The sequence below is a fragment of the Cervus canadensis genome, chromosome 15, assembly GCF_019320065.1.
Source record: "Cervus canadensis isolate Bull #8, Minnesota chromosome 15, ASM1932006v1, whole genome shotgun sequence".
NCBI classification, from domain to species: Eukaryota; Metazoa; Chordata; class Mammalia; order Artiodactyla; family Cervidae; genus Cervus; species Cervus canadensis.
Window position 1 is genome coordinate 7,643,786 of NC_057400.1, and position 144,179 is coordinate 7,787,964.

General features: G+C 46.7%; 1 protein-coding gene and 1 long non-coding RNA gene across 3 annotated transcripts; one reads left to right on the forward strand and one right to left on the reverse strand.

Annotated features, from left to right (window-relative positions):
- The first annotated feature begins 32,218 nt into the window (after positions 1-32,218).
- Positions 32,219-38,992, forward strand: LOC122453751. The gene is made up of 2 exons (XR_006273159.1): positions 32,219-34,854; positions 37,396-38,992. It is a non-coding gene; the product is annotated as an uncharacterized LOC122453751 (long non-coding RNA).
- On the reverse strand, positions 38,261-90,597 carry STEAP3 (STEAP3 metalloreductase). Of its 2 annotated transcripts, none has more exons than XM_043487905.1 (5): positions 90,472-90,597; positions 59,590-60,089; positions 57,415-57,942; positions 48,394-48,558; positions 38,261-41,082 (listed from the first exon to the last, which is right to left on the reverse strand). In XM_043487905.1, exons 1-5 carry the CDS (start codon positions 90,560-90,562, stop codon positions 40,801-40,803), a joined length of 1,566 nt encoding a protein of 521 aa, XP_043343840.1. In that variant the 5' UTR covers positions 90,563-90,597; the 3' UTR covers positions 38,261-40,800. The 2 variants fall into 2 exon arrangements, with proteins under 2 accessions (XP_043343840.1, XP_043343842.1); XM_043487907.1 differs by lacking the exon at positions 90,472-90,597 and adding an exon at positions 85,295-85,411.
- Positions 90,598-144,179: the final 53,582 nt, after the last annotated feature.

A 144,179-nucleotide genomic window follows, 5' to 3' on the forward strand; every position in this document is an offset into this window, starting at 1 on the left:
ATTTTCCAAATCCTTACAGCCCTGGGATGAAAGGGGCTTCTCTGATCTAGTGAGCATTCTGTGGTCTTAGGTCTCCTGTCTTTCATGGAAATGTATTGGGACCTGTTGTGCAAAGGCCTGGTGACCGGCCTTCCTCAAGGTCTCCAGCACAAGGGGACAGAGAAGTATAGAGACAGGAATTTGTGTGTGGTCCTCTGTAGTCTCCCCTCTTCTTATTCTAAGATAGTTGGGCTCTTTGGTGTCCTAGCCCAGGGGTGCTTGAAGGGTTGAAAGCAGAAGCAACTTGAAGATAAATTCTATAAGTCTTTCTTGGAAGCCTTAGCTGGTCAGGCACAGTTTGGAAGGCAGGATGGGGGAGACTGGGAGGCTGGGGTGATTCTCCAAGACCGGAGGGGAATGGAGGCCTGTGAGTTCTACCATAAGCAGGTGTCTGCATTCTTGGGGCATGGTGGGTGCGTCTGACCTTGGAAACAAAGATAGTTCTACGCAGGGGAGCACTCCAACTCCACCCAAGACCCCAGGCCTCTCTGTTTCTCATGGGAGCAGCCAGGTTGTTTAGCCTCTCGGAACCACATGGATTGAGATAACAGGCATCTCTGGGAAAGCAAGTATGAACCGAAGACTAAGAGCCCCAGAAATATTTTGCCCTAGGACCTTTGCATAACCCTCAGGTAGGGGATAAGGAAGCTCGGTGATGTCTGAGGTTGAATTTCAACCCAGAGAGGGCCTTGAAATCAGACTTCAGGAAATAAAAAAATATGAAATTTCTTTTACACATACGTTCGTAATTACAAATTCGTACACAGTATACCATGAACTCCTTGTTGCCAAATTCAGACTTAAATTGAAGAAAGTAGGTAAAACTGCTAGACCATTCAGGTATGACCTAAATCAAATCCCTTAGGATTATACAGTGGAAGTGACAAATAGATTTAAGGGATTAGATCCTGATAGACAGAGTGCCTGAAGAACTATGGACAGAGGTTCGTGACATTGTACAGGAGGTGGTGATCAAGGTCATCCCCAAGAAAAAGAAATGAAAAAAGGCAAAATGGTTGTCTGAGGAGGCCTTACAAATAGCTGTGAAAAGAAGAGAAGTGAAAGGCAAAGGAGAAAGGGAAAGATATTCCCATTTGAATGCAGAGTTCCAAAGAATAGCAAGGAGAGATAAGAAAACCTTCCTCAGTGATCAATGCAAAGAAATAGAGGAAAACAATAGAATGGGAAAGACTAGAGATCTCTTCAAGAAAATTAGAGATACCAAGGGAACATTTCATGCAAAGATGGGCTCAATAAAGGACAGAAATGATATAGGCCTAACAGAAGCAGAAGATATTAAGAAGAGGTGGCAAGAATACACAGAAGAACTAAACAAAAAAGATCTTCACAACCCAGATAATCACGATAGTGATGGCTATGATGGTGATTACTCTAGGTGATCACTCAGAGCCAGACAATCTGGAATGTGGAGTCAAGTGGGCCTTAGGAAGCATCACTTGTAACAAGGCTAGTGGAGGTGGATGGAATTCCATTTGAGCTATTTCAAATCCTAAAAGATGATGCTGTGAAAGTGCTGCACTCAATATACAAGCAAACTTGGAAAACTCAGCAGCGGCCATAGGACTGCAAAAGGTCAGTTTTCATTCCAATCCCTAAGAAAGGCAATTCCAAAGGATGTTCAAGTTCAGTTCAGTTCACTTCAGTCACTCAGTCGTGTCCAACTCTTTGCGACCCCATGAACTGCAGCACGCCAGGCCTCCCTGTCCATCACCAACTCCCGGAGCCTACCCAAACTCATGTCCGTTGACTTGGTGATGCCATCCAACCATCTTATCCTCTGTCGTCCCCTTCTCCTCCTGCCCTCAATCTTTCCCAGCATCAGATCTTTTCAAATGAGTCAGCTCTTTGCATCAGGTGGCCAAAGTATTGGAGTTTCAGCTTTGACATCAGTCCTTCCAGTAAACACCCAGGACAGATCTCCTTCAGGACGGACAGGTTGAATCTCCCTGCAGTCCAAGAGACTCTCCAGAATTTTCTCCAACACCACAGTTCAAAAGCATCAATTCTTCAGGGCTCAGCTTTCTTTATAGTCCAACTCTCACATCCATACATGACCACTGGAAAAACCATAGCCTTGACTGGACGGACCTTTGTTGGCAAAGTAATGTCTCTGCTTTTTAATATGCTGTCTAGGTTGGTCATAGCTTTCCTTCCAAGGAGTAGGTGTCTTAATTTCATGGCTGCAGTCACCATCTGCAGTGATTTTGGAACCCCCACAAAATAAAGTCTGACACTGTTTCCACTGTTTCCCCATCTATTTGCCATGAAGTGATGGGACCGGATGCCATGATCTTAGTTTTCTGTATGTTGAGCTTTAAGCCAACTTTTTCACTCTCTTCTTTCACTTTCATCAAGAGGCTCTTTAGTTCTTCACTTTCTGCCATAAGGGTGGTGTCATCTGCATATCTGAGGTTATTGATATTTCTCCCAGCAATCTTGATTCCAGCTTGTGCTTCATCCAGCCTGGCATTTCACATGATGTACTCTGCATATAAGTTAAATAAGCAGGGTGACAATATACAGCCTTGACGTACTCCTTTCCCTATTTGGAACCAGTCTGTTGTTCCATGTCCAGTTCTAACTGTTGCTTCTTGACCTGCATACAGGTTTCTCAAGAGGCAGGTCAGGTGGTCTGGTATTGCCATCTCTTGAAGAATTTTCCACAGTTTATTATGATCCACACAGTCAAAGGCTTTAGCATAGTCAATAATACAGAAATATATGTTTTTCTGGAAACTCTCTTGCTTTTTTGATGATCCAGCAGATGTTGGCAGTTTGATCTCTGGTTCCTCTGCCTTTTCTAAAACCAGCTTGAACATCTGGAAGTTCATGGTTCACATATTGCTGAAGCCTGGCTTGGAGAATTTTGAGCATTACTTTCCTAGTGTGTGAGATGAGTGTAATTGTGTGGTAGTTTGATTATTCTTTGCCATATCCTTTCTTTGGAATTGGAATGAAAACTGACCTTTTCCAGTCCTGTGGCCACTGCTGAGTTTTCCAAATTTGCTGACATATTGAGTGCAGCGCTTTCACAGCATCATCTTTTAGGATTTGAAATAGCTCAACTGGAATTCCATCACCTCCACTAGCTTTGTTTCCAGTGATGCTTCCTAAGGCCACTTGACTTCACATTCCAGGATGTCTGGTTCTAGGTGAGTGAACGCACCATTGTGATTATATGGGTCATGAAGATCTCTTTTGTACAGTTCTTCTGTGTATTCTTGCCACCTCTTCTTAATATCTTCTGCTTCTGTTAGGTCCATACCATTTCTGTCCTTTATTGAGCCCATCTTTGCATGAAATGTTCCCTTGGTATCTCTAATTTTCTTGAAGAGATCTCTAGTCTTTCACATTCTATTGTTATCCTCTATATCTTTGCACTGATCACTGAGGAAGGCTTTCTTATCCCTCCTTGCTATTCTTACTCCCTGAAATCTATTTCCCACTTCCAATACTCCAATACTCCAAAGCTCCAATACTTTGGCTACGTGATGCAGAGAACTAACTCATTTGAAAAGACTCTGATGCTAGGAAAGATTGAAGGCAGGAGAAGAAGGGGATGACAGAGGATGAAATGGTTGGATGGCATCACCGACTCAATGGACATGAGTTTAAGTAAGCTCTGGGAGTTGATGATGGACAGGGAGGCCTGGCGTGCTGCAGTCCATGGAGTTGCAAAGAATAGGACACGACTCAGCAACTGAACTGAACTGTACACACTATACCAGATTGGTATAATCTAATGTTTAAGGAAGAGCATTGTAACCTCTTGGTTACCAACCAAAATGATAGTTTAATAAAAATGGAGAACAGAATTAAATTCTCCTGCCAAATTATCAAAAGAAACACCTGTCTTTTTTTTTTTTTTTTTGAGAATTACAAAATACATGTTTATTCTTACCAAGTTAAAAAAAAAAAAGTCCTACAGTACTAATGCCTTATACTAGCTTCCATCTCCTCTCTCTCTGGTCTCAAGCACCCAAAGCAACTACTTTAAACTCTTGGTTAGTTCCTTCTGCTATTTTTCTCCATGTTTTATCTTATGTGCTCCTATTTCTTTCCTTGATCTGCGCATTTGGGGAACAATCTATTGACTTTCTACTGTAGAAGGGAATTGACTCACCTATTTTAAATAGATGAGGATTTAACTCTTTTAGGCTCCTTTCACATTTCTTTCCTTTATTTTCATGATTGTATAACATGATTATGCCTTTTCTTGCGAATTTGTAAATGCTTTCCCCCTTCACAAGTATAGCGTTTCCCCATCAGAGTGGTCTAAGGCTTTTGTTCATTTTTTCCCAACTGCTGAAGCATATCAGATAACCTCTTCTCCTTGGCTTGCTGAGTCCTGAGACCTCTGTCCTGCTTTGACCGGATGGTCTGCTCCTTGGGTCTGCTGTAAAAATATTACAGGGGGCTTCCCATTGCCATCATCTGGGGCTTCCTTCCGTGTTTTCCCGTCTTCGTGGTTCCTGAACGCTTTATCGTTTTTGTGTCACTTCTTGTGCTGTATCACAGCTTCTATTAGGTTGGTGCAAAAGTAGTTGCAGTTTTACATTGCTGAACTTTGCCTTTTGATATTGGAATACATTCTTAAATAAATGTGATTATGTTATACATCATTTCAGTGCACATTTTTTGCTTTATGTTTTTTGCTAATGACTTATTACTTGCTGTATATGTTTATTTTAGACTATGGAAATGATGTTAGATAAAAAGCAAATTTGAGCACTTTTCATATTTGAGTTCAAAATGGGTCATAAAGCAGCAGAGACAACTTGCAACATCAACAACACATGTGGCCCAGGAACTGCTAACAAACGTATAGTGCAGTGGTGGTTCAAGAAGTTTTGCAAAGGAGATGAGAGCCTTGAAGCTGAGGAGCGTAGCGGCTGGCCCTTGGAAGTTGACAGTGACCAACTGAGAGGATCGTTGAAGCTGAACCTCTTGCAACTACATGAAAAGTTGCCCACGAACCCAATGTTGACCATTCTACAGTTGTGTGGCATTTGAAGCAAATAGGAAAGATGAAAAGGCTTGATAAGGGGGTGCCTCATGAGGTGACTACAATTTAAAAAAATTGTCATTTTGAAGTGTTGTCTTCTCTTGTTCTACACAACAACAACGAACCATTTCTTGATTGGATTGTGACATATGACAGAAGTGAATTTTATATGACAACCAGTGATGGTCAAATTTGTACCCAAAAAAAGGGTCCTGGTCACTGGTGGTCTGCTACTAGTCTGATCCACTACAGCTTTCTGAATCCCGGCAAAACCATTACATCTGAGAAGAAAGCTCAGCAAATCAATGAGATGCAGTGAAAACTGCAGTGCCTGCAGCCGACATTAGTCAACAGAAAGGGCCCAGTTCTCCACGACAACACCTGCCCACACATCACACAACCAGCTCTTCAAAAGTTGAACAAATTGGGCTACAAAGTTTTGCCTCATCTGCCATATTCACCTAACATCTCACCAGCTGAGTACCACTTCTTCAAGCATCTCGACAATTTTTGCAGGGAAATGCTTCCAAAAACCAGCAGAAGACGGAAAATGCTTTCCAAGAGTTCGTTGAATCTTGAAGCATGGACTCTTATGCTACGGGAATAAACAAACTTATTTCTTGTTGGCAAAATGTGTTGATTGTAAAGATTCCTATTTTGATTAATAAGCATGTGTTTAAGCCTAGTTATAATAATTTAAAGTTCAGGATCCAAAACCTCAATTACTTTTGCACCAACCTAATAGTGCTGCTGCTGCTGCTAAGTCGCTTCAGTCGTGTCCGACTCTGTGCGACCCCATAGACGGCAGCCCACCAGGCTCCCCCATCCCTGGGATTCTCCAGGCAAGAACACTGGAGTGGGTTGCCATTTCCTTCTCCAATGCATGAAAGTGAAAAGTGAAAGTAAAGTCGCTCAGTAGCTTCCCCAAAATGGGCTTGCTCAGCTGGTAAAGAATCCACCTGCAATGCAGGAGACCCCAGTTTGATTCCTGGGTTGGGAAGATCCTCTGGAAAAGGGATGGGCTACCCAGTCCAGTATTCTTGGGCTTCCCTGGTGGCTCAGCTGGCAAAGAATCTGCCTGCAATGTGGGAGACCTGGGCTGGATCCCTGGGTTGGGAAGATCCCCTGGAGAAGGGAATGGCTACCCACTCCAGTATTCTGACCTGGAGAATTCCATGGACTGCATAGTCCATGGGGTCGCAAAGAGTCAGACATGACTGAGCAACTTGCACTTTCACTTTCTTTCAAAAATGGGCACATAGAAGGTCTGTGTTTTGAAATGTTTGAAAATGGCTGTTTTGTTTTTTTTTTCTTCAGACACTGGTGGGTATTAAAGTCTGTCTAGACTGAAACACTGATGCTTGGAATTTTGAAGGTGCCATCTGCTTTTAGCTTATAGGAAGCTTTTGAGAGGACTAGTGCTTTATTTTTTGTTGTTCAGTGGCTCAGTCATGTACGACTCTGTGACCCCATGGACTGCAGCATGCCGGGCTTCCCTGTCCTTCACCATCTCTCGGAGCTTGCTCTAACTCATGTCCATTGAATTGGTGATGCCATCCAACCATCTTGTTCTCTGTTGTTCCCTTCTCCGGCCTTCAATCTTTCCCAGCATCAGGGTCTTTTCTAATGAGTCAGCTCTTCGCATCAGGTGGCAAGTATTGGAGCTTCAGCGTCAGCATCAGTCCTTCCAATGAATATTCAGGACTGATTTCCTTTGGGATTGACTCTTTGTTATCCAAGGGACTCTCAAGAGTCTTCTCCAACACCACAGTGCAAAAGCATCAATTCTTCAGTGCTCAGCCTTCTTTATGGTCCAACTCTCACATCCATACATGACTACTGGAAAAGCCATAGCTTTGACTATATAGACCTTTGTTTGCAAAGTAATGTCTCTGCTTTTTAATATGCTGTCTAGGTTTGTCATAGCTTTTATTCCAAGGAGCAGGTGTCTTTGAATTTCATGACTGTCATCACCATCTGCAGTGATTTTAGAGCCCAAGAAAATAAAGTCTGTCATTGTTTTCATTGTTTCTCCATCTATTCACCATGAAGTGATGGGACACGATGCCATGATCTTCATTTTTTGAATGTTGAGGGCTTTTTAAATTGTTATTATTGGCATTGCTTTATTTTCATTGAATTTTTATAAAAAAATTATTTATTTTTAAATTGAAGGATAATTGCCTTGCAGAATTTTGTTGTTTTCTGTCAAACCTCAACATGAATCAGCCATAGGTATATATATATACCCCTCCCTTCTGAACCTCCCTCCCATCTCCCTCCCCATCCTGCCCCGCTAGGTTGATGCAGAGTCCCTGTTTGAGTTTCCTGAGTCATACGGCAAATTCTCGGTGTGGCTGTAATGCAAATTTCCATGTTACTCTTCCCATACATCTCACCCTCTCCTCCCCTCTCTGCATGTCCATAAGTCTCTTCTTTGTATCTGCTTCTCCATTGCTGCCCTGTAAGTAGATTCTTCAGTACCATTTTTCTACATTCCGTATATATGCATTAGAATATGATATTTGAATACGAATGTTGAGTTTTAAGCCAGCTTTTTTACTCTCCTCTTTCAGCTTCATCAAGAGGCTCTTTAGTTTCTCTTCTCTTTTCTGCCATAGGGTGGTGTCATCTTCATACCTGACATTATTGATATTTCTCCCAGCAATCTGGATTCCAGCTTATGATCTAAAGATGGTGCTTGTAGTTTTATTGAAATGTCTTATTCTGGTCCTCACATTGTTTCTGTTTCCTCTGGGTTCCATTTCTCAGTTTCTTGTCTGGTGGAGGTATTTATCACAATGTCTGTCCATTTACATTAAGCTTGAAGTTTGAAGCTTATAAGCTTAAAGTTACATTACAAACAACAACTTCAAAGTGCTCTGTGGATGGGTGGGACCTGCTGAATGGTGCTCCAGGGCCCAGGGTCTGGAGGATAAATCTCCAGTCTCCTGTCTGGAAATGGCCTGAGGTTCTGAGGATGCAGAAAGGTGAATAAGCCAGCTTCTTATCACTTTTTTTGTGGGCGCTTTACTAGGAGCATCTTAACTCTGGCAGTTCCTACTCCTCTATAAACCTTCCATCTTCAAAAACGGGATGAGCTATCTTAATCTCCTTGTCTTTGTGGGCTTATACCTATCCTGTCCCTTTAACTTCATTTTAGTGGAGTTTCCAGAGGAGACGATGTAATGAATATGTTCAGTCTATCATGTTTAACTGGAAATCTGCGTGGATGCTTCTTTCCCTGTTTCCTTTTTAAAAATTGAAGTATAATTTATATACAGTAAAATGCAAAGACCTTAAGTGGACAGTTCCATGAGTTGTGACAAATGTACAACTTACATCCCTATCTGTATCTTTACAGAATGTGCCCATCCCCCCCAGACATTTCCTTCATACCCTTTTGCAGGTCACTCACCTCTTTTCCACCATTAAAAGCCACTGTTGTGATTTCTGTCAATGAATTTGGGATCCTCATTTTTGAATATTTTAGGGAAGTGTTTATATGGTACAAATCATCCTCCTAGGTTACCTAACTGAAGAACAGCTCTATTATTATAAGAAATTGAAATTTAAGTGAGAGCAATTCTGTTTTATTAAAAAAAAAAACCACACACCAAATTTTGTCCAACCTAATGTCCTTCTTCAGGAGTGAAGAGAGGTTTATTGTTACCTTGAAAAGCTTTTAAGGAAATCAGTTTCCTCCATAACCACCAGAATGTCATATCACATATTTAGTTAAAAACTCAAGTAGTACAAAATGATCCTTAATATCTTTGAACAGACATCGTGTCCTCTTGCCATGTCTTCAAGGTCACACTCCCCATGTTCTTCTGAACAAAAACCGAGATCCCCCTTGTTTTTAGATGGATGTGTGATTAGCCGTCCTTTCAAATATCTTCCGATGTCTGTGCACCTGTGGGCGCAAGGCTGTCATGGCAGGGGTGGCCGGGAGGGTGGCTCTCGACCTGCACTGTGTATATAGGGGGATCTGTGATACTGACATGATAAGGACTGGGGTGTGCTAATTGCCTGGCTCCTGCCTGGTGGTTGCTCCCTTCATATAGACCTTCCACGAATGACAAAAGTCATATTTTTAAAATGCTAAGTCTGAGTGTTTTTTCCGCAACAAGAGTTAACAACCTCTGTGGGACAAGCTAGGCCATCAGAAGAGAGACCCAGCCAGGTTCAAGAGCAGCTAGCATTTACTGAGAGCAACTACTAATATTAACCGATTTATGCACTTGGTTATCCTGCTAGTAGGTGATGGAGCTAGGGTTTAGAGTCTGCTCAGGACCAGCTATCACACTGTCTTTGTATGGAAGGCAGGAGGGGACTCTAAGGTTAAGAGGGAGGATCCTTAGAATCACCAGCTGCACTGCAGAATATTTGCTAATTGTAATTGGAGCAAATGATATCCTTCTTTGCCTTTCACTGCTTTCTGATACCTCCTCAAGATGAGACAGCTCAAAATTCTTGGAATTGACATCTTACAAGACTGCCTTCCCTTTCTCTTTCCACTTCCACTGCCTTGCTTGGGCCTTCATTATTTTTCATCTTGACCATTGAGACACCATTCTGTCTGCAGGAGGCTCTCCTGCAGACTGTCATCCAGCGTGTCCATCTGTCATGCATATTACCAGAATCACCTCTTAAAAATGTAAGTCAGAAAGAGAAAAACAAATATCATGTATTAATGCCTATATATGGAATGTAGAAAAATGGTACTGATGAACCTATTTTCAGGGCAGAAATAGAGATGCAGATATGAAGAACAGACTTGTAGGTGTGGCGGGGGTAAGTAGAGGGAAGGAGGAATAGAGAGTAGCAGTGTCGTGTATACACTACCGCCTGTAAAGTAGCTAGTCGGAAGCCGCTGCGTGGCGCGGGAGCCAAGCTCCATGCTCTGTGATGACCTAGAGAGGAGGAGTGGGGGTGGGTGTGGGAGGGATGCTCAAGGGGGCGGGGATTTGTTGTTTCGTAGCTAAGTCCTGGCCAACTCTTTGCTACCCCGTGGACTATCGCCCTCCAGGCTCCTCTGTCCATGGGATTTCCCAGGCAAGAGTACTGGAGTGGGTTGCCATGCCCTCCTCCAGGGGATCTTCCCGACTCAGGGATTGAACTCTTGTCTCCTGCCTCTCCTGCACTGCAGGCAGATTCTTTCCTGCTGAGCCACCAGGGAAGCCCCTGAGGGAGGGGATGTATGTATACACGTAGCTAATTTGTCAGCAGAAACCAACACAACATTGCAAAGCAACTGTCTTCCCATTAAAAGTAATTAAAAAAAATTCAAGTCTGACTATGTTCCTGTCTGCTTGAAACCAGCCGCTGGTGGGTTCCTGTTTCCTTCAGCATGAAGTACACACTCTAGTGTGGTGCCGGGGACCTTTTGGTTTAATCTGGAGGCACATCTCCGGCCTTTTCTCTTGCTCTGTGGGCTGGCATGCCCCTCCTCTCGCCTACAGCCCTCCCTCATCCCCAGCGTCTGTTTCTCTGCACATGCCATGCTGCCATGGCTTCTCTACATGTAGGAGGTCTCTACAGCATGGAGGAGGACGCTCCACCCCTCCTCGCCCAGACAGGCAGGCACCTTGGGAGACACTGCCAAGGCCAAGGATCACCTCTTCTCTGAGATCTTTTCTGACCCGCCCCTCCCACCACCTCAGGGCCAGCAGCCTAGATGGTGCTCTCCTTTGGGTCCTCCCCAGGTCCTGGCCAGTGTTTTATAACAACAGAGCTTCTAACAACACACCATGGTCTTGCTTTTTTATGTGTTCATCTTCCCAACGAGACAGGGCTCTCCCCAAGTTTGGGGATCGAGTCTGATTCACTGTTGGGCTTCCCCTGCCTGGCACAAACCAGGACTTATTAAGGTGTGAAGGTGGAGGTGGAGTCGCTCAGTCGTGTCTGACTCTCTGCGACCCCGTGGACTGTAGCCTACCAAGCTCTTCCATCCATGGGATTTTCCAGGCAAGAGTACTGGAGTGGGTTGCCATTTCCTTCTCCAGAGGATCTTCCTGACCCAGGGATCGAACTCAGGTCTCCCGCATTGTAGGCAGATGCTTTACCGTCTGAGCCACCAGGGAAAATAATAATAATAATAATAATAAAGGTATAGTTCTATTTATTTATATATGAATGGATGGATTTGCTTTCCCTATTGCATCATATACTTTTCTAAAAGTTACCTGGCTTTCTGGAACTTATATTAAGAAATTCAGATACCAGCAATAATATCTGGTTAGCTCAGCCAGTGCCAGAATTGCCTGTTGAGATTATCTGTGCCTCTCAGCTAGGACCACAATTTCTGCTGCTTTTCTGTGTTCTCCCCACGATCTGACACAGTGTTGGACATGCATTACCTGTTTAAATGTATCTGTTGATTTGAGTTGGGGAGGTGTTGGGGGTGGGAGACAAAAGACAGAAAAAATAGGGTCCCTACTATTGAGGACCTGACACATAAAAGGGGAGACAGGGCACATCCTGTGGGGGAAAAGCCAATTACTATCAACTTCCCTGGTGCTCCAGTGGTTTAGAATCCACCTGCCATTGCAGGGGACATGGGTGCAATTCCTGGTCCTGGAAGATTCCTCCTGCTTCGGGGCAGTTAGGCCTGTGCGCCGTAACTATTGACCCTGTGCTCTAGAGCCTGTGCTCTGCAATGAGAAGCCGCCGCCACGAGGGGCACATGCACCGCACCTGGAGAATAGTCCCCACTTGCCACAACGAGAGGAGGCCCACGTCCAGTAAGGAAGACCCAGCACAGCCAAAAAAATGGTCTAAAATCCCTTATATAGGACAGTCCTTCGAAAAAATAAATAAATAAAAACATATTCTCTTGAAAAAAAATTACCAAGACTTTCCTCCCAAGTCCCCAAAGGTGCCTGCACATATCCCCAAAGAAGCCATTCTGAGTTGCATGACCCTGATGAAGGTCTTCCTTCATCATATGATTTGTTGCAGTAAAAATAAGGAAGGAATTTCTAAAGCAGTTAAGGTCACTTTGTACCGAGACTGAGGCACTCTATCATGTTAAATAAAATGTCAGTTGATAGTTATTGTGTCATTCTTTTCAAATGATTTTATGCACAGTAGATGGTTTTATTATAGATGAATTCGATTTGACTGTTGATTTTTAAGAATTTAGTAAGAATATGCAAACAAATGTGTATATCTTATTTAAAGAATCCTAATAAGGAAATTGCAACAGTACTAATGTTGAATGAAAGCTGTGTTGGGTGTTTTGGATATGAATGTCCTTATCTGATCTTCTTTACAATCCTGGGACAATGATTTTAAATCGCCTATTCACAGAAGGAAAAACTGAAGCTAATTAACTGGCTGGAGATCTCTACAGCCATTATCATGTACCATCTATAAATAGTTAAATCTAAATTCATTCATGTGAAATTCTGGGTTAGATCTTTTAGGAAATTGACAACTATAAGATTCTGTTGGCTATACTCATGTGTATTTATTTATTTATATTTTTATCCATGTATACATTTTTTAAAATTAAACTTTAAAAGTTTTATATAATTTTTATAGGTTATTTCCATTTACAGTTATTACAAAGCATTGGCTATATTCCCTGTGTTGTACAGTACATTCTTTCTATGTATATGTTTTTAAGTTTCAAACATGAAAACTATTTTAGCCACTAGGCTGCAAAAGTAAATGCATAGTGTACAAAACGAACGTGGGCTGCTGTATATCAGTATCTCCATATGTCACTCGAGGACATGCCCCTCGGTTCTTTGTCTCGTCACAACGAAAATTTGGAGTGACGGACATTGAAGCCCCCTCGGCAGGTCACAGCTCTTGGAGGACAGACCGTGTTATAGCTCTTAAATAAATCAGTGTTACAGCTCAGTGTTACAGCTCTATTTATTTAGATAATAGCATGAAGATCCATCTTCAAGGCGTGAGGGCATGTCGATCCAAAGACGCGAAGAGAAGAGCACCCCATCGCGTGGGGGAGTGAGAGAGGGAGAGAGGGAGAAAGAGAGAGAGTCGCAGGAGAGAGAGAGAGAAGAGGGCTTTGGCTCCTCTTTCTATATGTTTTTTGTTCCCCCTGGGCCTGTCCTATGCAAATTGGGCTTAGGCAGGAGTGTTGTTTGTTTTACCTGAGGTTCTCACTCTGGTCCTCGGACCTTCCTTTGTTCTATTTTCATGGGCTTTTCCCTTCCAGGTCTTTTAGCCACTGCTATTCTGGACTCCTTTTCCCTATTCTAACTACCTAATACATATAAATATATTTTCTCAGGTAAAAGCCTGAGGAAACCTGGAGCAGTATTTTGGGGTGGAGATAATTTGACAGTGTAGAATGCCTAAATCAACAGTACACAAATCCAGTGACCCACCGAGGCCTCTTTGGGGATTCTACGTCATACAGTAACATAATAGTTAAGAGCAGAGGCCCTGGGGTCCACATGACTCTGGGGAATTTACTTTGAGCCCCATTTTCCTCATCTGTAGCATTAGGCCTGTGGTGCCTACCGAACGGGGTGTCATTAGGATTAAATGTCAGACGTCTGTCTAGTGCTTGTTCGTGGTGTGGCTAGCAAGGGGTTGTTGTTCAGTCGCTCAGTCGTGTCCGACTCTTTGTGCCCCATGGGCTGCAGCACGCCAGGCTTCCCTGTCCTTTACTATCTCCCAGAGCTTGCTCAAACTCATGTCCATTGATTCAGTGATGCCATCCACTCCTTTCATCCTCTGTTGTCCCCTCCTCCTCCTGCCCTCAATCTTTCCCAGTGTCTGCTACATTGGCATTTATCAAGAGCATTGCCGTCTGCCTCTACAGAGATTGAAGCTCATGCTGCTATAGCTGTTGACCTTCAACAACCCCTAAGGGAGTTCAGGGTGGAGTGAGGCACTCTGTGCTCCAGGGACTCTGGTGGGACAGGTCTTTAGACAGTTGGATGTTTTTAGGAACAGATTTTATGATATCTATCCTTGCATCTCCTCACATCTAGAGAAGCACTAAATCCTTTCATGGTGACATCAGATGTCAGCACTTACAAAATCCTTTTGTGAATTGAGTGCTTCACGGTGTTGAACTCCCCCTTCACTGAAACCTTATATGTTGAATTTCCCCCACTGCCACTTTGGAGCAGTCTCTCAGAGCTATCTGAGATCCTGCCTCCTGGGCTGCAGTCCTCATTTTGCCCCAAATAAAACTTAACTTGCAGCTCTCAATTGTACATTTTTTTTTAGTCAACACCAGCATCAGGATCTTTTACAAAGTCCACTCTTCACATCAGGTGGCCAAAGTATTGGAGCTTCAGCTTCAGCATCAGTCCTTCCAATGAATATTCAGGGTTGATTTCCTCTAGGATTGACTGGTTTGATCTCCTTGCTGTCCAAGGTGCTCTCAAGAGTCTTCATCAGCATCACAGTTTGAAAGCATCAATTCTTCAGGGCTCTGCCTTCTTTATGATCCAACTCTCACGTCTGTACATGGCTGCTAGAAAAACCATAGCTTTGACTATATGGACCTTTGTTGGTAAAGTGATGTCTATGCTTTTTAACATGCCATCTAGGTTTGTAATAGCTTTTCTTTTGATTTCGTGGCTGCAAGTCACTGTCTGCAGTGATTTTGGAGCCCAAGAAAATTAAGCCTGCCACTGTTTCCATTGTTTTCCCATCTACTTGCCATGAAGTGATTGGACTGGTGCCATGAGCTTAGGTTTTTGAATGTTGAATTCTAAGCCAGATTTTTTACTCTCCTCTTTCAAGGAGTACATAGCTCTTGTCGTTGGCTAGAGGTGCACTCTCCTTCTCACTGGTTAATGAGGTGCTCTCTTCTGATTGTGCAGATTGAGAGGGCATGGAGAAGCTGAGGTTGGGTGCTGGGCTATTATGGAAGGCTTCTAGGAACTCCAGGAGGGAGAAAAGGTGTCAGCTAGAAGTGAGCTTGATGTCTGAAGCCATTTTCATACCATGGGTGAGCAGAAAGCCGGATTCTATCAAGAAACCAGCCCTGGGTGTCTTGTGCTCCCAGATGTCTGTGGTCCTTTCATTGTGCAAATAGGGCTTGTATTTTCTACTTGCTGAGAAGTCTCAGTTTCCAAGATTCAGTCCTATTAGCAAGGCCCAATTTCTGATTTTTTTGAATTTGATAATATGGAACCTAGAAGTGGAATAACCCTCCAGTGCTAATCTTGAAACATGGTGAATTAGATACGGGACATGGCAAAGAGAAAGGGGGGCCGGTGGGAGGGGTACAGAGGACAGAGGGAGGAGAAAGGCAGGACCGGGGCTAACCCAGGGCTGGACACCCAGGAGTGTCGGGACAGGGGTTGCTGCACTGGGTTGAGTGAGCACGTTACGTAAAGCAAAGCCTGGGAGTTCAGGGTGATGCCCGCAGAGGCTGCTGAGTGCTGATCCTTGTACCCTCCACTTGCCCCTGCTGCCTCTGATGCCTCCGGGGGCATCCTCAAGATGCCTGACATCTTGAGGGAGGTGGTCACCAGCATCTCTCTGGAGCCCCCTCCTCTCCATCAAGGGCCCCGAGAAGAGAGTTCCCAGGTTGGGGCGTGGGCCTATCAGGGCATCTCTCAACTATGAATGGCCCCTTAATTATTCAAGACACTCACCTAACATGGCCAACTCTCCAGTCCCTCCTGTGCTCATCCACAAGGAGAGAAACTCTGAATTGGATACTCTTTCCTAGGGCCTTGGAAGAATTCTGCCAAGGGCTGGAATCACCTCCTACCTCAGTCTTGAGGTTTTGAAAGAGTGAAATGAGAGCATTTTGTGCTTCTGGGCTTCATGCTTTCACTCCATTCCCCATTTCATCACACCCCCCAGTGCTATGAAATGTGGATTAGTTTTTAATCTTCCTTTCTCATTTTTGTTGTGTTGGTGTTGAACTGATTATGCAGAACTGTGTGTTGCTATCTCTTGGCATCTTCCCTCCAGGGATGGAGCTGTGCTTTCTAAACATCACCTTTAATCCTCTTCTGGAAGGAGGCTGTATAAGGTGCTCACCCCGTCCGTCAGGACCCATTGAGACGGACAGGTTACAGGCCCTCGTAACCTGGGCCACACAGAACAGGAGGATCAGAGGCGCCAAGATCCCAAATCTATTGCTACCCCTCCAGCCACCCGTCTCAGGTGACGCTGGTGGTTGAAAGAATAAATACATGAAAATTAAGCCCACTCTGCCTGCAAAAGAGAAGAGAAGGCAAGCTGGCCGCAGGCCGTCACCTGGAGTCACCTACTGGGAAGTGTTGAGTCACCTCCAGATGAAGGATGGAGAGGGGGCTTGAGTGACAGGCTCACTGCCAGCACCTTGTACAAGGAAGCTGCAGGTCAAAGTGAGAACAGACTCTCTGCCTTGGAGCCAACCTGTCAGCATAAAGTATTTTGCTCTTAATATAGGGGTATTTGTGATAAATAGGCCGACACAGGAATGGTCGGTTTCATTTTCCATTTACATGTGCTCCTTGGAACACCTCTCACTTTCCCATCTTAATGGCCTTTCCAGAACTTTTCAGAGCACATACAGCCGACTCCTAGTATCTCTGGGGATGATTGCTGGTGGTTCTGAGAAAGTTACTCTTGTTTTACCTGCCCTCCTGGCCTTCTGGTTGAGTGGAGAAGAGGCTTCACTCTGCTGCTTAAGACTTCCCTCGCCTGATTCCTTCTTATTTGTTTTATATTTTTAAAGATACCAGGGCCAGTCCACTAAGCATTTTAGCAGGTAAATATCTAGCTAGACTTAGTAAGCCCTCTTTTGTTTCTAAGATTTTATTTAAGATTTTATGGAAGGTAGTACTGGTTTTCCATTTATACTAGAGGCATTTACTTAGCAGACACTCATATAGCATTTATTCTGTGGAAGGCCTGTTTCAGGCACTTTATAAAGAGACAGCCCCTTGTTTCTCACAACCTGATTGTAAACCTCTGTGATAAGAACTATAATCACCCTCATCATGCTTGTGTGCATGCTAAGTCACTTCAGTCATGTCTGACTCTGTGACCCCATGTACCACAGCCCTCCAGGCTCCTCTGTCCGTGGGATTCTCCAGGTGAGAGTACTGGAGTGGGTTGCCATGCCCTCTTCCAGGGGATCTTCCCGACCCAGGGGTTGAACCCAGGTCTCTTATGTCTCCTGTGTTGACGAGCAGGTTCTCTACCACTAGCGCTACCTGGGAAGCCCACCCTCATCACATAGATGGGGAAATTGAGGCACAGGGGGGTTAAATCAGGTTAGGAAGTGGCAGAAGCAGTGTTGAAACCAGGGCAGCTTGACTCCAGACTGTTCTTAACCTCTGTGCACCACTGCCTCTCCAGAAGGAATGCTTTAAAAATTGATGTATTCAAGGGAAAAAAAATGAGCTGATTCAAAAAACATGATATGAAGAAAATGAGAGAAAAAAAAAAAAAGATAAAAAAAAAGAAAATGAGGTTCTCCTGCTACTTGTAAATGGCAGAAATGGTGACGGTGAACTAAAATGAGCATCGCTGGTAGCTCACCTGGCCTGCAGGATGAGGAAGTGACTGGCCGGCTAAGCAGTCAACCTCAGGCACAACGCGCTGCACCCGAAGGGTCCCTGGAGCTGCAGATAAAACTTCTTGCAGGTTGACTGTGTTGTAGAGACCTCCTGCTGCAGTAGATGATGCATTTGTAGTAATATGTACATGAATTCACAGGTGCATGCACACGTACATGCGTGTGCACACGGCTGCTTTCACTGCTGTTACGGACCAGAAATGGAGCCACACAGCTTGATCAGCACCGTTCCTTCTTTTCTCTCTTAGTGGAAATATAGTTGATTCACAGCGCTGTGTTACAAAGGCAAAACAAAACAAACAAACATGTTAGTTTCTAGAGTAAAGCACAGTGATTCAGCTTTATGTGTGCACGTATTCTTTTTCAGATTCTTGGTCGTCATAGGTTATTGTAAGATGTTGAGCATCGTTCCCTGTGCTATATTGTAGGGCTTTGTTGTCCTATATACAGTAGTGTGTATATGTTAATCCCAAACTCCCATTTTATCCCTCCCCACTCTCTTCCTGTCTGGTCACCACAAATTTGTTTTCTTTGTCTGTGAGTCTGTTTCTGTTTTGTAAATAAGTTCATTTGAAACATTTTTTTTAGATTCCACAAATAAGTAGAATATGATATTTGTCTTTCTCTGACTTACTTCACTTAGTATAATAATCTCTATTATTCACACTGCTGCAGACGGTAATGTTTCATTCTTTTTTATGGGTGAGTAATATCCCCCCGAGAAGGGAATGGCAACCTACTCCAGTATTCTTGCCTGGAGAATTCCATGGACAGAGGAGCCTGGTGGACTACAGTCCATGGAGTCACAAAGAGTTGGACAAGAATGAACGACTAACACTTTCATATTCAAAATTTTCCATTGTATCTATGTACCACATCTTTATTCATTCATCTTCTTTTCTTTAACCTGTGTTATCTCTTTAAATGTTCTCAACAGCCTCTGTGGTGGTTTTCATCCCCATCCCAGGACGAGGAAGCTGAGTCTGGGGTATGCTATGGAACTTTTCCAGGCCACCCTGCTGACAGGGGTGGACCTGGGCTGGGAGACCAGGCCAGGCTGCTCCTAAAACCCAGCAAGGTCTCAGCCATGGCGTTACACTCTCAGTCACTTATTCCTTAAAGGTGAACTCAGGCTTCCTACATTCTCTTTCAGAAAAAAAATGCTGGGTCTGAACATAACTCTTGACAATAAGTCTCAGACTCCGGTATTTAAATAAAAAATGACTTAAGTCTTAGAGATTGATTGAATTTGTCAGCTCTTTATTTCATCAGGTAAACACATTACTTCCCTAAGTAGTAGCAAAGTTCAACAACGCTCCTTTAACATTGTCAATACACAAATGAAAGGAGATCGTGACAAGAAACGCAGGGAGGACATGAGCTCGGGATGATCTGTGTGTGTGTGCGTGTGTGCAAACGTGTGTACATGTGTTTAGTATGTTTCTAAGACAAATGAAAGCTCCTTCATGGAGCCGAGTTGGTAGCATTGGGGAACCACTGTCTTAAGAGTTCCTGCCTAGTGTTTCTGCTGTCTTCTGTTGGCTGGTAATTAGACTATCAAATGTGAAACAGATCGTCAGCCCAGGCTGGATGCATGAGACAAGTGCTCTGGGCTGGTGCACTGGGAAGACCCAGAGGGATGGGATGGGGAGGGAGGTGGGAGGGGGGATCGGGATGGGGAACACATGTAAATCCACGGCTGATTCATGTCAATGTATGGCAAAAACCACGACAATATTGTAAAGTAATTAGCCTCCAACTAATAAAAATAAATGAAAAAAAATTTTTTTTTAAATTGAAGTATAGTTGATTTATAATGTGTTAGTGTCAGGTATATAGCAAAGTGATTTGTTATACATATGTGTGTGTATATATATGTGTGTGTGTGTGTGTATCTTTTCTTTTTCAGATCCTTTTCATGATAGGTTATTATAAGATATTGAATATAGCTGTACTATACAGTAGGACCTTGTTTTTTTTTTAATTTATCTATTTTATATAAGTAGTGTGTACATACTGATCCCAAACTATGAGTTTATCCCTTCCCACTCCTCTCCCCTGTGGTAACCATAAGTTTGCTTTCTCTTTTTATTTATTTGTTTTGGCTGCACCGGGTCTTCATGGCTGCACACGGGCTTTCTCCAGCTGCAGAGAGAGGAGGCCACTCTCTAGTTGCGGTGTGCAGGCTTCTCGTTGCGGTGACTTCTCCCGTTGCCGAGCACAGACTCGAGGCGCGTGGGCTTCAGCAGTTGAGGCATGCAGGCTCAGTAGCTGCAGCCTGTGGGCTCTGGGGCATGTGGGCTTCAGCAGTTGAGGTGTGTGGGTTCACCACCAGGCTCTCGAGCATAGGCTTAGCTGCTCTCCAGCATGTGGAATCCTCCTGGACCAGGGATGGAACTCGGGTCCCCTACGCAGGCAGGTGGATTCTTACCTACTGCATCACCAGGGAAGTCCAATAAGTTTGTTTTCTGTGTCTGTGAGTGTTTGTGTTTGGTAAATAAGTTCATTTGTATCATTTTTTTAATTCCACAAAAAAGTGATATCGTGATATTCGTCATTGTCTGACTTACTTGACTTAGTAGCTTAGCTGCTTCAGTCCTGTCCAACTCTGAGCGACCCCATGGGCTGGAGCCCACCAGGCTCCTCTGTCCATGGGATTTTCCAGGCAAGAATACTGGACTGGGTTGCTGATTCCTTCTCCAGGGGATCTTCCTCACCCAGGGATGGGACTTGTGTCTCTTACATCTCCTGCATTGGCAAGTAGGTTCTTCACCACTAGCGCCACCTGGGAAGCCCATGATAATCTCTAGGTCCATCCATGTTACTGCAAAGGATATTATTTCATTCTTTGTAATGGCTGAGTAATATTCCATTCTATGTGTGCACCACATTTTTAAAAACCCGTTTGTCTGTCAATGAACAGTTAGGTGACTTCCACGTCCTGGCTATTGTAAATGTGCTGCTATGAACATTGGTGTGTACGTATCTTTTCAAATTGAAGTTTTCATCTTTTCTGGATGTATTGGCTGGTTACTTTTAAAATGACCTCCTTCAAATGATGCTAAGAAGGTGTCTCCCAGTTATCCTGAAATTAATTGCTCTGATTATGGATTGTACTGGCTCTTAGTTTGTAGATTTTTAAAAAGCTGCTTCATAATCATCACCATCTCCAGTGACATGATAAATCCTAGAAAGTGGTGAGCTATGAGAGGGGAATAGCAGTGTCTGTTTTTTCACTAATCCATCCTAGAACTTAGCACAGTGCTTGGCATAGAGTGGGTGCACAGTAACCATGAGTTAAGTAACTGAATGAATGAATGGTGGATGAAAGAGATAATTACATTTAAAATTTCTTATTCTTTGTGTCCAGAGCTGATAAATTCTTAATGTAAACGTATTTGTAAATTATGAAACAATAATGGGAAAGTACACTATTAACCCACTACTGAGCTTACAAAAAAAGCTTGTGGGTACCTTTCCTATCCCATCCTTCTTGCTTCCTTCTAAATAAAAACCATCCTGAATTTTGGGTTTCCATTCTGTTGCTTTTTAAAAGAGTAGTTAAAAAAATCCCATATGTGTATTCCACCCTAAATCTCATGTTTACCACCCTTGCTTCCTTAAGATAGTTTTTAAAATCACATATGTATGTAATCTAATCAGAGTGTTGTTTAGTTTTTGCTTGGTTTCTGAAGTTTATAAAAAAATGCTATCATATAGCTTATGGTATTTTACTATATTTTTTCACTCCATATTATGTTTCTAAGCTTCATTGGAGCAATAGGTGGTTTATTTTCATTGCTGAATAATAAACAGGCCATCATCTGAATAGTACAATTTATTCATGAATTCACCTGTCAATGGTTATTTCTAGTTTGGGTCAATTGTGAACAGTATGGCTATGACCATTCTTTAAAAAAAATGTTTTGGTTGTTAACATAACAGTATACACATATATACATGTATATGTAGCATAAAAAATGAAAAGTTCATGAATTAAAAGCTGAACACTTTAAATACCCCCATGGCAAGATGACTTACTCTGACCTCAAAGCCCAGGATAGTCACCGCGCCCTCCTCCAGTTGGACTTTGTGCTAATCACCTCTTCACTCTTCTTTGTTGCACGGTCATCATTCCTAAGCACTACAGCTTAGCTTTGCCTGTTTATCTTTTCTTTCTTAAAATGTCTTTTCTAGATCTCCTTTCATCTGTACGCCCCCATCCCATTTCCTATCCCTCCTCTTGCCACTTTGAATTATTAGGCTTTTGTTTTCATCGATGCGTTTCTCTGGCCTGCTTTTATGATCTACAGGGTTGCTTTTCTGCTCCTCATTTTTCTTTGAATAACTGTACAGGATTTGACTTCAATCCTTTTCTCTTACTTATGCATACATGATATTAGGTTTCCCGAACTTATAGGAAGGAGGTATAATTTAAGAGTTGTTCTAATTTTACAACTTTGGAGCATCCTCTTCTGTAGTTTTTGTTAAGTATTGAAGAACTCTGGCACCTCACTTCCTGCGATCCCCAGATTACTTTTATCAGGCTCTTCTCCCCACCCCCTTTACTCTATTTCCCTGATCTGCTCCCTGCGGATTCTGTTTCTGGCAGTTCCTCCTCAGTTGCGATTTTTAAAAAACAATTTATTTTTATGTTTTTGGCGGTGCAGGGTCTTCATTGCTGTGCAGGTTTTCTCTAGTTGCGGAGAGTGGGGACTACTTTCTAGTTGCAGTGTTCTGGCTTCTCATTGCAGTGGCTTCTCTTGTTGCAGAGCTCGGACTCAATATTATCAATTTGCAAATATTATTGCCCATACTGTGAGTTTTTTTTTCACTTCTTGGTGATGTTCTTTGAAGTATAGAAGTTTTTCATTCCAATTCATCTATTTTGTCTTGTGTTTCTATGCTCTACATGTCATATTGAAGAAATCATTGCCTAATCCATGGTCATGAAGATTCATACCTATGTTTTATTCCAAGACTTTTATCATTTTAGCTCTTAAGTTTAGGTTTTTGATCCATTTGTGTTCATTTTTATATGTGGTATGAGGGAGAGGTCTAATTTCTTTCTTTAGTGTGTGACTATCCAGTTGTCACACCATTTGTTGAAAAGATATTCTTTCACCATCAATTGGCACCCTTGTTTAAAAGCAATTGACCATAGGTATATGGGTTTATTTCTTAAGTCCAAATTCTATTTCATTGACCTATATGTCTATATTTATGCCAGTCTTATTTCCTGTAGCTTTGTAGTAAGTTTTGAAATTGGGGAGTGTAAGTCATCCGAATTTTGTTCTTTTCAAAATTGTTTTGGTTGTTCTGTGCCTTTTGCAAGTCCATATGAGTTTTATGATCTGCTTATTAATTGTTGAAAAAAAACCCCACAAAAGCCAGATGGAATTTTGATAGAGATTGACTGAATCTGTAGATCAATTTGGGGAACACTGTCATCTTGACAACATTAAGTGTTTTAATCCATGAAGATGGGGTGTCTTTCTGCTTACTTAGAACTTATTTAATTTCTTTCAGTAATGTTTTATAGTTTTCTGTGTACTTAAGTGTACTCACACCTTTTTGTTAAGTTTATTCTTAAGTAAGTTAGTCTTTTTGGTGGTATTATTAATGGAATTATTTAATTTTTATATTGTTTATTGCTAGGACATAGAGCACAACTGATTTTTACGTCTTGATCTTATATCCTGTAACCTTGCTGGATTGGTTTATTAGTTCCAATTTTTTTAGTGGATTCTGTACAATTTCATATATATAAGATAATGTCATCTCCAAACTGAGATAGTTTCACTTCTTCCTTTCTAATCTGAATGCCTTCTCATTTCTTTTCCTGCCTAATTGCCCTGGACAGAACTCCAGTAGAGTGTTGGGAAAAGTGGATATACTTGTTTTCTTCCCGATCTCAGGAGAAAATCAAGCAGTCTTTGACCACTATGTTAGCTATGGATATTTCATAGATGCCCTCTATCAGGGTGAGGAAGTTCCCTTCTTTTCTTAATCAGCTGTGTTTTTTTTATTTTTAATAGGAGAATAGTTGTTTTACAATGTTGTGTTGGTTTCTGCCATACATCAACAGGAATCAGTCATAGGTACACATGTGTCCCCTCCTTCTTGAACCTCCCTCCCACCTCCTACCCCATCCCACCCCTCTAGGTTGTCACAGAGCACCGACTTTGAACTCCCTGCTTCATACGGCAAATTCCCACTGGCTGTCTTTTTATATATGGTAATGTATATACTTCAGTGTGACTTTTTCAATTCATCCCTCCTCTCCTTTCCCCACTGTGTCCACAAACTGTTCTCTATGTCTGCATCTCTATCTTCAGTTCAGTTCAGTTGCTCAGTCTTGTCCGACTCTTTGCAACCCCATGGACTACAGCACACCAGGCTTCCCTGTCCATCACCAACTCCCAAAGCTTGCTCAAACTCATGTCCATTGAGTTGGTGATGCCATCCAACCACCTCATCCTCCGTCATTCCCTTCCCCTCCTGCCTTCAATCTTTCCTAGCATCAGGGTCTTTTCCAAGGAGTCAGTTCTTCGCATCAGGTGGCCAAAGAATTGGAGTTTCAGCTTCAGCATCAGTCCTTCCAATGAATATTCAGGACTGATTTCCTTTAGGATGGACTGGTTGGATCCAAGGAACTCTCAAGAGTCTTCTCCAACACCACAGTTCAAAAGCATCAATTCTTTGGTGCTCAGCTTTCTTTATAGTCCAGCTCTCACGTCCATACATGACTACTGGAAAAACCATAGCCTTGACTGGATGGACCTTTGTTGGCAAAGTAATGTCTCTGCTTTTTAATATGCTGTCTAGGTTGGTCATAGCTTTTCTTCCAAGGAGGAAGCGTCTTTAATTTCGTGGCTGTAGTCACCATCTGCAGTGATTTTGGAGCCCAAGAAAATAAAGTCTGTCACTATTTCCATTGTTTTCCCATCTGTTTGCCATGAAGTGATGGGACCAGGTGCCATGATCTTAGTTTTCTGAATGGTGAGTTTTAAGCCATTTTTTTTCACTCTCCTCTTTCACCTTCATCAAGAGGCTCTTTAGTTCCTCTTTGCTTTCTGCCATTAGGGTGGTATCATCTGCAAATCTGAGGTTGTTGATATTTCTCCTGGCTATCTTGATTCCAGCTTGTGATTCATCCAGCCCAGTATTTTCACATGATGTACTCTGCATGTAAGTTAAATAAGCAGGGTGACAATATACAGCCTTGATGTACTTATTTCCCCAGTTTTGAACCAGTCTGTTGTTCCATGTCCAGTTCTAACTGTTGCTTCTTGACCTGCATACATGTTTCTTAGAAGACAGGTAAGGTGGTCGGTCTGGTATTCCCATCTCTGTAAGAATTTTCCACAATTTGTTGTGATCCACACAGTCAAAGGCTTTAGTGTAGTCAATGAAGCAAAAGTAGATGTTTTTCTGGAATTCCTTTGGTTTTTCTTTGATCCAACAGATGATGGCAATTTGATTTTTGGTTCCTCTGCCTAATATGTTACACACAACTATAATAGGTGATACACACACATTGGATTAGGGCCCACCCTGATAACCTCACTTTAATTAATTACCTCAGTAAAGATACACTCTCCTAGTAAGGTTATATTTTCAGGTCCTGGGGGTTAGAAATTAAACATGTGAATTTCAGGGGGGACTCAGTTCAACCTCTAATAGCAAGTGTACACATATTTTTTTTAATATCTGGAAAGAGTTTGTGAAGGATTATTGTTAATTTTCTTTAAACATTAGGTAGAATCCATTTAGTGATGCCTTCTTGTCATGGCCTTTTTTTGGGTAGGAAGTAATCAAAACAATTTTGATTATTAATTCATTGTTTTTTACTTGTTATAGGTCAGATTTTGTTTCTTCTTGACTTGGTATCAATAACTTGTGACTTTCTAGGAATTTGCCCTAGAAGGCTATCTAATTTGTTGGTGTATAGTTGCTCATAGTATTCCTTTATAGTCTGTTTTATTTCTGTAAAGTTGGTAGTAATGTCCTCCCTTCATTTGTGATTTTACTGATTTAAGGCTTCTGTTTTTCTTGATCAATCTTGTTTATCGATTTTGTTGATTTTTTAAAAGAGCCAATTTTTTGGTTTTGTTGATTCTATTGTTTTTCTATTCTCTAGTTTATTTTCACATCAGTCTTTATCATTTTCTTTCTTCTGCTTTTTTATTTTTGTTTGCTCTTGCTTTTCTAGTTTATTCAGATTATTGATTTGAGGTCTTTAGTCTTTTTAAATATAAGTATTTACTGCTATAACTTTCCTCTAACCACTGCTTTAGTTATATCCTAAGCTTTGGAGAAGGAAATGGCAACCCACTCCAGTATTCTCTCCTGGAGAATCCCATAGGCAAGGAGCCTGGCAGGCTACAGCCCACGGGATTGCAAGAGTCAGACATGACTTAGCGACTGAACCACCACAAGCTTTGGTATGTTTCTGTTTTCATTCACCTCAAAATATTTTCTAATTTTCCTTGTTATTTCTTCTTTGACCCATTGCTATGTTGTTTAATTTCCAGATATTCTGAATTCATAAAATTTATTTTTGTTATTGATTTCTAATTTCTTTCCATTGTGAAGAACATACTTTGTATGATTTTAGTCTTTTAAAATTTATTGGAACTGGTAAATTTTATTGGAAGTAATTTATAGTCTGTCCTGGGGAATATTCCATGTGTGGTTGAGAACAAGGTGTACACTGATGTTGTTGGAGTGTTCTACAGATATGTGTAAGTCTGATTGGTTTATAGTGTTCAAATCTTGGATTTTCTTATTGTTCTTTTGTCAGGTTTTCTACCCATCACTGAAAATGAGCTATTGAAGGCACCAGCTATTATTTTTTTTTTGTTTTTTTTTGCAGATAGTGGAGTGCAGTTTATTACACTGGCGGGCCCAAGGCAGAGTCTCCTCTTAGCCAAGGGCCCTGACCAGCATTTGTGAAAATCTTTTATACCCCATGTGTATGTGTCCAAACCCACCACCCCAATCCCTTGATGCTTACAAAGGAAGGGTAAATACAATCACAATATCCCCATCATTCACGTGTTATGTGTTTAAACAGATAATAATCAATAAGCCAACGGTTACATTCCAACCAGTTAATAACCGATAAGCCTGTGCTTACATTCTGATAGATAGTGTCCGGAGGCAGGGGTGATTAGTGTCTGTTTTCTCTTAGGTGATGAGTAACCTGGATGTGATCTTCAAGGTTCCCCTGTCCAGAGGGGGTCTTATCCTTCCATTGTCATTCCCACAGGCACTAAGCAGAGAGTTCAGAGTCCACTGGAGAGGTGGCCGAGCAAGATCAGCACAGACAGGCCTGAGATGGAGTCCAGGCCCTATGAATTCCTTCTTCATTCCCCCTTCTTGATGCTCTTAACTTATATTATGAGCATCATTCATAGGGATATATTACAGCCTGGCTCTCCAACTGCCAATTAGGGAGAATGACATCAACCTTCAGGTTACAAAGTTCACAATACATTGTAAAACTCAGGGTCCACAAAGCAGAACTATCAAGGCAACTATAACAGTGGTAAATATAGTTTTCCACCAATCGCTCTTCACCCAAGATAGGACCGAAATCCAGAAAGGAATGTTCTCATTTGACATTGCTTTTACCTGGTTTTTCTTGTCATCTAAAGTAGTCGATACATTGTCAGATAAGTCAGGAATGTATACACAACATTCAGCCTTAATTATAGCACAGGTCCCTCCTTGAGCAGCTGTGAGTATGTCCAAAGCCATTTTATTATGAATTACCGCTTTTCTCATTTAGATTTGCTCTTCATTTAAGGCTTGGATGGCTTCTGTTCTATCTAGGAGGGCCTGTTTGTGAAATTAGTCAAGGCCTCTACTTTAATCATAATATATTTGTTGTCCCTACAGAGGGTACGAAAAAGGCAGCAATATACTCATACCATTGAAACACATATCTTGTCCACCTAGCATGTAAATAAGGTAGATTTACTGGGGCTTGTTGTAGGTTAGGCTTTTGCTACACTAGCATTTATATCAAATGTAACCCCATGACCCGAGTCTATTGACTGTAGGTCTTACACCAAGAGAGCAAGGAGAGGTTATGATTGACAAGAGAGGAAAGTCTCTTTGTCATCCCAGAAAAGAGCAGAGTGGTTTAAAATCTGCTTGGCGGAGCGGTGACACCCACCAAGGAAGTCCATCCTTCACAGACAGAGGCATAGTCCTACATACCCAGAAGTTGTAGGTGTTGTGGAAGTCCGTGTGGGAATGTGCCCATGAGGTGAAAACGTTGTCCTGAGTTGAGACAGAAGTTAAATTCAAAATCACGTTGGTGAGGCCAAGCAGCAGGAGTTGACTGTGCGGCTTCATCCTGAAGGGGCTCGTCCGGGATCTTCTTTTCCTTCTTCTTAAGGATGGTCTTAGTCTCTCGAGGGTCAGTGGGGTCCCTCTGTGCAGTCCACTCAGCGTTTTCTGGGTCTGCATGGTATGCTCTCTTCACCCTTGTATGATGGATCAAGGGACAGTACCTGCAACTTTAACTGCAGTAGGGGTAGTTAGAATAACATAAGGGCTCTTTCACCAAAGGGCTAGCAAATCATGTTTCCAATCTTTGACCCATACTTGGCCACCAAGTGTAAACTCATGAATCTGTTCCCCAACGGGGAACGGCACCCTTTCTTGTACAAACTTAGTTACCCAATTTATTACCTTATCCAGTTCCATCTGCTGTGAAATCCTATCCCCCCTTACCTGAGGCAAATTTGTTGACACCTATTTTATTATGGGAGGAGGCCTCCCATACACAATTTCGTATGGAGAATAGCCTTGGGACTGTGGGGTCATCCTGAGTCTGAGCAGAGCCGTTGGAAGCAAGTCCACCCAGGAGCAGTCAGTCTCTCTGATCCACTTGGAGAGTCTCTTTAAGTGTCCGGTTGGCTCATTCCACCATCTCAGAACTCTGGGCCTATATGCAGTGTGCAGTTTCCATTTGATGTTTAAAGTTTTGCTTACTTGTTGTACTAAATCAGCTACAAAAGCCGGGCCATTGCCTGATCCAATGCTGGTAGGAAATCCAAATCTGGGAACTATTTCCCTAAGCAGGCACCGGGCTACTTCTGATGTTCTTTCAGTCCAGGTAGGAAAAGCTTTTACCCATCTCGGAAACGTACATACCATGACCAGCAGATAATGGTAGTGTCGGTGAGGTTTCAGTTCAGTGAAGTCCACTCCCAGGTGTTCAAGGGGCATCATGCCTTTCAGCTGAATACTGGAGGATTTTGTCTGAATCCCAGAGAGGCAGCATTCACCTGTGAGCAGGCTGCATGGCCTAGGTGGGTCGCTTGGTGTGTCTGGCTTACCAGCGTGAGTGCCAGCTCCTCCAGTACCAATAATTTGCCACTTGGCAATTCCCACCCTCTTTTCAGTCTTGATGGCCCCTTCCACTTTGGCTAACCCAACAGCTGTTGTCCTTGTTTTATCAGGCTAGTGCCATCAGTATATAGGACCCAATTAGGGTCTGGAACCTTGAGCCCTTCTTTAAAACAAGCCCCAGATACCTTACCTCCTCTTTGTAGATCTGTGCCTTCTTCTTCGACACCGGGTAACCTGCTTCCATCAACAGCTGGAGCAGTGCATTTGTCCCTTTCCAGCATTTTTCCTCGGTCTCGGCAGCCAGCAGCAGGTCATCCCCGTATTGTAGGAGCCGACATCCATACTCTTCCGGATGGGATGAGTCCAGGTCAGAAGCCAAGGCTTCCCCAAAGATGGCTGGGAAGTTTTTAAACCCTTGTGGGGGAGTCCAGATGAGCTGTTGTTTGGTGCTCCCGACTGGATCTTCCCATTCAAAGGCAAAGATGGGCTGTGACGCTGGGGCGAGGCATATGCAGAAGGCATCCTTGAGATCTAGGCAAGTGTAAACTTTAGTCCTCGGTGGGAGGAGGCTAAGTAAGGTATAGGGGTTTGGAACAGTGGGGTGTAAAGTCACAGTAGCCTGGTTGACTAGCCTGAGATCTTGTACAGGCCTACAGTCCTGTCCTCCTTCCCTTTTGACTGGCAGGATTGGCGTGTTCCAAGCCGACTGGCACTCTACTAGAATGCCTGCTTGTTTCAATCTATTGATGTGGGGCAATATGCCGGTTCAGGCCTCCATCCATAGCGGGTACTGGCGCTTTGTAACCGGGATGGTGCCTGGTTTGAGCTCTATTATCACTGGGGCGTGATGTTTAGCCAGCCTGGGGGGAGGGGGGGGTTGTCTTCCACCCAGACCTCAGGGAATAATTGAGTTAGCTCCCTCATGCTCTTCTGGCCCACCCGGTTCTGCCTTCAGAGGCTCATGCAACCTCCACTCATCTTGGGGTGGTATTGAGAGAGAGGGCAAATAAGTCATAGAGTCCATCCAGAAGGTGGGCCTCTCCTCAGGTGAGAAAGTCACCTGTGCTCCTAGTTTGGAGAGCAAGTCTCTTCCCAACAGGGGTACTGGGCACTCAGGAATGTAGAGGAATTCATGAATCACTTGGTGCCCCGCCTCCCCCCATCTGACATTTTCTGGGCTGGCAAAACGGTTTAATCATCTCTTCTTCTGATACCCCAGTAACAGCGGCAGTCTTTTTGGACAGAGGTGCCATAGGTTTTGTTACTGCCGACAGTTCTGCTCCTGTATCCACCATGAAGTCAATGTTTTGGTCCCCAACTTTTACGGTTACCATGGGCTCTCAGGGACCTGATATCTCTGAGCCCTAGCAGCCCTAGTTAATTTCCAAGTCAGTAAGCCCCACAACTGCGGGAGCTTCCTCTTCCTTCCTTGCCTTAGGGCATTCATTCTTCCAGTGGCCAAAAGCTCGGCACCGGGCACACTGGTTTGGCTGTACGGGCCCAGGGCCTCCCTTGGGACCGGCTGAAGGACTGTCCTGTCCCTGGGGCAGATGAGGTTTTCTGGAGGGCCCGAGATAGACTTTCCCAGAGCAGCAGCTTGCACTGGAAGTCTCTTGTCTGTTCTCTTTCGTTCCCTCCAGCTCTCTGGCAGAGCGTGGTCTCTGCTTAATTCCAACGTCTCCCTCCCCCTCTTGTCAGTACTCACCGGGAGAGGCGGGTATAGCTTGGGCGGTTCAGTTGGAGCCGGATCCTGGAAGTGTTGGCCAGAGGCTTCTGTCACCGGGATCGGAGCCTGCCCAAACGGCGGCTCTACGAGCTCCGGGAAAGCTGGCGGAGGAGCAGTGGCTGTTGCAGAAACTTCACCTGGCCCTGGATCGGGCATTAAGGCGGCCTCCGGTCCTGGTGAAGCACTGGGAGGCAGGCGTGTCATTATCCAGCATGGGGGAGGGGTCAGGTCATCCCCGTCCAAATCCTGTAGAATTTCCTTTTTTATCATCAGTCAATTTTTGTGCCCTTAATATTTTTCCCTTTCCCTTCTGGATACAGAACCTTGTCCAAGTAGGAGGGTCTCAAGCTAACCCTAGCCATGAGTCAATAGATGGATATTGATCCAGGTGTCCTGGCTCTTCTGTGACTACTATGTAGATTGCTTCCACTATTTTTAAGTTCACGGTGTTCTCTGGTGGCCATCCTGCTCCCATAGGGGGCCATTCGACCTCACAGAGTATGTGGAGGCAGTTAGGCTTCATCTTCACCCCATAGTCTCCTCCTAATCCCTTCTTTAAAATTTTCACTCCAATACAGTTGCCTTAGATTCACTTCCCCCCATCTTGCTTACCTTCTCAGACCTTCTTGTACTTTTCTTTTTCTTTCTGTCTACGAAGTTCTCAGTACCCTATGTACTTCTCACATTTCCACTCAGTGACACTTAAATTACCATTCTGCCTCCTTCCTAATTGGGGTGAGAAGAGCCTTACCTGCCAGACCCCAGAGGGAGAAGGGGGATCAGCGTGTCTTCACCTGCTGGTCAGCACAGCTGAACCAGAACATCACATGGTCCAAGACTCTTTCTCCCTTAAAGTCCATTCTGCCTTGGTGGGCTTGATCAGGTGCGGATGAAAACACAGATGGGTTAAATATCTCATGTCCCAGGCCATCTCCGGAAAAGCCAATTCATACTCACTTCTGTATCCCCCTCCTTCTAGCCTAACAATTCCGAGGGGGTCAAGAATTTCACAGCAGACGGGACACCTCCTGGGGGAGGGCAGAATACGAGCATACAAGGACCAGTTTCCTATCCTAAAAATCCCTTGGCGATTGCTTAGTAATAATTTTTCCCAGACAGCGTGGACACACCTCCTAAATGACCATCACAAATTTCCTTCCTAAACCCTAGCACACTCGTCGACCTGTGTACCAAGCAATCGCCGCCTGCCTATTCCAGGCTCCTGTGGGTCCCCGCTCCTTCTGGTCCCCCCCAGGGGGGTGATCAGGCCCCCTCTTCCACCCTGCCGGGTGGGCTCCTCCTCACCTGAGCGCTCAGCTCCCCTGCTGCCGTCCACTACCTGCTGACGTGAAAGGTCCGGGCATTGAAAAGGAGAATCCTTCCAGAGGGGCGAGGCGCCTTCCCCCCTCTAGGAGATTCAAGCCACAAAGCCTCGGGGTGGCCTCAAATGAGACCTGTCTCCTCAAAGTGAGGAGCTTCCCGGCCAATGCACCAAATGTTATAGCCACGCGTTCCGGGAAACAAACTCACTCAGAAGGACAATGCAGATAGTGGAGTGCAGTTTATTACGCCGGCGGGCCCAAGGCAGAGTCTCCTCTTAGCCAAGGGCCAGCTATTATTTTTGAATTGTCTAGTTCTCTCTTCACTTTTGACAGTTTTACTTCATGTATTTGGGAGGTTATTAGGACATTTATGTTTATAACTGTTATATATTCCTGGTATATTGACTCATTTATTATTTTAAGATTCTGACTCCATTAAATTATTTTGTCTTAAGTCTATTTGTCTTTTTTCTTATAGTCATGACAGTTCTCTTTTGGTTATTGTTTGCATAGAGTATCTTTTTCTATCCTCTTACTTTCAACCTATTTGTGATCTTGAATCTGAAGTGTTTCTCTTGTAGCCAACAGATAGTTGACTCATTAAAACAATCCATTTTGCCTTTTAAATGGAGTGTTTGATCTTTTTACATATAATGTAATTATTTATAAGGTAGGTCTTATGTCTCCCATCTTGCCATTTGTTTTCTATATATCTTCTCTTTTGTGCCTCAACTTCCCCATTATTTATTTTTTCGTGTTAAATGGACATTTTGTAGTGTACCATTTTAATTCCCTTGTCATTTCTCTTCCTATATATTATTTTCTTATTGGTTGTCTTTGAAATTATAATTAACATATTAACTTATAACAATTTAAGTTGGGGTTAACACCAACTTAATTTCAGTATTATACAAAACTTTGCCCCTACATATATATTAAATTCCATCCTCTCTCCTTTGTGTTGTTTATTGTTGTACAAATTACACTGTTATACACTGTGTGCCCGTCAACTAAGATTATAATGATTGTTTTATGTGTTGTCTTTTAAATCAGATGGTAGAAAATGACAAATAAAAAATACCTTTATGTGTTCACTTCTGTCCTTACCTTTATTGGTGTTCTTTACTTTTCATCTGAGCTTGAGTTACTGTCTAGCATTCTTTTAATTCGGTCCGAAAAAAAAAACAAACCCTTAGCATATCTTGTAGGGTTGGTTCACTAATGATGAATTATCTCGGTTTTTGTTTGTGAATATCTTCATTTTTCTTTCATACTCGAACACATTTATAATGGGTATTTTGAGGTCCTTTCTGTGAAATTTGATATCTGGTTGTTTCCAGAGACAGCTTTTGTTGTTTTTTATTCCCAAGGTGTATGGGTTACATTTTCCTGTCTCTTGCATGCCTCATAATTTTTTGTTGGAAACTGGACATTTGAGATGATATAGTGTAGGACTCTGGGTACTCGTCTCCCTTCTTCCCCAACCAAGATCTGTTATTTTTGTGTGCCTGTTTGTTTTTTAGTGACTGGATTATTTTAGCAATATTTATTTTCTCCATCCTATAAAGTATGAAGTCTCTGATGTTGTTCCTCAGGGAGTGAAACCAAGCAAGACCCTGTGGGCCTCCCGGGTATAGAAGCATTTCTGTGTCCCCATTCCTTGCTTGTAGGGAACAAACCCCACCCTCCATGACCTTCCCTGTGTCCCAAAGAGCAGATTCAAACAGTTGCTAATCAGGGAAGGGAGGAGATTCAGAGACAAAGAAAGCACAGCCAAGAAACAACAGTGCAGTCTTGGGGCAGGGTCCTGTTTCTACCTCCAGATACACACAGCAATATCCGTAAGCTGTTTATAGAACTAAAACGCCCAACAAATGCAAGATGTCAGCAGTTCTTCATTCTAGAGAAGACCATCTGAAGTCAGATGAAAGGAACCAGAGAAGCTCATCAAGAGATTAGCTGAGAGCAGATGAAAGGAGTGCAGGCCCCGCACACACCCTGATCCTTATCAGCAGCCCCACTCTTGAACTATTGCTATGAAACTCCTCACCAAATCCCCCCAGGTTGGGACAGTTTTCAAGGGCAGGAGCCTGCTGTGTCTCCCTTTGCCTGGAAAAGCAGTAAAGCTCTTCTTTTCTAATTCACCCCAAACTCCGTCTCCAAGATTTGATTTGGCATCAGTGCCCAGAGGCTGAATTTTCGGCATCAGAAGACCCAGCTTGGATACTTCCACACTCATCTTGGGATGATAGTGGTATTGGTCGTGCTGTTTCTTTCCCTGACCACACTCAGTTGTTAAACCCCACTAATTGCAAGCTTATTGCTCTATTGTTTCTAATAATGCTCTAGGGCATAAATTGTCCTACAAACTAATCCAATCAAAGTGTGGCTCCTTTGGAAGAATAGTTTCTGAGGTATGTTTGATATTCTGACTGGAAGAGGATTCCTCCCAGCAGTCCTACTCTTTGAGTCTCTCATAAACTAGCTATCCTACAGTTTAGGTTGTGTTTTCTTAAAAATCCATGAATCTCTTTCTCATTGTCTTTCACCAAAACCTTCACTATTCTTGATAGTGCTCTTAGATTTGAAGTTTTCCATGCCCTACTGAAAATGAAATCAGTTCCTTTGGGGGGAGATTAGGAACTACCTATTTTATAGTCTGCTTCTCACCCAGCCGAAATCACTGAGCCAGGGCTCCAGAGCTGCAGGCATGGACAATGACAAGCTTCTCTCTGAATCATACCTCTTCTCTAGGAGCTGAGTGATCACTGGAATGTGCTGGCAACAGCCTGTAGCCGCTTTGGCTTGTCTCTCCTGGCATGAAGCCTTCACATAGGATGGTGCAAGGCAGGTGGGCCCCAGTATTTTCAGCATGCCACATCTGGGCAATAACCTCTATTCTAAATGTGGGGGCTGAACATAAGAAGGGAGCCTCCACCTCTCAATGACACTTGCTTAGAATTAGCTTTGCTGAAAAAGGTCCATCTAGTCAAAGCTATGGTTTTTCCAGTAGTCATGTATGGATGTGAGAGTTGGACTATATAGAAAGCTGAGCGCCGAAGAATTGATGCTTTTGAACTGTTGTGTTGGAGAAGACTCTTGAGAGTCCCTTGGACTGCAAGGAGATCCAACCAGTCCATCCTAAAGGAAATCAGTCCTGGATATTCATTGGAAAGACTGATGCTGATGCTGAATACTTTGGCCACCTGATTTGAAGAACTGACTCATTGGAAAAGACCTTGATGCTGGAAAAAAGTGAAGCCAGGAGGAGAAGGGGGTGAAAGGATGAGATGGTTGGATCATCTACTCGATGGACAAGCTTTGAGAGCTGGTGATGGACAGGGAAGCCTGGTGTGCTGCAGTCCATGGGGTTGCAAAGAGTCGGACATGACTGAGTGAATGAATTGATAGGCAGCTAGGGATAGGATGTGAAACACTGAAGTTCTGCCTCTCCTAGGAATAGGATCCTTTCAATGGTAGCTTGAGGAGAGGGAGTCCTATGTCCTTGGCTGCAGAAGTCTGGAGTCTTCACTAAGCTGGAAGAGTGAGGAGGGTAGTCTCTGTTCAAAGACTGCCTACTTGTGCCTTTGTTACCAATTTTGGGGTGTGTGTGTACTTGCTAAATCGCTTGTCATGTCTGACTCTGTGCGACCCTACCAGAGGTCACACAGAGGAGCCCATCAGGCTCCTCTCTCCATAGGATTCTCCAGGCAAGAATACTGGAGTGGGTTGCCATGCCCTCCTCCAGGGGATTCTCCCAACCTAGGGATCAAACCTGTGTCACCTGCGGCTCCTGCATTGCAGGCAAATTCTTTACTGCCGAGCCACTGGGAAAGCCCAATTTTGGGAGTTCGGTTTTCTCAAATACATGCACTAAAGCCACCTATGCTCTAGACCTTATCTCTTCTTATACCCTCCAGAACTTTGACCTCTTTCTCTCTCTTCATGAAAGACTCCAGTTCATCTTGTTATTTTCCAGAAAATTTACAACATATTCAGATCAGAACCATGGGAAAAAATAACCAACTCTCCTAACCCCCCATTTCTCCAACCCTTTCTCTCCCCTACTTCACAGCCAAATCTTAAAATAGTATCTAGAATAGCCTCCATTTCCTTACTTCTCACTCATTCCCAGACTTTGCTTTATCCCCAACATTCCATTGAAATTCTCACCCTAAAATTTCCATATTTCCAGATTCAGTGGACATTTACTGCTCTTTACCCTACTTGACTTCTCCATAGGATTCAACACTGTTTCCAACATTCACATGAGCACACACACACTCTCTTTCTCTCTCTCTCACACTTCTTTAGCCCTTATTTTAAAATGTTAGTTTTAAAGAGGGTCAACAGTGTTTAGTTGAATATCATTGTGTTTCTCTCAATACCAACTTACTCACTGTAAGATCATTACTTATAATAATTTCTACTCATTATTAGTATTGTATATATATATATGTACACACACACACATTTATATATATCAGTTCACTTGCTCAGTTGTGTCCAACTCTGTGACCCCATGGACTGCAACATGCCAGGCTTCCCTGTCCATCACCAGCTCTCAGAGCTTACTCAGACGCATGTCCACCGAGTTGATGATGCCATCCAACCATCTCATCCTTTCACCCCCTTCTCCTCCTGCCTTCAATCTTTCTCAGCATCAGGGTCTTCGCATCTGGTGGCCAAAGTATTGGAACTTCAGCTTTAGCATCAGTACTTCCAATGAATATTCAGGACTGATTTCCTTTAGGATTGACTGGTTTGATATGTTAGTGTAAATTACTTTGGATTTGTTTCTACTTTATATTTCAATTAAGACCTTATGTTGATTTAAAGGGCTTCCCTGGTGACTCAGATGGTAAAGAATCTGCGTGCAATGCGGGAAACGTGGGTATGATTCCTGGGTTGGGAAAACCCTACATGTAGTAGTTTATATTATTTCTGAATTTCATTCATAGAAAGGAATTTTCAACATATTTGTTAGAAAAAGTTGGTGCTCGTCTGGTGAGATTGAGAGTTTCTGCTGTAGCAGTCCCAATTTCCTCTTTCTAAAGAGATCCAGTGCAAGTGAGCTTCTGCACTTCCCAGTGTCCCCCTTCATTACTTTTGAAATACATTCAGCTTTTCAAGTAGCTGAATGATAATTCTCTTTAACTAATATGAGTTATTTTGGTTGCTCCCTAGTTCTTATGTGAGCTACCAAAATAATGGATATTTTTTTTCATCTACTTTATCCCTTCTTTTTAAACCTACCTCTCCCAGCCTTATGCGTGGGAAGATGCATGCTTACAAACCTCCAAGTACAAGATTTTGTTTTTCTATTGAAAATTATTTGTAGTGAAGTTTTTTTTCTGGCCGTGGTTCTTATTTTGGAAAACTCTTTTCACAGGCTCAAAATGGCAAGGCCATCTCTTGGTTATTGTTCCCAAGAAATGGTTTTCAACCACTAGATTGCTTTCTGCACATGGGTTTCTTTTTTATTCCCTGGTACAAGACAATTCTGGTGGCTTCAGGAGAAAAGCGTGACCGCGTGACAGGTGGGTGTTCTGTGAACAGTTCCTGTTTGCCTGATGGACCCGGAGGCAGTGTGTGGGCCCACCTGGGAGCACCCTACAAGGAGCACATAGAGGGCGAGACTGAGGCTGGGGGGGTGTTGTCCCCCGCTACTTCGAAGAGAACAGGGTTTGCAGCAGCATCAGCAGTATCTCAGCAGGGCAGCCAGGGAGCTGGAGCCCAGGGGAAGCTTAACGGAGCAGACACGCACGGGCTGTGGGCTGTAGACTGTAGCCAGCAGAGTCTAAGAGAGCCATCGAAGCCCCTGTCACTCCGTCCGGGGATCGACACTGTGTGCGGCACTTGGGAACTTATTAAGAAGCACAGCCCTCATTCCCGACCCGCGGATCCAAACCGAGGTGTGGACGAGATCCTGACGCGACTCCTGTGCACATTACAGTTTAGGAGCCCTGCTGCTCTAATCGGACCACAGCACAGACACCGCTTCCTCCAGGAAGTCTTCCTGGTACTCCCTTCACCACCCCGGCACTCTGTCACCTGGATCTCATCTGTGTCCTCACTGGCCTTCTTGCTGCAGGTCTGCATGTCCCTTCCTCAGAGGCGAGTGCTAGCCCAGATCATTCTGTGCTCACCTTGCACACGACCTGACTCAGAGCATATTCCAATCAGAAGGCCCACTACTGGGCCAATGAACCAATGAATGGGCAGGTGATCAATGAGACAGAAATAACAGCCTGAAATTCATGGAAGGCTAGGTGTTTATTTTTGCTGCTTCTCAGACAAGCTCCTCAAGGTAAAAACAAAACACACAGTTTCAATAGCATAGATTTTAAACGTTCAACCTCATACCATGGCATTTCAGGTTTCCAGAGCACTTTGGTTCAGGCACTTTTGTACCCAGAGGCACAGAGAATTTCCCAGGCTGGAAGGGAGTGACTTACTCTCATGGGGGTGCGGTTGTCAGCTGCCTGATGAGGTACGGAAGAACAGCAGATGACACCAGGTCAAGGCCAAATGCACAGCCCACCCTGCCTTTCATGAGCTGATTGTCCGGTTGGGGTGTGGTCAGGCCCTCTGCTGCACCTGCCCCCCCTGAGGAGCCCCTGCAGCGGAAGGTGGGCAGGGAAGGGGAGGGAGCATGTTAGACTTGGCTCTGTGTCAGCATCTTTGGTGTAAGGAAACATCCCAGGCCCAGGGAGGGCCGGAGAAAAAGGGCAGCCAATACTGAGTGGGGCTGACAATCCTTGGTGAGTCCCAGCTGCCCGTGTTCTCCCTGCTTCCTATCAGCAGGAAGTTGATGGGCATTTTTGTCAAGCAAATGCTGAAATCTGTGCTTCGCCCACTGCCTTTCCAGCGAGCTTCTCTGAGGCCAAGGCTGCCGCGCCATCAGGGCCCATCTGGGAGGCAAGCTCATGCCGCCCGGCTCTTGAGCAGCAGACGGAAGACATCCACAGGAAGCAGGCAGTTTCGTCTGCACTGCTTTCCCTCCATCAGTCACTGGCCTAATGAGATATGCTTGCACTTGGCTCCTTTTTTTTTCTTCTTTCCTTTTCACTCAAGGACCCTAATGCGCTCCACAGACATGAGCTCATGCAGTCTCCATGGGGAGGCAGGAGCATTCGTTCTGTGGCACTCCTGGGTCAGCTTTTGCCAGCTGACTTTCTTTATTTCATGAGATGGTTAGATAACATCACCAACTCAATGGATGTGAATCTGAACAAACTGGGAGATAGTGAAGGACAGGGGAGCCTGGTGAGCTGCAGTCCACAGGGTCGCAAAGAGTCGGACACGACTTTGCGATAGAACGACAACAGGGTGCCCCCTGGCCTGGGAGGCCTAAGAATATAAGCATGACCAACACCCCCTTTCACGGTACATCTCACTGATGTCTTCCATCAGGACCGCACCCCTTTGTGTTCAGAGATGACACGTCATCCCGATGCTGCCAGGGGTTGGGGGCTTAGCCGAGAAGAGCTGTTTCTCTCCACAGGGGAGATAAAAGGTTTCAGTATCAATCAGTGAGGGACAGCATACAATCCAAGGACACATGTCCTGTGACCTCTCTTGTGCTTTGGGGCAGCAGTGTTTCCAGTTTGTAGCTTTGGTGGAAAAAAGACCTCCCACCTGACCCCCCATAGCTATTTTGAAATATAACCTTGCATTAGGAGGAACTTGGAGCCAGTATAGCTTTGGGGTGTTCAGAAGGCAGGTTCTCTGCCTGGTGGCAGCAGGAAATTTAAAGAGTCCCCAGTGTCCCTCCACAGGACAATCCAGTGAGGACTATCCATCCTTCAGCCCTCTGGCTGGGGCCCTGAGAAAGGCAGGCCTTGTTTCCCCCTCCCCCTTGAACCAACTTTTAGAGGGTCTGCTCCTGGGGAGACGTTCACACTAATGATTTACAAGCTGAGAAGGCACACTGGTTTAAATAACAGTCATCACCAACTTAAAGAAAAAAAGGTACACTTGTTCTCAAGACGGGGTTCATTAGTGGCTCCGCTAAGGAGGTGACTTCACACTCCCACAGGAGGATCAATTTGCAGCTGGTGGGGTGATTTCTGACTTTTAGGAAAAAAAAATCTCCCCAGCTCAGGGAGGATTAAGGGTAGCAGCCTCAGCCCCAGTCGCTCCCCCTTCCCACCTCCTAACCTGGCAAAGGATGAAGCTTCAGGTGGCTCCCTGGGCACAGACCTGGGCTCACCCCCACTGCCCTCAACCCCACCTGGCCTTCTGCTGCAGCCGAAGGAAGGGCGGCACCCTGCCCCCTGGTGACTGGTCAGCCCTGTGCACTTGGATTGGGCTCCAGGCAGAGCCCCTGTCTGCCCTGCCACCAGAGAGCCTCAGCTCTGCAACCCCTAGGGAAAGGAGCAAAATGGGCGGGGAGCAGGGAGGCGCACACATGGACGGAATCAAAGTACCAGCCTATCATTGCCTGTTCTGTGCCAAGTCTGCTCAGCTCTCTGCAGATGTCCCAAGTGTGAGCTGCCCTTCTCCTAACGTCTGGCACTGGCTTTCAAATCTACAGGTTGAAATCTCAGGGACTCAACTTTTGAGCTAAGTAAGTATAATTGTAAATTTTTTTTATCTATATGAAATACATGTGGACACATATATATCACACACAGGCGTGTCATTCTGAATATTACCGCACACATCCCAGGAATCCAGACCTCGGCCCACCAACTTGTGTGTGATTCTGCTGTCCTGCATGATCGAGAAGTCCTGGCAGACTCCGGGCACTCTCCCGCCTGCGTCTGGTTCCCCGGAGCTGGGTGCAGGCCCGTCACACGTGGCTTGTCTTCTGGGCCAGGGCGCGGTCCACTGGCAGTGTGAGCCTGACGGAACCATCCTTCTCCCAGCCCCTCCGGATCTTGGTGAGTCTGCGGCTGACGCACGGCAGGAGAAACAGGCCTTTGGCCAGGATGACAACGCAGGGCACCAGGAGGGTGAGGGTGAAGGTCGGCGGCAGGAAGAACTTGTAGCGGCTCTCCTCGAAGGCGCGCGTCCAGCCGTAGGTGAGCGTGTGCAGCGTGCTGAGGACCAGAGCCACGAAGCCCAGGGTGGACTGCGGGGGAAAAGAAGGCTGCAGTAAGGGGGCGCATGGACACAGCGATCCCGCCAATGACAGAGGGCAAAGACGCAGGGTGGCTTTAGTGGGGGTCTGGGTTCAAATCCCAGCGCCGTCGCTCACTCTCTGCATGATCTTATTACTACCCAAACTCCCTGAACCTCGGTTTTCCCAACAGAGAAATGGGAACAATGCTCGTATGCCAGTGTGTGTAAGAACCGATCGACTCGTGAGGATTCAATAAAACAACAATGCTTTTCCCCAAACTGTATTATTCATACCTCCAGTGGCTGCCAAAGGACTTAAGATGGAATTAAATTCAAAGAAGTTTAAAAACACGTTAGCGGTTTTGTGTATATATTCATACATGTAGAGTAATAAGTGTCTGCTAGCATATCAAAATCATAATTTCACAGATAATATTTGGCATAAGATAAGGCCAGGAAAAAAACAAGTGGATTTTAAGTTGATTTAAAGATAAACACAGGGTCTTCCCTGGTGGTCCAGTGGTTAAGAATCTGCCTTGCAATGCAGGGGACACCGGATCGATCCCTGTCTGGGCAGCTGAGATCCCACGTGCCGTTGGGTGAGGTATGGCCAAAAAAAAAAGAAAAGATAAAATAAAACACAATGGAAAAAGTTCCCTTGGCACTAACAGTGAAGATGGCTCTCAGGAGCCTCTAGGCTAGGTGTCTTCACAGTGTATACAAAGCCCATAGCACCACAAAGATGCTGTCTGTGGGTACTGGTCCCTTACTTCCTGCCCGTGCTCTGAGCTATGAACACCCCAGGTACAAACCCTACCAGGATTAGTCTCCTGCCTGGACGGAGACAAGTGATGCTGAGGAGATCAAGACCATCACAAATCCGAATGGACACTTTCCAGGCCACCTTACAGCAGAGCATCCCACCCTTGAGCCAGGTGTGGGCTTTTGTGGGTCAGTTCCAGCCGCGAGCAGCTCATCACCCCAAGTGCTATACAAACATGACTTTCTATGGGGACCATAATGTGAAAATAGTCAAGAAGTGCTGATCTGTAACTCCAGCCTCTGGGGATCTTTTTGCAGGTAGGGTTTCTTGCAAACTACAAATGACGCCTTCCAGATTTACTGTTGGTGCCAGTCTCAACTGACACCGTGACCCTCGGCAAGTTGCTTCATTAGCCTCAGAGAGAAGGAAGTGATTACAAACGCTGAAGTCAGAATTGTGGGGAAAGCGCTGTATTGATGCAGCATTCTGCAGCCCCCAGACCTGGCAGACAACAGTGCAGAGCAGAGGGCACCTAGCATTAGGGCTTTGTAGACGTGGGGAGGAGGGCACGGGGTGCTGAGAGAGTGTGGTGGGAGAGACCTGTGTTCACTGCATAAGGAAGATGCAATGACCCATCAAGCGATGAACACACATGCACTTTCTCCAAGGAGACACTGCAAGGGTCTAATTGAGATGCGGCGGCTTGATGGTACCTGAGGGTGCTTTTTACAGGTTGGCTTTGAGCTTTCCACGGAGAAGCTGTAATTGGCCTCCTGGATTTCCTTCCAGCCCAGCTTGTCAGCATCAATCCAGGGGCTTGGCTGAGAGATGCTGTCTTGTTTGCAATGCCCTCAGACATGGCTCTAAGTGGGTCTGATTTTACTACCGTACCTCATGCTTACCCCTCCCTGGCGTGGGCGGCGCTTTGCTTATACCGGCTCCAGTGTAAACCCAAGACGGTGAACCTCAGTGACTGGTTCAGAAGAATTGCTTGTAATGCTTTCACTAAAAATAGTAATAATAAATATTTTCTAATGGCTATACATACAAGTTCGTAACTAGGTTCGCAAGTATAACATTTTAACCCTAAGTAAAATACTAGCTGGGCTCCCCTTGCAGCTCAGTGGTAAAGAACCCACTTGCCAGTGCAGGAGACGTGGGTTTGACCCTGATGGAGGAAGATCCCACATGCCTCAGAGCAACTATGCTGGTACACAACAATTACTGAGCCTGTGTTCTAGAGCCCAGGAGCAGCAACTACTGAGCTCGATCCCTGGGTGGGGAAGATCCCCTGGAGAAGGAAATGGCAGCCCACTGCAGTATTCTTGCCTGGGAAAATCCCATGGACAGAGGAGCCTGGCAGGCTACAGTCCATGGGGTCGCAAAGAGTTGGACAGGACTTAGTGACTGAACAAGAAAAAAAATACTAGCTGCCAAAAGATCCCATCTCTATTCTTCCTTAGCCAGCTCTGGTTCTTCTTGGCTTTGTGACCACTTCAAGGATCTTTTTGTCACATCCTTGACAACTTCTTGGCTCAGTAGAGCCTGTTGGGAAAGACCACGGTTGGCTCTGTGCTACCCACAGCTACTTCAGGTGTCACATGAAAAAGCTGGCCCCCAAATGGGAGGCTTCTTGACTGTGAGTTACATGTAACCAGAGTCACTTCCAGACCTGTCAAGAATTCCAAATCTCCTAGCAACTTCTGAACCACACTAGCTTTTTCTAAGTTCTGATCTATTGATAATGAAGACTCGGGTTAAAGAAGTTCCCAGCATTGAGAAAATATTTGGGATTAATATCCAGAATATATAGAGAACTCTTGAACTCAACAACAACAAAAACAAACAGCCTAATTCAAAAATAGGTAAAGGACTTGAACAGAAATTTCTCCAAAGAAGATATATGAATGGTCAGTAAACACATCAAGAGATGCCCAACATCAGGAAAATGTAAATCAAAACCACTCCACATCCATTAGGAGGGCTATTATTCAAAACAAAACAAGAAAAGTGTTGGTGAGGATGTGGAGAAATTGGAACACTTGCTGCTAGTGGGAATGGAAAGAGTGCGGCCACAGCAGAAGATGGTAATGGTGATCCCTCAGTGAATTAAAAAACAGTCACCATGTGCTCTGGAAATTCCACTTCTGGTATATGTCCCAAGTAGCTGAAAGTAGGGTCTTGAAGAGTGCTAACTACAAGCACAGAGTCCTCACCACTAGACCACAGAGTAATTCTCCATCAGGAATAAATCTTCAACTAGCCTTCCAACCACCCCGATATTTCCCAAACAACTTCCAAGTCCCAAACCAGTGCTCTCCTCACTCAGATGAACTCACTGGGTTTTGCTGAGATGGCTGGGATGTGCCTTTTCACAGCCGGAGACTGTTTTCAAATCTGGCTGCATAGTAACATCACTTGGGGAGCTTGGGGAGCATCTTAATGCCCAAGCGTCAGTCCTAGGAATTCAGATTAAATTGGTTTGGGATGGGGCTCAGACATTGGTAGCTTTTACAAGCTCAGCAAGGATGCTGTTTGCAGACAGGACTAAGAATCACCAGTTTGGGAGACTTTCCTCACCTGAGACCGTCTAGCTCCAGGCTGAGATGTCTTTGTGGCCCCTCTGCTCAGGCTATTTGATGCAGGTGGACCCGGTCCTCTCTGTTCCTTTGACAAAGACCTACCCAGGGCCTGAATGGGCTCACACTCTGCACTGTGATGCCCTCCCAGATGCTGCAGCAGTGAGAATCCACCCTGGCCCAGGAGCGAGTCCTGGCAGGCCCAGTGAGGCCTAGACACCTCCCTTGGTGACATGTCCTGGGGCTCCAGTGTTTCGCCCATGCTCTCCACTGTCCCTGGCCCTGATTTGGAGAGTGATGGACTGTGCTGGGCAAACAAGACATGCCCTGGGAGACAATAAAGACCTGCTCCCGTTCAGACATCCTCTTCCCTTCACCATCCAGAATCCCACGGTGACGGATGGCAGGAGGGCCCAGCCTCGGGCTGATGGCTCACAGGGAGGGCTGACAGCCAAACACCGGCCAATGACAAAGGGCCTTTTGACTTTCCAATCCCAACGAGAAGCCTGGATGACTCCAGCAAGTTTGTTTCCCTAAAACTCACTCTCCTTGGGAACAATTTAAAAACCCCAGAACAACCAAAGGGAGGCATGGTCTTGCGGCAATTAATGACTCCCACAACAAGCTAAGGCCATTTCTATTAGATGTAAGCTTGTTAGTGGGAAAGAAACCACCAGGGTGTTGCTGGCTCCTGCCAGTGCCCAGTTACTGTGGTGGGCAGGGGCTTTGGACTGTTGCTCACAAGGCTGGGATCAGAGCAGGCCTCCGCTATTATCTCAGGCAAGTGGCTAGAGGGGCAAGGCCACAGGAAGCTCCTCTAACTATGGGGCAGAACCGAGGTGCTAAGAGCTGAACCCTAGTTCCTTTTCCAGTTGAGCTGCACTGACCTGGTATTCTGCAATCTGACCATGTTTAACTGGCTTAATTAGGAGCAGTTGGCACAGCCCAAAACAACAGCAACAAAAACATCCAAACAAAACCCCAAATTAAAAACTTTGAAAACAGCGTCAGGAACGTACACACAGGTCAACTTGTTGCATCCACACACTGTTCTGATGGCTTGCAGATCAGTAAATCATTACAGACCCAGAGGTCAGGCCAGGCCCACTGGGAACCACGTTGTCTCCACAGTCAGTTTCCAGGCCGTGGTGACAGTTATTCTTGGCTGGGGAAGGAAATGTGGTCGGGGTACTCCTCGTTATAAAGCAGTGTGTACCTTACGGAGAAGCTCACGTCAAAAACTAGACAGCCACCATTGGAGGCATGTGTCATGCACTATACACGTCCTCAACACAGATTCTCCCAATGACTACAGGAGGCGGACACAGACAGTCAGGACACAGTCTGGATGCTCGGAGAGGCTCGGAAACTGTCTAGCGGTGCAGGGCTGGTAAGTAGTGGTCTTGGGACTGAAACCCAGGTCTGCTGGCTCCACCATCTCAGACTGTCACACACCACATGGCATGCACTCAAGTCACTCAAAGAGCTTATAAAGACAGATTCTAGAGCCAACCCATAGGTCGGGGTAGTCCTGGGTATCTGCATTTCTCCAAGAGCTCTGTGACTTCTAACTTTTTGATGTCAGCTCACCATAAGAATCGCATTTTCATTACCGCCCAGTACACAATGACATCTATCCACATATGTATCTATAATTACTGAACTGATACAACTGAAAAAAAAGATGTCTGTGCTTAGAACATGTGAAGTGCCCTGACATTTTGGGAGACATTCTACTCTATTTCATATTTAAAAAGCTTGTTGTAGACCAAAAATTGATTTCATGACCCATCAATGAGTGTCCACTGCAGTTTGCAAACCCTGCCTTGGACCATTCTAAGGCCCTCAGGGGAGTCTCTTGGCCTCCCCTGAGTGCTGAGTGACTCAACTGTTCAGTCTTTTTCTGCTTCCTACTGGGCTCAGAAATGGGCAGTTGGTGGCTTAGTGATCATGGAAATGTGGCCACATGCCCTGAGAATAATGGCGAATCACTTTGTATGTGTGTTTTACACATAGTCTTGCACAGTGAGTCGCAGTATTCACTCTGGAGGGAATTCACTCCACTCCACAAGAGTGTAAGGTAAGGCTTAGGGAGCGCACATGATCTGCCCATGGTTCCAGAGCTGGAACAACTCTGTTCCTTCTCCATGTCAGCCCTTGGGAGATAAAGCATTTGAGGACAGAATGTGGGCACTGGATTTCCACAAGTAAAACCCTGCCTTTCCACCCCTCTCTCGGCCTTCCACCCCCCTCTTCCTGCAGCATCAGCAGGACTTTCCTATTTGTATTTCAACTCTTCAGTATGTAAAGCAGAGCAGCTGCTGAGGTCCCTGTCAGCTTTTGCTAACAAAACCAAATCCTCCGGCTTTCTCTGGCAGCAGGAGCCGGGGCTTGTAATCTACAGCTGCTTAAGGAAGCAACTTTCTGGTGAGGGGAGCAAACTGCAGTCTGTTTTAATTGTGGATAAACCATGTACCCCGGCAGACTCCAGGCAGGAACTGGAAAATCCCAGATTTGGGTGTTTGACACATGAGGATTAGTGGCAGATAAACAAAATTCTTTCTTCCCCTCTTTTGCCAGCATGTCGTCAGGCCTGAGCATTCCTCCAGAGACCTTCCAAGATGCGCAGAGCTAGTGACAGTCAGAAACTGACATATAAAACACTGCAACTCCGTCTTGTTCTAGGCTGTGCACGCGTCCCCAGTTAGGGAACAATTAACTTGGATTACATAAGAGTACCGCACCATTGGTGTCCCTGTTGGAATCTCATGCTGTGTCCTTGCTGCACAGAGAAGATATGCAACAGATGTTTGTCGGCAGTGGGGGTGGGAGTGATAGCTGTTCCCTGCCCTGATACCACGTCCATGTTAGAACCCGGTATTAATCAGCACTCCTCACTGGAGTGGGTGAGCTAGCGTGTCAGTACCGGGGGCTGACCACGTGCTCTGTATAGAGAACAGTGGGCGATGCCAGAGGAATGCAAATGTCCCTTCCCAGTTGTCCTTAAAATTAAAATATGGCTATGCCTGGCTTTAGAGGATGAAACAGCAACCCACTCCAGCATTCTTGCCTGGGAAATCCCACAGACACGGGAGCCTAAGGGGGCTACAGTCCATGGGGTCACAGAGAGTCAGACATGACTGAGCATCTGGGCATATGCACACGTGCATGCCTGGCTTGTTCGCAGGTCTAGCACAATGCTGGGTGCAGAGTGTGTGTTCAGTAAACACTGAGAGAATAAATGCATGAAGAACCTTCGCCACTAGTAGCAGATTCCTAAGTGTGTTCTGTAGAGTGTAGATAGCTGTTATGTGGGTGGTGGTGGTGGGGGGAAGTGGGGTAGGGAGGGTGCTACGACTCAAATAAGTTGGCTGAACAGGGTTTGCTTGTGGTAGACATTAATTTGATGTGCCAAAGTGCATTGTGACTAACTCAGGGGCAGCGGATCTTTTCCCAAATGTATTTGACCCCACATGTCCTTTTCCATAGAGCGGTGTCCTTTAGAAAATGCTGTGGTTTATTTCTTATAAATTGGAGACCCTCATGCCCACTTCCTATCCATTGTGCATGACTCAAGAGGTCAAAGGGAATAACAGGGCCCGGTTGAGCAGAGGGTGCTGGGTGGGCCGCTAGATTCACTCAAGGGCTCGCTGACTCCCTGGCCAGATCAGCGACATGTCCAGTGACTCCATGTTATGGGATTTTGTTTCAGAAGCCGAAGAATTGCAGAAACTGAGAATGTGTAGTCCAGGGTTCAACGTTCTGCCATCTGTTTTTTTCACATGCCTAAATCTGGCTTCCCCAGATGTGGTGAAGATGAGCTGGTCCCAGGCAGCCCCTTTCTCGGGAGACCCGGGTGAACCTGCCAGGCTCCCGGGACACCGGACTGAGCGGTTCTGTTGCACAGATTATGAAAACCCAGGCAGCATGGGGATGGGAAGGCGCGTGCGCGGGAGAGGCAGGGCCCAGGCTGCCTCACCTGGACAAGGCTGAACTCCTTCCAGCTGAGTGAGTTCGCGATGGACGGCAGTGAGGTGACAGCCAGCAGGGACAGCATGCCGAGGGCCAGCACTCCCAGGGACACGTAGATCTCCATCCGCCACACTTCCTCCTCATTCCAGAGGTGACTTTTATTGGTCAAGACCTGGTACAGATGGAAGGAAAACCATGAACACTGTGGCCAAGGTTGATGCCCTGGGATTTGGGCCAGTGAGGAATTTGGGATGGGAGAAACACAGTAACAACCAACATTTCTACTTTCCACCTCATGTAATGTGTGTCTAGCTCTGTTTGAAGCGCTTTGCAGGTATCAGCTCACCTGATCCTTAGAACGACCCTGTGAGGGAGAGTTCATTACTGTCCCCGTTTTTCAGATGAGGGAAACGAGGCACAGAGATCAAGTTACCTTGCCGTGGTCACACACACCTCAGGAGATGGCAGAGCTGAGCTTAGGAGACAGGCAGCGGGCTCCGAAGACATGGCTCCCTTCCCACAGCTTTCACAAATTTGCCTGGGGCCAGTCAACCAGAGCAGCCACGAGAGCCAAGAGTAAGGAGCCAGAGAATTTGACAAGACACAAAGAACCTCCAAACATGACCATCTCTCAAGGTTTTCGGGTGCCCAGGTCCCCCAGAGGAGGGAGGAGCTCTGTGAGCTCAGAATCCCATCAGCGAGGCGGGCTGCTGCCCCTGCTGCCCACCTCCCCTCCCAGCCTTCTCACCCGGACCCTTGGTCCCCCAAGCTGCCCCCATCACTGGTTCATACTCCAGACACACAGACACCAAACCCCTCAACGTTTCCTAACTAGCCCCCAGCTCCCATCTTCCCACCCAGCTCCTCATTTCTGTCTGAGGAATATAGCTTTGACTCAATTGTGGAGTCCCATACTGAAGTCACAGGTGTGAGGCCTCTGATGCAGAGCCCAGATCCAAGGTCACCTCTGGAACTGACTGAGCCTCATTGTAACCATTGCCAAAACCCGCCCTGATCCTTACTGGCCAGATTCCTGACTCCAAATTAGGCAAAAATGCCCCTCCTCCCAACCCCTCCCCCCTGGTACTCACCCTATTGTGCCCAAACCAATCACCTGATGCCAACCTTCCGGCAGGAATTTTCTTTGTCTTGAGGCCATAAAAATTGGCTACCAATCCATGGAAAGCATCAGCTCTCCCTTGAGCTGACCAGCTGTTCTAACAGCGTCCCATCCTCTCTCCCTGGTCTGTCAGGAGGTTGGCCCACTGTGCTCACCGCCCCCACACTACCTCAACTCTTTGTTCTTAATAAACTCACTCCCATCTGAAATGCTCTGTGTCTGGAAGTTCTTTTCCAACCTGCCCTCGGACTGCCATGACATCAACCACTGCTACACAGCAGAGGCCAAATCCACTCACCAAGCAGACCCATGAGCACTAAGGAAGCACCTACTGTGCCAACATCCATCGGATCATCAAAAAGCAAGAGAGTTCCAGAAAAACATCTACTTCTGCTTTATTGACTGCACCAAAGCCTTTGACTGTGTGGATCACAACAAACTGTGAAAATTCTTTAAGAGATGGGAATACCAGACCACCTGACCTGCCTCCTGAAAAACCTGTATGCAGGTCAAGCAGCAAGAGTTAGAACTGTACATGGAACAACAGACTGGCTCCAAATCAGGAAAGGAGTACATCAAGGCTGTATATTGTCACCCTGCTTATTTAACTTATATGCAGAGTACATCATGAGAAATGCTGGGCTGGATGAAGCACGAGGTGGAATCAAGATTGACGGGAGAAATATCAATAACCTCAGATATGCAGATGACACCACCCTTATGGCAGAAAGCAAAGAAAGAACTAAACAGCCTCTTGATGAAAGTGAAAGAGGAGAGTGAAAAAGCTGGTTTAAAGCTAAATATTCAGAAAACTAAGATCATGGCATCTGGTCCCATCACTTCATGGCAAATAGATGGAGAAACAGTGGGAACAGTGACAGACTTTATTTTCTTGGGCTCCAAAATTACTGTAGATGGTGATTGCAGCCATGAAATTAAAAGACGCTACTCCTTGGAAGAAAGGCTATGACTAGCCTAGACAGCATATTACAAAGTGGAGACGTTACATTGCCAACAAACGTCCATCTAGTCAAAGCTATGGTTTTTCCAGTGGTCATGTATGGATGTGAGAGTTGGACCATAAAGAAGGCTGAGTGCCGAAAAATTGATACTTTTGTACTGTGGTGTTGGAGAAGACTCTTGAAAGTCCCTTAGACAGCAAGGAGATCCAACCAGTCCATCCTAAAGGAAATCAGTCCTGTATATTCATTGGAAGGACTGATGCTGAAGCTGAAACTCCAATACTTTGGCCACTTAATGTGAAGAACTGACTCATTTGAAAAGACCCTGATGCTGGGAAAGATTGAGGGCAGGAGGAGAAGGGGATGACAGATGAGATGGTTGGATGGCATCACTGACTCAATGGACATGTTTTGATTAAGCTCTGGGAGTTGGTGATGGACAGGGAAGCCTGGCGTGCTGCAGTCCATGGGGTCACAAAGAGTCAGACACGACTGAGCGACTGAACTGAACTGAACTGATCTGTGTGCTAGGCCCTAGGCCACAGACAGCAAAGACACCTGCCCTCATAGAGTTCCAGATCCCCCACTGAGCCCCAGGGATGCACCCATTGACGAGCCACTGCAGGCCCAGAGGTGTCCACTCCCTTCCTCCCCACGGGGAGTGCCCTTGCACCTGAGCCCCCTCCAAGCCAGGCTGACAGATCCTCCTATTAAAAATATCATTTCCCAACTAGACCAGGTAGCAGAGTTCCTGGAGGTCAAGGTGTTCTCTCAGAACACTGGGAAATGCTGGTGCTTCAGTTCTACCCACAGGACAAGGAACAGCATTTCCCTTAAGAAACATGACCAGGCTTTAGCAGGCATGTCTCTGCTTTGCAAAACAGAGTCAGTCAGGTTTTTGAGAAACTATTTCAGCAGACGGAAAAAAAAATAACCCCAGTGCAGCTAGGAGATGTAATAATAAAAATGAATCTAGTGGGCTGAGCAAAAATGGTTGAAAAGCTTATGAGAAAAAGTTGAAAGAAACTGAGCCAATGCCATCCATTGAGTACTTTTCCTGCCATTTGTGAAAAACGATGGACTCTGTTCTATTTCAGGGCAGGCTGGCTCTCGCTGGTGTCATTAAGCCACAAAAGGACCAGGAGTTTGCATACCCAGGTTCTCACCCTGACCACGAGTCCTGTGAAACTCTGGGCAACTCCAGCTCTGGGCCCCCATTTCTCCAGTGACAGAGCAGGAAGAGCTCGTGTCTGAAATCCCAGAATTTTACTCCCTCACCAAACAAATGTCATCACTAGCTAGGGAAGGCGGGGCCGGATATTACCCTGAAGGGGGCTGGGAGGTCTCCCTCCTACCTGAGCCTGGTGGAGGCTTACTCACACCTTCCCATGACTAATGACTGCTGCTTGTAAGTCATTCCCATGTTCTGAGTTGTTTGCTCTTCACATATACTTCATTAGTCACTCCCTCCTGCATTTTGGTAAGATTAGGCAGTTAATGTCACAAGAGTCTGGATGATGACACACACCACATTTGCTTGCAAAATGTCTTGTTTTTTCCCTAATATTTCCAGTCAGCAGTGATGCTGGGAAGGGTTTGGGTGAGGCAGGCGAGGGAGTCGTGGGTGGTGAGGAGCCTGTGTGAGCATCTGGACAGTAGGCCGTGGGGGTCTCCTCCAACCACAGCGCTGTTCTCAGGGCTCCCAGCGACCAGGGTCACACGCGGCTAACCGGGACATAGATTCGATGGCTCTCCACTCCCCTAGGGATTCTCCCACGTTCAGAGCTAATCAAGCTGGCTGCCTTGACACGATGAGGACAGCGCGCATCAACAAGAGATGGAACGCTGGCATCCACGCATGACATTTCCTTTCCCTGTAGGTTTCAGGTTAGAGGCAGAAGGGCTCAAGGACAGGAGACCAGAAAGCTCACCATGTCCCAAGAGTGGGTGGTGGTTGGCAAGAGGGTGATGCTGACCTCCAGCCAAACCCAGAGAATATGGTAAGGTGGGAGAAGGGTCAGTCTAGGGTGCTGGTGAGAATGGCTTCGCTGTCCCAAGGCCCGGGTTCCAATGCTGGCTCTGCTGCTGGGGGGCAGTCCTGAGATCCAGGCAGTCACTTTCCAGAGTACCGGCACCTCTCTCTGTTATTGCAAAGACTAAATGGATGATGTGTGTGAAGTGAGAAGCATGTGACTGGCACATAGTAGATGATTAATATAATAAATGGCTGGTGCTGTTGGTCTTAATGGCAGCTGGAAAGTTAGGCTAGTTCTTTCCCCAAGCTCTACCCAGACTTCTTTTGAGAGATGCCTGGTGTTAGCTTCATGGTGGCCAAGCTAACAGTCACTCAGTGAACATGCACTGGGACTCTGTGTTAGGAACCATGGACCTCAAGGGGTGGAAGACCCACCCAGTCATGGGAATCTAGGCTGGGCAGACATGTCAATGAGTGATTACACAGTGATGCAAAAGAAATATCATAGATATGTGGCCCAAACACAACAGATTACGGAGGTGGGAATGGGAAATGGGAGAATGGCTGGAAAGGCTTAATAGAGGTTGGGTTTTGAAGGAGGAATAGGAGTTTGTCAGACTCCCAGGGTGTCCCAGGTTGGGGTATCCAAGCTGGAGGAATGAGCTCTGCCCATTCAGAGAACAATATGGGACCTCATTGTGACGTGTCAAAGAAGCACTGGGGAGATGAGGCTGGGGACAGAGCCCAGATGCATTGTGAAGGGTCTGTCCTTATCCTGGGTCACCGAATGCTTTTCAGCAGTGACGTGATCACATGTGAGATCTAGACAGTTCTCTCTGACAGTTTAGACTAGATTTGGGGTGAGGGGAAGAAGAAGACAGTGTGTGCATAAAAACATTTTCTTTGATATTAATTTTGATCTTAAAATATATTTCTAAGGCACCATACAAGTAAATCAGAAAGCACTAATAAATGAAATGTGATTTACCATGGAAATAAGTCAGAAAGTGCTAGTTACCGCTGGTAATACTGTTAATACTGTCGATAAACATGGTCTCAGAGGTCTTCTCTGCGGCTGGTATACAGCTGCGTCTCCAAATCTGGGGACTTGGGGTTAAAGGAAATCTGTGTTTCCTATGCCCAGACTAGCGTGCTCCTGTCCCTCTAGTCGGGCAGCCAAGGTGGTGAGTGCCTGCCTCCTGCAGGCCCTGAGAGGGCAGCCCGAGGGCAGACTGGGAAAGTCACCGGTCACAAACTGCCCCCAGAGCCCTGCTGTTAGGGGCTGAATGCAGAACAACCTCAGATGCCCAGTCTTGGAGCCTGAGGGCACGGTTGACCTGCGGACTATCCAGTATCTGAACCTCCAGGTTCAGGCAACTCATCATTTCTTGGGTGTGCCTCCTACTTCTGGGCTGCTCTGCTGTTAAACGCCACCCCCACCCCCCCGCCCCCAACCCTGACATACCCACAGCAGCCCTGGCTCTGCCCTTCAGAACACTGCAGAACAAGGTTCGGCCCCTTCGCTTGACTTTGCTATCTGTCTCTGATCCCATCCTGTGGGAGTGATGGTTGCCTGGCAACCTCCACTGGGGCCTGCAGCCTTACAGGGCTTTGAAACTCAGGGAAAATGACCTTGTACTTGCCCCTCTGTGCCTTGGTATTTGCATCATGGCAAAACTATATTAACATAATATCAAGAAGAGATGTGGGGACGTCCCTGGTGGCACAGTGGATAAGAATCTGCCTGCGAGACAGGGGACATGGGTTTGATCCCTGGTCCAGTCGATTCCACATGCTGCAGGGCAAAGAAGCCCGTGTGCCATAGCTCCTGAGCCCACACTCTAGAGCCTGCAAGCCACCGCTGAAGCCCATGAGCCCTAGGGTCCGGGAGTGACAACTACTGAAAACGGAGCGCCTAGAGCCCGCGCACCGCAACTGCTGAGCCCGTGCGCCCAGAGCATGTGCTCAGCAACCAGAGAAGCCACTGCAATGAGAGGTCTGGACACGGCAACAAAGGGTAGCCCCCGCTTGCCTCACCTAGAGAAAGCCCACGCGACAACAAAGACCCAGCACGGCCAAAAATAAATAAATGAATGAACCAAAAACAAAACTAGAAAGCGCCTTTGCAGGGCAGAGAATCTGGAGAGTGGCAGTCAGAGGTGAGCGGGGGAAGGGGCAGCCAGGGGTTTGCCTCATGCTCTGCTGGGAAGGGGGCATCACCTTCTTCCCTACCCGCTGCCTGGAATACCTGCCACCCAGATCTCCCACCTCCTGGGCAGCAAGCACTGTGCCATACCCCAGGGAGCTATGCAGGACCTCCTGCCCAGGGGAGAATATCAGAGCGCATCAAAACCACCAGCACTGGGGAAGTCCTCCATCTCCACCGGGGTGCTGAGAACCGAGGAGGGTCTATGACTCGCTCAAGGCCAAGCTCTTTGTTCCATCAGTGATGCTAGAGGACAAGAGTCCAGGGTTCTGGGCCGCAGGCCTGCATGCCACCCTGTGCCAGCTAAGGGGAGGATGAGACTGTCTTATTTCATCCTGTGGCCTTAGGGCCTGGTAGAGTAGAACTCAGTGAATGAATGAGCTCTGGGATCACTTACTCAACTGGTAATTTGGACGTGTTTTCCCTGTAGAAATTACATGGGCATGAACTTGGATCTGGAAGAGAATGGCTGGATCTGCATCCCACCTCAGCCCCTTACTGGCTGTGTGACTTTGGCCAAGTAACTTAAGCTCACCATGCCTCAGTTTTAGCACTTGTAAAACAAGGGTAGTACAGCATCTGCCTTATAGAGATAAAGGCTAAATGAATTCACACTGGGTATGTAAAGCTCTTAGAATGCTACTTAGAACATTGTAAGCTCTTTTTAAAGAGTGTGTGACCATTATTTTTCCCTTTTTTTCTCGTTCCCAGCAGGTGTCTTGCTTTTGCACCTGAAGTCTGGGTTCCAACTTTCTCTTATGAAAGCCCAAGCCTACAGATGCAATGATGCCAGGTGTCCATGGGTGGAGAAGGACAAGGGCATTTGAGAAGCTGCAAGCAGGGAAGCAGGAACCCATGTGAGTAGGGCTGAGGTCTGTGGTTCCCAGGAAGCGGGCCCACCTTGCCCCACAGTCCTGCTCTGGGAAGAGGCCAGACCTCTGAGCAGATGGCTGCATGGCAGAGGTACCTGGGGAGGGCACAGCCTCCGTAGGACCCCTGCTTCCCCAGCAAGAACAAAACTGCAGTTGGAACCACGGGTGGATGAGAAGGGTCTCATTGGATGACTTAAGTGTCCTGGAGTGCGTAGGACCCACACACCAGGCCAGAGGCTGAGGGCTAGAGGTAGAATCAAGCAGGTTAGGGAAAATAAAGAAAAGCAGTGTTGCTTGCAGACCTGAGCTTTGGAGTCAGAATCAGGCCCTGTGAGTTTGTAAACCAGGAGGAAGCATCTGGGGGGCCTATTTCTGTGGGTACAGGTGCCAGGGGAGGCTGCCTGTGGTGCTGTCTGGCTTGGCCTGAAAGCCCTGCATTCCCAGGAATCCTGATGGCAAACGAGTACCATCTGGCTTTCCTAAATGCATAATTAATGTGCCCACCCCTCAAAAAAAACATATAAATCTGCAGCCTTCCCCATCTCAGATGACGCAGCCTTCCCCATCTCAGATGACGGTAACTCCATCCCCCTAGGTATTCAGGCTAAGAACCTGAGCACCTCATTTATCCCAAGTCTATTACAGCAATCCTGTGACTCAGGCTTCAAAATATGCCTTCAGTACGTTCTTGCCCCTCTGCTGCACCCACCCCATTCCAAGCCTCCCTCGCCTCTCGTCAGGGTTCCTGCATAGCCTCCTAACTGATCTCCCAGCATCTTCATCTGATCAAGTTAGAAGATCTTCTATCTTCTCCACCTGGCAGCAGAGTGAGCCAATTAAAACCCCGGATGGATCATCAGTCCTCTACTCAAAACCTTTCGTTGGCTGAGAGTCTAAGGCCAAAGCCCTTCCTTGCCTTCAAGGCCTCCCTGGTGTGGCTCCAGCCTCCCAGGTCTCACCCACCACTGCCTCCCTGGGCTCCACCAAGAGGTCCTCTTTGCTGTTCCTCAAAGGTGCCAGGTAGCTCCTCTCCTTCCAACCCGTGCTCACATATCACCTGCTCCAGCACTCCTACACCACCCTTTAAGGGTGCACCCCACCCTTCTCCCGTTTTCTTTTCCTCCTTAGCAATAGGCACGTGTGCTCAGTTGTGTCTCTTTGCGACCCCATGTATATAGCCCGCCAAGCCCCGTGTCCATGGGATTCTCCCGGCAAGAATACTGGAGTGGGGTGCCATTCCCTCCTCCAGGGGATCTTCTCAACCCAGGGATCGAACCCACATCTCCTGCATTGGCAGGTGGATTCTTTACAACTGTGCCACCTGGGAAGCCCTCCATAGTGATAACTACCTTCTAAATACCCTCTGTAACTTATAGCTACACTTTAAGTCTCCCTGACTTGGGCGCATAGAGACTTTGATGCTTTGTTCACCGATACGCAGAATCTCGGACAGCAGGGTGTGGACACGGCCCCGTCTGGCAGGATGGTGCTGTGTGCTTAGTCATGTCTGACACTTTGCAGCCCCCGCCAAGGTACTGAAGGCCCACTTTGAAGCTGGAGTACAAAGAATCACTGTAATAGACGTGGGATACCTAAGGTGGTCGAGGATGACACTGGGAACCTAGAGGGATGGAGCTGCCCTCAGTGTGGCCCACCAGGCCCCTCTGTCCGTGGGATCCTCCAGGCAAGACTACTGGAGCGGGCCGCCATTCCCTCCTCCGGGGGATCTTCCCAACCCAGGGATCAAACCCCCAACTCTTGCGTCTCCTGCATTGGCAGGCAGATTCTCCACCGCTGTGCCACTGGGCAGAACTGGCAGATGACAAGTGGCGGGGTGTCCCTAGGGGACAGCCGGCACCATGACTGGCAGGAGACGACTCCCGAGGGCCGTACCTGCTTGAGGGCCAGGTTGACCAGGTCGTAGCGGTGGGAGCGGCGCAGCGGCAGGCAGAGGCTGTAGAGCGCGTGCAGGGCAGCGCAGAGGAAGCTGAGCAGGCCGATCTGCTTGCGGTGCTGCAGCCAGTGGTCCAGCCAGTCGGGGAAGCGCTGGTATTTGGTGCCCCGGCGCAACTGCAGGGCAGCGGCCAGCACGCCGGGCAGATAGACCAGCGACAGCAGCACGTAGGCCACGCAGGGCAGGGTCGTGTTGACCACGAACACGGGCAGCTTGTAGAACTTGTTCTTGCCCTCCTGCACGTAGGGCTCCAGCACGTCCCGGACAAAGTTGTAGGCGTAGAAGAAGATGAAGAGCCCCAGGGCCAGGAGAGCGGGCACCTTCCAGCCTGGGAAGAGGCGCAGGGGCATGGCCTCCACCTCCCGGGCTGAGGCCAGGGACCCCATGTCCACAGGGGTGAAGCCCATGGCCCGCACCATCTCCAAAACAGTGTGCTTGGCTTCCGGCTGGTCACTGCAGACGGGCACCTGTGGGGAGGGAGGTGGGAGGCGTCAGATGGGGTCCCTGGGTGGGGCCTCAGAGAGCCTCCTGGCCAAACTCCTCTCTAAGTAGCCGAGGAAACTGAGGCCCAGCAAGCTGCCAGGTAAGGTACAGCTGGAGCAGAAGGTGGCCCTGACTCCCAGCCCAAAGGCCTTTCCTCGGGTCCCTGTGGTCTCCCTGTCTCTGACCCAGCAATGCCCACTACTCAAGGATAATGGCCAACACTCATTCAACAGTGAGCATCTCACCCAGCTCATAGCCATCAGCACCCACAAGCAGAACGCCCATCTAGGCAGCCCCCAGGAGCCCTTGGAAGAGGCGCCTCGAGGACTCTGGCCTGCCCTGGGGGTTGCTCAGCAGCTGGGCTTTGCATGTGGCCCAGAACGTGCTGCTGTGGCTGCGGCTGCATCCCTCAGGCCACAGTGTCCTCTCTGACCACGTCCTCTTGCCCCTTGCAGCTCTCAGCCAACACATGAGGCATTCCGCAAGCCAGCCCCCACCTTGCAGCCCACTGCTCCCCTCTGTGAGCCCCCAGGCAGGTCCGCTGGTGTCCTCTGACCCCAGACACTCCATGTGTCTTGCTGACACTGCTGTGGTCACCCGCTCTACCCACACTGACTCAGGACCTACCGTGTGCCAGGCTTAACACGTGTGATCCCTCAGCGTTGCCACAAGCCTGAAAGTAGGCACTATTGTCACATTTTTCAGGGGAGGAAACTGAAGTTTGGGGACATCATTCTCACCTCTGTGCCTCGGAAGGAACGCCGTTTCTGTGCCTCATGGCATGAGGCAGGGCCAAGGCCAAAGCTGACCTCAAAGGCTTCCCCAGCCAGCTGCTGGTTCTGCTCCCTCCAGGCCCTGCTAGTCTACATTCAGCCACTGTCCCTTGTCTGTCCACATATGAGAGTCCCAAGATGCAGGCTGTAAAGAGGACCCTCCAGTTAAAGGGGCTGGGGACCTGTGGGCTCACCCACTGCCTGGCATGGAGTTGGCAGAGGAACTGTCTGAGCTGGACTCATTGGAAGAGGGCATCATACACATGCGGAGCCTGGCATCCTTCCTCCAGGAAACTGCAGGTGGCCTCTTGACATTAAAAAACCATCTTGTCTTGGTTACAGCCTCTCTTGCCAACAACTGTATGTAGCAATGGCTGTTTTCTGGAGCCATTTCCCACTTCCAGAAAAACCTGCTGTTAACTATTCTGAGAAATCTACTCAGTTCTGGGAAGCCCTTGGAATAAACGGGATAAAGTTTGGGACTTGCCTGCTTCCTCAGGACCTGCAACAGGTTCTTCTTTCTAAGTCCAACCCTAAAAGCAAAATCTCTCTTCTTCTTGACTCCAGATAGTAAAAAGAAAGCCATCAACCTTTTCCTCCTTACCTTCTTGGAAATCAAATTATCATAGAAGAACATGGAGTTCCGGTTCAAACCCCAGCTCACCAAGCTTTAGGACTCGGTGTAAGTGAACCCATTAACAACTCTGCACCACATGTCCCTACTCTGTGGAGTGGGACTTTGCAGTCCTGTGAGATGAGCTGATATAAGGTACACGAACAGCCTGGTACTCCAAGGGCCTTCAGTGACAGTTAGCCATTTACATTTTTTAGTATGGCTGGCATTCTTCCAGCACTCACCTGCCTATTTCCATCCCTCGGACCAGACTGCAGGGTCCAGGCAGAGATGACATTGAAGGCCTTGACCACTGCGCAGGTGGGGAAAAGGGAGGCCAGGTACTCAGCATTGGACTCATGATGCTGAAGATGCTCCCGCTCCGTGGGATTGCTCACGTCCACCAGGATCTTGCCAGCCAGCTGGTCACTGAGGCCACACAGTGTGGAGTAGTGTTCCCGGAACATAGCCACGAAGATGACCTCCGGGGAGCCCACCGCCTCCTCCTGGAAAGTCACCCGCGCTGCTGAGGGAAACAGCCCAGCCATGCGTTTGGGGTTGCGGCTCCCCACCACCACACTGAAGCCGGAGCCCAGCAGGCGGGTGGCCAGGGAGCGGGCAAAGTCCCCGCTGCCCAGGATGCCCACTTTGGGAACCTCACTGGGGGCCTCAGCAAGGCTGCCATCACTGTCCACCAGCTGGTGGCTGATGAGCGGCTTGTCCATCTTTCCTGATGTCCTGGTGGCTAGAAGAGAAAACAGGAAGTTGGTCAGCAGAGGGCTTGTGGACTGCCCCTCCTACCAGCTCCCTCTCTTGTCCATCAGAACTGCATGATGGTCCAACATCCACCCAACAGGCCTTTCAGTGTTAACATGTGCCAGCATGGGGCCACAAACTGAGTAAGTCCCAGCCCCTTCCTCAGGAGCTCACAGATTCCAGAAAAGCAGAGGGAAGGACCTCTGCGTTCCACTCTGTCCTTTGTCCTGAATTATTTCCTTGGTACAAATTTGTGAGAGCGAGCGTGCTGAGAAAGAAGGGTATGGAATTTCTATGATCAATGCTATGCATGTCTTTTCAAAACTATTATGCAATAGTCAGTGTTACTATCCAGGAGTGACCCCAACCTCAGCATCATTGGGTTTATCGGATTACCAGGAAGGGTAGATGATATGTTCCTGTGCTTATTTACATTCTGCACTTTGGAATGGTATCTCTGATGCTCTTCCTTAAGTGAGCAGCTTAAAGGTAGTGACCTCATCTTATTTGACTGTGGATCTCACCATTTATCACAAGGCCTGGCTCAGAGCTGGTGTTCAGTGTTTACTGAACAAATGAACGAACACCTGAATTCTACTCTCTGAGGGTAGGACTGGAGTGGGACTTGACAGGGGACGGGACCTAAGATTGGGCCCCTGAATTTGGGCTACAAATTTACAGTAAACTTGGGTGGGAAACTTATTTAATTGTCACCAACTTCTAACTGTAAGTTGCTATTTTCTTCGGTAGAACACAAGCAGCAACACAGTAGTGTTGGCCTATCTGCAGCTTTGTTACCAATAATGACCAATGTAACATCACACGTTTAATTGTGAAAGAGCTCTCCAAATATGATCTAAACTCATCATAAATTTAAAATTATGGTAGATAGAACACCTAAATACATAAAGCAAATATTAATATACCCAAAGGGAAAATAGCAACAACAAGAGTAGGGGACTTCACTATCCCACTTTCAATAATGGATGGATCAGACAAAAACAAAGTCAGCAATGGAAACATTGAACTTGAACTATACTTTAGACCAAATGAACCCAACAAATATATAGAGAACATTCTATCCAACAGCAGCACAATAGACATTCTCCTCATATGTCACAGAACATCCTCCAGGACAGAGCATATGTTAGGTCATAAAACACATCTTAACAATCTTAAAAAGCTGAAATCACATCAAGTATTTTTCTGACCACAATGGTATGAAACTAGAAATCAATAACAGGAGAAAAATTAGAAAATTCACAAATATGTGGAAATTAACATACTCCTGAATGACCAATGAGCCAAAGAAGAAATCAAAAGAGAAATTAAAAAAAAAAAAAACTATCGGAAGCAAGCAGAAATGGAAGTATAACATACCAAAAAGTATGAAGTGAAGCAAAAGCAGCTCTAAGAGGAAAGTATAGCTTAATGCCAAAATGAAGAAAAAAGAAAGATCTCAAACAACTTAATTTACATCTCAAGGAACTAGAAAAAGAACAACAAAGTCCAAAGTTAACAGAAGGAAGGAAATAATAAAGATCAAAGTGGAAATAATTGAAATAAAAGCTAGAAAAACAATAGCTCTTTTATATTACTGATCAAAGGTTAATATTATAATACCAAAAAAAAAAAAAAAATCAATGAAGACCTGGTGTTCTGAAAAGATAAAATTGAGGAACCTTTAGCCAGATTCACTAAGGAAAAAAAACCAAATAAAATAAAAAAGAAAGAGACATTATAACTGATACCACAGAAATACAAAAGATCATAAGGGACTATTACAATTATATGACAACAAATTGGACAACACCAAAGAAATGGATAAATTCCTAAAAAAATACTATCTACCAAGACTGACTCATGATGAAATAAAAAGTCTGAACAGGCCAGTAATGAGTAAGGAGATTGAATCAGTGATTTAAAAAACTCTCTGACCTAGCTGACTAGATAGATGTTGAATCAAAGAAGAATATCTGTAATGATTTTTTTCCATTTATTTTTATTAGTTGGAGGCTAATTACTCTACAGTATTGTAGTGGTTTTTGCCACACATTGACATGAATCAGCCATGGATTTATATGTGTTCCCCATCCCGATCCCCCCTCCCGCCTCCCTCCCCATCCCATCCCTCTGGGTCATCCCAGTGCACCAGCCCCGAGCACTTGTCTCATGCATCCAACCTGGGCTGGTGATCTGTTTCACCCTTGATAGTATTCTTGTTACAATGCTCTTCTCTCAGAACATCCCACCCTTGCCTTCTCCCACAGAGTCCAAAAGTCTGTTCTGTACATCTGTGTCTCTTTTTCTGTTTTGCATGTAGGGTTATCGTTACCATCTTTTTAAATTCCATATATATGTGTTAGTATACTGTATTGGTCTTTATCTTTCTGGCTTACTTCACTCTATATAATGGGCTCCAGTTTCATCCATCTCATTAGAACTGATTCAAATGAATTCTTTTTAATGGCTGAGTAATATTCCATTGTGTATATGTACCACAGCTTCCTTATCCATTCGTCTGCTGATGGGCATCTAGGTTGCTTCCATGTCCTGGCTATTATAAACAGTGCTGAGATGAACATTGGGGTGCACGTGTCTCTTTCAGATCTGGTTTCCTCGGTGTGTATGCCTAGGAGTGGGATTGCTGGGTCATATGGCAGTTCTATTCCAGTTTTTTAAGGAATCTCCACACTGTTCTCCATAGTGGCTGTACTAGTTTGCATTCCCACCAACAGTGTAAGAGGGTTCCCTTTTCTCCACACCTCTCTCCAGCATTTATTGCTTGTAGACTTTTGGATAGCAGCCATCCTGACTGGCGTGTAATGGTACCTCATTGTGGTTTTGATTTGCATTTCTCTGATAATGAGTGATGTTGAGCATCTTTTCATGTGTTTGTTAGCCATCTGTATGTCTTCTTTGTAGAAATGCCTGTTTAGTTCTTTGGCCCATTTTTTGATTGGGTCATTTATTTTTCTGGAATTGAGCTGCAGGAGTTGCTTGTATATTTTTGAGATTAATCTTTTGTTGCTTCATTTGCTATTATTTTCTCCCATTCTGAAGGCTGTCTTTTCACCTTGCTTATAGTTTCCTTTGTTGTGCAAAAGCTTTTAAGTTTAATTAAGTCCCATTTGTCTATCAAGCTACCAACAGTATTTTTCACAGAACTAGAACAAATAATTTCACAATTTGTATGGAAATACAAAAAACCTCAAATAGCCAAAGTAATCTTGAGAAAGAAGAATGGAGGAATCAACCTGCCTGACTTCAGACTCTACTACAAAGCCACAGTCATCAAGACAGTATGGTACTGGCACAAAGACAGAAATATAGATCAATGGAACAGAATAGAAAGCCCAGAGATAAATCCACGAACTATGGACACCTTATCTTCGACAAAGGAGGCAAGGATATACAATGGAAAAAAGACAACCTCTTTAACAAGTGGTGCTGGGAAAACTGGTCAACCACTTGTAAAAGAATGAAACTAGAACACTTTCTAACACCATACACAAAAATAAACTCAAAATGGATTAAAGATCTAAATGTAAGACCAGAAACTATAAAACTCCTAGAGGAGAACATAGGCAAAACACTCTCCGACATAAATCGCAGCAGGATCCTCTATGACCCACCTCCCAGAATATTGGAAATAAAAGCAAAGAAGAATATCTATAATGATTTAAAGAAGTTTCTAAGACACTCCTCCCTTTCCTAACTACATGCCTCTGTGAGGCTGGATTTTCTTCATACATTTCAACCAAATATTGCCCCACACTGAATGCAGAAACATGAGAATCCAGCTCTTTCATATTAAGCCAGCCCTTAAGGAGATATTAAAAAACATAAGACAATGCTCTGTTCACATTACTTTTTGTTTTGGAAAATCTCATTTTCATGAAAATATCTCACTATTTTAAAATAAAATGTATTTATTGTCACTATTTTAAAATAAATTAATAAGTAAAAAAACAAAAAAAATCCCCAAAGCCTCTCCCAACAAAGAAAGGCCTAGGACTGGATGGCTTCACTGGTGAATTCTTCCAGAGATTTCCTGACAAGTTAATGCTAATTCTTTCCTCACTCTTCAAAAAAACTGAAGAGAAAGGAACACTTTCAAGCTCATTTTATGATGCTATCATTATTCTGATACCAAAGCCAGATAAGGACACTACAAGAAAAGGAAATTACAGGCCGATATCCCCAATGAACATAGATGGAAAAATCCTCAATGAAACACTAGGAAAGTGAATTCAGCAGCACATTAAGAGGACCCTACACCATGATCGAAGTGGGATTTATCCCAGGGATGCCAGGATGGGTCAACATCGGCAAACCATTAAATGTGATGTGCCATAATGAAAGACTGAGGGATGAAATTAATATGATCATCTCAATAGATGCAGAAAAAACATTTAACAAAAGTGAACATTCTTTCATGATAAAAACTCTCAACAAGTTAGATACAGAATTAGGAATGTACTTCAGTATAATAAAGGTATATGACAAGCTCACACGTAACATCATACTCAGTGGTGAGAAGCTGAGAGCTTTCCCTCTAAGATCAGGGACAATACAAGGATGCCCGCTCCTGACCACTTCTATTCAACATAGAAGTGGAAGTCCTAGTTAAAGCAATCAGACAAGAAAAAGAACAAAAGACATCCAGATTGGTAAGGAAGAAATAAAATTGTCTTTATTTGCAGTTGACATGATCTTATATATAGAAAACTCTAAAGACACCACCAAAAAATTATTAAAACTAAGAAATTAATCCAGTGAAGCTGCAGGATACAAAATCAACATGCAAAAAAAATAAGCTGTATATATACCAACAATGAACTATCTGAAAAAGAAATTCACTAAGCAATCCCATAGTGAAGTCGCTCAGTCGTGTCTGACTCTTTGCTACCCCGAGGAGTATAGCCCACCAGGCTCCTCTGTCCATGGGATTTTCCAGGCAAGAATACTGGAGTGGGTTGCCATCTCCTTCTCCATACAGTACCATTAAAAAGGACTTCCCTGGTAGTCCAGTGGTTTAGAATCTGCCTTCCAGCAGGGGGTGCTGGTTTGATCCCTGGTCAGAGAACTAAGATCCCACATGCTTTGGGCAACTAATCCATTTTCCACAACAAAAGATCCCGTGGGTGCTGCAACTAAGACCCAATGCAGCCAAATAAAACAAATAAATAAATATTTTTTTAAAAGAATAAAATACTTCGGAATAAATTTAACCAAAGAGGGGAAAGATCTGTACACTTAAAACTATGGAACACTGATGAAAGAAATTGAAGAAGATGCTAATAAATGAAAAGACATTCAGATTCATAGCAATCTATACAAAAATTCCAATGACATTTTTTAGATATAGAAAAAAAAATACTAAGATTCATACAGAACCACAAAAGATCCCAAATAACTAGAGCAATCTTGAGCAAGAAGAACAAAGCTGGAAGCATCATACTTCCTAATTTCAAATTATTTTACAAAACTTCAGTAATCAAAACAATATATTACTGACATAAAACAGACATAAATCAAAACAGAATAGCCAACCCAGAAATAAACCCATGCATATATGGTAAAGAATACACAATAAGGAAAGGATAATCTCTTCAATAAATGGCATTGGAAAAACTGACATCCTCATGGAAGAGAATGAAAGTGGACCCATATCTCATATCATATACAAAAATCAACTCAGAATGGATTAAAGACTTACACTCCAAAAAAAAAAAAAAAAAGACCTGAAACTGTACTACTGTCCTAGAAAAAAACTTGGGAAAAAGCTCTTGACATTGGTCTTGTCAATGACTTCCTTTAGATTTGACACCAAAAGTACAAAGATCAAAAGTAAAAACAAACAAGTTCAGTTTGACTACATCAAACTAAAAAGTTTTTGCACAGCAAAGGAAAAATCAACAGTCAACAACATGAAAAGGTAATCTACGGAATGGAAGAAAACATTTGTAAATCATATATCCAATAAGGGGTTAATTTCTAAAATATTTAAGGAAATCATACAACTCAATAGTAAAAACCCAAGTAATCCAATTAAAAATGCAAAGGAATTAACAGACATTTTGCTAAGGAAGACATACAAATGGTCAACAAATATATAAAAAGATACTTAACATCACTAATCGGGAAAATGTAGATCAAAATCTCACACCTGTTAGGATGACTAGTGTCAAAAAAGCCAAAAGATAGTCAGTGTTGGCACACATGTAGAGAAAAGAGAACCCTTGTGCACTGCTAGTGGGGATGTAAATTCGTACAGCCATTGTGGAAAACTGCACAGTGGCTCCTCAAAATATTAAAAATAGAACTACCATATGATCCAGCAAACCACTACTGAATATTTACCAAAGGAAATGAAATCACTATCTTGGAGAGATCTGCACCCCATGTTTATTGCAGCATAATTCATAGTAGACAAGATACAGAAGCAACCTCAGTGTCTGTCTGTGGATGAATGGATAAAGAAAATATGGTGCATGAGTACAATGGAATATCATTCAACCTTAAAAAAAGAAGGAAATCTTGATATTTGTATCAACATAATGAACCTGGAGGACATCATGCTAAGTGGAATAAACCAAATACAGAAGACAAATACTGCATGGCCCCACTTATACGTGGTTCTGAAAAACCCCAACCTAGAAGTAGAGAGTAGACTGGTGACCAGGAGAAATGGGGAGATATTGGTCAAAGGGTAGAAACGTTCAGCTATGAGTATGTGTGGGAGGTCTAATGAACACTGTGGTGACTATAATTGATAATGGCACACGTCACGGGGTATTGTGGGAATGAAGAAACCAATGTGTGTTAAGCATCCCGAACAGTGGTCTCTCAGCGCTTAGCCAGCACTGGGCGATGGCGGCTCTGGTGATGAAGCAGACCCTGGATGCCACGCTGTCCCGGCGGCAGGGATGAGGTGACAGAAGGATGCAGTGACCCTGCCCGTGCCTTTGCACCCGGGGGAGAGGGGCGAGCGGTGACAGGGGCTTTGCAGGCGGCCTGAGATTCCCAGGCCAGCATCAGGGATTTGGGCCAAGATAACTGTACATCCCTCCCTAGGGACCCCAGCCTTCCCCATGGCCAGTCGGAGCTGGGACAGGTACCCCGGGGTCTCCCCAGTCCCTGCCCCAGCCACCGGGAGACACCAGCGCCAGAGCAGGCTGTGTTCCTACGGGAGGGAGAGTCACACGCTGAGGCCTCCAGGTCACCTTCATGTTCGCTAATGATTTGGAGGATCCCAAGCAGGTCCCCTCGTGAACAGAAGCCTCTCCTCTGGCTTTGCTCTCCCCTTCTCCTTCCCATCTCCTGAGCAACTACCACATGCTGAACACTCCTCAGAGCATAAAGATGAGTAAGAAATGCTCCCCACTCTCCAGTGGTTTATAATTGTGTGTGTGTTGGGTAATGCAGGCAAAGAAGGGATAGGGCTTCCAAAGGGGCAGCCAAGACAACTTCATGGCACACACAGCCTCTGCTGGTCCTTGAAGAGCCCCAAGTGACCTACAGCCTCACAGTAAACATGCACCGGCCCAAAGAGAAGTCAGTGAGGCCTGGACTTGGAATCCTGTCTGTGTTTATCCCCAGACTTAGCATCACGAGGTGGGAGGAAGTGTTCAGGGCTGACACTCAAGCTTCACTGCTTGGAACCTCATTTGTATTTGCTTCCCGTCAGGGATCTGAGGTGACACAGCGGAAGCTGAGGGAAGCCACAGCCCCAGACTGGGGGACCTGGGGCTGGTCCCCGTTTTGCCCTGAACTGACCCTGAGACATTGGAACATCTAGGGACCTATTAAACATCCCAGACTGATCGTCCTCAGGGGCCCTGCTTTGAGCCTCAGGGTAAATGGAAACTAAACATGAAACACCTCCAAAGCGCTTCTTGCTACCAAGATTTGGTCCTTGGGACAGGAAAAGGCCAGCCACCTGGGCGGAGGTGCTAGGTTCTGCTCATAGCCACGCCGAGTGCTCACTGCCCAGGTGCTTCTGCACTTTAGTCCTCTCACCTTTAAAATGGGGACACAAACTGTATCTTTCTCCAAGGATTGTTGTGAGGGTGAGACTAGTTAACAAGAGCTCAGAGCCACCTTTTCTGACTGGTGCTGTGTGTACATGTATGTGTGTGTGTATCCATGTGTACCACCCTCTGAAGTGCTTCATGGGCCTCTCAAAATTCTTCAGCCTTCCCAGTGCCCAGCCTGAGGCCTGCAGCTGGCATGATGCGGGCAAGGGCAGGACATGTGGTAGGATCCTGGAGGCCCCAAAGGTCTAGCGGAGTCCTTGCTGCCTGTCCCTGGGACCCAAAGGTGAGAGGGCCTGACCCTGCCTGGGCCCTGGCTCCGCTGCTATTCTATTTACAGATCTGGGGGGTGGAAGGGAGGGGATCAAATTGCAGCTGGGTTGCAGCTGGGGCCTGCTGCCCGCACACACACACCTGCCCGCCTCCCCCTTCAAACTGTGGACAGAACGACACACGGGCCCGGTTGTGCAGGAACTGGCACAAACCACAGTTCCCAGTCCCCTCTGGGTCTCTGCCCTGCTTGCTGGGCCTCTCCTCCTTCCTGGCAGGGCCACAACATGGGTTGTTTGTGGCTGGGAGCCAGGCCTGGCCCACAGGCCTGCCCGCCAGCTTCTGTCTGCTCTCGGCCAGGCCTTCAGAGGTGGGCACTCAGGGCCTGGACGGCCCCTTCTACACGGGCTGCACACACCGGTCAGACCCCGGGGGTTGGAGCAGGCTGCCCACGAAGGCGTCGCCTTGGGGCTGGATGTGGGTGGGGGCAGGGCTGCCAGCTTGGCACCCTGCAGCTGGAGGCTCTGCAGGCCAACTGGGATGCCAGCCCCTCCACCCCCAGGGCAGAGGCTGACTTAGCTAACAATTCTGACCTCATTGACTGCAAGGGGAATATGCCACAATTCTTGCCCTCAAGTGGCCCACCGTTGTGTTCAAGCTTTATTTTTAAATTTTAGCATTAAATCTGGGGGGTGCACATTCCTGTAACTCTGTGTGTGTGTGTGCTAAGTCACTTCAGTCATGTCTGACTCTTTATGACCCCATGGACTGTAGCCTGCCAGGCTCCTCTGTCCATGGGATTCTCCAGGCAAGAATACTGGAGTGGGTTGCCATACCCTCCTCCAGGCGATCTTCCCAACTCAGGGATCAAACCAGAACTGCTCTATTTATTTATAAATTAAGTATATTTTAGTATGATTTGTGCATGCTAATGTTATATACAGAATAAGTCATATATAAACACACATAAATGTAAAGACATAAGGCTAAAAATTTAAACACAAACAGAAGCTCTAAGTTTTCTTCCCACTCCCAGGGATGATCCCTGACAACCCTGGGGAAGTTCACACCCTCCAGACACTGGGGTCCAAATGGAGTGACAGGCACAATAAATATGCAACTGAACACGGCCTCCTGGGAAAGGGCCCTGCCTACAGACAGGGCAGCTTGGCAGCTTCCTGCAGAAGGTGGGCCTGAGCTGAGCCTTGCAAGAAGTGCAAGTGAGCTCAGAAAAGCCTCTTAGAAAGATGAGCCTGTGTGAGAAAAGGCCCAGGAGCTGAAGAGCAGGGATCCACAGACAGCTTGTGGCCCTGGGTCAAAGGGAGTACGTGCTCACAGCCAGTACCCAGGAGTTGGCAAGACATAAATGAAAATGCAAATTCTTGCCCAGAACTTAAAAAAAAAAACAAAAAAAAAAAACCCTAAAAAGCCATAGAGATGAACAGCATGGCTCTCAGAGGCTGAAACTCTAGGCTCCATCCTGACAATCTCCTCATCAGGAGACACCGGACAAGTTCCTTCAGCTTCCTCATCTGTGAAATGGTGGAGGGCTGCTTGGCTTCCCCCAGTGGGCATGGGGTGGTTGAGCCTGGTACATACCTGGGACCTTGCCTGTGGTTAGGGACCTAGGGGGCTTCTCTAGGTCCTTGTCTGTTGGCGTCCCCATGCCTTGCCCCAGTCAACTCTGGGAAGGTAGAGATCACCATGCCTGTTTCATGGCCCGACTTCTAAACCCAGCCTTGTGTCTGACAGATTGCAGATGTTCCACGCATATTTGTGCCGAGAGATACATATCACAGGAGCTTCCAGCTTCAAAGCTTACTCTGTCTCAAAGGACAAAAATTTGTGCTTTGGGGGCAGAAATCCCTCCAAAATGCAGTGCCTGTTTCAAGAGAAGGCAAGCACATCCTCACCCAGAACCCAGAGATCAACCTGAGCCGCAAGAAGAGATGTTCTTGAGTCTCGTCTTGCTTTTATAGAACTGTGTTATAGGCTTATCTCCCCCCTCACTGGCAGGACATTTATCACAGCTGTCAGCCTGCTTGCCTCTTAATTAAAGCCCTCCCAGACCCTGCTAATTGGCTATGGACAAGAAATACAGACGACACACTATCAAGAAAGTGGAAGGACAACCCGCAGAATGAGAGAGCAATTTTGGAAGCCATATATCTGAGGCGGGACTTGTTTCGAAATATATAAAGAACTCTTACAACTCAATATTAAACAGGAAGCCTATATAAAATTGGGCAAAGGATTTGAGTAGACATTTCTCCAAAGAAGATTCACTGGTTTTCAAGAAACACACAAGAAGATGCTCAACATGATCAGCCCCCAAGGAAATGCAAATTATCAAGAAAACCATGAAGTATCACTTTATACCCACTAGGATGGCTTAACCAAAAAAAAAAAAAAAAGAGAGAGAGAGACAAAGATAAAAATTGTTGGTGGGGATATAGAGAAATCAAAACCTGCATCCACTGCTATTGGGAAAGTAAAATGGTACAGACACTGGAGAAGAGAGTCTGGAAGTTCCTCAAAAATTTAAACATAGAGTTTCTATATACTCAGCAATCCCACTTCTAGGAACACAGATACCCTAGAAAAATGAAAGCATATATACACACAAAAATGTGTGCACCAATGTTCCCAGTAGTGTTTTCACAATAACCCCAAAGAGGAAACAACCCATGACCACCACTCATGAATGCATAAACAAAATGTGGTTTATGCACACAATGGAATAACATTCATAATACAAAGGAATGAAGTACTAATACACACTACAACATTATGAACTTTGAGAATATTATGTTAAATGAACGGAACCCGTCTCAAAAGGCCACATATTGTATGATTCCATTTACACGAAATGCCTAGAAACAGGCAAGTCTACAGAGACAGAAAGTAGATGAGAGGCTGCCAGGAACTAAGGATGGGGGTGGGGGGGGGGAAGGGGTTGGGGAAAATGCAGAGTGACTGCTCACTGGTGCAGGGTTTCTTTCTGGAGTGATGAAAATGTTCTAAAGTTGACTGTGGTGATGGGTGTACAGCTCTGAGCATATACTAAAATCCACCGGGGGGCTTACTGTAAATGGATGAATTACATAGTACATGAATTATAGCTCAATAAAGTTGTTACAGAAAACCCTGAGACGCTACCCAGCCTGTCACTATGCGTAAACTAAGAGCAAAAGTGCTTTGGTGAGGGTTTAAGGACACCTCCTGAGTTAATGCATGGATTTTGTGACACCAGTGTTGGTGATTCTGCAACCTTCCCAAGTTATCTCCTAGTTGTTTTCAAAACTTGAGGTTTCTAGGCCCCAGGACATCTAGAAAAGTGAGGCTTGTGTAATCAAAACTATTCACTATTGCTGTAGGGGAGATGGTTGCTGTTGTTTAGTTGCTCAGTTGTGTCTGACTCTTTGCTGTAGCCCACCAGGCTCCTCTGTCCATGGAATTTTCTAGGCAAGAATACTGAAGTGAGTTGCCATTTCCTTCTCTAGGGGATCTTCCTGACCCAGGGATCAGACCCATGTCTCCTGCATTGCAGGCGGATTCTTTACTACTCAGCCACCTCGGAAGCCCCAAAGGCAGATGGTACCATGGGCTAAACGGCCCTCTTGGCTTCTGAATGGGCCTTGCAGCTTTTGCCCACACGGCTACTTCTCTGCATTCCACCCCATGTCAGCAGACAGCTGTTCCAGAGCCACAGTGGATGGCTGGCAAGGAAGGGCGCTGGGGCCTGAGGCTCACCTACCAGCTCCTGGGATGGGTCAGCAAATAGGGCACATGTGTTCCAGTGAGAGGGGACAGGCAGGCATCATCTGCTCCTCATCCAAGTAGCTGAGGGTCTATATAAGGACCTACAGTTGCCAATCTGCCTGCATTAGGTCCAATACATTCATCTTTCCCCACCAAACTCATCCCTTCCTTAATTAGGCAGAAGATCGGCCCCTGAGAGCCATCAGTGGTCACTGGGAGGTTGCCTAGCAGAATGTGGTCTCCTAAAACATCTGGATTTACTCAGGATCAGTCACCTTAGGAAAATGCAAAGTGGGCCAGCAAGAACACAGGCAGTTATGGAGTCATATTTCAGCTGCGCCACTTATGAGCTGGGTGGCCTTGGCAAGTCTTTACCTCTCTGAGCCTCAGTTTCTTCATCTGTACAATGGGGTGATGTCACTTACTTTAATGAAACAAAGTAAGGATTACAGGAGGTAGCAAAGTACAACGATCTGAGCCTGTTAAAACTCACACAAGTTTCATGTTGTTCCTCTCTGCCTAGGATTTTTAAAAACCTTTGATCTGTGTAAAGCAGAAATAAATGCACCTAAATCAATAAATGGTGTTCTCTGCTGAATGGAAAATTTTACTCTAAAATTTTTCTAAAAATACGCTCTGAGATAATGGTCTGGATATCTGCACACACTTCTCACTAAGACAATTGGAGGAAAAGTCATGCTGCTCTTTGGGGCTCAGGAAGAGGGAACGGGATGGTCGAGCAGGGAGGGGTACAGTGGAGAGAGGCTGGCGGTCAGGGGCAGGGCCCCAAGGGTGCTCTGGGACCGGGCTTTGCTAGTCTCAGCACCAGGCTCCCTCCCAGGGATGGAGCTTAAGCCACTGGTGTTGACAGGCCACCAGCAACCCTTACCAGCAACCCCAGCTCCTAGATCAAACCCCGCCAGCAGCCACTCTGCCTTCATGCTCTTTGAGAACAGCCCTTTCACACTGACAGGATCTCTCTTTCCTGCCTTTGCCCTCCCTAGACTCCAAGGGCAAGAACAGTCAAATTCACTTCTGTAATCGCAGCACTTAGCCCAGTGCCTGGCATGTACTGGGTCAAGCCTGAGCTACACTGGAGTCATCTGGGGGGCTTGGTAAAACATACCGCTGGGTGGGATTTCCCCGGTGGCTCTGTGGTGAAGAGTCTGCCTGCCAATGCAGGGAACGTGGGTTTCAACCCCTGATCCAGGAAGATCCCACATGCCGTGAGCAACCAAGCCCATATTCTGCAACTACTGAGCCCACGTGCTGCAATTACTGAAGCCTGAGCCCTAGAGCCTGCGCGCCTCAGTGAGAAGCCGCCTCAGTGAGAAGCCCATGCACCACAACTACGGAAAAGCCAGTGAACAACGAAGACCTAGCAAGGTCAAAAATAAATACATAAATAAAATTATATAGATAAACCATACTGCTGGACAGGACTTCCCTGGTGGTTCAGTGGTTAAGAATCAGTCTTTCAAAGCAGAGGACGCGAGTTCAATCCCTGGTCAGGGGAACTAAGGTCCCACATGCCAAAGAGGAAAGAAGCCCGGGAGCTGCAAACTCCAGAGCCTGCATGCCACAACTAGAGAGTCCGTGCTCTGCAACAAATGGTCCCAAGTGTCACACAGCCAAAAAAAACACCCACGGCCGGACTGCGTCTCCAGGATTTTTGATGCTGCTGGTCCTAGGACCACAGGCTGAAAACACCGCAGCAGATGCTCACAAAAGTCTGGGTGACAGGTGAGTGAATTAACCAATCACTCACACGTAAGAACCACTCCTGATCTGACTTCTTCCTTGAATTCTTATGGTCAGGCCTAGCCTTTAGGCCACTCCTTCATAAAGCCTCCCTGACTCCTGAGACCCCAGGTATCAGTAACTCTCCTATACTCCTCTCAGTCTTGAGGGCCAGGTGCGCCCCATCCCTGCACACATTTTGGCCTCCGAAAGCTGGCTCCTTCTGGTAAAGAGAAGGCAGTCAAGGCTATGGTGGCGTTGCCCACTCAGTCAATGAGGCAAACTCTCCAGGCAAACGGCTCCCATGGCCCCCTGCCTGTCCTGTGTGCGGGTCACCAGGCCCACTGCAGGCTGAGGGAGAAGACAGTAGTGAAACCAGGAGACCACACAGATCCTGTGGACCCAGGAGCCCCCAACACATCGACGGGGGTGATCTCCCCAGAAGACTTAGTTTCCTGAAGGACCAAGAATTCAGATGGCCTGAAGTCATATCCATATCCATGTATTCTTTCACTAGGATTTGACAGCCAGGCCTGGAGGGAATGCTCACTGGCACAGTTCATCACTACCCACCGTCAGCACAGAGGCAGGAGGGTGGTCAGCGCTGCTTGCAAGGGGGAGGGAGGAAGTCCCGGTGGTCAGCACCAAGGTCAGTGGCCTGAAGCAGGGACGATGCTAGCTGGGGCCTGTGCCGCACGACCTCCATTTATGGGGGTACCCCCCATTATGATGGGGCCCCATTTACACCGTCATCCATGTGAGCAGTGCCCTTGGAGCTGAGCAGTGCACATCATGTGCGGACATAAAGGTTGGTCCTGCCAACCCTGGTCTGAAAAATTTCCTCATTCGTCATTCCCTGAATACCCACTGCGTACCCAGCAGGTGTCCTGGCTGCTGCTGCTGCTAAGTCGCTTCAGTCGTGTCCAACTCTGTGTGACCCCACAGACGGCAGCCCACCAGGCTCCCCTGTCCCTGGGATTCTCCAGGCAAGAACACTGGAGTGGGTGCCATTGCCTTCTCCAATGCATGCATGCATGCTAAGTCGCTTCATCGTGTCCGACTCTGTGCTACCCCATGGACAGCAGCCCACCGGGCTCCCCCATCCCTGGGATTCTCCCGGCAAGAACACTGGAGCGTGTTGCCATTTCCTTCTCCAAGTGTTCTGGCAGGTGGCTAAAAAGACGGTTTGTCCGCTTGAGGCTCTTAGGGGAAAGGTCGGCTACGCCCCGCAGCCAGGAGAAAAGTGCTTGAATGAGGGCGTGCCCAGCACTGTGGGAGCCAAGGAGGAAGGCCTGCCTCTGCCCAGTGAGGCCAGGGTGCTGGCACGTGGAGGCAGCCAGTTCCCTATGGACTGGTTAAGCCAGCCAGGTTGGAGGCTGTCAGGCAGTGGCAACTGAATCCGCCACCTCAGCGATGGGGGCTGGATGGCTTCTCGCTTTCCAGGGACACTTGGTGCTGCAACTCCTGGGGCCAGATGGGTCTTGGGGCTGGTTGCTGCCTCCACCCTTTCCCCTTGCCATGATGCACATCTGCACATCCAGAAATGGGCCCACCTGGCCCTGGAGGCTCCCCTGCCCCTGCGGAGGATAGAGGAAGGGAAGGGGCAGGTCCCCAGACTTCTGCCAAGCAGCTCAGCCTGCCTCACATGGCCAGGTTCTCAGGTTTGGGGTGCATGTTTCCTGGCTTTGCCCAGCTGATGGGCCACCTTTTCCAGGAAGCCTCTGGGGTGCCTGACCCTGACCCTCAGGGGCCTCATCCTCTGTACTCTTAGGGACTGTGGGACTCAGCCTCCAGTCTCCAACTGCTGTGTGTGGGGACGGTCGTCATGCCACTCCATCTCAACCACCTGCCACAGGCCAGCTTCACACAGAACTCTGACTTTTGTTAGAGGTCTCTGAGAACTCAAAGAACTGGTCCAGGCAGTCCTGGGAGCACCTCCTGGCTTCCTCCTGGGCCCTGAAGGATAGAGATCTTGGCTCTGTGACTCAGTCTGCACTCCTGTCACATCACCACTGACTACACATACCGGTTTGCTGTCTATCACCCCACCTGACTAGGGGCCACTCTGGACTCATTTCTGGGTCTCTAGCATCTGGTCTGGGGCCTAGCACCACGGAGGTGCTCAATCAGTGTTTGTGGTTTGGATGACTTCACTGCTAGATTCTGTGCCCGAGGGCATGTGCTTGGGAGTGAGCCCTGGCTGTTCACCCCAGAACCTAGCTGGGGTCCTCCTCCACCCGGAGGGGATTAAATCATACGATGAGTTTCGAATTCCTACTATAGCTTGCTTATACTGTTAGAACTGGCCAGACATTTCACTGTTTGATGAACTTAGTCACACAGAAGACTAATGCATGGCTGCACTCAACCACTGCAGAGAGACAGAATGACACAGTTTGACTCATGCAACTCTGGCCAAAGTAGGAAACCAAACACCACATCTGAGGCACATCAGGGTGCAGCCTGGTAAGGACAAACCCAGGGAAGGAGGCTTCAGGTATGCTGGGCCAATGGCTCCAGGGTCCATGAATCTCTGAGCCAGGAGGTAGCAACTGTTCAGAGCGATCTGCCCAGTCTCCATCAGGGAACAGTACCTGGGGCAGGTGAGGCCCAGCTGTGGCTTCTGGCAGATGAATTCCTTGGCTTTTCCCAATCAAGACCCACCTGGCCCATGGTCTTGACTCTGGATATCCTTCCTTATGCTTTTTCCTGATCAAGTCACAGGCTTAATCTCTGTGCCTGAAAAGTCTTTTCCTTCCAAACGACAAAATTCAAGGTCCAGCAGAAAGGCCAGTCCTCTGTGAAGCCCTCACCCTATCTCCTCTTCCAGGCGGGATTAACCTCCCTCGCCTGGTCCCCTTGGCTCCCTGCAGCATGCTAACAGGATGGAACCAGCATATAATGGTAGGAACTTTCTCTGAGAGGCCCAAGGGGTGGATGGTGGTAGAGTTCCCAGCCTCCGTAAATCTCCATCATCCTTGCCCATGTGCTAATGTTAATATTAAAATGAATACACTTTGATATGAATAATTCACGTTTCCCAGTCTGGTAAAGTGAATAACAGCTCCTACAAAATCTTTCCCATTTTGTAAATCTGAAAGAGACAATCTAAGTACCAAGCTGGCTACTTGTTATGCAAACAGATATGGTTTTCAGGGAAGTCCCCTAGTTCCTCCTTCCCTCCACATGACTGCCCCTAAAGCCACGTCATGTAGAAATCCCGGTCTCCCGGGGGCTATGAGGTCCGCCAGCCCTTCCCTACTGAGATGCAGTTCGGAGGTCACAGCCCAGCAAGTGTCTGGCACATGCCACATCAGCAACAATCAGGAGTCAAAGAAGAGACGATGAGGTGGGTTCTGACTCACACGCTGGAGAGACTTTAACTGTGGACTTGTACACTCAGGGTATCACTGCTTCCATTTCACAGGTGAGAAAACCGAGGTCAAGTTAGGACTTCCTGAAGGCCCCTAGATGGCTCTTGCCTTGGCCCCATCCAGTCTTGCTCGTGGACATGGGCATGAGTAATAGCCAGTCATCTGGTCTACACGGGGCTCTGAGGTGGTCTTAGCTTCCTCTTTGCTCTCCCTCCGCTCAGACTCATACTTTCCAACCTCTCATTCTGAAGTTGCTTCTGCAAATCCAGGGCTGCGCTCTGTCCTCAATTCTAAACCACAGCAGCGCCGGCCCTCCCTCCCTCATCTCAGGTTGAGGGGTCCAGGGGGCAAGAAGGAGGTGCTACCTGTGTCTAGCTCCCCCCCGCAACCCCTCACAGCTGACCTGACAGGAGATAGCATAGAAGAGGCCATCTCAAATACAGGTTTAAAAGCTGGGTCACAGACACACACATCTAATTGGTGCGTTTCTATTTTTTTCTGTGGGCATTTTCCCTTTCTGATGGACTCTAACAAACATTTTACTGTTATATTTCTTGTAATACTGCCTGGAATCATTATTTAGACGTCATTAAAAAATCATTATATTTTTAAAAGGACGGCTGAGCAGTTCCTACAGAGGAGAATAACAGTAAGCAGGGGTGCGTGCACATGCATACACACACCACCCTGTCCACACACAAAGACACATATGTGCAAGTTTGGTTGGACAGAAAAGAGAGGTTTATCACCATACCGCCTGCAAAACAGAAGTGAATGAATAATTTATAGGGCTTTTTACAAACATTTAGATTTTTGAAACATTCTAAAAAAAATCTGGTTCGACTACTTACAGCCGCAGTTCTCTGACAAACCAACCCAGAAGTGGTTCCTAATAAGTAAAATTTACAATTCCCAAATGGACCTGCCTTCCACAGAAATATATCATAAACATTAACCTTTTTTTTCCTTTAACACACCAGAGCCCACAAAGCCGGTGCTCATATTAACTGAAGGCACTGTATGTGATAACTGCTTGAACCCTTTACTCTGAAAAGGCTCCTGGCCTCCTGTGCAGATGATCAGGTTTCCCACTGTGGCAAGAACATCACCAGATGGTGCTCTTGATGCCAGTTCTAAAACGGGGGCTCCCCGGGACGCTGGGGCACAGTCCGGCCGACCAGGATTGGAGGGGCTGCCGCGAGGGCCCCACATGCTGCCCAGGCCCTGGGGCTCTGCACCCTCTAACCAGACTCACCCACGACAAGCCGATGCGAGGGTCTGACGCACGCGTCCCTCGACAGCCCCACTGTGATCTGGCCACCCGTTCTCCCTGGGGTCTCCCCCTGACCTAAGCTGCCTGACTTCGGCTTGGAAGACAGAACTCAGGCGGATGCTCAGAAGGCGTGGGACTGCCAGGGACTCTGGTTCCCGGCTGCAGGGAGTGAGCGGGGCAGTGACTGATGCTTGGTTTCAGAGTGCACTGCGAGCGTGTGGCTCTGGCTTGATACTTCCTGTTCAGGGAGGAAACCTCCCTGGTGATAATTAGTGGCTCAGACTCAAGTCTCTTTGCTACAGGAACTGAGGCAGGACAGCCAGCAGAACCCAGGATACATAAAATGAATAAATGTCATCCAACGTGGGGCAGACTGCCTCACCACAGGAGTGTGTGTGTGTGTGTGCGTGTGTGTGTGTGTGAGAGAGAGAGAGAGAGAGAGAGAGAGAGAGAGAGAGATGCCTTTACTTCTCAGATACAAAGCCAAACGTAATGGCTGCAGAAAATGGAAATCTACCAATTGCTGCAGGGGGTAATTTATTGCAATCACTGTGGTTGTCATTGGCTTAGTGATAATTCTGTCTATATTCGGTGCCAACAAGGCTTCACAGTCGTCTTTACTAGCTAGCTGGTGCCTCTCTCCAGTGGGGAGACAGACAGAAGGACAGACAAAAAGACAATACTGTTCAGAGGACATAGCCTGGACGGGGAAGGCCTGCCTGTGCAGTGACCCTGGAGGCCAGCCCACACCAGCAGCACAGGGGGAGGCCAGAGGTGTGGAAGCTTTTGTATCCCTGAAGTAGACTATGCCAAGTTCAGTCTTCTGACAAGTCCTTTGGATTATTTTCAACTTGGAAAACTGGTGATTTGGGGAAACTAGCTCTGAGGAAGCAGGGGCATCTGTGCCTTTGATGACCAGAACACACACCCTGGTCTCTAGACAGGTTTACTCTTATTACCAGCAACAGGTCAGGGCCTGCATGGTTCTCTGCTGAGGCTCCTCTGTCTCACCCTGTGGGCAGGGAGGGGCACTGTGGAATGTCTCCAGAGTCCAGCCAAGACCCAGCAATGCACGGGCTGACTTTCCCCTGCTCAAGTCATCTGCCGCCCCTCCTCCCAGTCCCCGTGCTCCCCTCTTCCGCCAGAGCCGTCACCTCCACCTGAAGTCTGCATCCTCCTGTGCATTCACACTCCTCTTCCCTGAAGATCGAGTCTGAACCCTTGGGCATGCAAGGCACCTCCATGCGCCCCCACAGCCCCCCACCCATCTTCCTCATTCTGAGTACAGAAGCAGCTGTCCTCACGGGGGATCCAGTTAGACAGATCTAGGCGTGCATTCAGGTTTGACCACGTACCAGCTATGTGATCTTGGGCAGGCTACTTTCCTTCTCTGTTCTGACGGTTAAGTAAGACAGTAGGAATGAAAGCTCCCAAACCTGCATCTTAGAACCGCTATTTTGTACACATGGCCTGTGTTCTGCTGTGGGCCGCGGCCACATGCAGCCCTGGACTCTTTCTCTTCCTCTGCCTAGGAGCATTTCCTATCGTCATTTGGGTTCCCAGTTGACTGTAAGTTCCCCGAGGGCTCACTCCTGTGTACCTACACAGCTCCTTGGGGAAGCTGCCATCAGGAAATCTCACTTCCTTCTGAAAGCAAACCCTCCAGGCACGAGCTCCAGGCATGAGCAGCACCTCCGTGGTTCCAGCTGTGATGCCCTCCCCCTGGGGTTCTCCCCAAGCCCCTAGCTGTGTCCTGAGCTCCCCCAATCTTGTGATTCCCCCTCCCATCACATGTCGCACAGAGCCATGCCCGATCTGAATGTTCTAGAAGAGCTGTAGCAAAACTGTTGTTGTCGATTACTCGGTCTGTCACGTCTGACTCTTTGCGACTCCATGGACTGTACCCGCCAGGTTCCTCTGTCTATGAGATTTCCCAGGCAAGAATACTGGAGCAGGTTATCATTTCCTTCTCCAGGGGATCTTCCTGACCCAGGGATGAAACCCCCGTCACCTGCATTGCAGGCGGATTCTTTACCATTTGGGCCACAAGGGAAGTTCACAGCAAAATCACGAGAGGACAAAGGCCGCCAAGCCAGAACTCACAGAGCAGTCAGATCTCCAGCCTTCTAATCTAGGAACGCCAGGAGGGCAGGGCTTTCCCAGATCGCACCCCCTGAACTCTCATCACAAGCCTTGGCCACCCAGCTCAGCACATCTTGTTTCTTCCCTAAAAATTCCAGGCCACCTGACTTCCAGCCACTGTGGAGCCTTCTCTACAGACACCCACAAAGGGCCTGCTCTGACCTCCAGGAGAGGCTCAGCCCCACAGCAGGTCATGGCTCATTTGCCAGACCTCCACCCCACCGTATCTGTGCAATACTGACCCGTGTACACGTCTGGCTGGGCACCTGGGCTTGGCACAGACCCATTTGATTCGAAAGGCCTGTTGGGGTGACTCCACAGGCACTGTCTTTGGCCAGCCTGTCTTTCACACAATCTACCTGCAGGGCCCATCTCACAGGGCCACCTGAAGCCCCTTAACATCCTCAGCTGTGAGCCCTGAGTAATTCACCTTCAGAGAGACCTTCACATCAACACAGGGCATGCTGTCACCTCCAAGCCCACTGGTCAAATCACAGGCTTCCCCTTTCCACAGCCTGACAGCCACCAGAAGCGCTGGTTGCTATAGTCATGGGTCTTCCCATCACAGACGGCACACAGGCTCTGGGAAACATACGGTCTGCACTTGAACCAAGACAGCCTGCTCCCCACGGAAGACTTAGGAGGCCCATTCACCAGCCCACAAACTCCTTTACATTTACCTTGACTGATTTGATAGTCTTGGGGCTGGGTTTTTCACAGTTTAATCTCCTAATTGGATAGCTCTAAAAGGCTTAAAAATGTGCACTGTGCTTCGACCCCATCTGGATCTCATTAAGCAGAAGCGGGAGTGAGAAGTTACTGCCTGATTGCAGACCAATTAGGGCTCACCTGTTGCACGTTTTGCCAGATGACAATGGTGACTGATGAGGACAGACTTATTGGAAAGAGCTGAGCATCAGATAATTCTCCAGTGACAGTGTTCCATACCTGAGGACGGGGGAAATCTTTTGCTCTGGGTTGAAGAGACAACGCAGAGGTTTATGACTCTGCATAAATTTGCAGCCACTGATCCCGCCAGGGCAGTGGTCAATAGCTCCAGCTCAGGGAGGAGCCATCTTTGGTTTTGAATCCTGGCTTCCTTGCATTAGCTGTGGAACCTGAGCCTCAGTGCCCCCACTCATATTCAGAAATACGTGGAGGGTGTTGGTTTTCGTGTGATTATAAACGACAACCTACACTCATCCTGCTAGAAGTGGGACTCAAACCAGGTCCTGAGTGCCTGACACCAAGTTAGTGCTCAGTAAATGTTGAATGAAGAAACAATTAGGCAAAATTTGGACAAGCAGTTATAGTCAGTGGTTAGGAGAACAAATCTGGTGTCAAAAGAGTGGAGTCTCATGTGTTCTTGGGAAAGTCACAAGGCTGGGAGAATAGCACTGTCTATTTCATAGGACAGTTGGAAGGTTCAAGTGTGCTCACACCTATAACATGCTTGGCACGTGGGAAGCTGACTATTCACTGATGATGACGATTGCATTTCAGTTATGAAGTGGTGCTCACTGCACGCCAAGGCCACGAAGGGCTGACATGCAGAGGTCTGGGAATGGCAGATCAGGTTGGACAAGTAGGTGGGCCCAGCGGTGGGGCACAGACGGGGGGAAGTGAGACTTCTGTAGCCAAATGTTTGAAAACCACCTACTGTGCCTTGCCCCCACCCCTTGCCTTCCCACCTCCAAGTTCTGTAACCCAAACTAAATTCAGGCCTGGGCTCAAGACCAGGTCTGCAACATAGAAGGGGACCATGGAGACCATGCTCTAGTGAACAGAGGGGCTCAGACAAGAGGAGCAATGAGCCCGTAAGGTTCCCAGCTGCTTTTCACACTCAAACCCTGGGAGAATGGGAAGGGGTCTGATATTTATGGTACTCCTAAACCTCAGCACTATCACAGAGCATCCTCCCCCAGCAGGCACTATTGTTCCTGTTTTATAGGAATACCAGGTCCCAAGCCCTTAGCAAGGCCTTATAGATGAAGCAGGTTCAGAGAACGGAGGCCGTGCTTCAGGCCACATGTTAAAGCGCTGTGATGACTGCAAAGCCAGGCACCTTCCTCTTCAGTCAGCCACTCCACTGCTCAGGTTTGCAGCTATGGACTTTAGTCCTTGCATTTCCCCTTTTAACTATCTGAAGCCCTGCCCAACACTCTGATATATCCTGCAAGGCAAGGGCCCTGAGTTAAGGACAGAAAACATGGAGGGGAGAGGAGTTCATCTGTTTGGCATCTCTAGGCCAAAGAGGGCATACCTATGGTCCCAGTGTGACCAGGTCTGGTCCTGGGGAGCTCAGCAAGCTTGAGGCTGTCTGTCCAACCCTCCAATGAACAAATGGCCTGGCCTGAGCTCCCCGCAAACTCTGAGGCCAGGGTCACCACATGCCAACTCCAGGCCTTCCTTCCCCAGGCCTGGCTGAGGTCACTTATCCATCATTCAAGGCCTCCTTCAGGAAAACTTTTCTATCCCAGTGATAGCCCCTGCCCCACGAAGTCCACTCATCCATCAGACATTGCTTAAGTGTTGTAGGGGAGAGTCAATTGACTCCATGTTGGATCTAGTTCTTTGACTTGCTTTTCATCACTTTTGTTGTTATAGTCATACATTAGGGCCTGCTTCAGAGAACCCTGTCCCTCTGCCTGACTGTTAATCTAGAGCGCCCTTATTCAGCTCCCAGGGAGACAATCTGATCCTGTCCACCAGTGAATGGCTATAAGAAAGAGGAGAATAGCATATCCCTTTCCCAAGGCTGGCCATTCCCAGAGATGTTTTGCAAGACTGATGGCCTTTTTTACTTTACTTCCTCATTGCCTCTATTCTGCTTTTTTGTCTTAGTTCCTCACCGCTTCTCTCTCTGGTTCTATAAAAGAACCTAGCATCCAGACCCTACAAGATGGTTTTTTGGAGGTATTAGTCTGCCATCTTCTCCGTCAGCCGGCTTTCCAAATAAAGTCATATTCTTTGCTTCAACACCTCATCTCTCGGTTAACTGGCATGTTGTATGGAGACCAGAGTGAACTTGTACTTGGTAACAAAAGCACCTGCTCCAAGCTGGCCCCTCTGGAGGCCACTGGGGATACAGATGAGGGTAGAGATGACTTAGATATGGTCTCAGCCCTCCAGGCGTCCTGACTAGATGCTAGGGGAGTTCACTCTGCAGAACTGGACTCGGCCAGCTGTGGGTAGGCCCTTGTTGTTGTTTAGTCGCTTAGTCGTGCCTGACTCTTTTGTGACCCCAAGGACTGTAGTCTGCCAGGCTTCTCTGTCTGTGGGATTTCCCAGGCAAGAATACTGGAGTGGGTTGCCATTTCCTTCTTCAGGGGATCTTCCCAACCCAGGGATTGAACCCGGGTCTCCTGCATTGGCAGGTGGATTCTTTACTACTGAGCCACCAAGGAAGACCTGGGTATCTCTGTTTTTAAGAAACCATGCAGGTGACCTAGGGGCACACCCAGGTAAGACTCTTTGGTCTTGTGGGTTTTCTGGCCCCAGCCTGGGATTCTTCAGTCTGCCACAATCCTCTGAGAGCCTGACCTGTCTCTCCCAGTAGTAGCATCCTCTCCGCTCTCAAGTCAGATAACTCTGTGTACAAATCCTACTTTTGCAACTTAGTATTCGTGTATCCTTATAAAATACCCATGCTGCCTGAGGCTCGGTTTCCCCATCTTAAATGAGATAATAATGGTGCCTTTCCATACTGAGGATTAACTGGAATACCGTGTGCAAAGCAAGAATTCTGGTGTAGATAATGCACAATAAATTTCTGCTATTAATCATATCATCACTGGACTCTGATGGACAGAAATACTTCCCTGTATTTCCAGGGTCCCTATCCGCAGCCTGTGTCTCAGAGGCGGCCTTGGAAACCTCTGGGGCCTCTCCCCAGAGCCCTCTGCCGGGGCTCCAACAAGACCTGTCTGCATTTTCCCCGAGGACCCAGCCTCCTGGTCCTCAAAGGACATACTAACTCGTCGTACCCTCCCCTTCATCTATCCCAGAGTGAGCAAAGTTCCAACCACGCCTCTCCGGGCAGCCTGCCCCCAATTTCGGGGAAACCGGTAAGTTTGCCAGGCAAGAGCTCCGCGGGCAGAGGACACGGGTCAGCCCAGCCTCTTCCTGGTCAAGGTCGGGAGCCCCCGCCCCTGCCGCCTGCCCCGCCCGGGGCAGCCACAGGGCTGGGCGGCCTGCCGAGAAGATCCCGCCCGCCGCTCCGGCGCTCCCCTGAGACCGCGGGCGGGAGCAGCGGGGAACTGGGGACCGGTGGACTCGGCGGGTCCGCGGGGTGGGGCGCGGGACGCAGCATCCCGGGGAATTAGCTCGGTCCCTTCAGTCCCGACCCCGGCGCCGCGCGCACCCGGCCCTGCCCACCTCGGGTGGCGCACGAGGTTGGGAAGGAAGGCACAGAGGGAGCGGAGGACCCAGGACCCGGGTTCGCTGCCGCCGGGCACACGTGGCTGGGTCCCAGTCGCCCAGGTTTCCTGCATGCGTGGGGCGGCCCAGGCGCAGGAGGCTACGGGGCAGCCTCCGGGGCCGGGGTCCCTGGCAGGGCGCAGCCCCGCGGCGACCTGGGCGAGGGGTCACTCACCTCTCAGGCCCGCCGCTGCTCGGAGCGGCGGCAGCAGACTGTCCGCGGCGGCGGAGGCGGTGGCCCGGCCCGGAGGCTCCTCCTCTCCCGGTGCCCCGCCCGCCCGCGGGGCCGGACCTGTGGGGGAGGAGGCCGCCCGCCTGCCGGCTGCTGCTGCTTATCCGGCTTGGCCACCTCCCCCGGGACCGCAATCGGGGAGCTGCAGGGTCCTTGGTTCTCCCCCCCGCCTCCCCGGTCCTGCAGCTCCAGCGGTGGCGGTGGGCGCCAGGGACGAACGACCCTCCTCTCCCCCGGCCTAATGTTCCTAAACTTCCGGATCTGCTCCTCTATCTCCCTCATTAAAATGGGCAACTGGTAACCCGGACCAGCAGGGCGTCTGGAGTCCAGAGTAACTTCTGGGACCGGCTGGCTCCCTTCATCCGAGGGACACCTCAAATCCACGTCCATTTCACAATGCCAGGTCAAGTGGCAGGCCAAGTTCACACAGGTGGGAGTCGACGCCAAGGCACCTGTTCAACCTGGCTTCCTTCTATCCTGCAAGGGGCGCAGCCGCAGAGGCCCCCTTCTCCACGAGGCTGCATCCAGGCCTCCATGCTTCCGTTGCTCCTCTGTCCTTGGTCTACCCTTAGCGCAGACCTCTGACCCTTCTTCAGAGTCCTCCCTTCCAGGGCCTGGGAGTTGGGGAGGGAGCTAGTCTCCCCATCTAGACTTCCTGGGCTTGAGACTACCACCCTGCCCTGAGACAGACGGGTTCCAGCTCTGGGCGCTGTCTTCCACTCCCCCATCTTGGTGGCCTCCCAGCACAGCCGAGAGTCAGGTATGAGGTGAGGGTGTCTTTCAGTTAGCTTTCTAGAGGTGTGCGCCTTCATCTGAAGCCCTTTCTCACCTGAAGTCTCACATCATGGACTGCTGACCACCATTCCCCACAGGTGAGGACGCGGGGGATCTGATGGTTGTGGGGCACCAATGTCGCGCATCTTCTGGGAGACTGACATGGGGTTACCTGACCCCTGGGACTCTCTCTGGATTAGTCCTGTAGGACATATTCTGCCAGACCTTGATAAAGAACTTCAAATTACTCCAGGATCCCAAGCTGTTCTGGGGAGATAAGTCCCAGGGAGGGGCTATCTGAACCTGGAGACTAGAAAGGCAGGGGGCTGGGCCTCAGGAATGGCCCCACAACTAGACCTCAGGGAAAGCAATGAGGGGGAGAGGCAGAGCTCTGGCCAGGTGGCGGGATGAGAGTCCTGTCCTCCGTCCTCTCACTTCACCAGCATCTGGCGCTTCCTCACTTCCATAGGTTTCCTCTTGCATAAAATACCCACTTGCCCCAGCTCTCTGCTTTGCCAGACCCTGAGGCCCAGCTTCTCTACCACCTCCTGTCCCACCCTGCCCCAGGAAAACATCCTCTCTGAGCTCTGGAGGCAGTTCTCATAGGTCCTTTGTGCATTCCACACTCAGGGAACCGCACTGTATCAGTGTTCCGAGTGCTGGGGACACAGTCACCCCATGCCTGGTTCTGGCCCTAGGATGGCAAGTTGCCTCTGCAGTGCCTTTGGGGAAATAGGAACGAGCATGTAGCCTTCTTTGGTGCCCCTCACATGGTGCTCTGCACACAGTAGGTGCTCTTTAAATATCTGTTCTGTCTGATGAGGGTCTCTGAGGACCCTTCCTGTTACTCCAGAGGAGTTGGGGCACAAGGAGATGCAGCTTGGGAAATAGAGACGCTGAGAGCTCTTCCAATATTCTCAAAGGATCTAACATCCTTCCAAAGAGACCTGGTAGGCCTCTGAGGGGCTCCCCATGAGTTGGAGAGAGAGCAAAGGCTGGAGCAGCAGAGAAGCACAGAGGAATGTCCTAGTGGAGCATGAACGTGCACAAGAGAACAATGAGGGGCCTGAAAGGCACAGGGAGGGAGGTGAACCCCGCTGAGGCCAAGCCTTGGTGGGCAGAGCACGGTCCACGCCGTCGGCCTTTGATGCTCGGCCCGTCTGTCTCACCTGACGTGGGGCCTAGTGTGGGTGAGAGCTGAATCGGTGTTTCCTGGAGCCCGACTCCCGGAAGCAGGGGAGCCATCTCCTGAGCTGGGAGGGAGGATGGTGCGCTGACATTGGTTGAGCACCTCCTCTGTGCCAGACTCGTGTCCACGGGCAGGCCAAGGGCAGAGTGGCTGGAGCCATCCTTTGGAGACATTTGTCAGATCATGTTACTCCTTGGCTCTAAACTTGCCCCTGGCTCCCTGGTCTCAGAGTCAAAGCAACGTCCTTTCTATGGCGTCCAGGCCCAGCCGGACCTCGTCTCTGGTTCCCTTCTCTCTGCCCCCACTGGCACGCAGGCCTTCTCCCTCCCTCCTTTGGATCCTTGAGAAATAACATCACCTCTGTGAGACTCACCCAATGATCTGCATCCCTCATCTGGGTACCCTGCCCTATTTCTTTTCACTTAGCCTTTTTCTCCTTCTAGTGTGTGTTAGTCACTCAGTCGTGTCTGACTCTTTGCAACCCCATGGATTGTAGCCCGCCAGGCTCCTCTGTTCATGGGATTATTCAGGCAAGAGTAATCCCATGCCATTTTCTACTCCAAGGGATCTTCCCAACCCCGGGATTGAACCCATGTCTCCTGCATTGGCAGGCAGATTCTTTACCACTGAGCCACCAGGAAAGCCCTCTTTTCTCCTTCTAACACTCTATAAGACACACCTTCTCTGTTTGCTGTTCATTAATGTGCTCAAACAGAAATGTAAGCTCCTTCAGGGCAGGGAGTTTTATCTGCCTCTTTCACTTCTGTATTCCCAGTGCCTGGATCAGAGCCTGGCACATAGTTGGTGCTCTGTAAACAGCTGTTGAATGAATGCTTGGCCATTCTCAACCTTCTGCACCTCCCAGCATCTCTGGGAAGCTTCGCCCAGGGCTTCCACCCACCTCTGGTCTCCTTTGCTTGCCCCAGAGCTAGCACTGCGGGCACACAGGAGGTGCTCAGTACATGCACTGCTGGGTATCTGGATATGGAGCCCTGCATGTCAGTCTCCTGAGATTGCTCTTTTTCCTGCAGACAAGGCTACTACTCCTTTGGCTTAGAAGATGAAAGGATCCAGGAAGAGAATCTAGGTTTATCTCCTACTTGGCCCAGAGAGGAGAAGGACATAGTTCAGACTCAGCTTCTTGGATTGATCCAGCACTTATAAGCTTGGACAGAACACATCCATTTCACAAAATAAATACTCTAATTGACTACTAAATCAAGATGGTCACTAGAAGCCATGTGCAAGATGTATTCTGACAGCCTGGCTCGGAGCCAGGCCACCTGGACCTGGATGTGCTCAGGCTGGGCTGCGGCCCGAGGAAAGGCACCCCTGCCGTCCCCTGCCCAGCCCAGGCCAGGTGAGACTCCCCAAAGCAAGACTCTGGGCAGAGGGAACTGCTTCCTTCTGTGAGGTAGGGAGCGGGACTGCAACTCGGGGAAGCGATTTCAAGGGAAAATGGAGGGGTTGTGTCTTCCTCCATGATGACCTTGTGGATAAAGTCTTGGAACCACGCAGAGGTGGGGCAGCTGCTGCAGGCATGGGGCGGGCTGTGGGGGACAGGCCCTGGAAAGGGAGGTAAGCTGCAGAAGTGTGCTCAGGGCCCAGGGTTTAAGCTTACAGCCTCCTTCATGTCGTGGGTTATTTCAAGCCGATGTTGTAAGGCATTATAAGGTGTGGCTAACAGGGCCCTCAATTCTCTGCCCCTGCACCCAGGGCTTGGCACTCTGGTGTAAGTCTCGCCCTGCTTCTAGTCCTCTATTGCAACATGAGCTCTCCAAAGGAGAAGCTCTCTGAGTTCAGTGGAATGAGAGGCTGTATCCACAAGAGATTTAACTGTGGCAGCACAAGAGCATGAAGAAGGTTCTAGAGGCAGGTGCTTTTAGGGGAGGGGTGGGCGGGAACAGCCATTTTGCTAAAGGCGCTCTGACACATGGTGGGTACTTAGTCTCTGCGTGAGCCGGGAGTCATGGCTTGGGACTGGACATCAGTGGTTGGTGGGAACTACGGCAGCACTGCATTACCTTCAGCTGGGGAAACCGCATAGGTGCACAACTAGAGAAGTCTGGGCTTTTAGCTCCTTGCTCCAAGTATGGTACACGTGGTACCCTGGGAGTTTTTTAGAACTGCCCACCCCAGATCTAAATCAGAAAGGCATTTTCAAAAGACTTGCCAGAGATTGCATGCATATTAAAGTTTGAGAAATGTAGGTCTACAACACAGGTGAGGAAAGGGACAACTTGCTGAACACCCAGGCCAGTCTGACCATCAAAAACCCGTATTGGAATATGCATTCACCCTGATGGTGTGGTGCTTTAATACCATTCTCTTTGCTTTCTCAAAGGCTCTTGTGAGCCAAATAGCCTGATTTCATCTGCTTCTGAATTTTTAGAAATATGAAGTAAATGACCTGTTTCTCACAATGCTCAATGCCTATTATATAAAGCTCTAAGAAAAAAATATAAGACTAGTATGCATTTTCCTTTCCAGTTGCTGATCCTATTTCCCTTTTTACCATGGCGACTAGGATGAGTCAGACCCATATTCATGATTATCTTATCTTTACTAAATATATTTAATGAAAGTCGCTCAGTTGTGTCTGACTCTTTGCAACCCCATGGACTGTATAGTCCATATATTCTCCATATAGTCCATATATTCTCCAGGCCAGAATACTGGAGTGGGCAGCCTATTCCTTCTCCATCAGATCTTCCCAACCCAGGAATTGAAACGGGGTCTCCTGCACTGCAGGCGAATTCTTTACCAGCTGAGCTACTTTAAGTTCTACTTTATTTTTACCCCACGCCACGACTTCCCATGTCTTATTTACTATTAACCTTATTGTGAAGCTCTTCTTTATAAGCTGTTCTAAATTGCTTTTGGAAAACGCCGATTGTTTAAGAAAAATAAAGAGGTAACATCTGTGTGTTATAACGGCAAATTCATTTCTCCCTGGGCGACCATTACCCTTCCATTCCCATCCTCTGCTGGATTTTTGAGAAGGTGGAAGGATTGGGAGATGGATGAGTCTGCCCGAAGTTACTAAGAAAAGAAAGCTCGACCAGCTAGGTGGCACTGGGGTGTCAGCGGTGGGGTACGGTGACACCCATATTATGCTCCTCCCTGCTTTCTCCCTGCCCGTCCAAGCCCAACTCACCTGATTGGGGGTGCAAGGGGCTGTCCTCCATGTCAAGGGACTCACCGCAGCCCGGAGCAGGGGCTCTGCCCGCCAGCTGCCCACTCTCCATGAGCTGCTCCTTCTGCCCCTGGGCCGAGCCTGGTGGCCAGGGCGCACTCGGCTCACTCAGCTCAGTGTGGGCGGAGTGTGGAGTCAGCCCAGACTGCTTAAGTGCAGGAATGTCAGAGCCCCTCCTGGCCCAGGCTGGGTCACTGACCTCAGGGTTATCTCTACATGCACTGTGGTCAGCAGCCAGATAAGGCTTCCTTCCAGGCCTGGGGATGTTTTCATCCTGCCTAATTCTCTGCTTCCTGGATATTGGCTCCCAAAGGGAGGAGGGTAAGGAAATGACATTTTTGAAGTCCCACTGCCTATTTAACTTATACGCAGAGTACATTATATGAAATGCCAGACTGGATAAAGCACAAACTGGAATCAAGATTGCCAGGAGAAATATCAATAACTTCAGATATGAAGATAACCACCCTTATGGCAGAAAATGAAGAGAAACTAAAGAGCCTCTTGATGGTGAAAGAAGAGAGTGAAAAAGCTGGCTTAAAACTCAACATTCAAAAAATAAAGATTATGGCATCCAGTCCCATCATGGCAAATAGATGGGGAAACAATGGATACAGTGACAGACTTTTTTCTTGGACTCCAAAATCATAGCAAATGGTGACTGCAGCCATGAAATTAAAAGACCCTTGCTCCTTGGAAGAAAAGTTATGACCAACCTAGACAGCGTATTAAAAAGCAGAGACATTGCTTTGCCAACAAAGGTCCGTCTAGTCAAGGCTATGGTTTTTCCAGTGGTCATGTATGGATGTGAGAGTTGGACTGTGAAGAAAGCTGAGCACCGAAAAATCGATGCTTTTGTACTGTGGTGTTGGAGAAGACTTTGTGACCCCATGGACTGCAGCACGCCAGGCTTCCCTGTCCATCACCATCTCCCAGAGCTTACTCAAACTCATGTCCATCGAGTCAGTGATGCCATTCAACCATCTCATCCTCTGTCGTCCTCTTCTCTTCTCGCCTTCAATCTTTCCCAGCATCAGGGTCTTTTCAAATGAGTCAGTTCTTCGCATCAAGTGGCCAAAATATTGGAGTTTCAGCTTCAACATCAGTTCTTCAAGAGTCTTCTCCAACACCACAGTTCAAAAGCATCAATTCTTTGGTGCTCAGCTTTCTTTATAGTCCAACTCTCACATTCATACATGGCTACTAGAAAAACCATAGCTTTGACTAGACAGACCTTTGTTGGCAAGGTAATGTCTCTGCTTTTTAATACGCTGTCTAGGTTGGTCATAACTTTTCATCCAAGGAGCAAGCGTCTTTTAATTTCATGGCTGCAGTCACCATCTGCAGTGATTTTGGAGCCCCCTCAAAAAGTCTGTCACTGTTTCCATTGTTTCCCCATCTATTTGCCATGAAGTGATAGGACCAGATGCCATGATCTTAATTTTCTGAATGTTGAGTTTTAAGCCAACTTTTTCACTGTTCTCTTTCACTTTCATCAAGAGGCTCTTTAGTTCTTCTTTCCTTTCTGCCATAAGAGTGGTGTCATCTTCATATCTGAGGTTATTGATATTTCTCCCGGTAATCTTGATTCCAGCTTGTGCTTCATCCAGTTCAGCATTTCATGATGTACTCTGCATATAAGTTAAATGAGCAGAGTGACAATGTACAGCCTTGATGGACTCCTTTCCCGATTTGAAACCAGTCTGTTGTTCCATGTCCAGTTGTAACTGTTGCTTCTTGACCTGCATACAGATTTCTCAGGAGGCAGGTGGTCTGGTAGCCTTTGACTGTGCAGATCACAACAAACTGTGGAAAATTCTTAAAGATCATTAATCTTAGGCCCATACATCTGGTAAAATGGCCAGAGGGCATGAAAGAGGGTGGTGACTTAATCCAAGGATCAAGAGAAACCATAAAGATTTTAAGTATCTTGACTTAAATTGATTGGTTTAAATTGACTTTAAATTGATTGGTTAGAAATAAAGGTTATTATTGGTTAGAATAATAATTGGTTAGAATAATTTGAGGAAGGATATAAAGACTGCTCTTAGTCCTACCTTGGGGGTACTTTTTACCCCCTCTCAGTGTCTATGCTGAGAGCTTTGTACTTTCCTCCACTTGCTACCGTGAGTGTCTGCGGGTTCGTGGATTGCATTCTTCAGCTCTGCAAACGAGAACTTTGAATGCCCATCTCAGCATCTCTGACTCAATGGACGTGAGTTTGAGCAAGCTCTGGGAGATGGTGATGGACAGGGAAGCCTGGTGTGCTGCAGTCCATGGGGTCACAAAGCGTCCGACAAGACTGAGCACCTGACAACCTCAACAGCCCTGAGGCAAGGACTGCTCCACGTTTAAATCACGCGCTTTAAGCCCCATCAAGGCCTTGTGAGGTGAATACAATGGGCCACATTTTCAGATGCAGAAAGCATCATGCAGTGAGGAAATAGAGCTGGGACTTGAACCAGGTCTGCCTCAGCCACAGGTCTTTCTGCTCTGTCTGCCTCACAGGTGCATGGCTCCTGTGGGCAGTGGCCAGCACACCTCTGTGCTAAGGGCTGGGGTCAGCCTAGTCAGGGGCAGAGCAGGAGAAGTCCATGTAGTGTGGTCAAAGGGAAGATGGGTCTGGATGGGGAAACACTTGCAGCCCTGCCCCTCCTAGGTGGAGACCTGTGAGCCGCCCCAGCCTCTCAGAGGTGAGGCTCCACCGATGAGATCTGCATAGCCTGGAAGCAGGGCTGTGAAATGTCAGGTAGGCTTTTAAGAGTCTGGTTCTATCCAGTGTACCTCCTGATATCACTGATGTGCACAAGTGGGCCGTCATCCTCAGGGTCGTGTAAACATTTGCTATTCCCTGGCAGCATGCGAGAAGCTAGGTCCCTGCAGGACAAATAAGGGAGATTGTGGCCCAAGTCCTGATATATATCCCCAAGGCCACAGTCAGCTGGATCCTGGGGACTCCAGGGAGGAGAGGGACCAGGGATTGGTCTTTAGAGGCATCTGCAGGACAAAGCAACATGCTGACCTGACTTCAGATTGAACCCAGGATTCAAACTTGGTGTCCTCAGCTGCAAAATGAGAGCGTCTATCTTCTTCAGGTGATTGTAAAAATGAAGTGATAAATTGCCAGGAAAATGCCTGGCATGTAGCAGGTGTTCATTAAAAAGTAGTCAATCAGTGAAGACAAACAGGAAGAGTGAAGTGGGCAAACCACTGAAAAAAGTCATTTCCGTAAGAAATGCACTTCCTAGCAGGCCCCTTTTCTCCCCCTTGGAAAAGTCTTCTTCCTTTTGTGTCCTGATCTAAACTCTCCCTGTCTCTGAGAAGCCCTCAGAGAACTAGCTCTCCATTGAAATCATGCCAAAGACCCCCAGTGAATGCCAGTTTCCCCACTCCCCCTCCTGTCATAGTGGTCAGGGGGCACTGTGGGCCCTCTAGTCAGCTTCCAGGCTGACTGTGGAAATTTCTTGCCCAGTTCCCTGCCCCTTTCAGCTTAAGGTATCTGAAACTTCCCCCAATGCCTTCTGAGTCCTGTGAACAGGGCTTGCCCTGTGCATGATCTGGGGGTCCTTGAAAGATGCTGCAGCAGGTGGGTCTGGGGACAAAGGGGACAAATGAAGAGAGGCCTGATTTGCCTTTGGGTGAAAATTGAGGCTTTGTCCTACTGGCTGTGGGGGCCCAGGAAGATTTGAAGAGGCATGAATGTGTGTGATAATAACAGCTAAGAGTTTTTGAGGCATGCTATATACCAGGCCCTGTTCCTAGGACGTTAACTGTGTTAACTCATATAATCCTTGCATGGGCAGTGTCAACTACAAATGGGCACTTGCCCAGAGTATTGCCAGTGACTGAACAAGGGCATTTGCCACCTGCCTCTGTGGAGATTGAACCCTGCGCTGCCCAGGAGTTCACCTTCAACACTCCCTGAGGGGAATTTAGGGTGGAGTGCTCCAGGGAACCTGGTGGGACAGGTCTTTAGATAGGTGGATATTTTAAGGAACCGATTTTATGATCCCAATCCTTGCATCTCTTCATATCCAGAAAAGCACTAAATCCCTTCATGAGGACATCAGACCCCAGCAACTAGCAGAAAACCTCTTGTGAAGTAGCATTGGTGGCACTGAACTCTCCCTTCACCATAATTTTATGGATTGACCTTCCCCCACTACCTCTTTGGAGCAGTCTCTCAGAGCTCTCTGAGATGCTGTCTCCTGGGCTGCAGTCCTCATTTTGCCCCAAATAAAGCGTAACTCACAACTTTCAAGTTGTGCATCTTTTTCTGTCGACAGCAGGTCATTCAAAACGGCTGTTCTCTTTCTCTCTGTATACCCCCTCTTCAACCAGACCTCGCTTCATTCACATACCTACCTAATCCTTTTAACTACTGAGCTTAATGAGTCCCTGGTAGCTGATGAGCCCGCCTGACGTCAGCAGATAGTAACCTCCTTTTCCTCTGAGTAGCAAAAGCTGCCGTCATGTCTCACTCACCATCTGTCACACACAGTGGGGGGGTCTCTCCAGGACCCTCTGCAGAAGACCTCCTGTCCAATAAACCACAGCTGTCTCTGTCACTGTCTCTGGGCCCTTTCTTTGATCTTGAGGCTGGGCATCTACAAGGCTTGCAGATCCACAGGTACAGCCCAACAATCTTCATAGAACATTCTCCCCATCTTCAAATAGGAGACAGGTATGGGGAGGTTACATCACCTATTGCATTGTATTGCTAGTCTCTCAGTTGTATCCAACTCTTTGTGACCACACAGACTGTAGCCTACCAGGCTCCCCTGTCCATGGGATTCTCCAGGCAAGCATACTGGAGTGGGTTGCCATTCCCTTCTCCAGGGGATCTTCCTGACCCAGGGATCAAACCTGGATCTCCTGCATTGCAAGCAGATTCTTTATCATCTGAGCTATAGGGACATCCCTACATCACCTACTTGATGTGAAATAGCTCAGGAAGTGGTGGAGCTGGGATTGAAAGCTGATGGGTATATTCTGGTGCCCACCCCTTACCACTTCCTTCCTGTCTCTTGAAAGCCTTTGGGTGGTGGATCATAAAAGGCACATGAGAGGCTGGGAGGGGGTGAAGTGTACTTAGGGGACAAAATAAGTCTGGTAAATCTTGTGCGTTCAGAGCTCCTCAACCAGGGCTAAGGGCTGCATGTTTAATCAGAGTTCAAAGCAACTGCCCAAGTGGTCCTCTGGCTGGGGCTAAAAAGGGCATTCAAAAAGGTCACTGAGCCAAAATCAAATCTCTTGCTTTCTGGAATCCAGGAAGGGAAGTGACTGAGGACTTATGACCAACCCACTGACTTTGACACCTGGAGAGAATAAGGCTTTTGATGTGACAAGGCTTTTGAAGTTGAATCCTGAGCCTCAGTTTTCTTATCTGTAAAATGGAACTGATGATAGCAGGGGAGTAAACTACATGCAGATGGTAAAATTAGGCCTTGAACACACATTAAATCCCCAATCCGCCCTCACCTATATTCCTTGGTTCATTGTCCTTCTCTGTCCCAATCAATCCCCTGGATTCCAGAGCTTGGAGGGATGGAAGGAGGATGCTAGGACCCTGGGTACCTACTGCCCATTGGACCTGGCCCAGCCCTGGCTGGAAGACCTGAACTTTGTGGCTGCAAGGCCCAGTCTTCCCTCAGCTCTCCCCTCACAACCTTTCCTGACTTTCCAGAAACACTCATTCATCAAAGGTGGGAGGCAGGGTTGTTGTTCAGTCACTCAGTTGTGTCCAACTCTTTGCAACCCCATGGACGCAGCACACCAGGCTTCCGTGTCCTTCACTATCTCCTGGAGTTTGCTCAAACTCACATCCATTGAGTCGGTGATGCCATCCAACCATCTCATCCTCTGTCACCCCCTTCTTCTGCCCTCAATCTTTCCCAGCATCAGAGTCTTTTCCTATGAGTTGGCTCTTTGCATCAAGTGGCCAAAATATTGGAGCTTCAGTTTCAGCATCCAAGATTGATTTCCTTTAGGATTGACTGGTTTGATCTCCTTGCAGCAAGAAGAGCAAGGGACAAAGGAGGAATTTTCCCATTTCTGCTCCAGACTCATCTGGCTACTCTGATTCCGGAACTGCTCTGTGAGGCCTGGAGCCTCTTGGGCATCTTCTTCAGCTCTGCTGGTGTTGTTGTTCATGTGCCTGATGGACAGTGAGGCCAAGCAAACCAAAACGGAGTTTGGAGCAGAGAAAGTTTTATTGCAGGGCCAAGCAAGGAGAGCAGACAACTCATGCTCAAAAGACCTGAACTCCCTGACTGTTGTCAGGGAAGAGTTTTTTTTTTTTTTTTTAATAGTGAATTATTTGCCTGCACCGAGTCTTAGATGTAGCATGTGGGTTCCAGTTCCCTGACAAGGCATCAAAGCCAGGGCCCCTGCACTGGGATCTTGGAATCTTAGTCACTGGACCACTAACTGTAGGAGAACCCAGGGAAGAGTTTTTATAGGAAGCATTTGGGATGAGGGCTGCAGGGTGCATGACTTTTTTCAGATTAATTAGTGGTGATGTAAAAGAGTGGTATTCCAGGAATCTTGAGCTTCACACAGAAGGAGTGGGGGCTTACTTTCTGTGGAACTACTAACTCAAAGATGTTCTGTTCAGCCGCTCAGTCATGTCTGACTCTCTGGGACCCCATGGACCGCAGCACGCCAGGCTTCCCTGTCCATCACCAACTCCTGGAGCTTGCTCAAACTCATGTCCATAAATTCGGTGATGCCATCCAACCATCTCATCCTCTGCAAAGAACTGACTCATTGGAAAAGACCCTGATGCTGGGAAGGATCGAAGGCGGGAGGAGAAGGGGATGACAGAGGATGAGAGGATGAGAAGAGATGTCTAGTTTTTCCCATTCTGTGGTTTTCCTCTATTTCTTTGATTGATCACTGAGGAAGGCTTTCTTAACTCTCCTTGGTATTCTTTGGAACTCTGCATACAAATGGATATATCTTTCCTTTTCTCCTTTGCCTTTTGCAAAGATGTGTATCAGACTGTTATCCCTTGAGGAGGAACTAGGACTCTGCCTTATCACCGCACTAATGTTTCTTGACTGCTTTTTCTCTGATTCTGCATTTCCTCACTTCCCTAATTAGTAACTGTTTGAATCTGCCCTTTGGAACTCCAGAAGGTCTAAGAGGTGGAAACCTTTCTGTAGAAATAAAAAATAGTGGAAAGGCTTTTGTATGTGGGAGGGCCTTGCAGAATCATGCTCAGTTTCAATCTTCCCTGTTCTTTGATACTCCTCTGTCTTGAGGAGAACATGAAAAGGAATAAGGTTTTGGTTTGAGAGGTATGAAGCTGGCAGAGGAACTGGGCTTTGGGGGAATTCAATTTCAATGGGTCCACAGGCACACCAGCTCCTCTGGTTCTGGTTCCAGCTCTGCTGCAGACTCTGTGATCTCAGCTGAGAACTTTTCTCTTCCTTGGGCTTCTGTTTGCCCAGATATAAAATGGGGGAGGGGGTTCAAATGCTCTGAGAAGCCTGAGGTTCCTGCAGATGCCTCTGTGGAGTGGGGGACTAGCCTAAGGGTAGGGCTCCAGGCTGTGGCCTCCCCTCAGCTAGAGCAGAGGTACCCTAACCTGTCTGAGGGTGGCATCAGGTTGAATGGCCTTGGATTAGACATCCTGAAAGTCCTCTCTATGTTTAAGATTCTAATATGGTTAAATTAAGGCAGCTGAGGAGTGGGGAAGGATTGGAATTGCCAAGACCTGCCTTTCCCAGATCGTGGGAACTTCTGGTGGTCCTGACGGGGGTTCAGGGGCAGCAGGCGGGGGAGGGGAGGAGTGGAAGTGCAGGCCTGTGGGAGACATTCTCTGCTGGGGCGGGGCAGAGGGTCTGGGTGCTCTCTTGACAGGAAACCCAGGGGACCGCACCTCTGCTGGCACCCTTTCCTGGAAAGCAGAGATGCAGGAATGAAATAATTGGCTACAAGACGCAGGGATACAGTGCTTATGCAAATTTATGCAAACACAATGCAAATGAACCTGGCCTTAGGCTGGGTTCCCTGGGATGGCAGCTGGTTGGGGTTGGGGTGCTTCTCCTTCACTTCTGACTTTGCCTTAGGCCTCTGAGAATTTCACAGACAGAGGCCCATAGCCTTCCCTTTGACAAATCCTCTTCTCAGCGGGATTAAGACAGACACACACACACACAAAAAACAAACAACTATGGAGTGCCTACTGTGGGTAGGTCCTACTGTATAGGAAGATGCCAGGGCCACCAAATGGACAACAGAGAGGAAGTTTCCAGGCAGTCTGATTTGGGACAATGTCCTCATTCCATAGAAAAGGACAGTGAGGCTTGGGCAGGTGAGGTGAATTTCCCCATCACCCAGCTAGAAGTGACAGAACTGGAATTCAGTCCAAGGCTGCCTGATTCTGACTCCATGCCCCTTCACCATGACAGCATGTAGCATGCTATCTACAGCGCTGTGCTACCTGACAACTAAATACTATTGTGTGTGTGCATATATGTGAGAATGAGCCTCCAGAGCCTGGCAGGGGGACCCAGGCTGCCTAACATGGTAGCCCTGGGCCACCTTTCCATTCCCAGACTAGAGCTTGGTAGGTGCTTGATGAATGTTTTCATGAATACATGGAAGTTCATCTTTAAGTACTTAAAGTCTATTTCAGCTACTCAAGGTATTTGTTGCTCTTAAGTCAGCCTGGTCTAGAGTGAGACTATGTTGCTGGTCAAAATCTTGGCTATCTCTGCCCACTGAAGCTGAATAAAAAATTCAGAGACAGAATTTGAAGGAAATAGAAAGGTGGTTTTAATTCCCAGCTGGTGGAGAGGGGAGAACATTAGACTCATGCCTCAAGAACTGTGCTCCCCCTCTGGGAGGAGTCAGGGGCTTATACAAGGAGAGGAACAAAGGCGTTAGGATCTTGACTTCTTCTTCTTGCATTGTTTCAAAGACAGTCATAGGCTGGCATCAGGAACTCAGTAATTGAGTCTGGAAGTTTGGTGGCTCATTGGCCTTCCTTCTGATATGTAACTACAAGGAGAAGGGTGTTGTAAGGGTAAACACCAGTCACAGGATGTGTTTAGCACAGAGTCAAAGGAAAATAAGTGTGAATTGTAGCTCCTGAAGAGTTCAGTTCAGTTCAGTTGCTCAGTCGTGTCTGACTCTTTGTAACACCGTGGACTGCAGCACACCAGGCTTCCCTGTCCATCACCAGCTCTCAGAGCTTACTCAAACTCATGTCCACTGAGTCAGTGGTGCTATCCAATCATCTCATCCTCTGTCATCCCCTTCTCCTCCTGCCTTCAATCTTTCCCAGCATCAGGGTCTTTTCAAATGAGTCAGTTCTTCGCATCAGGAGGCCAAAGTATTGGAGTTTCAGTTTCAACGTCAGTCTTTCCAATGAATATTCAGGACTGATTTTCTTTAGGATGGACTGGTTGTATCTTCTTGCAGTCCAAGGGACTCTCAAGAGTCTTCTCCAACACCACAGTACAAAAGCATCAGTTCTTCAGCGCTCACCTTTCTTTATAGTCCAACTCTCACATCCATACATGACTACTGGAAAAACCATAGCTTTGACTACATGGACCTTTGTTGACAAGGTAATGTCTCTGCTTTTTAATACACTGTCTAGGTTGGTCATAACTTTTCTTCCAAGGAGCAAGCGTCTTTTAATTTCATGGCTGCAGTCACCATCTGCAGTGATTTTGGAGCCCACAAAAATAAAGTCTATCACTGTTTCGATTATTTCCCCATTTATTTGCCATGAAGTGATGGGACCAGATGCCATGATCTTAGTTTTCTGAATGTTGAGTTTTAAGCCAACTTTTTCACTCTTCTCTTTTGTCAAGAGGCTCTTTAGTTCTTCTTTGCTTTCTGCCATAAGGGTGGTGTCATCTTCATATCTGAGGTTATTGATATTTCTCCCTGCAATCTTGATTCCAGCTTGTGCTTCATCTAGTCCAGCATTCCTCATGATGTACTCTGAATATAAGTTAAATAAACAGGGTGACAATGTACAGCCTTGATGTACTCCTTTCCCAGTTTGGAACCAGTCTATTGTTCCATGTTCAGTTCTAACTGTTGCTTCTTGACCTGCATACAGATTTCTCAAGAGGCAGGTCACGTGGTCTGGTATTCCCATTGCTTTAAGAATTTCGTGTTAGAGGCAGAGTTAGGGGGCAGAAAAGCAAACTTCGAGACATGCAGAGTTAAAAGCAGTTAAAGTAAAAAAATCTAGGAATGTTCTGGCCTGCTCACTGTTCTCTTTACCTTCTTTGTTCTCAGGAAAGGGAAAGAAAAAAGCTCATTTCTTTTTTTTTTCTTTTTCACTGCAATAACTACAACATGTGGATGGCTAGGGATGTGTTTGTTCTCTTGCTTCAGAGAATGGGTTTCTATCAGCTGGTCAAGTCATGGGGAAAGAAGCTAATCTGGGGGGTGGGAAAGCAGGGGGCCTTAGAATTGGGCAAGGAGGTCCCCCACTGGGCCAGAGAGTGCTAATCTGAGTGTTCAGGTAAGGAGGAGCAAGAGTTCCAGCCAGTGGAGACTGAGTTGCAACTTCCTTCTTCCCCTCTCCAGCCTTTCCCTGTCCCAGTTTCATTTCTAGGGGATCACGTGGGCACAGTTGAGAACTGAGTTGTAAGGTCAGTAAGTTGTAAGATCATGAAGTGAGTGTGAGCTGTAAGGTTTGCATGAGCCAGGAGTGCTGGACTTAGGTTGTCCTCAAACTTTGAGGGACGTTTTGCTCAGAGTCATGGTTGGGCCTAGTTGTGCTGTAGGCAATCAGCAATCCCATTCCTTCTCCAAAGCCAGTGGGGTCATCAGTGGTCCCCAGTGGAGAGAGCTGTGCCCACATGAGTGCACATGTGACCATCTCATATGGTCATTGGCAAATGTGGGGGTCAGATCAGAGGCTAGAGAAAGGCCTCATGTAAGAGCCTTTGGAAGCAGTTTTCTGGGAAATCTGTCTTTGTTCAGACACTAAGTCATGTCTGACTCTTTGTGATCTCATGGACTGCAGCACACCAGGCTTCCCTGTCTTTCACTATCTCCTGGAGTTCGTTCAAACTCATGTCCACTGAGTCAGTGACACCATGCAACCATCTCATCGTCTGTTGCCTCTTTCTCCTCTTGCCCTCAATCTTTCCCAGTGTTGACTAAGCAAGATGTGCAATGTGAGAGTTGTGAGTTAAGTTTTATTTGGGGCAAAATGAGGACTGCAGCCTGGGAGATAGCTCCCCAGTTAGTTCTGAGAGACTGCTCCAAAGAGGTAGTGGGGGAAGGTCAATATATAAGATTTTGGTGAAGGGGGAGTTCAATGCCATCAAGCGCTTACTTTACAAGAGATTCTCTGCTAGTTGTGAGGATCTGATTCATTATGAAGGGATTTAGTGCCTTTCTAGATGAGAAGAATAGGCACAATAAAAGACAGAAACAGTATGGACCTAACAGAAGCAGAAGATATTAAGAAGAGGTGGCAAGAATATGCAGAACTATACAAAAAAGATCTTCATGACCCAGATAACCACGATGGTGTGATCACTCACTTAGAGCCAGACATCCTGGAATACAAAGTCAAGTGGGCCTTAGGAAGCATCACTGTGAACAAAGCTAATGGAAGTGATGGAATTCCAGCTGATGGAATTTCAAATCCTGAAAGATGATGCTGTGAAAGTACTGCTCTCATGGCGCTTGCTCAAAGTGGCTACAGGACTGGAAAATATGGAAAACTCAGCAGTGGCCACAGGACTGGAAAAGGTCAGTTTTCATTTCAATCCCAAAGAAGGGCAATGCCAAAGAACATTCAAACTACTGCACAGTTGCACTCATTTCACATGCTAGCAAGATCATGCTCAAAATTCTTCAAGCTAGGCTTCAATAGTACGTGAACCAAGAACTTGCAGATGTACAAGCTGGATTTAGAAAAGGCAGAGGAACCAGAGACCAAATTGCCACCATCCGTTGGATCATAGAAAAAGCAAGATAATTCCAGAAAAACATCTACATCTGCTTCATTGACTACCCTAAAGTGTTTGACTGTGTGGATAACAACAAACTGTAGAAAATTCTTCAAGAGATGGGAATACCAGGCCACCTTACCTACTCCCTGAGAAATCTGTATGCAGATCAAGAAGCAACAGTTAGAACTAGACATGAAACAACAGACTGGTTCCAAATCTGGAAAAGAGTATGTCAAGACTGTATCTTGTCACCCTGCCTATTTAACTTCTATGCAGAGTACATCATGAGAAATGCTGGACTAGATGAAGCACAAGCTGGAATCAAAATTGCCAGGAGAAATATCAATGACCTCAAATAAGCAGATGACACCACCCTTATGGCAGAAACCTAAGAGGAACTAAAGAGTCTCTTGAAGATGAAAGAGGAGAGTGAAAAAGCTGGCTTAAAACTCAACATTCAAAAAATGAAGATCATGGCATCTGGTCCCATCACTTCATGGCATATAGATGGGGAAATAATGGAAACAGTGACAGACTTTATTTTCATGGGCTCCAAAATCACTGCAGATGGTGACTGTAGCCATGAAATTAAGACACTTGTTCCTTGGAAGAAAAGCTATGACAAACCTAAGTAGCATATTAAAAACAGAGGTATTACTTTGCTGACAAATGTCTGTATAGCCAAAGCTATGGCTTTTCCAGTAGTCACGTATGGATGTGAGAGTTGGACCATAAAGAAGGCTGAGTGCCGAAGAATTGAGGCTTTTGAACTGTGGTGTTGGAGAAGACTCTTGAGAATCCCTTGGACTAAAAGAAGATCAAACTACTCAATTCTAAAGAAAATCAGTCCTGAATATTCATTGGAAGGACTGATGCTGAAGCTGAAGCTCCAATACTTTAGCCACCTGATGCAAAGAGCTGACTCGTTGGAAAAGACCCTGATGCTGTGAAAGATTGAAGGCAGGAGGAGAAGGGATGGCAGAGTATGAGATGGTTGGATGGCATTGCTGACTCAATGGACATGAGTTTGAGCAGGCTCTGGGAGATGGTGAAGGACAGGGAAGCCTGGCATGCTGCAGTCCACGGGGTTGCAAAGAGTTGGACACAGTTGAGCTGCTGAACAACAAAAAGGATTGGGACCATAAAATCTGTTTCTGAAAATGTCTAACCATCTAAAGACCTGTCCCACCAGGTTCCCTGGAGCACAGGGTGCCTACTCCACCCTGAACTCCCTGAGTGAGTGTTGAAGGTCAACAGCTGCAGTATCACAGGGTTCAGCCTCCATAGAGGCAGATAACAAGGGCCCTTGTTGTTCATTGTTGACAATGCTCTGGGAAGGTGCCAATTTGTAGTTGACACCAGCACCAGGGTGTCTGACAATCAGCCGGCTCTTCTCATCAGGTGACCAAAGTATCGGAGCTTCAACTTCAGCATCAGTCCTTCTAGTGAATATCCAGGGTTGATTTCCTTTAGGATTGACTGGTTTGGTCTTCTTGCTGTCCAAGGGAGTCTCAAGAGTCTTCTAGAGCACCACAATTCAAAAGCATCAGTTCATTGGCACTTAGTCTTCTTTATTTCTGGGAAATACTCAGAAATAATGGGGGGCGGTGGCAGGTGTACTTTGAGAGGGGCTAACCTTCTGGGTAGATGGTGGTAGGAACTCGTATTACAAAGACTTCAGCCTAAAAAGCAAGGGCACTTCCTTTTGGGATCACAGGCTGATGGGCTCAGAGACCCATATATCCCACCCCGGTCTCTGGCGTGCAGACTAGTCAAGCATGGGGTGGAAGAAAACCCAAAGGCTGGTATGGTGGTGACAGAGGAATGGGCAGAACTGGCAGGGGCTGGGGAATCCAGACAGAACTGATGGCAAGTGTGGGGTCCCCGGGCCCAGCATCCAGCCTCCTTTTACTGCCAACCTCAGAGCACTGAGATTTCCTCCCAAGCAGTGTTTAGTTCAGAATTTGACTGGAGCTTCCCTGCTGGCTCAGTGGTAAAGAATCCGCCTGCCAATGCAGGAGACACGAGCTTGATCCCTGATCCTCGAAGATCCCACATACCAAGGGACAGCTAAGCCTCTGTACCACAACTACTCAGCCTACACTCTAGAGCCAGTGCCCCGAAACAGTGAGAAACCCACGCACTGTAACTAGAGAGTGGCCCCTTCTTGAAGCAACTAGAGAAAAGCCCACGCAGCAATGGAGCAATTAAAAAAAGAATTTGACTGGTTTCCTAACTAAGACACAACTTTTCACTTCTCCAGGCTTTTCATGCAGTGAAAAGTGAAAGTGTTAGTCGCTAAGTTGTGTCTAACTCTTTGCAACCCCATGGACTGTTGCCCGCCAGGTTCTTCTGTCCATGGGCTTCTCCGAGCAAGAATACTGGAGTGGGTTGCCATTTCCTTCTCCAGGGCATCTTCCCAACCCAGGGATTGAGCCCCAGTCTCCTGCATTGCAGGCAGATTCTTTACCATCGGAGGCACCAGAGAAACCCCATTTCATGTAGGGACCAGGTGCAATTACTGGTAAAATAACATGCCAACCCCCAAAGCAGAGACTCAAGTTCTTGGCAGAGGGCAAGCCGCAGTGACTGGCAGAGTAGTGAGCCCGGGTGCGGGGGCAGCTCAGGCTTCTTGCCCAAGCCGGGCAGAGGTGGGGGTGCCTGAGCACTTAGGCAAGGTTGGAGGCCCAGTCCATTTCCTAGACCATTAGCAAGGCGAATGACTGTTGAAAAATTAACAACAGGCAAGGGTAATGTGCTTTGAAGAGGAAAAATCTCCTTAGAGCAGGACGTGGGCCCGAGAGGCTGGCCGTGGTGGGCGGAGCTTTTGGAAAAGAAAAGAGTGGAGAGATATGGAGTTGGCCTCCACAGCAGCCTTCCTCAGTAGTGTGATTGAGGGAGTAACCCCAAGGGCTGGGGCTTCTCTTCCATGGCCCCCACTGAGCCTCAGATCTGGGAAGACTTCCGTGACCTCTTTCAAGGCTCTGCTCTCTCACCTCGGGGGTGTCCCTCCCACCCCGCCCCCATGGCACATGCTCTGAAGCAAGCCCACCTTCTCCAGTCAGCCCCCAAATGTGTTTCCTCGAGGCAGAAGTCCAGGTGGTTGTAAACACTCCTGGGCAGAGATCTCACCTGAGCTGGGGCAGGAAAGCAGCTGATGCTCCCTCTGCTTGGCATGGGGTCCCCTTGCCTGCCAGCTGGCTCTCCTGTGCATGTGCCAGCTACCCCACTTCCATTATTTCTAAAGTCTTCCGCGGCCTTCCAAGATGCTCCTTGCCATCTGCCCATTGCTCAGATGAGAACACTGATCCGCCAGCAGTGAGAGCTGAGAAAGCCACGTGGCAGGCAGTGCTTCAAGCAGGCCAGCGCAGTGCAGTATGGATCTTGAATGTGTCTTCAACCCCCTCCCCTTGCTGAGGGAGGTAGCACCCGAACCGTAGGTTTCTTCCAGGCTCAAGTTCAATTGGCAAATGTCCACACCACCTGCAATCCAATAGATAACGATCCTTGGCTCAAGAAGACCTCCTGGAGAAGGAAATGGCAACCCACTCCAGTATTGTAGCTTGGAAAATCCCTTGGATGGTGGAGCCTGGAGGGCTACTTTCCGTGGGGTCACAAGGGTCGTACACGACTTAGCGATTAACCCATCACCACGTCATATGTGAAAGCTTTTGATGGATGGTTGGTTTGTCAAATGGGTATAAAGCTAGGGCTTTCAGGCTTTTTCTCGGAGTCATACAATCTGGCCCAATACATACGTACTTATATATAGGTTATAGATCCATACCTGAGACAAATGTGTGAGGAGACAAAGCATATCCTCACCATGTGTGGTAAGGCCTGATATTTAAACTTTTATTCTCTTCCACTTCCTTAAAGAAGAAGCTTGTTGACCCAATCCTCTAATAAAGATGTAAACTGAAATTTGCCAACACTGGCTGGTGGCCACGTGTCCCTGGCCAGGAAGGGGTGCCGCCAGTGTGCTGTGGTCGCTATGGCGTGGTGGTGGGCTGTGGCCTTTTGGGGTCTGCACACTGGGGCCTGTGTGAGAAACAGACGGGAGACTGTCCAGCCACATGCATCTCAAGCCTGCATCCCAAGGAGTGCCTGGGGTCTGAGGCATCCACCCTGCATCTCAGGGGGACCCAGATCGCCTGACCTAGCTGGGTGCCTTTGACCTTAGTCACTCTGTTCTCTGTTTCTTATCAGAGCACTAAAATGCTGGCAGCTGATAATGCCCACGGGCTGTTCTAGCTTGACCATTCTGGGATGGCTCCAACTTGAACTTGACTTTCTAGGCTGTAAAACCATGCCCACTCAGGGGCAAGCCACCAGAGGCTGAGTGGGGCTGGCAGCAGTCCAGGTGCAGGGAGTGGGACTGGGGTAGGGGTGGCAAGCAGCGAGACTTGAGGCCTTCTGTTATTGCCCTGGGCACTCAGGAGGCATCGCGGGTGGGGAAACGTGGACCTGTCATTCCCCTCTTTAGTGGGCTCCTCCACACCTTCTAGCATTTGGGATGCAAGAATGTAGTCCTAACTACACACCCAGACACCCTAGCCAAGCTTCATACCAGCTCACCCTGCTCTCAGGGCTCTTCCCCACTTACTGGGCAGCTTCACCTCTTTTCTGTTGGGTGTTTCTTTAATAGGAAGAATTGGATTATTCTTAAACACAGGCTACAATCTGAGTGTCCTGGGCCAGGAGGAAAACAGAATCCATCTCAGGGAGGGAAAGAGAGAGAGGTCTGCCCCTTTGGGACTCCACCTTGGCCATGAAAGTCAAACTCCTGTTTAATCCTTCACCTCACACCTAGGAAGGAGCGCAGGCATCAGACTAATGGAAGATAAATTTTCCTTTCCTCTTTTTTTTTTTTTTAAAGTATTTTGATTTATTTGGCTGCACTGGCCCTGGATCTTTGTTGTTGCATGCTAGCTTTCTCTAGCTGTGACGAGCTGGGGTTACTCTTTGCTGTGGTGCGTGGCTTTCTCACTGCTGGGGCTTCTCTTGTTGCAGAGCACGGGCTTGGGAGTTATGAAGCATGGGCTTAGTTGCCTTGCAGCACATGGAATCTTCCTGATCAGGGATTGAACCCATATCCCTTGCATTGGCAGGCAGATTTTTAACCACTGCATCACCAGGGAAGTCCAAATTTTCTTATATTTTAAATAACAGGAATTTTGCATTTCAGGCCATTTGCCACTTGGGAGAGAGGGTGAGGAGCCAGAGCTCAAAGTCAGGCAAAAGGACCGCTCCAAGGCCCCTCAGTGGTCCTGCACTTCTGAGCTGGGAGCAGACGAGGCCCTGCTGTAGTCAGAGAGTCAGAGGGGAGGTGAAGGGAGTATGAGATGGGGCAATAGGGCAAGGGACAGACCCAGTGGGCCAGTGCTGAGACCCCCACCAGGCCATCAGCAGACATGGACACATACCTGGTGAGGACTGTGGAGAAGACAAAGGCACCCCACTCCAGTACTACTGCCTGGAACACCCCATGGACGGAGGAGACTGGTGGGCTGCAGTCCATGGGGTCATGAAGCGTCGGACACAACTGACTTCACTTTCACTTTTCACTTTCATGCATTGGAGGAGGAAATGGCAACCCACTCCAGTGTTCTTGCCTGGAGGATCCCAGGGACGGGGGAGCCTGGTGGGCTGCCGTCTATGGGGTCGCACAGAGTCAGACACGGCTGAAGCGACTTGGCAGCAGCGGCAGCAGTGAGGATTGGCAAAACCCCTGCCTTCAGGCCATCATTGTCTGGCTGGGGAAAAAAGACAGGATTCTTCCAAACAGTTGGTGAGGCCAGGACCTTACATAATCCAGCTGCACACCCACTGAGCAACAGATGACAATGTCAGAGCTAGAAGAAGCTTCAAGGAGCCTCTTGTTAATTCCAGTCCAACCTTCTCGCTTACAGAGAAAATTGAGGTCCATGTATTCATTTGTTCAACAACTATGCCCATTTTATTATTGTAAAATGAGAGAGAAGTTACTAGTCTTCAGAAGGCAGCCAATGTTTTGGGTGATTCACCAGGAAGTCCTAGAGGACTGGATGGGGTGGGGGGTGGGCAGGGCCAGCTTGGAGCACCTCTGCTGACTTACCGTACCACTTGGAGGGTGATTCCCAGTTATTTTGGACACATCAAGGAAGACCTGACCTTTGCTGGAGTCTTGGCCGTCCTCCCTCAATTGTTAATGGGTATTGATCTACAGATGAATTCTCGAGTACAAGAGATGAGGACTCTTTAAAGAACAAGCATCAGTTCGTGTAGAATTTGGAGTCCTACAGTAATATGGATACCGTGTTGGTACTTTTGGTTCGGCTTAACCTTGAGCGATTCATCTTTCCTCTCTCTGAGCCTAAATTTCCCCATGTTTTAACCCAGCTAGAGTCTTCCAGAAAGGCAAGCTTTGTTGAATGCATGAACCAACCCACATAACAGTCAAATTTAGAAAGATGGTAACGATGACCCTATATGCGAGACAGCAAAAGAGACACAGATGTAAAGAACAGACTTCTGGACTCTGTGGGAGAAGGCGAGGGTGGGATGATCTGAGAGAATAGCATTGAAGCATGTATATTATCATATGTGAAATAGATCGCCAGTCCAGGCTCGATGCATGCAACGGAGTGCTAGGGGCTGGTGCCCTGGGATGACCCTGAGGGATGGGATGGGGAGGGAGGCGGGAGGGGGGTTCAGGATGGGGAACACATGTACACCCATGGCGGATTCATGTGAATGTATGACCACTACATGTAAAATTCATGACCAATTCATGTAAAACCACTACAGTATTGTAAAGTAATTAGCCTCCAATTAAAATAAATAAATTATTTAAAAAAACACAAACACACACATAAGAAAGTAGCCTTGGAGATAATCTTACCTTGTTTAAAGATGGGGAAATTGAGTCCCAGGGAGAGAAAGCATGAATTGCCCTCCAAACACCTATAAGCAAGTGAAGGAGGCAGACGTGTAACTAATAAATACAAGGTGACAAGTATTAGAGCAGGGATGTGTGCCAGGAACATAAGCATAATGAGAGGGGTGATGAAATCTATCCAGGCTTCTGTGGATGGCAGGGAGTAGGCTGGAAAAAGCCTTAAATTCCCCCAGATGCCACAGAAGTGTCTGTTAGTATCATATTCTTTAATTTTCAATTTTTTAAAAATTTATTTTTAACTGGAGGTTAATTGCTTTGCAATGTTGTATTGGGTTCTGCTGCACAATAACATGAATCAGCCATAAGCATACCTATATTCCCTTCTTCTCGAACCTTCCTCCCACATCTACCCCCAATCCCACTCCTAGATCATCACAGAGCACCAGTCTGAGCTCCCTGTGTTATCCAGCAACTTCTCATTAGCAGTCTCATATTCATTCTTTCCTCCCTCTCTGCCTCTGTCCCTCCTTTCCCTTCTATGACCTTGAGGGTTCTGGGCTGCCCACAATAGACCTGTGTTCTGACTGTCTGGAGCAAGATATGGGTCCTTACAGAATCGAGGGAGGCAGGGAAATGAGGGAAATGAGCTGGGAATGAGCTGGAACCATAGGCCACCAGGAAGACAGCTGAGGTCACGTGACAGGACTCTGTGGCCATCAGCACGGACCCCAGATGCCACTACTGGCCCTGCTGCTTCTGCTGCACCCCAGCCATCTGCCCTGCCCTGCTTCCAAGTGTCGCTCACTCTAGTCCAAATCCCTGGTAGGAGATCCTTTCATCTGAACTTTGGGCATCATCTTAGCCATCGGCCGCCCAGGCTAAAGGGGACAAGTCAGGGCCTTTCAGCTCTCCTGGAGGAGGCAGGGCTAACCTTCTCCAAGACTCACACGGTGGCCCATCCCTGAAACCTGGGGAAGTGGGCCAGATATTGGGTTCCTCCTACTCTGTGTCTGTCCTCTTCTGGCCTCCCTGCACTCACCCTACGTAGGATGTGGTCCAAGCTGCGAAGAGCTCATGGCCCATGGGAAGGCAGCTGGAGACTGAGTCCTCCCCACACCCCAGGCTGGGCCCAGGGCTGATCTCTTCATTCCAGGAGTATCTGAGAGGTGAGTCTGGCCCAGTAGGTCCCTGCATCTCCAGAGAGCATCGGTGAGCATTCTGACCTCTGTGAGCATTCTGACCTCTGTGTTCTGATGCATTCTATAGATGTCAGGACCAAAGAGAACTTGATCAGAAGAGGACACTTCTGCAAAGTGGCGAGTGCTCACTGCACCCCCAGACTCCGAAGTGAGCGGTTGAGGATCCCAAGGCCTCAAGAGGACCTGAATTAGCACAGTCTTCTCCCTCTCCTCTCCCTCCACAAGCTCCTCTCAAGAAGTGACTACCCGAGGCATCACCTCCCTCCTGTCTGTGCTAGATGAGACCGTCACACACAAAAGGTGATGCACGTGGGTCTGCATCTGTGTTTTCTTCCTCGGTGGTGTATCTTGGTGATACACTGGCCCTCCATGTCAGGGCATCCAGAAGTCTCATTCTTTGTGATGGCTGCAGAATGTATGCCTTATTTATTTACCTGGCCCCCTTTGGATAGAGAGTTTGATGGTTTCCATGCTTTGCTCTTATAGGATTTTTTTTTTTTTTTTGTATGTGTGTGTGACTGTATTTAGGCTTCCCAGGTGGCTCAGTGGTAAAGAATCTGCCCGCCAATGCGGGAGACCCAGGTTCGATCCCTGGGTCAGGAAGATCTGCTGGAGTAGGAAATGGCAACCCATTCTAGTATTCTTGTCTGGAAAATTACAGGGACAGAGGAACCTGGCGGTCTATAGTCCATGGGACTGCAAAGAGTTGGAGATGACTGAGCAGCTGAGCAAGCACACATGCATGTGATTGTATTTGGAGGAGAATTTCCTAGGAGTAGAATGCCTGGATTAACTCGTATGCACATGAAAAATGTCATCAGATATTGCCAAATTGCGCTTGAGTAGAGGCTGTATCAATGTGCACTCCTAAGTGTATGTACGAAATGTATGAAAATGGGTTCTGCTTCCATACCTCAGGGTATCTGGAATGTGGGGAGGGAGGAGAGGTGACGTGTTTGCTCATCAGAAACCACCAAGATAGCAATGCCTGGTACATGGCTGGGAAGATATTTTCATAGTTCTCTGGCTGTGTTATAAATGTTAATTTTCTGAATGCAAAGCATTTTGTCAGGGTTTTTCCGTTTTGATGGCGGAATTGGTCTCAAGGGCCTCCCTCAGCCCTCGGGGTGGTGGCTGTGAGCTTTCCTCCAGCCATGCGCTCCCCTGCATTTCAAACTGATTGGCCCTGTGGCAAGTTCATTGCTCAGCCGACAGGAAACGGCAGTGGCCCAAATACATCACTCTGGAGCAAGCATTCCTTCACTTGCTCACTAGCCTGCATCTGTCAGTCCTTCTGTCCATCCAGCTATCTGTTCATCCATCTATCCATCTATCCCTCTCTTCTTTCATAAAACATTTATGAGTACCCGCTCTGAGTTAGGCACTGGTGTATGTGCTCGGAGAGCTACAGGGTGATGGGAAGGGATGTAGAAATGCAAAAAACCAATAATACTGTGATGCAGAGGAAGACTGGTTATAGTAGATCCACTTATTACAGGGCTGCCCTGTGCTGGGCTTCTGTACCCGGGATGCAGAAATGCTGGAGGGAACCATCCTCCTCCCCTAAAGAGATCAGGGTCTCCCAGGGATGAAGGGTAGTCATGATCTCCTAGTATCCAGGAAATGCCCTCCACATGTAGGAGCACTGAGGAAGGGATTTTTTCTTGCTGGGGGTGAAAGAATATCACATTATTTTATTTGCTTTGCATGCTAAGTCACTTTAGTCATGTCTGACTCTTTGCGATCCTATAGATTGCAGCCCGCCAGGCTCTTCTGTCCACGGGATTCTCTAGACAAGAACACTGGGGTGGGTTGCCATGCCCTCCTCCAGGGGATCTTCCCAATCTAGGGATTGAACCAGCATCTCATTATGTCTCCTGCATTGGCAGGTGGGTTCTTGACCACTAGTGCCACCTGGAAAGCAAGTGGCTGCAAGCCCCCATTTGTCAGGATAGAGGAGAAATCCATAGCTGCCATGCTCTAGGCCGGCCTCTGCCCGGGTGAGCATTCAGGGGTCAGCACTCTGGTCTTCTGCATCACTGGTTCCTCTAAGTTCCATCTCAGCAGGAGTGGTTCCTCTGCCTCCATGCGGACTGAAGCTGGGGGTCTTTACTAAGGTGGGGAGCCTCAGGATGTAAGGTCAGCGTCCCTAGGGACCTCCCCTACGAGGTCTGTCATCTGCTGTGGGAGGCGTTCAGATGAAAGCATGGGTTCCGGCCATCTCAGAGACTGCACTTCAATTCCTAGGTCTTGGGGAAAACAAAATCTTCCCTTCTCCCTGGATTCCAATCTTGCTGAACTTAAATGTCGCTCCCTTCCAGCGAAATCAGTTCGATCAACTTGAGCACGGACTGTGAAAACAAGAGCCTTCTGGGCATCATCTCCCTGGGTGCCTGGGCAGCTTCTGATCTCAGCTGGCTGAGCAACACACAGCAGGGAATCAGAGGCCTGGTCCCTGTTCTGTATGGGGAGGTGAACATCCCTACCGCAGTGTGGAGGATGCGGCTCTGACCCCCTCAGATGTGTTTATCTGTGCCTGTGCGCCCATCACCCGGGGTACAAGGGCGTGTCGTCTAAGGCTCTGCGCCTGTGACTCTGAAGCCTTCAGGCTTTTCAGCCACACTGCCCGCACACATGCACAGGGGGCCGAGGGCCAGACTAGAGCTGGTCTGTGGAGGCCTAGCCACCCTACCTCAAGTGGTGTAATTGACGTTGAGCTGAGTCTAGAATTTTGCCCAAAGCACAATCTTCTTCCATTTTTTTCTGTTCTGCTCCTCCCACCCCCTTACTAGTTTCTCCTGGGAGCACTTTCTTAGCCAGTCTCATGAACTCCTGTCTCAGGGCCTGCTTCTGGGGAACGGACCCATGACAATCAGTGGGGCCAAAACAGAGATATGGACTCTTCCTGGTGCTCCCCTTGGGAATGCAGTGAATGTGTTCTTTCAGGGCAGAGTTTCACAGCAGAAGGGACTCCTGAACCCACCCAGCCTCACTTGGCTCAGTTGGGTAGACCAGATGACCAGCACAGGCCAAGGAGAGGCAGCTTCCCAGGGTGCAGGTGGGAATAGTATAATGTTCTACTGCAGACTACAAGCGCAGGCCCCAGTGCAGCTCAGCTGCCCTGCATGAATAACCCTAACCACCTTGGTTTCTAGCCCCTTTGCCCAGTGTGAGCAAAGCCAGACTCCAGAATAAGAGAAGGGAAATCCCACTTAGACCAGTAAATCCACAGAGCTGGGTGGAGTCTCCTAGGTGACTTTGTCTTGTATGGCGAAGGGGCTACAAACCAAGGTGTGTGGCCCTGGGGCAGCTTACTGTCTGCAGGCCAGGTGCAGGGACCCGATATTCCCGAGTGCTCAGTCACTCAGTCCTGTCTGAACTGGAATGGGTTGCTACTTCCTCCTCCAGGGGGTATTCCTGACCCAGAGACCGAACCAATGTCTCTTATGTCTCCTGCATTGGCAGGCAGATTCTTTACCACTAGCACCATCTGGGAAACCCCTGATGTTCCTAAAAGAATGAAGAAGGCTTGATAGAATGAGCTGTGAAGGATGAAGGGAGGTCACTAGTGAGAAAGGGCAGGCATTTGAGGCAGGGGCAGCCCCTTCTTACATACTGTGTGACCTTGCCCAAGTCGTTTGTTCTCTCTAAGCCTGGCTTTCCTTTTGTGTAGGATGAGGGCAGAAACAGCACTTAATTCCTAGGGTGTCGTAAAGATGAACTAAGCAGATGAAGAGCTTAGCACAGGGCCTGACCCATAGCAAATGCAGAGATAACATGAGCTATTATTGCCATGTTTATATGAGGAAGAGCCGATGGAACTGAAGATGTTTGGATGGTCTACTCGACAAAGACCTATATCTGAATATCAAGACCCAGACCAAATAGGATCTCCTACTGTCCTCTTATTTCTTCTCCCTTCAAAATAGAATTGGCCATCACCTCTTTAGACATCCTCGTGTGTGCTCTGGAGTGGATGCGGTGCTGTGTTACCCAGACCCCCTTTCTAGACAGAGGCACTTGCTTCTCCAGCTGCCTGGAGTAAGTATTGGCTGCAACGGCAGGATCACTGCAGTCCTTTCTGGCAATTGCCTTCAGCTGGAGCCAGACGCCCTGCCTAAGGCCCACACCCTTGCTGGGAGCGGCCCACACTCTAGGGCTTGGGAGCAGGGTAAAGGCCAGTCTCCTTGCCTCATTTGAGACAGCTCTGAAGGGCCGTCCAGCTCAGAGTTCCTCATAGAATTAGCTGAGGACTCCACTGTGACTGCAGCTCAGTATAAGCCTGCCCGCTGTCCAGTCTTGCTTCCGTCATTCCGTCATTCCCTTCCGCACGCAAACCGAAGACACACCTTGTACATTTTCTCTATGTCTGTTTGTTTCCTCCAATAAAACTGGGGCCATGTGTTCTCCACCCCAGGGTCCCCAGCACGTAGCACGGAACAATGGTGTATTAAGATTAGTGCAGGTGCCATCAGAGTCCAGAGCAGAAAACGCCCAGTTAAGACGGGTGGCTTCCAGGCAGAGGCAGCGCCTGAGCCAAGTCCAGTCCCAGCACTTTGTGATCCAACTCGACGGGCCAGCGAAGCACAGAGGTCTTGGCTCAGATGAGGGGTTCCAGGACTAGTACCCATCCCCAGGCTGCAGGTTCTTGCAGAGAGTGGTGATTACAAGCTCCCAATGGCCTCCAGGTGACACCTAGGCCTCAGGATGAAGGCTGAGGATTCATAGGGAGGGGACGTGTGAGCAACCAATCCATCAGTGCAGAGTCCAGCAAGGGGGATGGAAGCCAAGCTAAGCCTGGACTCTCTAGCCTGTGTGGGCAGGAAGGGGGGGCCCAGGTATCTCCAGCGCCACTGGTTGCAAAGACAGTGCGGGAAGGAAAGGTGAAGCATTTGCAAACACACATCTAGAGCTGAGGAGATGTCTGCGGAGAGCTGTTCAAACAGGGTGGACAGACATGGGTAGAAATAAGAGTTGGAACTTGAAGCCAACTAGTACACGTAGAAGAAGAGAAGAAGGCTAAAGATCTGACCTGGGGTGGAAGAAGGGATGGGGCCCTGATGGTCAAGAGGGGTGGATCGGGGGAAGATACATAGAGGAGAGGCAAAGAGATCTCACAAGTCAGAGGGGTCAATTGTTACTTGGATATCAAGGAGGTTGAGGCCAAGGGAAGCCACGGGTTGGTTTGGGGAGACCCCTGGTGGCCTGCAAGAGGCTGGTCAGGGCAGGGCTTGAGAGCACAGGTTTTAGAATCAGAGCTGGGTTCAGGTCGTAGTTCCTTTACTTCCTGCCTGTGTGACCTTGAATCACTTAACCTCTCTGGTTTCTATGCCTAGATCTGTAAAATGTGGTTGTTACAAAGACTAAAAGACACAATAGTTAGAAAAGCACTTGGCACAGTGCTTCGCCGTGGTTATTTCCAGCCACTGACAACTCCTGGAAAGGTGAGGGCAGAGAGGTGAGTTTGCTTGAGAGGGGGCCAGGGTGAGAAAGGCTTTGTAAGGCTGGGAGTGGGGTTGCTGCTGTGTGGATGGGGCCAGGAATGAACAGAGCTGAAGTTTCTAACGTGGGCCGGGGTAGCTGATCCTGGAGGTGTGGCAGGTACGCAGAGGCAGAGAGGGGGGAGTGTGGAAGCATCCTTATGTCCCTCCAGGCTCGGAGGAGGCAGGGCCCTCATTGACAGCGACACGAAGCCATTTCCCCTTATCATGGGTCTGCTTATGGCCATAAAATATGGGATGACACTAGATTTGGCCATCAAGTAAATGGTATAAAGAAATAATTGGAAAATGGATCTGGAAGGAGTGGAATTTTCCCCTGGGCTACTTCTGTCTGTGTCTGCTCTCTGAGTAATCTGCAGAGCCAGGCAAGTAAGTATGTCAGGCTTAGGTGTGCTGAGAAACTTTACCTTAAAAAGAGCCTGAAATTACCCATGACAGAGGAAGAGCCTTTGTCTCCTGAACAGAAGGAGGAAGAAAGACCTTGAATGTTCCCTGGGGGGTGGGTGGGGAGGGAAGGATGTTAAATGTTAAAGGGGCACCATGGTGTCTTCCCTGGGTGGGCAAGACTCACAGTCCCGCCTGGGGAGGGGTCCATGTGCTGGGATGGGGGTTGGCGGAGAAGGTGGCTGCATAGGAGGAACACATGCTTTTGCCTGCAAGTCAATTCATCCATCTCTTGGACCTTGCAATTCATGACCTTACTCCCAACCCTTGGCACACTCCACAAACCAGAGCTCTTGCTTGGACTCTTGGGGGGAAGAAAAGTGAGGTTACTGATATCTAGGACAGCCCTGGGAGGAAGAACTGGTTTTCCAGTGGATAGAGTGTGAAGAGAATAGAGGGGAACCCTCCTTTTCCGTACCCCCAAGTCTTTCACAAAGAACCCACAGTATCGGATGGAAACGCCACTCTGCTGTGCCTCTCTGGGGCTTTGACCTCGTTGTCCCTCATCCCGTCGTCCCCGGGTGCTTATGGCCCTAAATCCCACTCACCCCTCCCATGGTCCATTGTCCAAGGCACTAAAGTGTTGTAGAACCGTACTTCCTCCTTCTGTTGTGCCGTCTGGGCAGGAAGCACTGTTTCAGGTACCGTTTTCTCTTCCTGCCTCCGAAAACAATTCAGGAGCAGCCCCATGAGGGGCTTCCCAACTCCAGTCAAGCTCACAGGACAGGACCCCAGTTTTCCCATCTCTGGATGAGAAGAGCATCTTCCACAGCCTGTTGGACTTCCATAGCATCAGCCTCACTTCTGACACTTGTTCAAAATAGAGATTCCTGGGCCTTGCCCCAGAACCCCTGAGTCAGAATTGTATTTGGAAACCCGGACACTTGACTTGGGGTTTCCCAGGTGGTGCTAGGGGTAAAGAACCTGCCTGCCAAGGCAGACTTAAGGGACTCAGGTCTGATCCCTTGGTTGGGAAGATCCTTGGAGGAGGGCATGACAACTCACTCCAGTATCCTTGCCTGGAGAATCCCATGGACAGAGGAGGCTGGCGGGAACAGTACACGGGGTCACAAAAAGTCAGACATGACTGAAGCGACTTAGCACACACGCATACTGGACTTGAAGGGAGAAGTCTCTACTTAGAGTGTTGTACCCCCAGCTAAAGGCAGATTGCCTTACAAGAAATGGTCAAATGCCAGAAAGTTACAAAACACTTCTCGGCTTTACAAAAAATGGAAAGTATGAAAATTCTCCAAATAAGATATACAAGAATTTGTTGCTGCTAAACACTGACAACATAACAATTAATTCACTGGAAGATAAAAGTGGAATGAGCAAATCGGTAATGAAGAAAGGGAGTATTTCTACAAAATCCATTTTTATTCATTTCCATTTGATGTCCATCAAAATGAATCATTGACCATGTAGCAAATAAATAAAAATGTGATACACTTGTGCACATGCATTAGTGGCTTTGTGTGCAATAAAGGAAATGGAAGGAGAGGAAAAACTGGAGTAGAGTCATCAGGATGTGGTAGGCCCCTCCTGCCTGCTGCTGGAACACACAACTCTATGCCCACCCTCCCTCCAACTGTGTGAGCTGTGTCTGGCATCCTCTTTGAGTTTGCATCTGTGCTTATGAAAGGTTTTACTGAGTAATGCATGCCTCTTCTTTGAAAACCTCACCGTAGAAGCATCTTACTCTTCCCTTGTCACATTAATGTGAAAGTTTTTCTCAGTCCTGACCCCATCCTTTGGTTTCTCAGGGCACACGGCCAGTGCAGGGACCTTCTCAACTGCCCTCCCAAAAGAGTGAAAGGTTGTTGCTGAACGATAAGACATGGGATTCTTGGCCTCCGGAGGAGACGAATTCAATCCGGGGCCAGAGACGAGGCTGGATTGCTCAGAGCTTTTGTGTAATAGAGTTTTATTAAAGTATAAAGGAGATAGAGAAAGCTTCTGACATATGCATCAGAAGGGGGCAAAAGAGTACCCCTTTGCTAGTATTAGCAATGGAGTTTTATACTCTCCAATGAATCTAAAGAATGTCTGGAGGTTGTAAAGACCTCACCAGACCTACTCCCATAATTTACATTTTAAGATAACAGAGTTGCCCAGAAGGTTTAATCCAAAGATTGTCCTCAGGCAGGATACATCCTTGTAAAGACCAGACCTACTCCCATAATTTATGTTTTAAGATAACAGAATTACCCAGAGGGTTTAATCCAAAGACTGTCCTCAGGCAGGATACATTATTGTTATATAGTCACTTACAATCTGAGTAAGTAGGTTGGGCCATTTGGCGGATCCAACTTGTAGAAAGAGTCATAGCTTAAGACAACATTTCCATAAGAAAAAGAAATGTATTGGTTAACTCAAGGTTTGAGAGTAGTTAGCTTCAGGTGAAACCAGGTGTCATGGCAACACAGCATTTTAAGAGAAACCTCCTCTTAAATTTGTATAGAGAAGAAAACGATATCACTGGTTTGTTTCCTCCTGCCACTTAAGAGAGATAAAAATGTCTGGCATTTGCAGCCTCTTTCTTCTGTTTGGAGACCCCTGGCCTTCCTGCCTGTTACCCTCTCAAGAGGTACCCATTTTTCACCAAGGAGCCTGTGGAAAGCGCCAGCAGGGTCTTGTTCTCCAAATGGTTCTCCAAATGGTTGCCAGACGCATCAAGTGGGAGAAGCCATGGATGAGATGTCTGAGATCTGTAGCAGGGTGTTAGTCCCCGTCGCCTTGCTGGTTGGAGCCCTCATGGGTCCTCCACCGGTTCCTTGGCCACCCCCAGCCCTCTCCCCAGTGTTCCTTCGAGGGGTGCTCCATCACATTACCCCTAACCATCCCTCTAACCCCTGTTCTAAATCCCACTACAGCCCTGACCTAGCTAGTTCCTGCCCCACTGTAGTCAGGTTTCATATCTCCCCTCTTTCCCCGCCCCCCCCCCCCCCGCCTTTTTTAAATTAGAGGAAAATTCATAGTTCATTGGTATATGGACATTAACAAAACCAGGCAGTCATGTAATCATCCCATATAGAAGGTACAGGACGGTTGCCCTTCCCCCAGGATGCCTCATGCTGGCCCTTTGTAGTCACTTCCTCCCCTGGCCTCTGCATGCACGCTAAGTCGCCTCAGTCGTGTCCGACTCTGTGCGACGCTTTGGACGGCAGCCCACTAGGATTCTAATTACTGATCTGTTCCTATAATTTGGTCTTTCCAGAGTGTCATAAATGTCCACGGTATTTTCCAAACTGTCACAGCATACTACAATGTGCACTCCTTTGAATCTGGCTTCTTTCACTCAGCATAATGCATTGAATTTCATCATGTTGTTGAATCTATCAGTTGTTCATTTCTCTTTATTGCCGAGTAGTATTTCATTGTGTGAGTGGAACATGATGTGCTCATCCATTTGTCAGTTGAAAGAAGTGTTGGGTTGTTTCCAGTTTTGGGTGATTATAAATAAAGTCATTGTAAACACTTGTGTGCAAGTTTTTGTGTGAACATATGTTCCATATCATATGTTACCTAGGAGTGGGATTTCTGTGTCATTTGATAAATTTTGTGTTTCATTTTATAAGAAACTGCCAATTTCTTCTCCAAAGTGACCATACCATTTTGCATGTATGTATACACAAACAACAGGAGTTTGTATGTATGTATAGCAAGGAGATCAAGGAAATCAACCCTGAATATCCTTTGGAAGGACTGATGCTAAAGCTGAAGTTCCAATACTTTGGCAACCTGATGCCAACTCATTGGAAAAGACCCTGATGCTGGGAAAGATTGAGCGCAGGAGAAGAAGGGGGCAACACAGGATTAGATAGTTGGATGGCATCACTGACTCAATAAATATGAGTTTGAGCACACTTTGGGAGATGGTGAAGGACACAGAAGCCTGGCACGCTGCACTCCATGGAGTTGCAAAGAGTCGGACATGACTTCGCGACTGAACGATGTACACATATACAGATATGTTTTTATTTGTATATACACACACACAAAGCAATGAGAGAATCATTCATTTGCACGTGTGTGTTTATACACAAGTATGTATGTATGTAATTTATTTATATTTGTGTGTTTATATTCACAAGCAATGTACCAGAGCTCCAGTTCCTCCTCAGGAACTATATATTCTTTTAAAAGTCATTCTATTAGAGCAGAATCATCTTTCATTGTGGTCTTGGTTTGCATTTCCCTAAGGCTTCCCAGATGGCATTAGTGGTAAAAACATGCCTGCCAATATAGGAAACATAAGAGATCCCTGGGCTCGATCCCTGGGTTGGGAAGATCCCATGGATGAGGGCATGGCAACCCACTCCAGTATTCTTGCTCAGAATCCCACGGGTAGAAGAGCCTGGTGGGTTACAAAGAGTTGGACATGATTGAGTGACTAAGCATGCAAGGATTAATGATGTTAAGCATATTTTTATGCTTATTTGTCAGTGGTGGCTCAGACTGTAAAACGTCTGCCTACAACGCGGGCGACCCGGGTTCAATCCCTGGGTTGGGAAGATCTCCTGGAGAAGGAAATGGCAGCCCACTCCAGTGTTCTTGCCTGGAAAATCCCATGGACGGAGGGGCCTGATTATAGTCTATAGATGACAGTCCATGGGGTCACAAAGAGTCGGACACTACTGAGAGACTTCACTTTCACTATTTTATTTGATGAAGTGTCCAAATCTTTGGCCTATTTAAAATTGGGGGAGTTCCCTGGTGGTTCAGTGGTTAAGAATCCACCTTCTAATGCAGGGACACAAGTTCAATTCCTGGTCAGGGAACTAAGATCTCGCGTGCCACAGGGCAACCAGACCTCAGTGATATAACTACTGAGCCCACACACTCTGGAACCTGTAAGCCACAACTAGAGAGTAGCTCACAGGCTGCAATAAGAAATCCCACATGCCACAATGAAGCCCTGATACAGCCAAAAATAAATGAATATGTAAAGAAATAAGTACATACAATAAATAAACAAAATTGAATTGCCTTGAGTCTTGAGTTCTTTCTATATTCTGAAACAAGTTATTTTTATGAAATGTGTTTTGCAAACATTTTCTCATACTCTGGATTTGCTTTTTTAAAATTCTCTGAACAGTGTCTTTCACTGAGAAGAAATTCTTCATTTTTAATAAAGTCTGATATATCAGTTGTTTTTGGTGAATCATGGTTTGGTCATCATGTTAAGAAATCTTTGCTAGCCCAGGATCATGAACATTTCTCCAGTGTTTTCTTCTATTAATAGAAATTTTTATAGTTTTAAGTATGTTTAGGCCTCTGTTCCATTTTCCTTGAGATTTTCTATGTAGACCATCTTGTCATCTGACAATCAGAATATAAGCTCTATCTCAACTTTTCCAATCTCTGTGCCTTGTGTTTCTTTATCTCACCCATTGCGCTGGCTAGGAACTCCAAGTAATATTAAATAAGAGTGGTGAAAGTGGACCTCTTTTCCTTGTTCTTGATCTCAGAGGAAAGCCTTCTGCTTTTCATAATTAAGCAAGACGTTTACTTTTTTCCTAGATGCCTTGATCAGGTTAGGGGTGTCCCTTTCTGTTCTTAGTTTGCTGAGAGTTTTCTCTTTATTATGAATGGATATTGAAATTTGTTACATGCTTGTCCTGCATCTATTTTGATTATCATATATGTTTTTTGTTTTAGTCTCTTGAGTTGGTTAATTACTTTATTTTTGAAAGCTGAGAAAACCTTGTATTCCTGGGATAAATCTTAAGTGATTATGATATGGTATCCTTTCCATATCGTGTTTAATTCAATTTGTTAATATTTCATGGAGGATTTTTGCATTTATGCTCATTTTTTCATTCCTGATTTTGGAAATTTCTGTCTTATTCTCTTGGTCAGTTTGGCTAGAAATTTAATTTTATTGATCCTCTTGAAACAGTTTTTGGTTTAATTAATTCTATTATTTTGAATTTGTTGTTTCAGTGAAACAACCTGATTGTTTTTAATTTTATCTGTATTATTTTTTCCCTCTATTGGCTATAAGTTTAATTTGCTTTAATTTTTGTAGTTTCTTAAGGTGGAAGTTTAGAGTATTGATTTGAGACCTCGTTTTTTTCCTAATATAATCATTTAATGCTATAAATTTCAGTTATAAATATTTTCAAATTTGCAATTAAATTTTTTTCAATTAAAATATTTTCAATTAAAAATATTTTCAATTTTTTTCAATTAAAATATTTTCAATTAAAAATATTTTCAAATTTGCCTATTGATATCATGTATGACCTATGACCTATGAATTGCTTTAGAAGTGCATAGCTTATTTTCCACATATTTGGAAATTTCCCAGATATTTTTCTGTTATTGATTTCTAATTTAATTTTATTAGTTGGCTCAGAGAAGATACTTTGTATAATCTCAGTTCTTTTTTTTTTTTTTTTTAATCTCAGTTCTTTAAAAAGCTTCCCTCCCTCCCCAAACAGTCTAGAGTATGTTTTATTGTGGTAGGTGTTCCATGTGCAAACAAAAAGAATTCTGCTGTTGTTGGGTCCATTAAATCAAGCTTGTTAATAGTGGTATTCAGGTCTTCTATGTCCTACAGATCAGTTGCTCAGTCCTGTCCAACTCTGTGACCCCACGGACTGCAGCACGCCAGGCCTCCCTGTCCTTCACCAACTCCCAGAGCTTATTCAAACTCATGTCCATTGAGTCTGTGATCGCATCCAACCATCTCATCCTCTGTTGTCCCCTTCTCCTCCTGCCTTCAATCTTTCCCAGCATCAGGGTCTTTACCAGTGAGTCAGTTTTTCTCATCAGGTGGCCAAATTATGTCTTTACAAATTAGCTGCCTGTCTTTTCTAGTAGTTAATGTGAGAGCAGTGTGAAGTCTCCAAGTGTAATTGCGTATTTCTCTGTTCAGTCCAACCAATTTTCCTTGCATGTATTTTGAAACTTTGTAGTTAGGCACATACATATTTAAGGTTTAATTGATCCTTTTATCATTATATTATGTTATGCTTTATGCATAATATTCCTTGTTCTGAAGACTACTTTGATATTAATGTAATCATTCCAGTTTTCTTTTGATTGCCATATCATTTTCTATTCTTTTACTTTCAACATACTTATGTCTTTATACCTGAAGTTTTTTTTTTTTCTTGAGAACAGTATATGGTCAGGTCTTTAAAAAAAATTCTATCTGATAATCTCTGCTGGGATTTATATCATTCATATTTAGGATCACTATTGATAAAGGTTAGATTTAGTTCTACCATTTTATTATTTTCTATTTTTCCCCCTTTCTACTCTTTTTTTTTCTGCATTCTTTTGATTATGTGAATATTTTTTAGTATTTGATTTTTTCTGAGAGAGAAACTCCTGTTTTTATTTTTTCTTTGAGCATTTATTTAATTTTAATGGGAGGATAATTGCTTTACAATATTGTGTTGGTTTCCGCCATAAATCAATATGCATCAGCCATACATATGTCCCTTCCCTCTTGAACCTCCTTAGTATTTGATTTTATCATATTGAATTTTTATCTCTATCTCTGGTTTTTTTTTTCCCCCTTTTGGGTGATTTCTCTAGAGGATATAAAGTATATAACTGTGTCAGTTTCCTGGGGCTTCTGTAGCAAATAACCACAGTCTGGATAGATTTAAGGACGGAGGTTTCTTTTCCCGCAGTTCTGGAGGCTTGAAGTCCGGGATCAAGGTGTGGGCAGGGCCGCGCTCCCTGCGAAGGCAGCACAGAGGGGTCTGTTGCAGCCTCTGGCTTGGCTTGGCTGTTGCTTGGCTTGAGGCAGGGCAACTCTAACCTTCACATGGCATTCTCCTTGTGTCTCTATCTTTGGGTCCAAATTTCTTCTTTTTTCTAAATTCGCAGTCATATCAGGTCAGGGCCCACCCTAGTGACCTCATATTAACTTGTTTACTTCTATAAAGAGCTTATCTCTTAATAAGGTCACATCTGGGGATTTCAACATACAAATTCTGGGGGACACAGTTCAACCCATAGCAATAAATAACCTTTTGTAGTCTATTTAGAGTTAAATATTTTACCATTTCAAATAAAAGGTAAAGTAACTATACAAGTCCTTGACCCTCCACCATTGTATAGTTATTGTGTGTATTACATGTCTTACATGAAAACTGCTCCAGAAACCACTGTAATTTTTGCATTGAGCACTCATGTGTATTTTAAAGAACTTAAGGGGGGGAAAATACTTTATATTTATATAGATATTTATGTTTGTTTTGCTCTTCCTTCATTCTTGAAGTCCCCAGTTTCTCTTTGGCATCATTTCCCTTCAGCCCAAATAATTTCCTTCATAGCAGGGCTGCTGGTGATGAATTCTCTTAGTTTTCCACTACCTGAGAATATTTTTATTTTGCCTTCATTCCTTAAGGATAGTTTCACCGAATATAGAATTCTGAGTTGGAAGGTCTTTGCACTTTACAGAAGCTGTCTTACCATCCTTTGACCTCTGTGATCATTCAAATGTTCTCCTGTAAGTAATGTGTCATTTTTTTCTGACTGCTTTTAAGATTTTTTGTTTAATCCTTGTCAGTAGTTTCAGTTTGACGTGTATGGCTGGTTTTCTTTGAGTTCATCCAGTTTATGTGCTTCTTTTCATTTATGTCTTTTCCCAATTTGAGACATTTTGACCGTTATTTCTTAAATTTGTGGTGCACCGCTATGTTTTCCTCTTTTTCTAGGACTTCAATGACACCAACATTAGATCTTCAATATTGTCCCACAGGTTCCTAAAGTTCTGTTTATCTTTTCAATCATTTTTCCCCCATTTCAGTTCTTCAGTTAGTATAATTTTTACTGACTTATTTTCAAGTTCATTAACTTCTTCCTTTGTCACTTCCATCTTGCTTATTGAAATTTGTCCAGTGAGTGTTTTATGCCTGATATCATATTTCAATTTTCTTACAGTCTCTATTTCTCTGATGAGCATTTTTCCATTAATTTAAGTGAGTTTACCACTCAGTGTTGTTATTACACTTGCTTTAAAATCTCTGTCTGATAATTACAATATGTGCATCACCCATTGATGGCTTAGTCGCTAACTCGTTTAGTCGCTGACTCTTTCGTGGCCCCATGAGCTGTAGCCCACCGGGCTCCTCTGTCTGTGGGGTCTCCCAGGCAAGGATACTGGAGTGGGTTGCCATTTTCTCCCCCAGGGCATCTTCCTGACTCCGGGATCAAACCTGTGTCTCTTACTTCTCCTGCATTGGCAGGCAGGTTCTTTACCATCTGAGCCACCAGGCAAGTCCATCATGCATTGCCTCACTCCATCTAGGGCACCACAGAACTCACCTGATTATCCTCACCATTCCCCATTCCAGACATTTTTAGCCTTTAAAAAAGGTTTTAGCAGCTCAAGACCCAGCCTGAGTCAGAGAGGCCCTGTCAATAGCTTCCCACAGAGCAGACTCAAAACACCAGAACTTACAATGCTGCTGACAGTCATCATCTGGTAAATCTCACTGTCCAGGAAGGCTCTGTTCTTCTTCTGAAGTTCCTGTTTCAACGTCTCCATGTTTGGGCCTTCTTCAAGATCTGAGAGAGTCTCACCAAGATGGCCACCGACTGGGTTGAAAACTATTCCTCCTGGAATTGGGGCATATGAGTGAATTACCCCGGAAGACCTGGACTGGAAGACCTCAGGCAGCCACACCCGGTCCAGCCCTTGCCTGTCAGCCCTTTGCTTTTTGAGATCCCGGCTGCCTGAGTTCAGGTCCCATTTCAGCCAGCCTCCAGCGTGTCCTCAACCTTCTTGCTGGCAGCTTCTGTTTGTCTCAGAAGTTCAGCAGCCATCTCTCCAGGAGAACAGAGCCATTGGGAAGGCTGCTGCCTAATTCTTTTTTAACTTTTCATTTTGTATTGGAGTGCAGCTGATTGACAAAGTCGTGACAATTTCAGGTGGACAACAAAGAAACTCGGTCATACAGATACTTGAATCCATTCTCCCCCATACTCCCCTCCCATCCAGGCTGCCACATAACACTGAGCAGAGTTCCCTGTGCTATACAGTAGGACCTGGTTGTTTATCCATTTAAATCAAGCCGTGCGTACATGTCCATCCCAAACTCACTAACTGTCCCTTCCCCCAACCCACCCCATTCCCCCCTCCACCTCCCACCTCACCCCGGCCTCACATTTTAACTTGCAGACAGACCACAGTCTCCACCACAAATCCTTTCTCTGTGAAACCAGGAGATCTTGCTCTCTGCCTTCGCTGGAACTCTGTCCTGGCTTGCTTAGACTGTATCTCAGCAGCTGGGGAGACCGTGCCACCGAGAGCCCAGCAGAGAGGAGGGGGCTGGTAAGGAGCCCAGTGAGAGAGGGATCTAGGTCTGGTGGGCGTGGCTCCAGGAAATCTGTTCACCCCCACCTTCAGTGGTAACTTCCCTCTTATGAGCAGAGAGCCCTGAGCTGACACATCCATGAGGAAAGCTGAGTGAGTGATGTGGACATGTCCACAACACCCTGACTCTGTGAGGACCCCAGGACCCTCTGCTTTAGGCTCCTGTTTATCCTCTGTTTCCAAGGATAAGGCAAGAAGGTAGCAGGGGGCTTCTTCCTTGAGCCGCTTTTGTGAAACTTGAGCTATTTGTCAGAGATTTTTGGGGGACTCAGAAGAATGCTTTGTGGGGAGCTCTGTGGTGAGCCCACCCACCTGGGACCCTGTCCCTCCTGGCAGTCCACTCCCAGTCTCTTCACCGCCCACCTGCTGCTTACTTCCCACGCCATCTCAGTCCCATAGTCACACGGCAGCTTCAGGGCCAGGCGCTTGGTGCAGAGGGCCATCAGCCTTGGTCCCCGCCCTCAGGGAGCACACACCCTGATTCACTTCGGAGATGGCCCTCAGGGGGTTCTGTGCCTCCAGCTTTCTGTCGAGAGCAGTGGTGCTCAGAGTGTGCTCCCATGACCAGCAGCATCGGAATCACCTGGATACCTGTCAGACCTGGGATCAGGAGGTCAGGGGGTGGAGCCCAGCAAGCTGTGTTCTAACAAGCCCTTCATGTGACCCACCACTGCTCAAGGACTGAAGAGGAAATGAGAAGATAGAACTAGGACAGGCTGGGGGCTGGGGCAGAGGCATCTGGACAAAGCCTGTCAGCTGGAAGGGCTCCATCTCATGGCGCCATCCTGTGGTCTCTGCACACGAACTACTGCACAGTGGAGGTACGTTCAATGCAGGTTCCCTCTGGGGCCTTGTCCCCCTGCCTATAGCCTGAGTCTAGGGACAAATCAGGATCTCAACACTCCATATACTTCCTACCTCTAAGCCCCATATCTGTTCCCCATGGACTGTCAGTTAGGAGAGATCTAAATCTCCTGGTCCAAACATCCAGAGAAGGAAAGGCAGTTAGTCCTGGACTCACCGCAATTTAGTTCAGTTGCGTAGAGGATCCTAATTTATCTTATCTTGAACTCACCCACTTAAGTGAGGACAGCCTGGAGCCTCTGGATCCAAGCCCTTTTGCATAATCAGGGTGTTGAGAATCTAGGCAAGGAGAATGATGGGAGTGGGGATGGATGGTGAGAAGGAAGACAGGGAAGAAAACAGGTGGAAACAGCTTACGATCACTTGGCCAGCCCCCACTGGGAACATCTTTGTCTGTGTGGATAGTCCAGCCTAGAGGCTCAGAGAGCAGGTTAAGGTAAAATCAGATGGAACCTGGAGTCCAAAACCTGCTGGGGAGTCTCAGTGGCTTAGGTCATTCCTGGATACTGTCTTGGAGAAACCTGGGTAGACCGAAGACAGCTTGAAAGATTCAGACTCACAAAGGACTGGGAGAATCATCAGATCTGAGCATAGAGAACTGAAGGGCAGATTTCACTGAGCAGGAATGTGTGTGTGTGTGTGTGTGTGTGTGTGTGTGGTGGGGGGGAGTCAGGGAGGAGAAAGTGCTGGGTCCTGGAATCACAGAGTTCCTCTGCTGGAAGCTGAGCAGCTTGCTGAAGAAATTTAGCAAAAGTTGGCCTTCTTGTCTTGTCCTGCATCTGTGACACCCTTTGTCCACCAGGAGCATTGCCACCTACACAGACAGCAGGGAACTTTGCTTGAACTCTGATTCAAATACAGCCAATCAGGGATTCTGATCATCATTACATAGCTGTGTTATTTCCCAGAATTCACACTTTATCAGACAACAATAAAGAACTTGAACTCTGATTAATTTAGAGAACTTATGATGGACATGGTCTCCATTTAGCTTCTTGAAAGATTGAAGATAAAACTTGTGGACATTCCCTCACTGGAGTCTCGGAGCTGTAAGTGCTGGGGACTGTAATAATAAGGGAGAAGTCAGGGATGACTCTAAGATGACTGATCTGGAAGAACTGTGTCCTGAGAGGCTGGTATAGGGCACAAGCAGGACTAGGGGAATGCTGAGTTTAGCTTTAGAGAAAAGTAGAGATGAAGGAGGAATGTTCAGAAGGAAGCCTACAGGGAGCAATGGGGAAAGACTTTTATCTTCTAATATCTTGTTAGAAGCCATACTGCCCTGAATGGGTCTGATCTTCTCTAAAATCTGAGTGACTACATTTGCAAGATAATATCAGTCCTGGAAACAGATATTACTGGAGTCATTGCAAGCAGGTGGCAATCTTAAAAATGGGTAAACTCCCCAGGGCAGTTTTGGAAGCCTTCTAGGAATTGGTTGTGGGTGGATGGGAATGCCAAAGTTGAGAAAGAGTTGTTTGCTTTCTCAGTCCAGGCCTCCATCCCAATTCACCCAGTGGTAGCAACCTGGGTGCTAAGAAGATGAATATGAAAACATTTGGAGTGTTATGAGTTGAATTGCATTTCCTCAAAAGATACATTAAATCTGTAAACCCTGGTACCTGTTAATGTGACCTTATTTAAAAATAGGGTTCAGATGAGGTCATTAGAATGGTCCTAATCGAACATAGGGCTTACCCAGTGGCTCAGTGGTGAAGAATCCGCCTGCCAATGCAGGAGACACAGGTTCCATCCCTGGTCAGGAAGATCCCCTGGAGAAGGGAATGGCTACTCACTCCAATATTCTTGGCTGGGAAATCCCACGGACAGAGGAACCTGGCAGGCTAGAGTCCATGGGGTCACAAAAAGAGTTGGACATGACTGAGCGACTGAACAACAATCCAACATGACTAGTGTCCTTATAATAAGGGAGAAATTTGGACACAGGGAGAATGCCATGTAAGAGTGGAGGCAGAGATTGGAGAGATGGGGCTGAAAGTCAGTAATGCCAAGGACTGATGGCCACAACCAGAAACTAGGAAGAAACAAAGAAAGATTTTGCCAATATTTTGATTTTGGACTTCTATCCTCCAGAACTGTAAGGTAATAAATTTCTGTTTGTTTAAGCCATCCAGTGTGTGCTGCTTTGCTAGGAAACTAATAGAGGGATGACTTCCTTTTTCTGAAAAGTGCTCTAGTCTGCCCCATGCAGAGTGAAATAAAAATGGCTAACATTTATTGATCACTTACAGTTATACTAGGCACTCTTCTGAGCATTTCACACGATTAACTCAATTTTAGAACGAGACTACTCTTTTTTTAATTTTAAAAATTATTCTGTTTCGGTTGCACTGGGTCATCGATGCTGTGAGTGAGCGTCCTCTGCCTGCAGCAAGCAGGGGCCTCCCCTCACTGTGGTGCACGGGCCTCTAATTGCAGTGGCCTCTTTTGTTGGAGCGCATGGGCCGTAGTGTGCGGGCTTTGTAGTTGCTGCAGGCGGGCGCAGTCGTTGTGGTGTGTGGGCACTAGACCGCAGGCTCAGTAGTTATGGTGCATGGGTTTAGTTGCTCTGAGGCATCTGGGATCCTCCCAGTCCAGGGATCGACTGTGTCCTCTGCTTTGGCAGATAGATTCTTAACCACTGGATCACCAGGGAAGTCCAAGGCTGTTCTAATTATCCCCAATTTAAAGATGTTTAATGTGAAGGTAAGTGGCTTGCATAAGGTCCCCCAGCTAGTACCTGGCAGAGTTGGGATTTGAACTTAGTTCTCTGTGATTCCAAACCCTTTGCTGCCTTTAGATCAAACTGGCTTTCCACTAGTGCTAGCTTGCTTTTAATCCCTGCACATTATACTTGACCCTGTACCAGCTTAGTCCTAGTCTGGGGACACCCTTGAGCACCTGGATAGTAAAAACGAGACGAAAGATGTGACAAGATAGAAGTAAGGAGAAGATGAAGGCGGAAGAAGAGGGGGAAAAGGAGAGGGGGAAATAGAACCTCTCACCCAGCTTCCTCAGAATCAGGAAGAGACACATTGAGGAGAGACTGACACAGGAAAATAAAACATCAAGAGGTGTGGTGGAGCATGCCAGTGAATCCTGAAGCAGGGGTATGGAGAAGAGCTGGGCAGAGAGCAGCCAGCTCGGCAGGAGAAGGCTCAGAAAGAAGACAGGCCTTAGTGATGCAGAGAGGGACAAGAACTGCCCCCAAGCCCTCATTCTCTCTAGGTAGTTTGAAATCTATCCTAGTCTTCAAAGGCAGTGAGCCATCTTCTTCACAAAGTCTGATAAACACTCACCGATTTAGTCCATAAACACCTGTAGTTCTTGTTCCTGAGATCTGGCTCATGAAGTAAGAACAAATCTCACACTGGTCCTCTCAGGCTTCTCTACAGTAGAAGTCTCCAAGAGGTAGGCTGCGTCTGTGACAGCTCCCTAAATGCCCATTACTTCCTTCCTCTATAGTTCCAGGCAATGGTCCCAGTGTTGTTCAGAATAACTTTCTGCTTCTCCACCTACTCTTTTTATCTTGGTCTACTCTTTAAAAAAAAATTATATATTTATTTGGCTGTGCTGGGACTTAGTTGCAGCATGTGGGTTCTAGTTCCCTGACCAGGGATCAAACCTACGCCCCCTGCATCGGGAGCTCGGAGTCTTTGTCACTGGGCCACCAGGGAAATCCCTCAGTCTCCTCTTGATAGAGGAGCCCTGTTGGCACTAGAAACTCTAGTGACCAAGTTGAAGGCACTCAGTTCTCCACTGCCTGGACCACCATTGCTTCCCATCAGGATAATAACATCCTCAATCACTACTAATAAATGTTGTTTAAATAATGCAATAAAACAGAATAAAGAAATACAGGTATAAAGAAATGGAAAGAAAAGACAAAATATTATGATCTATAGGTGATTGTATCATCTTTAAAGAATTCACAACAAATATAAGGAAAGTTTAAAATTAAAACAATGACTAGATATAAAACCAACATAGAGAAACCAATAGCATTTCTATATACAAGCTATAATCAATTAATAAGACAATAGGAAAAAATACAGTCAAAACTACAGTTAAAAAAAAAGCAAACAGCAAAAACCCCAAAACTATAATGTGTCTTGGAATTACATTATTGTTTTCCTTGGAAGAAAAGCTATGACAAACAGGCAGTATATTAAAAAGCAGAGACATTACTTTGCCAACAAAGGTCCGTCTAGTCAAAGCTACGGTTTTTCCAGTAGTCATGTATGGATGTGAGAGTTGAACCATAAAGAAAGCTGAGCGCCAAAGAACTGATACTTTTGAAGCAACCTAGATGCCCATCAGCAGATGAATGGATAAGGAAGCTGTGGTACATATACACCATGGAATATTACTCAGCCGTTAAAAAGAATTCATTTGAATCAGTCCTAATGAGATGGATGAAACTGGAGCCCCTTATACAGAGTGAAGTAAGCCAGAAAGATAAAGAACGTTACAGCATACTAACACATATATATGGAATTTAGAAAGATGGTAACGATAACCCTATATGCAAAACAGAAAAAGAGACACAGAAATACAGAACAGACTTTTGAACTCTGTGGGAGAAGGTGAGGGTGGGATGTTTCAAAAGAACAGCATGTATACTATCTATGGTGAAACAGATCACCAGCCCAGGTGGGATGCATGAGACAAGTGCTCGGGCCTGGTGCACTGGGAAGACCCAGAGGAATCGGGTGGAGAGGGAGGTGGGAGGGGGATCGGGATGGGGATACGTGTAAATCTATGGCTGATTCATATCAATGTATGACAAAACCCACTGAAATGTTGTGAAGTAATTAGCCTCCAACTAATAAAAAAAAAAAAAAAAAAAAAAAAAAAAAAGAAAAAGCAAAAAAAAAAAAAAAAGAACTGATACTTTTGAACTGTGGTGTTGGAGAAGACTCTTGAGTTCCTTGGACTTCAAGGAGATCAAACCAATCAATCCTAAAGGAAATCAGTCCTGAATATTCATTGGAAGGACTGATGCTAAAGCTGAAGCTCCAATACTTTGGCCACCTGATTCGAAGAGCTGACTCATTTGAGAAGACCGTGATGCTGGGAAAGATTGAAGAGGGAGGAGAAGGGGACGACAGAGGATGAGGTGGTTGGATGGCATCACTGACTCGATGGACATGAGTTTGAGCAGGCTCTGGGAGTTGGTGATGGACAGGGAAGCCTGGCGTGCTGCTGTCCATGGGGTCACAAAGAGTCAGATGCGACTGAGTGATTGAACTGAACTGATCTTGGGTTTAACCTAGCCAAAAATGTATAACAACTCTATGAAAAAATTTTTTGAAGTTTATTGAAGAAATTGAAAGAAGATTCAAATAAATGATTTAGAAGTTTCAATATTGTAAAAAATTATTATTCCCAAATTAATCTATAAATTTAATATGATCCTAAATGATACTGCCAACAAAAATTTTAACCACCACTTGGCAAATTGACATTAAAATTAATCTAAAAGCTTCAGTGGGCAAAAACTAGTAGGATGATTCTGAAAAATAAGAATAGTGAGGAAAAGTGAATGTGTCAGATAAGAAGACCTGTTACACCCTTTCCTTCCCCTGCTATGTCGTATGCCTGGTGCTCTGTCTGTCAGCTTAGAGAGGTGTGATGGGGTGGGAAGGGGTAGGAGGTGGGAGGGAGGTTTGAGAGGGAAGGGACACTGTTTTCCTATGGCTGTTCATGTTGATGTATGGCAGAAAGCAACACATTGTAAACCAATTATCCTCCAATTAAAAGTAATAAAAAGAACTGTTCCAAAGTTATTAACCCTCATAGTATAATACTGAGCAGTTTTAGGCAAATGGATAAATGGAATAGGATAGAGATGCTACATATACATGGGAATTTGTTATGTGTTAGAGCTTGGCATCATACATCAATGTGGTAAAGACAGACTCTTAATAAATGATATTGGGATAACTGAATAGCCACATGGAAAAAAATTAAATTAGATTTTAACCTCATACTGTAAACAAATGAAACATTCCAAGCACATTAAAAACTTAATTGTTAAATAATAATATTTAAAAATATTATAAATGGAAAAATGGGATATGGGAGTCAAAAGGTACAAATTTCCAGTTATAAAATAAGCAAGTCCTGGGGATGTAATGTACAGCATGACAAATACATAATAATACTGTACTGCTTATTTGATAATTGTTAAAGAGTGTAGTTTTTTTTTAAGGGAGGGGATATATGTATACAGATAGCTGATTCATTTTGTTGTACAGCAGAAACTAACACAATATTGTAAAGCAACTATTCTCCAATTAAAAAAAAGAGTAAATCTCAAAAGTTTTCATCACAATAAAAAAATTCTGTAACTATGTATGGTGACGGATGTTAACTAGAACTATTATGATAATCATTTGGAAATATATACAAATACTGGATCATTCTATCATACACCTGAAACTAACATAATGTTATATGTCAATGATACTTCAATAAAATTATTAGAAAATAATACAGGAAAACACTTTTATGGTTTAGGGATAGGAAAGACTTTTAAACAAAACTCCAACTTGAAGAAAAATTTACAGGAATAAACTGGTAAATTTGAAATTAAAACAAACAACTTTGCCACGTCAAAAGAAAACACAAAGCTGAAAGATAAGTAATAAAATGAAAGAGCATATTGGCAACAGATATAATAAAGATTTGACATAGCAAATATATGAAGGACTGACTACCACAAACCAAGAAGAAAAAGAGCACTATTTGATAGAAAAATGAGCATCAGATACAAACAAGCAATCATAAAATAGGAAGTACAAATGGCCAGTAATTACATAAAGAGGACAAACCTCACTAGTAATCAGGGAAATGCAAAGAAAAATGATGGTGAGAGAAATTTTCAACCAACGTGTCAGTTAACATCTGAGTTGGACAGTATAGAGTGTTGATGAGAGCAGGTGTGAAGAAGTGGGTTCTTTGTGTACTGATACAGGAAACATATCTGATATAGGATGCTTCACTGGTGGCTTAGATGGTAAAGAACTCACCTGCAATATGGAAGACCTGAGTTCAATCCCTGGGTTGGGAAGATCCCCTGGAAAAGGGAATGGCAACCCACTCCAGTGTTCTTGCCTGCAGAATCCCCATGGACAGAGGAGCCTGGCAGGCTACAGTCCATGGGGTTGCAAAGAGTCAGACATGACTGAGCGACTAAACATACAGTAAACATAAATTGTACAAACATAGAAGACAATTTCACTTTAATAACTAGAAATGCTCATACCTGTGACTCTGCATTCCATTTCTAAGACTGTAGCATAGAGGCAGATGCACAAGGTGTACACACACATGAGAAACTCCAGAGGTGTTTATACAGCATGCTTGGTGATAGGAGACCCCAGTTCGATTCCTGGGTCAGGAAGATCTGCTGGAGCCAGGATTGGCTGCCCATTCCACTATTCTTGGGTTTCCCTTGTAGCTCAGCTGATAAAGAACCCGCCTGCAATGTGGGGGACCTTGGTTCAAGCCCTGGGTTGGGAAGATCCCCTGGAGAAGGGAAAGGCTACCCACTCCAGTATTCTGACCTGGAGAATTCCATTGACTGTATAGTCCATGGGATTGCAAAGAGTCGGACATGACTGTGTGACTTTCACTTCATTTGGTGACAGAAGAAAGCTGAAGTAACCTAACTGTTCATCAGGAAGTGAATGGATAAAGTCAATAGGGCACATACACTAGTAGAATGCATTCACTGGACTTAAAAGTTAAAAGCAGTGAACTAGATCAATGGCTCTTAAACTTTTGGGCTCTAGACCCCTTTGCCATTTAAAAATTACTGAGAACCTCAAAAAGCTTTTCGGAGAAGGCAACGGCAACCCACTCCAGTACTCGTGCCTGGAAAATCCCATGGACGGAGGAGCCTGGTGGGCTGCAGTCCATGGGGTCGCTAGGAGTCGGACACGACTGAGCGACTTCACTTTCACTTTTCACTTTCACGTATTGGAGAAGGAAATGGCATCCCACTCCAGTGTTCTTGCCTGGAGAATCCCAGGGACGGAGGGGCCTGGTGGGCTGCCGTCTATGGGGTCGCACAGAGTCGGACACGACTGCAGTGTCTCAGCAGCAGCATCAGCAAAAAGCTTTTATGTGGGTTGTGTGTGCTGTGTTGTGCTGAGTCACTTCAGTCGTGTCTGACTCTTTGCGACCCCCTGGACTGTAGCCCTCCAGGCTCCTCTGTCCATGGGGTTCTCCAGGCAAGAACACTGGAGTGGGTGGCCATGCCCTCCTCCAGGAGATCTTCCTGTCACAGGGACTGAACTTGCATCTCTTTTGTCTCTTGCTTTGGCAGGCAATTTTTTACCACTAGTGCCCCCTGGGGAAAAGGAAATGGCAACCCACTCCAGTATTCTTGCCTATAGAATCCTGTGGACAGAGGAGCCTGCTGGGCTGCTATCCATAGGGTCGCATAGAGTTGGACACAACTGAAGCGACTTAGCAGCAGCAGCAGCAGCAGTAATGCCCCCTGGGAAGCTCTTTTGTGGGTTATATCTACTAATATTTACAGCACTGGAAATGACAAGGCTGAGAAAGTTTTAAAATACTTATCAATTCATTAAAAATAAGCCCATTTAATGTTAACATAGTGTTTATAATAATATAAGCAACATTTAAATGAAAAATAGATATATTTTCCAAAGCAGAAAAAATGTAGTGAGAAGAGTGATATTGCTTTATATTACAATTTTTTTCCCCCAAATCTCTTCAACTTCTGGCTTACTAGAAGACAGCTGGATTCTTTTTTTTTTTTTTTTTAATTTTTTTATTTTTTATTAGTTGGAGGCTAATTACTTCACAACATTTCAGTGGGTTTTGTCATACATTGATATGAATCAGCCATAGATTTACACGTATTCCCCATCCCGATCCCCCCTCCCACCTCCCTCTCCACCCGATTCCTCTGGGTCTTCCCAGTGCACCAGGCCCGAGCACTTGTCTCATGCATCCCACCTGGGCTGGTGATCTGTTTCACCATAGATAGTATACATGCTGTTCTTTTGAAATATCCCACCCTCACTTTCTCCCACAGAGTTCAAAAGTCTGTTTTGTATTTCTGTGTCTCTTTTTCTGTTTTGCATATAGGGTTATCGTTACCATCTTTCTAAATTCCATATATATGTGTTAGTATGCTGTAACGTTCTTTATCTTTCTGGCTTACTTCACTCTGTATAAGGGGCTCCAGTTTCATCCATCTCATTAGGACTGATTCAAATGAATTCTTTTTAACGGCTGAGTAATATTCCATGGTGTATATGTACCACAGCTTCCTTATCCATTCATCTGCTGATGGGCATCTAGGTTGCTTCCATGTCTTGGCTATTATAAACAGTGCTGCGATGAACATTGGGGTGCACATGTCTCTTTCAGATCTGGTTTCCTCAGTGTGTATGCTCAGAAGTGGGATTGCTGGGTCATATGGCAGACAGCTGAATTCTTATACCTACTTCTGCATTCAGACTATTGCACTTTCATATATAATATAGTTTCTTGAAAACTCCACTATAGACTTGTGAGAAAGTAAGAGTGGAAAAAGGCGAATAAATTCTTAGTGTGATTATGAAAGTGTTTGATCTTAGGGACCTCCAGAAATGGTCTCAGGAACTTTGTCCCCAGACCACATTTTGAGAACAGTCAAGTAGATCAATATAGACTTATTTTTAACAGTATTTTTAATTTAGTGTTTTAGCTTGGTTTCCACCAAACAGCTGAAGCAAATGATTACATTTAGGTATTTTACTTTGGGAAGTGATTTCTGGGATTAGGAGTTGAGGGACTGAGAAGAATGAAATGGGGAAGCAGGAAAGCCAACACAGGGGTGTGTTATTAAGTTGATGACTTGTGGGCAGCTGAGGCTCAGGTTAATTGGGGATCCCCTGAGAAGCCAAGTAGGATATACTATAAAATCATCATGTGTCGGAGATCTGGAAGTATGGATTATTGATCCATACTTGACCCATCTCCCATTGGTCAAGGATTGCCTAAGGGAGGGTTAACCAGTGCACCAAAACACCTGGGGCGGAAAGGAAGCCATGTGAGGTGCAGCTGAGGCAAAGTTGTCAGGCTGTACCTGGGAGACCCTGGTTGCCATGCAACTGTTATGCAGAAGGCTGGCCAGGACAATGTGAGATGAGGCCTCAGAAACTCAAAAACATTCAACACATTGTTTGGGAAAACCAGGTTGCAGAATAATACATACAGCAAGATACCATTTATGGAAATAACAAAACCACCAAAACAATAGTAAATATTTTCTGGGCATAAAATAAATTCTTTTAAATGGATTTACACAAATATGTGTGTATGTGCATATGTATATAAGCATGTGTTATGTGCATACATACAAGATTACTACTAAAAAAGTATTGGATTTTTATATACCTACTTCAGAGGAAAGAGATCTAGATTGGAGATGGGGTTGTCTCAGAGTTTTTTCCTGTAATTTTCTAACCTGTCTTTATCCTCCAAGCTTTAAAAACAGAGGATTACATAGAAATTTGCTGAAGTTAATGGACAGAACTTGTTTGTTTGCCCCCTCTCTTCCTGTGGGACAAGGAAGCAAAGGGAGCAAGCCAAGCCAAGGGACCCTGAGAGAACAGCTCGTGGGGTCTGGGCTGTGTATGAGGGGAGGATGGCATGTGTCTCTTTTAGCTGAATGACCATCCCCACAGAGAACAAGAGTGACTGACCCATGAGAAATTTGAGGGAAGCCCTGGCAAGTGTGCCTGAGAATTTGGGATGAAACCTGAGTAGACTCTTGCTTCCATTGTGGAGAATTCTATTTTTTTTTTTTTTTGATTTAGGGCATTAAGTGAGTTTTTTTTTTTTAATCTCAGTTTTATTCACTTATTTATTTTTACTTTACAATATTGTATTGGTTTTGCCATACATTGACATGAATCCGCCATGCGTGCACACGTGTTCCCCATCCTGAACCCCCTCCCACCACCCTCCCCACCCATCCCACTGGGTCACCCCAGTGCACCAGCCCCGAGCACCCTGTCTCATGCATCGAACCTGGACTGGCGATTCCTTTCACATATGATAATTTACATAAGATGGAGATCTGCCTTGGAGCAGCTGTGATGGTGAGCAGGGAGGGCCAGTGCTGGGAAGCTACACTTTCACTCTTGGGCAAGGCAAAGATTTGCTGTTTCCCAGGAGCTAAATGGAGCTCCCAGAAGCTGGGCTAAGCTGCCCTCAAAAAAGCCCACTTGTGAGTGTGGCCTGCTGGGGGGAGCGTTTCCCCAGGAAAAGGCTGTGAGGGTGAACCAAAGATCAGCCAGCGAGCACATCATTCTCGCTGATGAACTTCTTCTGGAGGACAGACATCCCCTGGGTGTTTTGGGGAGGCGATTCCTCCAAACCCACTTGGAAAATGACAGTGTTAGTCACGCCATCATGTCTGACTCTTTGTGATCCCCATGGACTGTAGCACCAGGCTCCTTTGTCCATGGAATTCTCCAGGCAAGAATACCAGAGTGGGTAGCCTTTTCCTTCTCCAAGGGATCTTTCCGACCCAGGGATCGAACCTGGGTCTCCTGCATTGCAGGCAGATTCTTTAGCATCTGAGCCACCGGGGAAGCCCAGTTGATTTGGGGGACAAATCACCCACCACCACTCCTCTAAGCCTGGCCCCTCTCTCTCACCTCCTTCTTCCTGGCCTTGAACCTGGAAGAGTCAGGCTCGGGAAGGGAGGGAGGTAGAGACGATGTGAGAGAGCAGGCCTATCCCTGCTTCTGCACCACAGGGGTGGTTTGAGCTGGGGGAGGGGAGAAGCTGACACCAGACTGAGTCCTGATGCAGACAAGGCTGCACTTTCATTCTTAAAAATACTACTCCACTTCTGAAAGCTCAATATGACGGAAAGGCTGTGGGACTAGGAAAAGTGCGCCGACAGAGCAGAGCTGAAAATATAGCAGTGGGAGAAAAAATAGAGCTGTTTTTCTCTGTGCCCACTGAGTTCTGCCCATTCAGTAAGTCAGATATTCTTATTTGCACTAAAAAAAGTACATATATATGTTCAATGCTGAAGCAACTACGTCCAAATGTTACCTGTGATTAGCAAACTGCACGTTACCTGTTCAACCTCTGTGTTTTCTGTTGTTTAGTCGCTAAGTTGTGTCCCACTCTTTTGAAACCCCATGGACTGTAGTCTGCCAGGCTCCTCTGTCCATAGGATTTCTGAGGCAAGAATACTGGAGTGGGTTACCATTCCTTCTCCAGGGAGTCTCCCGGACCCAGGGATTGAACCTACATCTCCTGCATTTCCAGGCAGATTCTTTACCACTGAGACACCAGGGATGCCCTGGTGTTTGTGTTTCTTACAGAACCCTAATTTTGCTCTTGTATCATCCAGCTCTGAAGTCACACGGACCAGGAGAACTGGTTGGTCTAAGCCAAGGAGGCAATACCATTCCCTAAGTATGCTGAAGCTGAAACTCCAATACTTTGGCCACCTCATGCGAAGAGTTGACTCATTGGAAAAGACCCTGATGCTGGGAGGGATTGGGGGCAGGAGGAGAAGGGGACGACAGAGGATGAGATGGCTGGATGGCATCACCGACTCGATGGACATGAGTTTGAGTAGACTCTGGAAGTTGGTGATGGACAGGGAGGCCTGGTGTGCTGCGATTCATGGGGTCACAAACAGTCGGACACGACTGAGCGACTGAACTGAAGTATGTTCTTGAAATTCGTGGGGACTTTTATGTTGGGGAGGAGGGCCCTGCAGTAGGTACTGAATGAGAGGAGTCTAGGAATGCCAGATGTCTTACAGTGTATGGGACAGTCCTTGAGAAAAGGGCCCTGTATTCCATGCGATGTTTTGATATCCTATGAGACATTGATGCAGGTGAAAAATGCATTTCTAAGACTGGAACTTCATCCATTTGACATATATATACTCTAGATATCTCTCCATGTGTTTTTTAAATTAATTTTTGTTGGGGTATCGTTACTTTACGATGTCCTGTGGTTTCTGCTGTACACCAAAGTGAACCAGTGGTCCATATGCACGTAGCCCCTCTTTTGGGATTTCCTCCCCATTTAGGTCGCCGCAGAGCACTGAGCAGGATTCCCTGTGCTGCAGGTAGGTTCTCATTAGTTACCTGTTTTATACACAGTGGTGGATAGATGTCAATCCCGAGCTCCCATTTCATCCCCGCTCCCTGGTCTGGGCGTGTTTTTAACATAACCTGACTTTCCTAGGAATGTAACTATGGTATAAGTCAGGGAATGACTGCATTGTGTTTTGTTGAAAGGTTACCAAGAGTTGCTCACCATGTTGGGAAATCATGCTGTCAATGGCAGTGGCCTTGTGCTAGTTGAGTCATCTCCTGCATCTATCATCTGCAGCCTTGGCATTTCCATGTGTAGCTGCCAGCATCTCACTGATTTATCACAACCTGCTTGATAAAACTACTGCCTGTGTCTTTGCTTATTAAGAGATATACTAATTTGTTATAAATTATTAATGTCTTCTTTACAAGTAACATTTTGAATCCTTTTAAAAATACATATTTAGGGGGAGTTCCCTGGTGGCCTAGTGGTTCGGTTTCTGGGCTTTCACTGCTGTCCTGGGTTCAGTCCTTGATTGGGGGGAGTAGAGATCCTACAAGTACGGTAGTGCAGCAAAATATATCTATATATTATATATATAATAGATACATACATGTATGTACATATAAAAATGGTTATCTATGACTTTTGTTTCTGGGCTGAAGAACATTTGTTATAAGAATGATTGTTTTCACAAGGGCTAGCTGAGTCTAAGATGTTTTACGTATTTGTTTTTGGCTGTGCTGGGTCTTCACTGCTGCTTGGACTTGCGTTGCAGAGAGCGGGGCTACTCTCTAGTTGCAGCGGGCAGGCTTCCCGTTGCCGTGGCTTCTCTGGTTGCAGAGCACGGGCCCTAGGGTGCACAGGCGTCAGCAGCTGTGGCATGTGGGATCAGCAGCCTCAGCTCCTGGCCTCTGGAACACAGGCTTAGCCATTGTGGCACATGAGCTTAGTCCTTCCGAGGCATGTGGGATCTTCCCAGACCAGGGATTGAGCCTGTGTCTCCAGCATTGGCCGGCAGATTCTTTTTCACTGAGGCACGAGGGAAGCACAAGTCTAAGATGTCTGAGGTGGCCCCTTTTCCTTACTAGTGACGTGGAACACTTTGTTAATGGGGGCCCCCAGTGCGTTGGCCAAAAGCTATACAAGTTGAAGGAGAGGCCTTCAATCAAAGAGTGGAGAGGAGTTGATGAAGAATTCACATGTAAAGAAGTTGATGGGGGACACTAACAAGCTGGTCAGCAGTACATTTGATGAAATGAGACATCTTATGAATATCCTTTGATCAAAGTGATTTCCTGTTGTAGAGCCCTCAAACCCTTGAATGCTCTGAATTTTGTATGACCACTAGGACTCTGGGTGAAGGAGCTTAGATAGTTTCACATGAAGAATATGTATCACCTATATACAAAATATATTCAATATATCAAAAACCAAGCCAAACTAGTGGCTAGTTTGGGTGTGGACATGTGACATAATTTGGCCAGTGAGATATATGGGTACATCTGCGGAGGGACTTTAATGAAGGGAAGAGATGGCATCTTTTCTACGTTAGGGAATTGTTTTCTTTTATCATATGCTTGGCTCTTAAGAACAGGAAGCCTGAGAACTAAGTCTACACGCTTAAAGAGTGGAGTAGGATAGAAAGAACCTGGTCTTTGGTCATATAGTTGTGCCATTAAGTAACCAAGTCTAGGGCCACCCCTCGTTTGCATTTAATCTCCCAGTAAACCTGCTGATATGACGTGAGACTGATTAAGTGTCATTGCCATTTCTTTTGTTGATAATATTTGCCTTCCCAGCCAAAATAGAACAAACTAAACCAAAATCTCCTTCAAAGGAAAAAAGTAATAATACACATGACAGAAAAACCAAACACTACAAAATGTTTATAATGAAAAGTCAGCCCTTTTTTTTTTTTTTACCAGTCTTTCTGCTCCTTCCACCAGCCTGTTCACCGCTTTCCCAGAGGCAATGAATGTCACCAGTTTCTTGTGCATTCTTCTAGAAATATTCTATGCATATACAAGTATATATGCTCACACACCCACTTCCTTTTCAAATGCATCATCATATGTTATAAATTCTTCCCTTTTCCCTTTTTCCCCTGCCATGTGATTATAGAATTAGGACAGCAATTATCTTTGATAGTTCCCTACTTGGAGGCTAATTAGAGAAGTCATCTTCTTGGCATAGTAAAGTGGAAAACTTTGTAAATAATTTTTTTTTCAACCCATTTTGACTTTTATTTTCTTATGCTGTCATTTTACTTTCAAAATTTCCATGTGTAATGATCTTTATAGAAGTAAAGTTCAGGGGCTTCCCTGGTAAAGAATCTGCCTGCCATTGAAGGAGACATGGGTTCAATCCCTGGTTCAGGAAGATCCCACATGCGGCTGGGCAACTAAGCCTGTGTACCAAACTGCTGAGCCAGTGCTCCAGAGCCCAGGAGCCAAAACCACTGAGCCCATTCACCACTTCTACTGAAGCCCACACATCCTAGCGCCTGTGCTCTGCAATGAGAGGCATCTCCGCAATGAGAAGCTCACATATTGCAACTAGAGAGTAGCCCCAGTTTGCCGCAACTAGCGAAAAAGCGTGCATAGGAACAAAGAGCCTGCACAGCCAAAAAACAAAGAAAGAAAGAAAGAAAGTTCAGATCTTTTAAGAAAATAAAGCTTCTTGGAAGAGGGGAAATTGCCAACACTGTTGCTGGGAGGGCAGAGCAGCCTGGAAGCAGCATCCTCCTGTGTTCGCCTCCACCCGAATCTGAGGTATCCAGAGGGTCTGCGGAGGTGGGGATGGGGCTGGTGGCAATGGGGAGAGCCCCGGGTATGGAGCTGCTTCACCCCTCAGAGCCTCAGTTTCCTCCACTGTAGATCTCCTTGGCCTCCTGCCTCCCTCCACTATTCTTCCATTTTAAATAAAGTCACACAAAATGTGGGAGGGAAGGGATAAATCAGGAGCTTGGGATGAACACACATGCACACTACCATATAAAAGACAGATAACCAACAAGGACCAAGGAACTCTCCTCAGTATTCTGGGGTAACCTACATGAGAAAAGAGTCTTAATGAATGAATTATACATACGTGTATCACTGAGTCACTTCGGGTTCCCCTGAAACGAACACAGCACTGTACATCATCAGCTGTATTCTGATAAAATGAGTATTCCAGTGGGTCTTTGTTGCTGTGCCCGGGCTTTCTCTAGTTGTGGCCAGTAGGGGCTCCTCTGTTGCGGGGTGTGGGCTTCTCACTGCGCTGGTTTCTCTTGCTGTGCAGAGAGGGCTATCGCTGCATGAGCTTCAGTAACTGTGACTTTCAGGCATTAGAGGGCAGGGTTGGTAGTTGTGGCGCACAGTTAGTTGTGGAATCTTCCAGGATCAGAGA

Bases quoted from the DNA above. Each gene is read 5' to 3' on its own strand.
- STEAP3 (XM_043487905.1), bottom strand. From the start codon at position 90,562: ATGGAGAGTGGGCAGCTGGCGGGCAGAGCCCCTGCTCCGGGCTGCGGT. The intron at 48,559-57,414 runs GTACGGCCCTCG...CATCTGTACCAG, and splicing joins TCAACCTGGCCCTCAAGCAG to GTCTTGACCAATAAAAGTCA. The intron at 41,083-48,393 runs GTGAGGCAGCCT...TTTCCCCCGCAG, and splicing joins AGGAGTTCAGCCTTGTCCAG to TCCACCCTGGGCTTCGTGGC.